Genomic DNA, 144,179 nt, shown 5'->3' on the forward strand with positions numbered 1-144,179 from the left:
GACCGACTACTGTATAAATAAGGTACCTTATTCGAAAAACACAAACAAAGAGATAAGACTGTGCTTATAAATTGCATTATAAAAGACTGTTAACTGTCTGAAAAAACCTGAACTGTACACTGTTTACCAAACTTTGTAATATAGAGACTAGTGGGTCTCGTGTCTACCGTCAGATTCACTAAAGAAAAACCCAAAGTGATTTTTATATAACTATTTGTTTGCTCCACTCTAATGGATGGTTAGAGTTTTTAGGAATAACATAAAATAGGAATTATTTGTTTTACTTTTTCCTGTATGAGTTTTTATAGGATTTTGAATCGTATAACTGCACTTTATTTATTATATATATTTTTACAGTTTTGACCATTTTTATTAGTTTGTAATGGTTGGTACCAACTTTTATACATATACACACTACTAGACAACCTTTTAAATTGTTTTATGTGTTGCATGTGAACTAAATAGATATATTTTTTAACCAGTATTGTTGGTAAAGCATTATTATAGTGAAAATAACTTAAGAATTATTTTTTCAAACGTTTAATGGTATTCTCTTTTAAGCATCAATTTAACTATATTCTTTTATATATATATATATATATATATTTTTTTTTTTTCATTAATTTATCATTTATTTTTTACAAATAATATTCAAGACCATTGTTGTTTGGTAGATATTTATCTAGTGTTTTTACATAGGCGCACACATATTAGAATAGAGATTCTTTATTTTACCACCTGGCGCTGTACCAGTGGGAGTGTGGTCAGGGGCATGGTCAATGGGCGTGACCAAGGGGGGCGTGGTGATTGCCAACCTAAACTAGTTTTAAAAAAAACTCACAAATGCATAATTTAATTTCTTTAAAAATAGGCTCTGACTGGAATAGAAGGTATCAATAAGTGACACTAGATCATTCAGTTATATGAAAGTAGTAAGGGTTGGAAAAGTCAGAAGTTAAAGCAGAAATTACTCAGAGATGGTGAGGATATGGCTATGCAAATTAGTATTTCTACATATATAGAGAAATGATATTATATTGATATACATGTTGGCATCTGTGTTCGCGGTGTTAATTATCATTAGTATCACCACTGCAACAGCATGGTGCACACAAGAAGACACATACAGGCCCTGCAATTGTACAGGGATGGAGGTAGATACTGTGGTATGGAAACATTAAACTACTGGTCTGTGTTCATGACCAGATTTTAGTAATAAAACTGAATAAACAGTCAGTAGTTGAAGAGCAGGGGCAGAAAGCTCATTGATGGGAGGCTACTGCTTGACCAGTCTGGGGCATAACTAAAGAAACACTAGGCCCCATAGCAAAATGTAAAAAACTGAGCTCCTCCTTCACACCCTTCCCTTTTATTTTTTACCCATATAAAAGAGTAGTCATTTGATCTGTTGCACTTGAATGCTTCATTTGGGGGGACAGCAAAGGCTAATTTTTAAATATCTATTAAACCTCTCTGCGTCTGGTGTGTAATAGAGAGAGAAGAGACAGAAAAAGATGTCTAATGCTGCACCCTAGAGCTTTGGGGAGGATAACAACTACATTCCTATAAGTCTATAGTAACTAGAAGTCATTAGTGGTTATGGTTGTGGTTGAGAGGTCAGCGCTGGTCTAGTGATGGGAGGTTAGAGTAGAAGCAGTAGGTAGTGAATTATAACTATTCACATAGTATTCATGGTAAGCACTGACCCAAACAGTGAAAAGATTAGGATTTAACCTTTTATTGATGGGTGTTGGAGACTGTACCAGTAAAATAAGAGTCTAGTTTTAGGAAATTAAGTGACGTAATTGTTGCTCCTATACATAAATACCAGTACTGGATAATACTACACCAAGATCCCAGTTGGTTGCATTTATTATTTACCTCCTAGTTTCAACGGATCAGTCCTTATGAGACTATGACCCAAATGAGTGATACTCACTGCTTGTGGCACAGTGATGACTGCTGTTTTTGACTCACCAATTTCCTGAACCGATTATGCTCACTCTGAGGGGAGGCATGGTAGTGTGTACGGCAGGTAGCTTTGATATTCCTGGTCTTATTCGCTCCTGTTCTGCCCTGTGTGCCTTGGTGCCACGGTTATGACTAACTCTTTCCTGGTCCTGCTTTGCTTCCATTACTGACTCTCTTCGTGTCCTGGTTCAGTCTTTTCTTCCCTTTTCTTCCACGATTATTACCAGTTCCTTATAGCCCTAGTTCTACCCTGCACTGTCACAGCTGCTGTCAGTGTTTTGTCAGATGACACTTTAAATTCCTCTCACCGCAGCAAGTTTTTGGATTGGATGAATAAAGCTATTTGGGTGTTTCACTGAGTGTGGCTTCCAATCAGAGGGTTGTGTGGTACTTGCAATTCATTTTGAGTTTATGGGGGCTTTCGGGGACCTACACAGTATAGCATTTCGTGATAATACCATCCATGTCAGCTATGTTAGTCAATTGCAATCAGAATGTAAACAGCTTTTGCATTGCCGGTATTTGTAATGCCGGCACCAGCTGGAACAGAATGAACAATTAGGTGGGGCACTTGGACAGCGCCTCCAAACTGGGACAATCCCAGTCAAACTGGGACGTCTGGTAAGCCTATGTATATACACATAGCATACCTCCCAACATTTCAAAATTCAAAAGAGGGACACCCCCCCCCCCGCAAAAAATTGAAATGTGGTGGGCGGGGCTTAAAAAATCATAAGACCAAAGTAATATAAATAAAATTCTAAATAAAGTCATAGATTTTAATACACTTAGGCAGCAAATCAAACACAAACTCACACCACTGGTATGGCTATATGAGCTATGTATTTAATTATCCTTTGCAAAGACATTGCTAAATATTTTTATCTTACTTGGACATTTAATAATAAATTCTTTAAAACTGCTCTCTGCATTCCCCATTAATATTCTAAATTCTGGCCTTTAAAGTCAGCAAAAATGCACAGTAGCACACTACATAGCATACACTTACACATGCAGATACACACACACTACATAGCATACACTTATAGATGCAGATACACACACACACTACATAGTATACACTTATACATGCAGATACACACACACTACATAGTATACACTTATACATGCAGATACACACACACACTACATAGCATACACTTACACATGCAGATACACACACACTACATAGCATACACTTATACATGCAGATACACACACACTACATAGCATACACTTATACATGAAGATACACACACTACATAGCATACACTTACACATGAAGATACACACACTACATAGCATACACTTACACATGAAGATACACACACTACATAGCATACACTTATACATGCAGATGCACACACACATTACATAGCATACACTTATACAGGCAGCATACACTTATACATGCAGATACACAGACACTACATAGTATACACTTATACATGCAGACACACACACACTACATAGCATAAACGTATACATACAGATACACACAAAGTTATGGATACAGATAGACACACACACTACATTCATTGTATGGGGTCCTGGGGTTGGCAAGCACATTAGCTGGCAGTCTGCGGCTGCCACTGTTTGTTACCCTGGTATTAGCACTGCTCATTGTATAAAACTGAAGGCATGCTAGTATTATCCCCAGGGGTTAGACATCATCACTACCAGAGGTAGGTTAGAGAGGTCACCATTACCTGTGGTCAGAGTGTATACAGCCTTCTTACTCCTGCTTAACCCACACACCATTCCTTTTCCACAAGGAAACAGGTATCTAACCCTGTGAAAGCAAAGCCAGCTGCTTCTTAGTATGGGCCCAACAGAATTAAAAAAAAAAAAAAAAAAAAAAATGTTTTTTTTTTTTTAATGCCTGGGGCAAATCGGGACAGATGGCTAGCAACTCGGGACAGAGGGACAGACCCCTAAAATCGGGACTGTCCCGCGAAAATCGGGACAGTTGGGGGGTATGCACATAAATATATATGTTTATCAGCATATACATATGTATTTACAAATTTTGCAATTGCTGCGCTACTTACCCCCTTCACTGCGCTTTGGTTCTTCTGATGCCGTCTCTGAAGGCATCAAAATGAGGCTCCCATTGGAGCCTATGGAAGCACTCTCATGAACGCAATGCTTCCCAGCAATGCAAACGTTAGCTCAACTTCGCATTGCTGTTAACTTGTAATACCAGCGCACAATAGCTGGTATTACACAGTGGAGCGCTAATATGGGGGGGGGGGGGGTACCTCCCGGAAATGAGTTTTTGCAGGTTGGGATGTCTGCAAAGGCAACCATTCAGCCCTTCATCGGTTTTAATTTGCTTTCATTAACCAGAGTGCATAGATTATATACATATAAATATAGTGTGTGTGTATTTACGTGTATATAAAACAATATAAATTGTGAGGGGGTGGAAGTCTTGGTGAGTTTTCACACTTTTTCTGTAGAAATTGACCCCCTGACTGTATATAATAGAAAAAAATGGGCCCTGATTTTTTTTTTTTATATATATATTGCTATTTATAGAAGGACATGTTCAGTAATACATTCCCAGTTTATTAGGGCAACATAATGTTTATTTGACATTTTTGGAACAAAGTACTCCAGGATGAGTGAGGAGAGTTAAAAACAATATACTAGAGGTTTCTGTTATGGAGTTATTAGCCTCTACCTTTCACAGCAGTTAGAATTCGGGATTTTTTTTTCGTGATCTAACTTTAGAACAACCTCGTTAAATATTGACAATTATTTACATAATACAGGTGCCTATGACTACATTAACGGTAGTCACCATTTTTTTGTTAACAAACTTTATTCATTTTATTGTACACATGACGTCAAATGAAAGTATTTATGGGTTTTTTTTTTTTTTTTTTAAATCTACCATCTATTGAATTAATTATCTAAAAAACACATTTTACAAATATGTGTACCCTATAGTTGTGTGTCTAGAGTGAGTTAAATTAAGAATTAGAATAATTGTAATAATTATCTATTGAGCATGATTTGGTTGGCAATGCGTGACGCTGCAGTGCCAACCAACATGGCCGGCGCAGTTTTAGCGTAAGCTGATTGGGTAGCATTATCTTTCAGCAGGACTTTTCTGAGTGGGGGCAGTTCGTTACCATGGAAATGATGGGATAGGAGGCCGGGTTATGCAGTCCTGCCCCCAGCGCCATCTTGCGGTAGAAGGGGCGGCTCTGGAAGAGAAGAGGGGTGAGGAGTGATGATCTGCAGCGCAGAAAAAAAAAAAGAGTGATACTCCGCTAAGAAAAAAAAAATGGGAAAGTTGTGTATTTTAGATAAACAGTTTGAATAGAGTGATGCTCGCTTGTAATTAGAATTTTTCAGCTTTTTGAAGAGGAAATTATAAAGTAGTGGAATTAAATTGGAAAATATGAAATGACGGTGATGTTCTGTTTAAGTCAAATAATTTTATGCAATTAACCATTGTTAATTTATGAATTTAACATATAAAGTGTGTGTTCATTGATAGAATAAATAAACTGTAGTCTAGAAAGTTATAGTATTGAGAACGGATGTTATATGGCTAGATATTATTATGCAGTCAAAGCAGCTGTATTTTTAAATCCTAACGATAGTGCAAGCTAGTTATTTAATTACTAATAATGTGGATATTATGTATGCAAAAAAAAAATACGTTCCATAAATTTTTATGTTTATTTTTGTATCTAGGTTAGTCTTATAAAATAAATAATTGAATTAAATAAGTGACAGGAGCCTCATTTCAATGAAAGTGAAAGTAGGGGGCTCAAATTTAGGAAGTAGGGACCCCATGCACTGTCATTTTGTGATGTCTGCTATTGAATGTCACATGATATTTAGCAAAGCTTGGTGAGGTTTTTGTCCCTTTTGCGGTATGAAGCTGAGAAATGATACATTCTGCAGATGAGGTAGAATGATAGGTTTGTAGAATAAGAAATATAAATTATTCCTGCTTATTTGTATATCATTAAAATGTGAGCCATGATACTCTGAACAAGATAACTGCTATTTAGAGTGTGTAAAGAAAAGGAATATGAATAAACTAACTAACTAACTTTTATTCCTGAATATACATATATGTGATGGGCTCTGCAGTGTCAGAGAGATTGTTTGCCCTGGTCAACATTATGTTGTGTTTGCAATAATTGTTGGTCATTTAGCCCGAAATGGGTGTTTGTCATGGGAATCTTTCCGGTTGGATACACATTTAGAGGTTATAACATTATATGAATGGGGGTTTGTAACTTTTTATACTGTAACAATCTATATAGCATTCTGGAATTTATAGTTCACAATTTCACTCTCAGTATTGTGATTCTGTATTTCTGTACTCTTATTCCTAGCATGCATTGTACAGTGGTGGGGAGAAAGTTTTGCATGAGGTCATGCCCCCCTCTTTATGCTGTGTATGTATGTATGTATGTGTCTCCCAGACCCTCTGCACAAGTAGAAGTGTGTGTGTGGGGGGGTGCGCTGTGCCAATGAACATAAACTCTGCACTATGACTTCCATGTTATACATATATATTTCCACTCCCACCACCTTTTTAACAGCCAATATAGTCTGGGCACAGATGGTATTTCTGCCATCCAAATGTACACCGCAGTGTAATAGTCTCATATTGGCTGTTAACTGGCTGCAAGCATTCCCACAGACAATTCAGATCTGATATAGAAGTAATCATTTAGGATGGCTTTGGAGAGTGTTGAAAGGCCCTAGCGCCTTTTGAGCTCTCAAAAGGAATGTTGTTAAAACCTTCAAATGCTATACAAATTAATGGATAGACACTTCTATAGAAAAACAGTTGGATTGATTTTTAAATGATGTAGAATCTACCTCTTTTTGTGCTAGTTTATTAAACAAGTTCTCTTTTTAGTGGGTATAATAGTGTGATTTTGTTTCATAGTGGTGTAACATAATGTGTTTACCCCCAGGTGGGGCAGGGAGATGTCTCAAGGAGTTGCCTCTGACTTTGACCTGATGAATGCATTGGATTGGAGTGACGGCATTGCTACCCTTCCTGGGAGTCACATCCAGGTCAGACGATGCTAACATAAAATGTACTGATCCATATACTAATCATCTTTACCAGCCTAGAATCACTGAATATTTAGAAAGCCCTCCATGACAGCACATATAATCAAATTTTGTTATTTTGATCAGATTCACAAATGTAGGTCTCATAGTAGAAATCTCAGACTTATTAGTGGATGTAAGCAACTACCCTAGATTCAGTAATCCAAAGATGCTGATTTACTAAAGAGTACATTGCACTGAGAAATATTAGTGATAATATATGAACTGGAGAACTTTGTTTCACTGTACAGGTCTGTTAATGCTTTTAAGCTACATTGTTGCACTAGTTTATAACTTTGGGATCAGCTGGGAGTTCTATTTCACTCTGTTTGCAATTCTTTTGCCTCTGAGCACTATTCACAGCTGTCCTGTAAATTCTTCATTTACATATTGTCTCCTACTCATTCTTTCTTTCAGTTCCGTCTTAGTGAGTTTGGGACCCTGGATATAATCACAGGCTCTGACCTTGCTCCTCCCACCTCCAGTGCTTCTGCAGCAGGGCAAACCACTTCTAATTCCAACCTTCCTGCTGCGACCCAAGGTAAGTATGTTAAGTATGTCAGTTTATTAGGTCAAAGTTTGTCAGAGCAGTGTTAAAACACCATGTCTTCTTTTTGCAAGACATTTATGATTTCTGAATGATCAGATAAGACATTTGGGATTAGAGAGACTATTTAAAACATAACATACATAGAAAAAAAGTGAAAACAGATTAGACCCAGAGCACTTATAACATTTTCCCATATTTCTTTTATTTTTAAATGGACATGTGGTAAAGTATTTTATTATTGCACTATTGCTAGTGTATACCTATATGCTCAAAGGGACATGAATCCCCAAAATTATTCTTTTATGATTCAGAAAGAGACTACAATTTTAATCAACTTTTCAATTTACTTCTATTATTTAATTTGCTTCCTTCTCTTGTTATCTTTTGCTGAAAGGGTTATCTTGGTAAGCTCAGGAGCTGCAAATAACCTAGGTTCTAGCTGTTGATTGGTTGCTGCATTATATATATATATATCAATTGTCATTGGCTCACCCATGTGTTCAGTTAGCAACCAGTAGTGCATTGCTGCTCCTTAAAAAAATGATACCAAGAGAATGAAGCAAATTAGATAATATAAGTAAATTAGAAAATTGTTTAAAATGAAAGATAAATATTGGGTTTCATGTCCCTTTTTAAGCACATATTTAAACTCTCCTCTTGATTGAAAATGATCCTGAGTTTAAAGTGATGGTAAATTTAGCATTTTTACTTTATCCAGAACTAATCTTTGTGTCAAGAAAATATAAACCAGGTTTTTAAACATACATAATCAATATAGATTTTTTTTAAAATATTTTACCTTAAAGGGATAGTAAACCCCAACATTTTCTTTTATGATTCAGATAGAACATACAATTTTAAACAACTTTCCAATTTTAATTCTATTATCAAATTTTCTTCATTCTCTTGTTATCCATTGCTGAAGGGACAGCATTGCACTACTGACAGGAAGCTAAAAATATCTATTTAGCCAATCACAAGAGACAAATGTGTGCAGGAACCAATTATCAGCAGCTCCCACTAGTGTATGATATGTGCGTATTCATTTTAACAAGGGATACTAAGAGAATGAAGCACATTTGAAAATAGAAGTGAATTTAAAAGTGTCTTAAAATCACATGCTCTATCCGAATCATGCAAGTTTCATTTTGACTTTCCTATACCTTTAAAGTCCGTTCTTTCATCAATAACCCGCCAGCCCCCCCTCCTCCTCCTTTTTTTTTTTTTTTTTTTTTTTTTTGCCTGTGGCTGCTAATCAGCTTGCAAGTCATATGCCTCACTTTTTCCAATGTGTGCTAATAAAGTATATACAGCTGCACAATACATATATTGTCTTTGCACTTTATTAATGCACCAAGTACGCAATGTTTATAAGGATGACAGCTAGGGCAGGGCTTGACAAACCCAGGAGCCAGGGAGCAACTGGCTTCTAGAATTTTACTCTCGGCTCCTAACTTTTTGGGTTATTCTCCATATATCTGTATACAAATAGCACTTTTAAACAGATTTGTTAACCCCTGAGTGTGGTGAGGGCAGTTGGGGGTCTGACACATGGCAGCCCTGTGGCTGTACTCATCCAGGTGGAGATGACCCTAGCTAAAGGGCAGCCTTGGGTTAACAGGTACAGTGTAAGGTTATGTTAGTTGGCTGCTTATAGAGGTTGTAGCAAGGGGTTTAGCAGTGTATGGAAGGCGAGGGGCAGTGAGCTGTGTGATGATAAATTTGTGTCAGACCTGTATGCACGAAGGGGACAACGTGTTTAGTGTGTTTGGAGGTGGGAGGGGCAAGGTTTTTGTCCAACATCTGACAGCAGTTGTTCACCTGCATGGTATATCCTGCACTCAGGAGTGTGCATCTGGGCTTTTCACCGCCTACTTACCTAGTCTCACTTTAGTTACATGTAGAGCATGCAGGACCAATCCAACGCATCACTGAACTGAAGAAAACAAAAGCTATGGGGGTGGAGAGAAGCGGCACAAGTGACACAGTGGAATAAACTTTTAAATAGTATTATATTAAAACAGGATATTTTAAAATTATATTTACATTGCTGATAACGTTTAGATAACTTTCTTAAAGGGACAGTCTAGTCAAAATTAAACTTTCATGATTCAGATAGGGCATGCAATTTTAAACAACTTTCCAATTTACTTTTATCATTGTCTTTGCTTTGTTTTCTTGGTATTCTTAGTTAAAAGCTAAAGCTAGGTAGGCTCATATGCTAATTTCTAAGACCTTGAAGGCCGCCTGCTATCTGAATGCATTTGACAGTTTTTCACAGCTAGAGGACGTTAGTTCACGTGTGCCATATAGCTTGCATTGTGCTCTTGCCCGTGAAGTTACTTATGAGAGGGCACTGATTGGCTAAAATTCAAGTCTGTCAAAAGAACTTAAATAAGGGGTCAGTCTGCAGAGTCTTAGATACAAGATAATCACAGAGGTAAAAAGTATATAAATAAAGCAGTGTTGGTTATGCAAAAATGGGGAATGATTAATAAAGGGATTATCTTTCTTTTTAAACAATAACAATTCTTGATATAGAGCTAGGTATGGTTATACTTTACCATCATTTTAACATGGCTGGTAACTGGCAGCTATTCACATGTGCCGTCTTAGCCCTAGTTTCCATTGAGGTAGTAAATTGTGGAAACTGGTGATAAAAACATTTATCTCGATTAAAGTCTATGGAGACTTTTATGTTACCACCAGTTTCCAAACTTTACCATCTCAATGGAAACTAGGTCTTAGTTGGCTCAGCAGCTGTGTTCACTTTTGTTCCACTGCATTGTCAGTGTTTAACTTCTTTGTGGGGTTTAAACACATCCGTTTTCATGGTTCTGATTCCATCCAATGTTTCTTTTGTAGAAGAGTAACCTTCTTATAAGATATCAACCTTCTGCCAGTAGATATCAGTTCCCAAAGAGTTACAGAAAAAAGTTCCCTGAATTAATGTGCAAACATTGAATGAGCTCATTTGTTAGAGCATACAATTTTTGCACTATAGAGGCTGCAATTCTAACTATGGCCTAGATTACAAGTTGAGCGCAAAATATTGTCCTCTGGTTAATTTTCGGAGTGCTAATTGCTACAGCGAGCTTGAGGTAGCAATACCAGCCACTTGTAATAGCTGGTTATTTATCGTGCGCCCGTAATCAGGCAAATTTGCCCTTTTGTGGGCGTGCAATACATTAGCGCTCCACTTGTAATCTACCCCTATAGGTTTAACCACTTGGGAGGGGTTAACCACACAAAGTCCTGCTCTAGAGCCACAGAGAACTGCTAGTTCTAAGCAGGAAACAACTGGTGAGCCAATGAGCCGCGGCAGACGCATGGCCTTGCCAATTACCAGCTTTTGTTTAGCACTTGCTGCTTCAAATGAGACTTTAACTCATGCAAATGGATTAAACACATAGTTGTAATGTAATGTCCCTTTAAACATAACCCAGAGCTAAATTTAAAGGGACAGTAAAGTACTTTTTTTTTTTTTTTTTTTTTTTTTTTTCCTTCTTCTTGATTCAGATAGAGCATGCAACTTTTTTTTACAACTTTACAATTTACTTATGTTATCTAATTTGCTTTGTTATCTTAGTATCACTTGTTGGAAATCATACCTAGATAGGCTTAGGAGCAGCCATGCACTATTGGGAGCTAGCTGATGATTGGTGGCTGCAGATACATGCCTCTTATTAACTCACCTGATGTGTTCAGCTAGCTCCCAGTAGTGCATTACTGTTCCTTCAACAAAAGATACCAATAGAATGAAACACATTTTATTAATAAAGTAAATTGGAAAGTTGTTTAAAATTGTATTTTCTATCTGAATCATGAAATAATATTTTTGGGTCTGATGTCAATTTAAGCATTCTGCACAAGAATCTTGTAATTTTGTTGTTATTATATCTACAGACATACACACTAGACATGTATGTGAATCCTTCGTTAGAATCCGAATTCAGAAGCATGTGCAATTCAGATCTTTTTGGAGCCTGATTTGATTATTGTGCTAGATCACTATGTCTGGATTTGCACAAGAATCAATCCGGCTCCAAAAAGAGACAAATTGCATATACTTCTGCATTCGGATCCTATCGAAGGATCTAAATGCACATGTCTAATACACACCATTCTATAGACACTTTGTTGCAGAGGTATGGAAAAAGATTGCTGTCAAAAAGGCAAGTGTGTGTGATTCTTCATCATTGTGACATACAAATACAAATCTTTCTTATGGTGGTGAGTCCACATTTTATTACTGTTAAGAAATAGTCACCTGGCCACCAGTAGGGTTCAAAGACACCCTACACCAAGAGCTTTAATATCCCTCCTACTTTTCTGACCATATCAGTATTTTCTTTGTCTAGTCTAGGAGCAGGCAAAGATAGATTTGTTAAGTGCTTTGGAGAGTAACGGCTGTGCAATGTAAATCTCCTTGCAGGTCTAGTGGTCACAAGCCTGTCACAGGTGTTGCTGGACCAGTTCCTTTAGCCTCATCCTGTGTGGACATGAAGAATATTTACTCCCTCAGTATATTACAGTACTGGATGTGCGATCTCCTGGAGCTTCAAGCTTGGGACTTGGGTAAGATCAGAGGAATGGGCAGCTACTGGGTAAGTACCTGTATCCTCATACAGCCTTTAGACTGGCAGCAAGCACACTAAGTAGTGTACTTATAGCCCACCTCACACCAGCCTGTGTCAGTCTTAGTTATGCAGCCACAGCAGTCAGGTTGCTATTTCATAGGTTTATTCATGGGGATGCTACTCCATTAATGTGCGGTGCACTGATTTTTATTTTATTATTCAGAGGGGAACTGTCTATTGCTCTTTTTTAGAGCATTGCCCCCTTAAGCACATTGCCCCTTGAGTTACATTTTTGCCAGGTGCATTTTACTTAAGTACAGAGACTGCACAGCTCATCGGCAGGCCTCTAAGATTACAGGGGAGCCGTAAACCGGTACCAGGACATTGTTATTTACCCACAACTGAGGTAAACTTGGACACAGCGCAGGAGTGAATAATCTCTGGAACAGAGGGCATTAAAGCAGTTCACGCTTCTTTTTTCTTTTTTTTTACTGTTGGCACGCAATCTCCCTCAGCGTAGTCCTGCACTCTGACGAAGGCGTTTCAGCCAGGTCAGTCACATACATGCTTTGCAGTGTGATCTCATAGGAGGGGGTTAGATCCCTATACCGAGACCAGGGGTGTGTGTAGGGGGAAAGTTAAACACACTATTCTTACCTTCACAGGACATCATTTTTGGGGCTTCCTTTACAACGGTAGCACTTTGCTTGATAATATTGTACTGGGCTTTTTAAAGATTCTAAATATCTGTTTAGATAGCCTATCAGTCATACTATCTGTTTGTCTCACATAATTTTGTATAGCCTTTCTGTGTCTATTGAACCGGTTTAGCTATCTGATACTGGCAATTTGTCTTCCCTTTCTGAGGGTGAACTGTCTTCTGAGGAATAATTGAGAAACTGAGGATTCTTCCTTTAATTTTAAAATGGAGCATTTATGTTCCTTACTCAAGGAAGTTCTGAAAAACGTAGGGATTCAAACCCTAAACCTGCTGAGAATAAGGCTTTTTAAAAAATTGGATGTTCGCTTTAAACCCAAATTTAAATCAGTTGAGGTTTTTCCAGTTCCCGTTCTGGTCGCGGAAATAATTTCCAAGGAATGGGAAAAACCTGGGGTTCCATTTATTACTTCTCCTACATTTAAGAGACTATTAAAGAGTCTTAACTTGGAACTTTGGGAAACCATTCGTAAGGTGTTCGAAACTATCTCTAGTTTAGCTAGATGAACCACAATCCTTCTGGAAGATATCACTTCTTTTAGGGAACCTATGGATAGGAAGACCTTCCTGTAGGGAACTGTTGTTTCAACCAGTGGTGGGTATCACTTGTCTTGAATGCGCAGCATCTCTGTGGTAGGATTCTTTATCTCAATTGGTTTAAGAAAAATCACTGTTAGAGGATATTCAGGAACACATTCATTTTTTGTGGTTGGCACACTCCTTTATTTGTGATGCGATCATTGAAGAAATTTGTCTCAATGCAAAGAATATGGCTTTGGTAATTCTCACCACTTTGGTTGAAGTCGTGATCTGCTGACATGGTGTCAAAGTAGAGACATCTGATGTTAGCTTTTAAGAGAGAGAACTTGTTTGGTCCCGGGCTGGATGCTATTATTCCCACAGTTACGGGTATAGCAAGGGAGCCTTGTTAACCCAGAATAAAAAAATCTTGATCTAAGGGTAAACCTGGAAACTGGTTTCGCTCCTTTCTCCAATCCAGGAAACAGAAGTAATCCTCCTCTCAAAAACCAGATTACTCCAAATCTACCTGGAAACCTAATCCATACTTCAATAAATCCAAGCAAGCAAATCTACCACCAATGTGAAATCTGCATGAGGGTGCGGCCCCTGATCCAGACTCGTTTCTAGTAGGGGGCAGGCTAAGCCTTTTACAGAAACCATGGTATCAGTCTGTTCAGGACCCCTGAGTACTGGAGATAATTTCTCCGGGTTTCAGGATAGGTTTTTGGTCGAGTCCTCCTCGAGGGTGGTATATTCTGTTTTATGTGTCGAAGAAACCAGGAAAATGAGCAGCGTTCCTTCAGTGTGTGCAAAATCTGGAGGATTTGGGAGTAGTTGTTTCAGTTTCTATAGACAATCTATTTTGGTGGATATCCCCCATTCTGGTGTCTTGGGGCATGGGGTTACTACGTCCGTCATGGGAAATAATCACTGTGGACGTTAGCTTTTCACGTTGAGGGGTGGTCTGGGGTTGTAGAGGGTACAGTTGCCTCAGGAGGTGTGGCTACCGATAAATGTATTGGAACTCCATGCGATTTTTCAGAGCGCTTCAGGCTTGGCCTCTTCTCAGATTGGTTCCTTTCATTCGCTTCCAGTCAGACAACATCACTGCAGTAGCCTATATAAATCATTAGGGTGGTACTTGCAGTGCTCTGGTGATGAGAGGTTTCTTGTACTCTGAGTTGGGGAGAGGTTCATCAGTGCTCCATTCCAGCAAATCACATTTCAGGGGTCAAAAACTGGGATGCGGATTATCTGAGTCGTCAGACTCTACACTCGGGGGAATTGTTTCCTCCAGTCAGATGATTTTTGATCAGTTGGTTGCTCGAATCAAGCAGGAGGAAATTTCTGCAATACTTACAGCTCCCACTTGGCCCTGCAGAATGTGGTATGTGGATCTGGTCCAGATGTCCAGCTCTCTTCCTTGGCGTCTTCCTCAACATCCACTACTGTCTCAAGGTCCGTTCTTTTATCAACATTTTCAGTCTCTGTTTGATTGCATGGAGATTAAATGCTTAGTTCCTTCTCAATTGGGTTTTTCTGATTCAGGCTTGTATGCCTGGTACCAGAAAAATTTACCACAAGGTTTGGAAGGTGTATTTTTCTTGTTGTTCAGATTAAAGATATTCATGACATTCGTTTAGGATTCCTTGAATCTTGCAATTTCTTCAGGATGGCCTGGATAAGGGTCTATAAGCCAGCATTCTAAAGAGTCATATTTCAGCGATTTCTGTTTCATTGCACAGAAAGCAGGCTTGTCTTCCAGATTGCCAGGCATTTATTCAGGCTTTGGTGAGTATCAGACTTATCAAACCTATCTCTCCTCCATGGAGTTTGAATTTGGTTCTAAGAGTCTTGCAATCTCCTCCTTTTTGAACCTAGGCATACATTGGATAGTCAGCTTCTATCTTGGAAGGTCTTATTTTTGTTAGCAATTTCATCAGCTAGGAGAGTATCTGAATTGCCAGCTCTCCCTTGCCATTGTCCATACCTGGTGTTTCATCAGGACTAAGCAGTTTTACAAACTTTGGGTTTCTTCAGAGAATATTAACCAGGAAATTGTGGTTCCCATGTTATGTCCTAATCCAAAATCTTCTAATAAAAGACTATTGCACATTCTACATTTTGTAAGGGCCTTGAAATTTTATTTACAGCCGACTAAGGACTTTTGTCAGTCTTCAAACTCCCCCCCCCCCCCCCCCCCCCATAAACGTACGGGTCAAAAGACCACTTCTGTTGTTTTAGCTACATGGTTAAAGGGATACTAAACCCAAATTTTGTCTTTCATGATTTAGGTAAAGCATGCAATTTTACTTAAGCTGTAAGCTTAAGAGCCGTCCCATTTTTGGTTTAGCACCTGGGTAGCGCTTGCTGATTGGTGGCTAAATGTAGCAAACCAATCAACAAGCGCTAACCAGGTGCTGAAGCAAAAATGGTCCGGCTCCTAACCTTACATTACTGCTATTACAAATAAAATTTGTTAATAGGAGCAAATGAGAAAGTTGCTTAAAATTGCATGCTCTATCTGAATCATGAAATAAAAAATTTGGGTTTAGTATCCCTTTAAAAAGTTTGATTCAAAAGGCTTACTTGGAGGTGGGGCTGTCGCTGCCTTCGCGTAATTACAGCTCATTCAACTTGTTCTGTTGCTACTTCATGGGCCTTCAAAAATGAGGCTTCAAAATTGCAAGGCTGCAACCTGGTCATCATTGCATACTTTCACCAAATTTTATAATTTTGACGTGTTTGCCTCGGCAGAGCAGCTTTTTGAAGAAAGTTTCTTCAGGCTGTAGTTTCCTTTCTTCACTTTTTGTCCCACCAATTTTTTTGTGGACTCCACAGCTTGGGTATTAGTTTCCAACAGTAAGGAATCGAGGACTCTTACCACCATAAAAAAGAATACATAATTTACCTGATTTTCCTAGTGGTGGCAGGTCTTGTTGGCACCTCTTTACCCTACTTCCTACTATATTTCCTACTTCTTTTTCCTATTCTTGGCTATATGTAATACTGGGAGAGTCAGGGAAGTAGGAGGGATAATATAGCTCATGGTGTAGGGTGTCTTTGCCTCCCCCTGGTGGATAGTTGATGAATTCCCAACAGTAATGAATGGTTGACTCCCACCACCAAAAAAGAAAGGAATTTATAAGGTAAGAATCAATCATGTTTTGTTTTTTTAGAATATGATTCTTTAATTACAAATACAATTTTTTTATTATTATTTGTTTTTTTGGAAGTACAATTTTCTTTATTGGAAGAATACTTTTCTTTTTTGGATATACAATACCATTTTTCTTTTAGAAGTACAATTTTGTTTTGTGGAATTACACTTCCAGCATTTATTTTTGACAGTTTTTTGACACATGCTGGAAGTGTAATTCCAAAAGGAAAAAAATGTATATCCAAAAAAAAAGAAGAAAATTGTACTTCCAAAAAAAAAAGGATTGTATTGTAATTAAAGATTTGTATGTCACAATTTATGGACAATGGTAAAGAATCGCAAATTCTTGCCTTTTTGGCAGCAATCTTATTCTATACAGAACTTGAGTAAGTAGCTAAGGCTAATGATAAAGTGACAGAATAAAAAGGTTTTAATCTAGATATAGAAGGGGGGGACTTCCGGGCAGCGTCCATGTTCAGACGCATAACTGCATGCTGCTCCAGATTTCCAACAATATCTCTCAGCTAGTGTACTTTGAAGGCGCTAAACATAGCATAAATTAATAGATCTGAGATCTCCTATAGAAAACACATCTTTTAAGCCCAATACTGAAGGAATTTGCTGCTGGCATCAGCGCTCAGAGCCACTTTAAGATCTTGCCCCCCCCCCCGGCAGGGTACTTTAGGGCCCTGTCGTTATGAAGCACATTGTGTGCCTTTAATCCCTAAGAGATTACCTACCCAAAACACTGCCATCTAATCAGCACCATCTAATATCGCTATTGCTTGCTGTCTTTGACTTGTGGCGAGTCGCTCCCTTGATGAGATTGTACAGATGGCAGCCACATGGGGAAAAAGAGCTGCTCCTGATCATGGAAAATCATTTTGCAAAACTAGAGGGATCGCTGGTAGCGGCTTTCCAGTGCACCGCAAGCAATAACCCACCTCATAAAAGATGGGGGGCACTTACTCGGGATACGCACCCATGTGGATAAACTTGTCGATAACTTTAAAGACGCCGACTTGCTACACATGTTGAATGACACTGACAAAACAGCCTCACAAAGAGATTTCAGGTCTATCACCATAGTTGACCGATCGACAAAACAAACACTACAATGTGGGCTGCATACAGTAAAACCACTCTCCACTACTATACAGGTTGAGAGCTAGTTCCTGTAGATACCCACAAGGACACATCGTGTGGTTTACCTCTCAGCATATTGCAGCTTCATGCCCAATTATGTGGTATCGGAACGGGCTGCATTAAACCGCCTGTGCAACTTTTGCTGAGCATACATTATAAAGGGACACATACGACAGATCTCCTTCCACATATGCTCGATCTTGGACTCATCCTTGGTAACCCTATATATCCTGGCTCATGCACATTTCAAAGATCCGGAGTTGGATAAAGCTAAATAATCATCCGTATCTGCTTACCGGAGGAAGCTGTACATTAAGTTTCAGGACTCGCCTGTACTGCGGATTTCTCCAGCAAATACCACTGATACCAACTTACCGTATTTTTTTTTAAAGTATGGGGGTTAATATGAACTCATCTATGTTGACTATTCACAGGCCTATTAGGGTATCTAACTTTAGTTGAGCACATTCCTTGAATCCTAGTATACTGCTACATGCTAGATTTATCTTTGTTACATAGAAACATATGTCAGGTCTACAATATCACCTAACTATAGCTATGTGTCTTTATCATGTTAATACCCCACTGCACAAGTCCCATGTCTTATACTTTGAGAGTTAGGATGGTATGATTATATGCGCTCACCTACTATACCTATATGTGTTTCCATATGTTTAAGGTTACTTATGACTTTGTTCACCTAAACAGTTATGTTATTCTGTGTTACTTTTAAATAGTTACTTAATGCTTATTTGTTTGAGTTACTGATATAGCTTATTACAACATTGCATCTTATAGTTGTACCAGCAAGAGATACCATCATATATTAAGAAGAACCCAGATTTTATATATATAAACCATAAGGGGCTGGTTATATTGTTCTTGCACAATGTGGATTTCACCCTACTGAGTAAGCTGAAGTGTATATATGGCAGCTCTGATAGTCTAGCATGTAAATCTTTATATCCTCTTAGCTCATAAACTATCATGATTTTTACGAGGAACTCATACCCCTATTTACTGCTTTTACGCTAGAAATAGGTGGCAATTCACTTGTATATTCCATATGGTTCCGTTTATAGAGAATATAATGGTCTTTTCATATGAGTAAGATCCTGGAGCATATCCCAAGCGCATCTTTTAACACAGCACTTAGTATTTAACATGCTCTCTATAATTTGTTATATATCACCTATAATGTCGTCAGCGGCCGGGACAACATGATATTCCAGTGCAGAGCAGTATTGTAGAGAAGTAATTTCTGTGCACAGTATATCTCCTATATAATCTCACTAATAAATAAAATCCCTACTATTTTGTGTCCAGAAGTAATACGGGGCCCTTACTTACTGTATAAGACAATATACAAATGACCTGTTCCATATTCCATCTCTTGATAGTTTTATTTATATTTTGACAAGATACTACGTGGACCATTAGGTTTATTTTCTAGCTTGTATGGCCTATGCAATGTTTTATGCTGACCCCTATCTTTTAATTGTTCATATTTATCATAAGTTATGTTATTGATGGGGAGATTTCCAAATATGCCCTTTTTGTGCCTTTGTGATCTCCACTAGTTTGGGTAGGTAATGTTTTCATATAAGAATTTAACACCTAAACCTTTATGAAAAGTAAAATAAGGTCCACTATTTGAGTTCCAAGAGTGGTCTCCTCCTTTTCAAAATTACCCTCTGTAGTTTACATTCCCCATAATACTAGGAGGTCCAAAAGTGGCCTCAGATATCATGTAGAGGGTTTATAGTTCAACTGGCAAGAAATATGTATATTAATATCCTTGTAACATGTCACATTAATCTGGAATGTATATATATATATATATATATATATATATTTATTTATTTCAAACTGGATGTATATTTTCCTTGTATTGACATGTTTTGTTGTATGCCTTGACTGGGACCTAAATTAAAAAAAAATAAAAAATATAAAATAAATTTAGATATAGAAATAAGTACTCCTGCAACTATTTCCAACTTTTTTTTTTAATATGAAGAAATGTTGTTTGTTAATACAACTAATCCTTTTTTTTTCTTCTTGTTTTTATTTTTTGGAAATTTGGTTATTTAATATGAAACTGACTTTCTTTTTAAAATCTTTCTGTTTTTTAGGAGATAAAATAACTGGCAAAAGTAAAGAACAAGAGATGGAGAAACGGGAAACAACAACAGAGATGTAAGTGCAAGACCGGGTAGAGAACTGTCTACAAGTGCATAGAGAAAAAATCTCTACAAGGAGGCAGATGTATTTGCTGGATAATTTATGGGAATTAGGAAGAATTGATTAGGTGTTGCTTTGTTGTAATTACGAACGCTTTTCCCATAGTGATGTTACTTCAGTGATACCTCCTGTAGAAGAACAAACAGCCCCTCAGACACGGCCTCCACCATCCGCAGTTTCTGCACCTTCTGTGGACAACGAGCGTCCACAGCGGCTGCGTAGGAAAAGGAAATTACTCCTGGAATCTGAGGAGGACGAGGATGGAATGGAAAAGGAGGAAGTAAGTTTCCTGAAAGGAGTAAGACTTTGCTTGATTAATTTATAGGAACACAGATAAAAAAAAGACTATAGAATTCATGTCTCTCAAAATCTAGTTTGTGATATATATGTATGTGTGTGTGTGTATGTATGTGTGTGTATATATATATATATATATATATATATATATATATATATATATATATATATATATTTTATAGTGTTTATATGAATAGTTGTCTGACAAATATTTCTTATGAGAATTCAAGGTTTCCTAGCAGAGACGCTAAGGGCTTTTCATTTTCTGGTACTGTTTGTCCACATTTATGTAGCTAGGCAGAGCTATGGTCTTCTCCCTAAGACCTTTTTAATGGGTGCACCACCCGTAAATTTTACTGACCAACTTAATAAAATTTAAGCCAATATTAAAGTGAATGTAAAGTTTAATAAATAAGTGCCCATTTTAAAAAAATACTCATAAAAACAGGGGCACTTTCATTCATTAAACTTTACAATGAAGCTTCTGTTTTTAAAATACTTACCTTTGTTTTATGGAAAGCAGACCGGCGACCCTCCGCCCGCAGCTTCTGCTTTCGTTGGCAGATGGATGACGAATCCGACTTCCTCCAATCGTTGCGTTCCCCCCTTTGGCGTCCAGATCTTGAGGCACGCAACGATTGGAGGAAATCTGATTTTTTGTTTTCATTTCCCCCTATTCCCTTTTTTTATAACTACTTTTGTTGTTTGTTTTTTGTTGTTGTAGGATAAAAATAGGGGGAGTCTGAAGAGTCGAAAACCAAAACAAACAAAAGCAGGTAGAAGCTTCAGAAGACACGCTTGTTTTTTAGGTGTATTTTCCTAATCTTGTAGTCCCTCTCTTTCTTAACTTATTCATTATCCATTTACTTCAGCACCACAATCAAAGAAAAAAACATGGAACTGGGTCTCCTACCTTGAAGAGGAGAAGACACCAGCTGCTCCACTGAAGTGCTTCAAAGAGGTATCTGACTTTTAAAACATATTATTTCCCCCCCCCCCTGATATGAGTGCAGTGATTTATAGCTGGAGGAAAGACATACTAAAATGAGTCTACTAATAAAATTACATTTCATGGATGACAACAAGATAAAATGTTCATAATGTATACATCATGACAGGAAGCGCTTTTTAAATTTTTTAGGATGTATATAGAAATATATACACTGTATATTTTTATATATGAATTTTTTGAGGATTTATATCATATAAATTTTGAATCATAAATCAGTATGTGACTTATTTTAGACGTGTGTGTTTAAAAAAAAAATAATAATTTACAAGAGTTAAAGGACTATCATAGTAATCAAAATCCTTCAGCAATAAAGAGAAAATGATTATTTCAAAACTTTAAGATCCCACTTTGATTCTCTCTCTCTATTAACCATGAGAACAGTGCTTAAATGGTTGGGTTTTGTGCTGATTGGATTAACTTTTATTTTCTGTATTCAAACAGAACAAAGTACTTGTACTTGTTGTCCGTACAAAAAAATGTTTTCCCATAGAACAAATATTCAAAGCAACTTGTAGTACAGAATAAAAGTATTGTCCTAAAATTAGTTTTCTAAGTAATTTTTGTATTACTTTTTCAGAGAAGAAGAAAAAACGAAAATCAAAAATTCAAATTAAATAAAGGGGAATACCTTTTTGGTATTGTAATAGTACTGTTATGTGGTTAACACTTTAGAGATGTGGGTCAGTACCAAACATTAGCTTAAGACCTGGGGCCCGATGATCTAAAGCAGGCAGGGGTCAGCAAACTTTGGCACCTAGATGTTTTGGAACTACATTTCCCATGATGCTGAGACACTTTTTAGGCTGTCTGAGCTTCATGGGAAATGTAGTTCCAAAACATCTGGGGGCTCAAGGTTGCTGACCCCTGATCTAAAGCTCTCCGCTCATATGAGATAATTTAAAAAGGATCTTCTAGCAGAAGATTCTAGAAAGCAAATTTTGCTATCGGTAGTCCCCTGCATTTCTGGATGTGGAGAGACAAGCTCATTGCAATATAGCTTTGCATGAGATGAGTTTGTTTTTATTTACACTTTGTCTGTACTTTGTATTGTAAAATCATTTTTAATTCAGATTGTGTTCTTTAAGTTTTATTACATTTAATCCCTTTGCTATGGGGACTTTTAGAGAAGAACTTGCCCGAATTTCCAGGGAATTTTTAGCAATTTTGCCATCGCTTTTTTGTTATTTTTATTTATATGTTAAAACTATATATATTTTTTTAAGTAGACAACCCAATGTATTGATCTATGCACATTTTGTTATATTTTGTGCCACCATTTCACCACCAAATGCGATCATATAAAAAAAAAAAAAGTTAAATTTTTCTCAAACTTTGGGTTTCTCACTGAAATTATTTACATACTGCTTGTGCAATCATGGCACAAATGATTGTAAAAGCTTCTCTGGTATCCCCTTTGTTAAGAGATTGAAGTCATACATGGCTTAGCCATTTCTTTTTGGTAATTAAAATGCTGCTAATTGCAGCTGCGCACCACTCTATTATTCCCGGCAGTTAAGGGGTTAATCAGGTAGCTTGTATAGTTAATTTTAGCTTTAGTGTAGAGATTACCCTCCCACCCCCTGGTCCTTCCCAAACAGCTCTGTTCACTTCCTCACCCCACACACACACACACTGGTCACCCCCATCTTAGGTGCTCAATATTAACAATATATTTAACTGACAGAAAAGTAATGTATACTAAACTTAGGCAAATGCAAGTTAATTGCAGAGGAAAAAAAAAATCAGTTTTGTGTATTTGCTGTAATCTGAGATATCAGTATGAGGTGCTAACTTCACTCTCCCCTGTTAGATTATCTATCTTCATTACTTTCTATGGGATACAGCTCTCATCTCTCTGGGATTTCCAGGTTCCACCCTTTTCTTAGATAATTCAGTGAGTTCAGTCCATGTGAAGTTGTTACTATAATTTCTCTCCAAACTGGAGAATTTTTGATCATCAAGCCCTTGGAAACAAAGGAAAGATATTTTAAATGTGATTTCCTAATATGATTATTATTTCTTGGTATTTATATATTTTGAAAGGAACAAAAATGAATGTTTCTGTATGTTTGAAACAAAAATCCCTCTTTTAAATGGTATCAGTTAAATGACCATTCCATGCAGTAGAATTGCATAATTAACAAGTACATAATAAAAAGACAAGGCAATAACAGCTACTTTGAATTTCAAATAAGAATTAGATTTTCTTCTGACAAATTTATTCCCCCCCCCCATTTTCCATCCCCCTGTATCACGTGACGGATATCAGCCAATTACTGACTAGTATACGTATACAGTACCCTTGTGCACATGCTCAATAGGCACTTGTTCCCCAGAAAATGTGAATATAAAAAGATCGCAAAATTTGATAATGGAAGTAAATTGGAAAGTGTCTTAAAACTGCTGCTCTATCTGAATGATAAAAGTTTATTTTGACTTGAGTGTCCTTTTAAGTTTCAGCATGCTCACAACACCCCAAAGAAAAAAGCACTAGATTATGCACGTGTTTTTGTCCGCTTACCTGTTCGTCTCACTTTTTCATCTTTTTTTTTTTCTTCTTACACCAGCACCAGAACTTTCCTCAATCTTCAAACAATTTTAAGGTGGGAATGAAGATGGAGGGTATAGATCCTGAACATCCATCTTTGTACTGTGTACTTACTGTGGTGGAGGTGAGTGTGAAAACTCGAGTGATGTAAAAAAGACTAAATGACATCTCAAGTAGGGAACATTTTGTCAGACTTCTCTCATTTCGTCAGTTTGTTCTAAAATGGAATGTACCTTTTTAATGTTGTAAAATAGTTACTACTATTAGGTCACTTCCCTCTTTTCTGCCAGGTTCAAGGTTATCGGATTCGTCTCCATTTTGATGGGTATCCTGACTGCTATGATTTTTGGGTTAATGCTGATTCACTTGATATCCACCCCGTGGGGTGGTGTGAAAAAACAGGACACAAACTAATGCCTCCCAAAGGTAAACATTGATGCCAGGGATGTGTGTATGTATGTGTATATGTGTGTATGTATGTATGTGTGTGTATATGTATGTATGTGTGTATATATGTATATGTGTATATATATATTCATACATATATATATATATATATACATTTGAGAAAAGGGTGTATTATTTTTATTTATTTATTTTTGGTTGCAGGTTACAGAAATGGTGAATTTAATTGGTCTTTATACCTCAAACACTGTAAGGCTCAGACAGCTCCAAAAACACTGTTTAAAAGCTATAACACGGTGAGAGAATGGGGGAGGGGGTTCAATGCTTTCTTTACTTGTATACCTCAGTCCTGTTTAACCAGTTTAAAGTCTCTCTTAATGTGATTGCTAAGCACCATCATTTTTTACATTCTCATCTTGTTTACATCATATCTGTAACCACTTTGCACTGTGCCTTCCTTTCACCACAGCCAGGGACACCCACTGGTTTCCGGGTTGGTATGAAGTTAGAAGCTGTAGATCGTAAAAATCCAACCTTGCTGTGTGTAGCCACCATCTCTGATACTGTGGAGAACAGACTTCTCATTCATTTTGATAGTTGGGATCACAGCTATGATTACTGGTAAGGAGTGTATGTATATTACATATAATTATCTCATGTCTGCCTGTCTTAAAATATATGACTTTAACACTTAAATTATTGTAGAAATGGGTCATTCCATGTCAATGCAACAAGGTCCTTAACCTCATATTCTTTATTTATTTTTTAACTTTGGCATACTGAAAGGGCCACCTGAGGTATGAGTCTATGCAAAATAGCAGGTCCATATCTTCTTTTTTTTTTTTTACAAAGTTTTAGGGGTGCAAAATTGTGATTTTGACCATTCTCCCCCCCCCCCCCCCCTTCATGCTAACTTTAACATTTAATAGTTCCGTAACCAGGAAACCTATAGAAGTGAATTAGGTGTCTTTGGAAAGGTCTTTCAGATGAGATATTTGTCTATATTAGGAGCAAATTATTTGTAAGCCGTTGTAATCAATACTTCGGCAGCCATTTTCTCAAAAAGGCGTTTTAATTTAAAAAATAAATAAAAATGTTCTGACTTGGATGTCACATCACACATTTTAGCATTTCTTTCATGTAATTTAGCAAGAGTCCATGAGCTAGTGACGTATGGGATATACATTCCTACCAGGAGGGGCAAAGTTTCCCAAACCTCAAAATGCCTATAAATACACCCCCCACCACACCCACATTTTAATTTTACAAATTTTGCCTCCTATGGAGGTGCTGAAGTAAGTTTGTGCTAGATTTCTACGTTGATATGCGCTTCTCAGCATGCTGAAGCCCGGTTCCTCTGAGTGCAGTGAATGACAGAGGGATGTGAAAGAAGTATTACCTATTGAATACAATGGTCATCCTAATGGGTATCTATTTCATAGGTTCTCTGTTATCGGTCGTAGAGATTCATCTCCTACCTCCCTTTTCAGATCAACTATATACTCTTATATACCATTACCTTTACTGTTTCTCGTTTCAGTACTAGTTTGGCCATCTACTTTATGTAGATGAGTGTCTTTTGGTAAGTATGTTTTCTTTTATTTAAGACACTCTCAGCTATGGTTGGGCACTTTATATGTAAAGTTCTAAATATATGTTTTGTACTTATATTTGCCATGATTCAGGTTAATCAGTATATTTCCTTTTTGCAGACTGTCCGTTTCATTTTGGGAAATGCATATTAAAAAAAAAAAAAAAAAAAAAAAATTTTTACCTGAAATTTTTTAAATTGACTCTCTTTTTTTAAATTGCGGGCTGTTAGGCTTGCGGGAGCGCAAAATGCTATAATTTATTGCGTCATTCTGGGCGCGAGAATTACGTTTGTTGATGTAATTTCGTCATTTCCGGCGTCTTATTTAGCGCCAAGATTTTTCACGTAGTTGCGTCATCTATGACGCTCGTGTTTGTTGCAGATGTTCTTGGCGCCAAAAAATATTTTGTCAGTTGTGGGCGTCATACTTGGCGCCAGATTTCTGACATTATTTAAGTCTTTATTTCATTTTGCTTCTGGTTTCCAGAGGCTTATTTTGTTTGCATTTTTCCCATTCCTGAAACTGTCATATAAGAAAATTGATATTTTGCTTTATATGTTGTTTTTTCTCTTACATTTGCAAAATATCTCAAAACTGTACCTGTTTCAGAAAACACTGTTGGATTCCTGCTGACTGATATCAGTCCTACCAAAGCTAAGTTAATTTATTTTAATGTTATGAATTTTTATCTTTAGCTATGGTTTGTAATAGGTTATCATGATAAACTTTTACATGCAGAAAAAATGTCCATCAGTATTAATGCATTGTCTATTGCTATTCTTTTAACATTTAATGTACAAGATATACCTGGGAATTTATAAGAATATTTTTCTGATTCTATTCTGAAGGCTTTGTCTGCCATCCCGCCTGTTAATAAAATGTAAAGGTCTTTTTTAAACTTCTCATTTAGTTGATGAATTTTCAAATGACCGACAACATACTGAATTATCCTTCTCTGATGATGATTTATCTCATTCAGAATATCCTTCATCAGATATTGACACTAACAAATCTACTTTTTTACTTTTAAATAGAGTACATTCGTTCTTTGTTGAAAAGGTGTTGATTATTTTGGATATTGAGGAGACTAGTCCTCTTGATTTTAAGGCTAGCTAACATTTAAATTCTGCTTTTTAACCTCCTGTGGTTACTTCAGAGGTTTTTTTCCAGTTCCTAATTCTGGGGAATGGAATAGGCCTGGTACTTCTTTTATTCCTTCTTTAAGGTTTTAAAATTGTATCCTTTGCCAGCAGTTACTTTGGAGTTTTGGGAAAAGATCCCCAAAGTTAATGGGGCTATCTCTACTCTTGCTAAACGTACTACTATTCCTATGGAAAATAGTATTTATTTTAAGATCCTTTAGATGGGAAACTTGTATATTTTCTAAGGAAAATTAATTTATTTTCAGGTCCTTTTCTTAGGCCTGCAATTTCTTTGGCTGATGTTGCAGCTGTTTCATCTTTTTTGGTTGGAAACTTTAGCGCAACAAGTATTGGTTTATGATTTGTTTAGCATTGTTAACTTGATTCAACATGCTAATAATTTCATTTGTGATGCAATTTTTTGATATTATCAAAATTGAGGTTAAATCTATGTTTTTAGCTAGAAGAACTTTGTGACTTAAATCTTGGAATGCTGATTTGATTTCTAAAATCCAGATTTCTATTTTTTTTTCCTTCCAAGGTAATACATTATTTGGTTCATAGTTGGATTTAATACATTCAACTGTTACTCTGGGGAAGGGAGTTTTTTTGCTTCAAGATTAAGTTCTAAGCTTATATTAGTTTTTGTTCTTAATGAGGAACAGAAACCTAATTCTTCCCCAAGTAACATGTTTCTAATTGGAAGCTTTCTTCAAAATGGAATGTATTCAAGCCATTTAAGAGATCAAAGCCAGCCCCCAAATTCGCATGAAGGTGCGGCCCTTATTCCAGCTTAGCTGGTAGGGGGCAGGTTAAGATTTTTTCTAAAGTTGTTTTGTTCAATTCGGTCCAAACTTCTTAGATTGGGGTACAGAATAGGATTCAGAGTAAGACCGCCTGTGAAGTCTTTTTCTCTCTCACATATTCTAGCTATTCCAGTTAAGGCTCAGACTTTCCTGAAGTGTGTTTCAGACCTGGAGTTATCTGGGGTATTCATACCAGTTCCGTTTCAGGAACGGGGTCTGGGGTTTTGTTCAGAACTATTCATTGTCCCAAAGAAAGAAAAACTTTTGAATTGTCATGTTAGAGTACCATCTTTCAGAATGGTGATTATAAGGTCTATTCTGCCTTTTGTTCAGCAAGGGCATTATTTGCCTACAATAGACTTACAGGATTCATATCTTCATATTCTGTTTTCATTCAGATTATTTTCATTTTCTGAGATTCTCTTTTTTTAGACAAGCATTACCAATTTGTTGCTTTTCCTTCTGGCCTAGCGACAGCTCTAAGAATCTTTTCAAAGGTTCTCAGTGTTTCCTTATTTGGACAATATCGTGGTACTTGCTCAGTCTTTTCGTTCTGCAGAATCTCATACGATTCAACTTCTGTTGTTTCTTCAAAGACATGGTTGGAGGATCATTTTATCAAAAGCTCCTTGATTCCTCAGACAAGGGTCACCTTTTTTAGGTTTCAAGATAGATTGTGTCAATATCTTTGTCTCTGACAAGAGACAATTTATATTGGGTTTAGCTTGTCAGAACCTTCAGTCTCTCATTTCCTTCAGTAGCTATATGCATGGAAGTTTTAGGTCTCATGACTGCAGCATTGGATTTGATTCCCTTTGCTCATTTTCATATGAAACCTTTCCAGTTTTTAATCCTTAATTAATGGTGCAGGGATTATTCTAGGATATCACATTTAATATCCTTGAATCCCAATATTCAACCATCTCTGACTTGATGGTTAGATCACCATCGTATAGTTCTACGGGTCTCTTCGGTTCATCCAACCTGGACCATGATCACAACAAATGCGAATCTTTTAGGTTGGGAAGCTGTCTGGGGATCTCTGACAGCACAGGGGGTTTGGAAATCTCAAGAGGTGAGATTACCATTTAATATTTTGGAACTCCGTGCGATTCTCAGAGTTCTTCAGTTTTGGCTTCTATTTGAAGAGAGAGACGTTTATTGGTTTTTAGACAGACAATGTCATAACTGTGGCGTATGTCAATCATCAGGGTGGGACTCTCAGTCCTCAGGCTATGAAAGAAGTATCTCGGATATTTGCTTGGGCAAAATCCAGCTCCTGTCTAATTTCTATGGTCCATATCCCAGGTATAGACAATTGGGAAGCGGATTATCTCTATCATCAAGCTCTACATCCGGGAGAATGGTCTCTTCACCCAGATGTGTTTTTTCAAATTGTTCAGATGTGGGGGCTTCCAGAAATAGATCTGATGGCATCTCATCTAAACAAGAAACTTCCCAGGTACCTATCCAGGTCCAGGGATCCTCAGGCGGAAGCAGTGCTTCCTTGGAGTTATCAACCTGCCTATATTTTTCCGCCTCTAGTTCTTCTTCCAAGAGTGATTTTCAAAATCATCATGGAGCAATCGTTTGTGCTGCTGGTGGCTCCAGCATGGCCGCTCAGGTTTTGGTATGTGGATCTTGTTCGGATGTCCAGTTGCCAACCTTGGCCACTTCCATTAAGGCCAGACCTTATATCTCAAGGTTCGTTTTTCCATCAGAATCATTAAATTTGATAGTATGGAAATTGAATGCTAAGTCATAGAGGTTCCTCTGACTCAGTGATTATTACTATGTTGCAGGCTCGTAAATCTGTGTCTAGAAAGATTTTTTATCGAGTTTGGAAGACTTACATTTCATGGTGCTCTTCTCATAAATTCCCTTGGCATTCTTTTAGAATTCCTAGAGCCTATGCATTCTCTGGACATTACATTACTTTCTTGGAAAGTGTTGTTCCTTTTGGTCATCTCTTCTGCTAGAAGAGTTTCTGATTTATCTGCTCTTTCTTGTGAGTCTCCTTTTCTGATTTTTCATCAGGATAAGGCGGTTTTTGCGGACTTCGTTTAAATTTTTACCTAAAGTTGTGAACTCCAACAACATTAGTAGAGAAATTGTTGTCCCTTCTTTGTGTCCTAATGTTTAGAATTTTCTGGAGAGATCCTTAAATTCTTTGGATGTGGTAAGAGCTTCGAAGTATTATGTTGAAGCTACTAAAGATTTCAGAAAGACTTCTAGTCTATTTATTATCTTTTATGGTTCTAGGAAAGGTCAGAAGGCTTCTGCCATTTCTTTGGCGTCTTGGTTAAGCTTTTGATTCATCATGCTTATTTAGAGTCGGGTAAATCCCCGCCTCAGAGGATTAAGGCTCATTCTACTAGGTCAGTTTCCACTTCCTGGGTTTTTAAGAATAAAGCTTCTGTTGATCAGATTTGCAAAGCAGCAACTTGGTCTTCTTTGCTTATTTTTACTATATTCTACCATTTTGATGTTTTCTCTTCTTCAGAAGCAGTTTTTGGTAGAAAAATACTTCAGGCAGCTGTTTCAGTTTGATTGTTCTGCTTATAATTTCCGTTTTTTTCATTATAAGATTAAAACTTTTGATTTGGGTTGTGGATTAATTTTTCAGCGGAATTGGCTGTCTTTATTTTTATCCCTCCCTCTCTAGTGACTCTTGTGTGGAGTTCCACATCTTGGGTATTTGCTATCCCATACGTCACTAGCTCATTGACTCTTGCCAATTACATGAAAGAAAACATAATTTATGTAAGAATTTACCTGATAAATTAATTTCTCTTGTAAGATGTATGGAGTCCACGGATTCATCCATACTTGTGGGATATTCTCCTTCCTAACAGGAAGTGGCAAAGAGAGCACCCACAGCAAAGCTGTCTATATAGCTCCTCCCTTAGCTCCACCCCCAGTCATTCTCTTTGCCTGCTAACTGCTAGGAAGGGTAAAGTGAGTGTGGTGACAAAAATGTTAGTTTTTATTTTCTCAAGCAAAAGTTTGTTATTTTAAATGGTACTGGTGTGTACTATTCACTCTCTGGCAGAAAAGGGATGAAGATTTCTGCAAGGAGGATAATGATCTTGGCACTTTGTAACTAAGATCCACTGCTGTTCCCACAGAAGCTGAGGAGTACAGGAAAACTTCAGTTGGGGGAACGGTTTGCATGCTAAGCTGCATTGAGGTATGTTCAGTCAATTTTTTTTCTAGACAGACTGTGATAATTCTAGAAAAGGTTGACAATATCCCCATGAGGGAAGGGTAAACTGTATTCAGACACTTAATAGAGAATCCCAGCTTGCATAAAGGGCTCATTTGTTACTGGTGGCACTTATGGGAAAAAACATTTTTTTTAATTGAAAAATTTAACTTTTTTTGAGGGACTTTAAGGGGTCATTGTGGTTGATTTAAGGGTTATTAACCCACATGGCTAGTCTAGAAACACTTTGGTGTGTTTCTTTTAGGCCCCACTAACATCGAGTGAGGTGGGAGGGGCCTATTTTCGCGCCTTAGTTGCGCAGTTTCTTTTACTCTGAAGACATCCAGCTGCTTCTCCAGAGGGTCCTGCTGTGTTTGAGGGCCTAAAAGAAGGTTTTTCCCCACAAATCTATCCTAAAGGGCAGGTAGGCGCCACAGCAGAGCTGTTGCAAGGTGCTGAACGTTTTTATAACGTTTTTTGACGTTTTGTCAATTTGGTTTTTACATTAAGGGGTTAATCGTTTATTTGGCTGGCTGTGCAAACTTACTAAGGCTTTATGATTCTACTGTAAAAATTTCGTAAAGTTTACTGCTTTTTTACACTGTTTTGCAGAGTTTGTGCATGTTGCTTGCTTGTTTCATTACTAGCCTGTTTAACATGTCTGACACCAAGGAAAATCCTTGTTCAATGTGTTTAGAAGCCATTGTGGGACCCCCTCTTAGAATGTGTCCCACTTGCACTGATATGTCTATAAATTATAAAGAGCATATTTTAGCACTTAAAAATATAGCAATAGATGATTCTCAGACAGAAGGAATTGAGGGTTTGCCATCTAGCTCTCCCCAAGTGTCACAACCAGTAACGTCCGCACAAGTGACGCCAAGTACCTCGAGTGCGTCAACTTCATTTACTTTACAAGACATGGCCACAGTTATGAATACAACCCTCACAGCGGTTTTATCTAAACTGCCTGGTTTACAAGGAAAGCATGACAGCTCTGGGTTAAGAACAAATGCTGAGCCTTCTGACGCTTTAGTAGCCGTATCCGATATACCCTCACAATGTTCTGAAGTAGGGGTAAGGGATTTGGTATCTGAGGCAGAGATTTCTGATTCGGGAAAGACGCTCCCTCAGACAGATTCTGATATGACGGCCTTTAAATTTAAGCTTGAACACTTCCGCTTGTTGCTCAGGGAGGTATTAGCGACTCTGGATGATTGTGACCCTATTGTGGTCCCAGAGAAATTGTGTAAAATGGATAAAAACTTAGAGGTTCCTGTTTACACTGATGTTTTTCCAGTCCCTAAGAGGATTGTGAATATTGTTACTAAGGAGTGGGATAGACCAGGTATACAGTTTGCTCCCCCTCCTGTTTTTAAGAAAATGTTTCCCATATCTGACACCATGCGGGACTCGTGGCAGACGCTTCCTAAGGTGGAGGGAGCTGTTTCTACTCTCGCTAAGCGTACAACTATACCTATCGAAGACAGTTGTACTTTCAAAGATCCTATGGATAAAAAATTAGAGGGTCTCCTAAAGAAAATGTTTGTTCATCAAGGTTTTCTTCTCCAACCTATTGCATGCATTGTTCCTGTAACTACTGCAGCTGCTTTCTGGTTTGAAGCTCTAGAAGAGGAGACTCCATTAGAGGATATTATGGATAGAATTAAGGCCCTTAAATTGGCTAATTCTTTCATTACAGATGTCGCTTTCCAAATGGCTAAATTAGCGGCAAAGAATTCAGGTTTTGCCATTTTAGCACGCAGGGCGTTATGGCTTAAGTCCTGTTCTGCTGATCTGTCATCAAAATCTAAACTTTTGAACATCCCTTTCAAAGGAAAGACCCTATTCGGGCCTGAACTGAAAGAGATTATTTCAGACATCACTGGAGGGAAAGGCCACACCCTCCCTCAGGATAAAACAAATAAAATGAGGACCAAACAAAATAATTTTCGTTCCTTTCGGAACTTCAAGAGTGGTCCTGCTTCAGCTTCCCCTGCTGCAAAGCAAGAGGGGAATTTTGCCCAATCCAAGTCAGTCTGGAGACCTAACCAGGCTTGGAACAAGGGTAAACAGGCCAAGAAGCCTGCTGCTGCCTCCAAGACAGCATGAAGGGGTAGCCCCCGATCCTGGACCGGATCTAGTAGGGGGCAGACTCTCTTCGCTCAGACTTGGGCAAGAGATGTTCACGATTCCTGGGCTTTAGAAATTGTGTCCCAGGGATATCTTCTGGACTTTAAACACTCCCCCACAAGGGGGAGATTTCACATTTGTCAATTGTCTTCAAACCAGACAAAGAGAGAGGCGTTCTTACGCTGTGTAGAAGACCTACATACCATGGGAGTGAATCGTCCCAGTTCCAAAAGCAGAACAAGGGCTAGGTTTTTACTCAAACCTGTTTGTGGTTCTCAAAAAAGAGGGAACTTTCAGACCAATCTTGGATCTCAAAATTCTAAACAAATTCCTCAGAGTACCATCATTCAAGATGGAGACTATTCGGACTATTCTACCTCTGATCCAGGAGGGTCAATATATGACTACCGTGGACTTAAAGGATGCGTATCTACACATCCCTATTCACAGAGATCATCATCAATTCCTCAGATTCGCCTTTCTGGACAGGCATTACCAGTTTGTGGCCCTTCCCTTCGGGTTGGCCATGGCTCCCAGGATTTTTACAAAGGTGCTAGGGTCCCTTTTGGCGGTTTTAAGACCGCGGGGTATAGCAGTGGCGCCTTATCTAGACGACATCTTAATTCAGGCGTCGACTTTCCAGTTAACCAAGTCTCACACGGACATCGTGTTGGCGTTTCTGAGATCTCACGGGTGGAAGGTGAACATAAAAAAGAGTTCTCTCTTCCCTCTCACAAGAGTTTCCTTCCTAGGGACTCTGATAGACTCGGTAGAAATGAAAATATTTCTGACGGAGGTCAGAAAATCAAAACTCTTAACCACTTGCCGAGCTCTTCATTCCATTCCTCGGCCATCAGTGGCTCAGTGTATGGAGGTAATCGGACTCATGGTAGCGGCAATGGACATAGTTCCTTTTGCCAGCATACACCTCAGACCACTGCATCTGTGCATGCTCAAACAGTGGAATGGGGATTATGCAGATTTATCTCCGCAAATACATCTGGATCAGGAGACCAGAGATTCTCTTCTCTGGTGGTTGTCTCAGTACCACCTGGCTCAGGGAATGTGTTTACGCAGGCCAGAGTGGATTATTGTAACAGATGCCAGCCTGCTAGGCTGGGGTGCAGTCTGGAACTCCCTGAAAGCACAGGGCTTATGGTCTCGGGAGGAAACTATCCTTCCGATAAACATTCTAGAACTGAGAGCAATATTCAATGCGCTTCAGGTGTGGCCTCAGCTAGCTGCGGCCAAATACATCAGATTTCAGTCGGACAACATCACGACTGTAGCTTACATCAATCACCAAGGAGGAACATGGAGTCCTCTAGTGATGATGGAGGTAACCAAAATAATCCGATGGGCGGAGACTCACTCTTGCCATCTTTCAGCAATCCATATCCCAGGGGTAGAGAACTGGGAGGCGGATTTCCTAAGTTGTCACTTTTCATCCGGGGGAGTGGGAGCTCCATCCGGAAGTATTTGCCCAGCTGACTCAGCTATGGAACGCCAAGCTTCCTTGTTACGGGTCCAGGTCCCGGGATCCCCAGGCGGTACTGATAGATGCTCTAGCAGTGCCTTGGTCCTTCAATCTGGCCTATGTATTTCCACCGTTTCTTCTCCTCCCACGTCTGGTTGCCAGAATCAAGCAGGAGAGAGCTTTGGTGATTCTGATAGCACCTGCGTGGCCACGCAGGACTTGGTATGCAGACCTAGTGGACATGTCATCTGTTCCACCGTGGCTTCTGCCAATGAGGCAGGACCTTCTAGTCCAAGGTTCATTCAAGCATCCAAATCTAATTTCTCTGCGTCTGACTGCTTGGAGATTGAACGCCTGATTTTATCAAAGCGTGGTTTTTCTGAGACGGTCATTGATACCCTGATTCAAGCTAGAAAGCCTGTCACCAGGAAAATCTATCATAAGATTTGGCGCAAATATCTTTATTGGTGTGAATCCAAGGGTTACTCCTGGAGTAAGATTAGGATTCTTAGAATATTGTCTTTTCTCCAAGAAGGATTGGAGAAGGGATTATCAGCTAGCTCCTTTAAAAGGACAGATTTCTGCTTTGTCTATTCTTTTTCACAAGCGTCTGGCAGATGTCCCAGATGTTCAAGCGTTTAGTCAAAATCAAGCCTGTATTCAAACCTGTCGCTCCGCCATGGAGCCTACATTTAGTTCTTAAAGTTCTTCAAGGGGTTCCGTTTGAATCTATGCATTCCATAGATATTAAGCTTCTATCTTGGAAAGTTCTGTTTTTAGTAGCTATCTCTTAGGCTCAAAGAGTTTCTGAGTTATCTGCTTTACAGTGTGACTCACCTTATCTTGTTTTCCATGCAGATAAGGTGGTTTTGCGTACCAAACCTGGATTCCTTCCTAGGGTTGTTTCTAATAGGAATATCAATCAGGAAATTGTTGTTCCTTTGCTGTGTCCTAATCCTTCTTCAAAGAAGGAACGTCTGTTGCACAATCTTGATGTGGTTCGTGCTTTAAAGTTCTACTTACTAGCAACCAAAGATTTCCGTCAAACATCTTCATTGTTTGTTGTTTATTCTGGTAAGTGGAGAGGCCAAAAAGCTACGGCTACCTCTTTCTTTTTGGCTGAAAGCATCATCCGTTTGGCTTATGAGACTGCTGGCCAGCAGCCTCCTGAAAGGATTACTGCTCATTCTACTAGAGCAGTGGCTTCCACATGGACTTTTAAAAATGAGGCTTCTGTTGAACAGATTTGGTCTTCGCTTCATACTTTTTCCAAATTTTCCAAATTTGTTACTTTTGCTTCTTCGGAGGCTATTTTTGGGAGAAAGGTTCTACAAGCAGTGGTGCCTTCCTTTTAAGGTACCTGTCTTGTCCCTCCCTTCATCTGTGTCCTAAAGCTTTGTTATTGGTATCCCACAAGTATGGATGAATCCGTGGACTTGATACATCTTACAAGAGAAAACAGAATTTATGCTTACCTGATAAATTTCTTTCTCTTGTGATGTATCGAGTCCACGGCCCGCCCTGTCTGTTTAAGACAGGTAGTATATTTTTATTTTAAAAACATCAGTCACCTCTGCACCCTATAGTTTCTCCTTTTTCTTCCTAGCCTTCGGTCGAATGACTGGGGGGTGGAGCTAAGGGAGGAGCTATATAGACAGCTCTGCTGTGGGTGCTCTCTTTGCCACTTCCTGTAAGGAAGGAGAATATCCCACAAGTATGGATGAATCCGTGGACTCGATACATAACAAGAGAGAGAAATTTATCAGGTAAGCATAAATTCTGTTTTCTTTCATATTGGCAAGAGTCCATGAGACCCACCCTTTTTATGGTGGTTATGATTTTTTTGTATAAAGCACAATTATTCCAATTCCTTGTTGATGCTTTCACTCCTTTCTTATGACCCCACTTCTTGGCTATTCGTTAAACTGAATTGTGGGTGTGGTGGGGGGTGTATTTTTATAGGCATTTTGAGGTTTGGGAAACTTTGCCCCTCCTGGGAGGAATGTATATCCCATATGTCACTAGCTCATGGACTCTTGCCAATATGAAAGAAATTAATTTATCAGGTAAATTCTTACATAAATTATGTTTTTTCTCTGGAAAAAGTTCTCTCATCCATGATCCATTACCAAGTCCTTTACTACTTAACCGATTACAACACATACTTGAAAATGTACTAATTTCTGCGCCACTTGCAGATGTAGCAACGGCAATGAAGTTCATATATCTCTTCAATTCACTTCAAAGTGCAGTGGAGCAATCTTCACCCTGCAAAGATCACAACAGAACTTAAATTTATGATGTGACATTCAAGTCAGAACATGTTTAAACTTGTCTGGAGTAAGGAAATTGCTGTAAATGGGACTTCCTGTTTTACTGAATCCAACATAACTCCTGATCCCATTGGCATCCCATCTTCAACTTTGGTAATTCAGTTAATGAGTAATAGTATATATACAACATATATTTCTTTTACAAGATACAATGAGTCCACGGATTTCATCCTTGTGGGATATCGCCTCCTGGTCAGCAGGAGGAGGCAAAGAGCACCACAGCAGAGCTGTATATATAGCTCATCCCACCCCAGTCATTCTCTTTGCCTGTGTTAGTGATCAGGGTACATGATTAGCAGAGTGTGGACTCTAGCGGAGTCTGTTTCTTCGATTTCTTACCACTGAGAGCGAGCTTCAAGTCTCTTCTGTTTTAGCCTCAGTTGGCTTCGGCCCAGTTTCTTTCTTGCTGTCCGTGATCCATATCCTAGAGGTGGACACTTGGGAAGCGGATTTTCTGAGTTCCAGGAGAGTGGAATCTCCATCCGGGAGTATCTCCTACCTGATTTTCAAATGGGTTCGGCAGGAGTTGGATATCATGGCATCTTGTCTGAGTGCCTAGTTTTCGGGATACGGGTCCAGGTTCGGGGGCCCCAGTCAGAGCTGATAACTGCCTTGGCAGTTCTTTGGTCTTCAGACTAGGATCTCTTATTTTCCCCGTGGCGTTTTTTTTCAGAGGGTTTGTTTTGATCATATAGGAGAAGGCATTGGTGCTTCTCCCCTCTTCTGCGTGGTCTCGCAGTTTTTGGTATGCTAATCTGCTGACCGTGTCATCTCTTTGATCTTGCACTCATTCGTTGAGTTGGAATTTCTTCTTCAGGGTCTCTTCTTCACCCTCATCTAGTTTCTTTGAAGCGGTTTGCTTGGGGGTTGGACGTTTGATCTATGCAAGCAAGGTTTCTTTGATTCGCTCATAGATGCTTTTTTTCAGACATGTAATCCTGTTACTTGGAAGATTGGCCATAAGTTATGGTGTGATTTCTTTCTTGGTGTGAATCCAAGGGTTACTCATGGAGTAGGGTAAGGATTCCCAGAATTTTGTCCTTTCTCCAAGAAGAATTGGAGAAGGAGTTTTCCGCTAGTTCCCTACAGGGACAGTTTTCTGCTTTGTCTTTTGTGTTGCACAAACGTCTGGCAGTGGTTCCAGCTGTACATTCCTTTTGTCAGGCTCTAACTAGTACAGGGTCTGTATTTAATTCTCTAACTCCTCCTTGGAGTTTGTCTTTTGTTTCTTGGAGTTTTTCAAGGGTTCCGTTTGAACCTATGCCTTCCATAGATATTAAGTTATTATCTTGCAAAGTTTTGTTTTTGGTTGCTATTTCTTCTGCTAGCAGAGTATTTGAGTTTTCGACATTGCAATGTGATTCTCCTTATCATCTTTTCCATCCGGATAAGGTGGTGTTGCGAACTAAACCTGGTTTGCTTCCTCAGGTTGTTTCAAATGAGAATATTTGTCAGGATCTTGTTGTTCCTTCCTTGTGTCCTAATCCTTCTAAGAAGGAGCATCTGTTACGTGATCTGGACGTGGTCCATGCCTTGAAGTTCTACTTGGGGGCGACTAAGGATTTTCGACATTCATCTTCCTTGTTTGTCATTTTTTTCAGGGAAGCGTAGGAGTCAGACAACTACGACTGCCTCTCTTTCTTTTGGCTGTGGGGTCTCATCCGTTTGGCATATGGGACTGCTGGACAGCGGTCTCCTGAACAAATTATGGCTCTCTTACACTAGGGCTGTGGCTTCCTCATGGGCATTCAAAAATGATGCTTCTGTTGCACAGATTTGCATAGCTGCAACTTGGTCGTCTCTTCACACTTTTTCAAAATTTTACAAATTCGATACTTTTGCCTCGTCTGAGGCTGTTTTTGGGAGGAAAGTTCTTCAAGCAGTGGTGCCTTCCGTTTAGGTTACCTGTCTTGTTCCTCCCGTTTAATCCGTGTACTATAGCTTTGGTATTGTATCCCACAAGTAAGGATGAAATCCGTGGACTCATCGTGTCTTGTAAAAGAAAAGGGAAATTTATTCTTACCTGATAAATTTGTTTCTTTTACGATACGATGAGTCCACGGCCCACCCTGTATTTTCTAGGACAGGTTGTTAATTTTTTTTTTTTTTTTTAAATCTTTTATTTTTATTCAGTTTCCAATACACTATCAGTTTGGGTCCTACTACATGTAGGTTCTTATTACGCCTCGCAGGGCTATGTATCAAAGAAAAAATAAACTTAGGAGTACTTATAAACAGCATAGACAAGATACAAAAAAGAAACAATGCAGATAACTAGGCAGAACCAATCACAATTTGTTCTTATATATCAACTAATTCCATCTGACTTGGTCTAACCCGTTATTTTATCTAGACTTTCTACATGTGTAGGTCTATTGGACTTCGAATGTCATCATTATTATTTTTAACTGTATTGAAAGAATACTTTATTAGGCTAACGAGATACTCGGATCAGCCGTAGATATTAGTTTAATATAATTTAGAATAATGTATATGGGGAGGGGGAAAGAGCGCGGCGGGGGGGGGGGGCTTTGGGGACGATGGGAGAGAAAAAACTGAAAAGAGAGAAAGGGAAAAAAAAAAGGGGGGGCTGATTTCTATTCCTACCAGATTCCTAGTAAGACTAAATCTGAGTTCCTGAAGGGATAAATTAGATGGTCTATTTCTTTTTTTGTAAAGATTTTTATAAATGATGACCATTTTTGAAAGAACCTGTTAACATCTTGGGTTTCAAATAATTTTGTGTCATACTGTTCAAGTATACATTGGTTTTTTATACAATTTCTTATCTCTGGAATACTAGGAGTTGGTGTTTCTTTCCATTTTTTAAAGATTAAGTATCTTGTTGCTAATACAGTAACATTTACTATCTGTTCCTTATCTGGGGGGGAGTCTTTCATCTGTGTTTTTTTTTTTTTTTTTTTTAAAAGTCATTTTTATTGAGGTTCTCAAATGAGCAAACAGACAATTGCTAACAATACAGTATAGGACGTAACACAATGGTAATATGTATCATGCATCTAAATAAACACATTCTCTAATGAACTCTACTCCAATGGAGTCACTGGGATCTAAAACAGAAATACATCAAACGTCCTAATAAATGATTACAGTCTCATCTGACGCTATACACATAAAATTCTAACTTAGATAGATGAAGGACCTCATATTTTCAAATTTCTTTCTTGAGATATTGCCCTTAATGAACATTCAAATCGTCTTGTACTTAAATATCTGTATAGGGATTGGTTAGAAAGATATGTCAAGGTAGACATCAAATGTAAACCAAATAGACTTATAAGCAAGCTTAGGAAGATATACAACAAGGTGAGTATCAAATGCAAACTAAATAATTGTGTAGGCATTACTTAGGGAGGCATAACAACAAGGTGATTATCAAATAGATTAGATAAATTCAAAGAAGCTTCTCAGGGAAATGTAACAATGAGGTAAACCTCAATTGTAAGCTCAGTATTGATGAAAGAATTGCTTAGGGAAATAAAATAGTAAGGTTAATATCAGATATAAACTAAATATATAATATGCGAGGAAGAGAAAGAAAAAAAGTAGTACTAAACAATCTTGTACAGCTTGGGAGAGAAAGTAGTGCCAATGTAATTTTGTTGTGCAAGATATAATTGTAAAAGGGGGGGGGAATTACGGTGTGGTATTGACAAGAGAAACCACATAATTCACTCTCCTAGGCTAGGAGATATATTAAGGGGGGGGGGAGGTGATGAGTTACATAGGGTGGACCAATTGTATGGGTTAAGCGCCACATCAGGACTGGGGGAAGCACAAGCCCCACGCTACGTGCTTGGACATATTGGGTTCTTTTCAACCAGTGAGCTGTCCTCCACTATCATGGATGGTTAATTATCAACCTAGTAGAGTGTAAATACTGTAATGAAGGAATGTTTTCCTATATATGAGTAATGTGAAGAACTATATTGATATGTTGCGGTGACTAGCAAGAAAACTGAAATTTTAACATGGGAAAGGAGAAGATGATAGGTTATCGTGCAATGCCTAAGAGGGGAAACAAAGCCAATAGCGAGGTATACTGCAAGATTTGCTAATAGCAAGTATGAGCAGGGTGTGGCATTGGCTAGATGAGCTACATATATAGTCCTCCACACCTAGGAGGTGTATTAATCGTGTGGGGGGGGAGAAGGAGGTAATGTAGATGAAATAGTGCCCATAAGTTTCTATACAATTAGGCAATATGTCTGTGTGGGTGGTTTTACAGGCATATGGGAACTAATGTGTACATGAAATTGGGTCAGTTGTGTGACAGGACTCCATTATACCTGGGTTAGAAAGATTGAAAACTCTAAGATAAAATACATTATGGACTACGGGGCCCAGCTGCGGTATTGTGAGGAGAAAGGTTAAATGCGGTGGCAATAGTGCAGGTCCAGCCCGCCCTAGAGTACCACACCAAACAGTGACAGGAAGTGCAGCTCATCATAAGATAGGGATGGTCAGAATTACAGGTAGTGAGCTCAACCCATAGTAAGTATAATAACAGAGAAACCTACATATGTGCACAGATATGTGAACATGCTGTTTGGCCTGCCACTACATTTAAATAGTTTCCAAGGTGTCATATTTGGCATTAATAGGCATCAGATAATTGGGTCTATCCACCAAGGTGTGGTCACATAGAGAAAAGTAAATTTTTTAATCCTAGTTTGCCATGAGGTCCTCCGGCAGTATACAAGTTAAAAATGTGGAAGACTCAGACATCTCGGCCGCAGATATCCAAGCTCCTAGTTGCATTTAAACTAGTAGGGAGCACCATAGCAGAGATCCCCTTAGGAGGGTATGCATAGCAGGCTATCACATGTAGAGGGAGGGAAACAGGACATTGGTTGATAATTTAGTTGAGCCATAAATAATACTGTAGTACACATCCCATTCAGTACAGAAAAAAAACAACCTTCAGGGGGAGCATCTATAGCTATTTAACATAATAAACTTGTCTAGTTGGAAACACGGTATAATAGACACCTAAAAGTATGGTGTTAGGGAGAGCTATATGAATATATTTTAAGCATCAAACTCTAGTCATATAATATGCAGGGAATAGGCATAGTTAAAAAGCAGCCGAGCCACACAGTGCAGTAACAAATATACAATAACCCAAGTCAAATAACCTCCTTTTAGGAAACATTAGGTTCAATAAGCTACCGCTCAGATAATGGTATGTTGATTGGTAAATTTTAGCAACTAACATTTAACTACATTCCATACACATCTACATATAAAGTGTCTAATAAAGCAATGAACAGCACACCATGTTAACTAACATGAAACCACAAACTAACTGAGCAAGGCTGTATAAAGAAGGGAGATACGTAGCATACAGGCTTGTAATAACATTTCACAAATCTGGCTAATAGCATACATATTATTAAGAGAGATGGGGGACGAGATACAGTCAGCAGTGCAGATTGTACCTAGCCTGCTCGGCAAGCTTCGGCAGTCTTTTCCGCTGTGTAGAGAGTTAACCTACTCCTCTTCTGCTAGTACCCAAGGCAGGAGGAGTACGAAAAGGAAGCGGATCGTGTGGAGTAACAGAGGGAGACTCACTATGGGCCTGAAGGCGTTTGAAGGAGAGTTCCAAGTTCCTTGCCCCTGCATATAAAGTGAGTAGGTAGCGGAGTTTCATAGAGCTGCTGAAGTATTCGAGCTCACCTGATAAATCCCAAACAAAGGACGGCTCGGGAGAAGGATATGAGTGTAAGACCTGACGAGTTACCGCTCTCCCCCTTTGCTCAAGGCTTTGCCGGGTTGGTTTTGTGTCTTGTAGTGTCACCGATGCTTCAATGGCAGACGTGACCCCGGGTATGCCTAGTGAATACCTGCCTTCTTGGTGTGTGCCGCCTTGTTGCCTAGCATGGTCGGCAGGCATACTATTGCGAGTTTTCTCTCTTGCTGTGCTCGCATCTCGCCCCTCATTAAGTATGCTGCAGGGAGGGAGTAGGCGCAGTGAATCAGTAGCGGTGCTGTTATTTCGTATAGTCATTTCTTGTGGTGTGTTCGTAAAGGGCCTGAGAACCGGATCCAAGCTCCCTGGTCCTAGCATCGCCATTTTATCCGTAGCCATGTGTCTCAGTCTCACGTCACTTTCTCGTGAGCCTACTCTGCCTTGAGCTGCTGAGCGGATTTCTAGTTGTTGCTTAGGTCTCTGTCCTGCGGAGCTGCCAAACACTCGCTCGGTGGAAGCAGAGGTGCACAACACGTGTCGGGGCTCAGAAGCAGCTCCACTGACTCCATTCTCGGTCACTGTATGCGAGCAGCCCTCCGGTGGGGTCCCGGCACTAAGCACGGAAACCGGCAGTGAATTGAAAGAGGCGTCAGGCATAAGTCTATACGTTTCTAGAAGTTTACCAAGCTCAAACAAGATCCAGTGAATGCTCTCCATAGTGAATAAGTCACTAGCTCTTGTGGCCACAAGTATGGTTGCTGACTGCGTAGGCTGAATTTAAACCACCGGCCTCACTTTTAATTCATAAATAAAATTGGCTCTTCATCCAGTCTGTGGCCAGGCAGTCAAACCATAGATTTGCTCTTTGTTTTTAGGTGAAATGGGTAGTTAAATGCTGTATTTTGTAGCAGTTAGAACCAGAGCTCCAAAAGCTTGCCACCGTTCCTGTAGGCTGCTGGCTCCCGTCTTTCATCTGTTTTAAGAAAGAGGTTAAACAGGTTGTTAATTTTGTTAAACTTCAGTCACCTCTGCACCTTGGCTTTTCCTTTCTCTTCCTAACTTCGGTCGAATGACTGGAGTGGGAGGGAAGGGAGGAGCTATATATACAGCTCTGCTGTGGTGCTCTTTGCCTCCTCCTGCTGACCAGGAGGCGATCTCCCACAAGTAAGGATGAAATCCGTGGACTCATCATATCGTAAAGAAACAATTTATCAGGTAAGAATAAATTTCCCTTTTCTCTTGTTAAGTGTGTTCAGTCCACGGGTCATCCATTACTTATGGGATATATTCTCCTTCCCAACAGGAAGTTGCAAGAGGATCACCCAAGCAGAGCTGCTATATAGCTCCTCCCCTCACATGTCATACCCAGTCATTCTCTTGCAACCCTCAACAAAGAAGGAGGTCGCGAGAGGAGTTGGAGTTTTTTACTTATTATTCAATCAAAAGTTTGTTATTTTAAATGGCACCGGAGTGTGCTGTTTTTCTATCTCAGGCAGTATTTGGAAGAAGAATCTGCCTGCGTTTTCTATGATCTTAGCAGACGTAACTAAGATCCACTGGCTGTTCTCGACATTCTGAGGAGTGGGGTAACTTCAGAAAATGGGAATAGCATGCGGGGTCCCCCGCAAATGAGGTATGTGCAGTACAATATTTTCTGGGAATGGAATTGACTAAGAAAACACTGCTGTTACCCATATGATGTAAGTACAGCCTTAAATGCAGTAGTAGCGACTGGTATCAGGCTGATAAATGTATGCGCAGTTGAGTTATTTTCTAGGGACTAGAATTTGACTGAGAAAATACTGTTAATACTGAAATAATGCTTAAGCCTTATCTGCAGTAGAAGCGACTGGTAGCAGGCTTAGTGATAACTTTGCATGACATTGAAAAAGTTTGTTTTTAAAACGTTTACTGGCATGTTATTCGTTTTGTGAGGTACTTTGGTGATAAATCCTTTTTGGGCATGATTTTTTTCCACATGGCTAATGTATTTTTCTGCATAGAAACCGTTATATCAGGTCTCCCACTGTTGTAATATGAGTGGGAGGGGCCTTTTTTTAGCGCCTTGTTGCGCAGTTAAAATTCTAGCACGGTCTTCCTGCTTCTTCCTCCTTGATCCAGGACGTCTCTAGAGAGCTCAGGGGTCTTCAAAATTCGTTTTTGAGGGAGGTAATCAGTCACAGCAGACCTGTGACAGTGTGTTTGACTGTGATAAAAGCGTTAAATCTTAATTTGATATCCGTTTTTGGGTATTGAGGGGTTAATCATCCTCTTGCTAATGGGTGCAATCCTCTGCTAATTAATACATTTACCGTTAAGAATTGTTGACTATAACTGAATTAGTTCATTGTTATTCAACTGTGTTTTTGATAAGCGCTGCAGCGTTTTTTATATTGCTTGTAAACTTATTGAAAGTAATTTCCAAGCTTGCTAGCTTCATTGCTAGTCTGTTTAAACATGTCTGATACAGAGGAATCTGCTTGTTCATTATGTTTAAAAGCCGATGTGGAGCCCAATAGAAATATGTGTACCAACTGTATTGATATTACTTTAAATAAAAGTCAATCTTTACCGATAAAGAAATTATCACCAGACAACGAGGGGGAAGTTATGCCGTCTAACTCTCCTCACGTGTCAGTACCTTCGCCTCCCGCTCGGGAGGTGCGTGAGATTGTGGCGCCAAGTACATCAAGGCCCTTACAAATCACTTTACATGATATGGCTAATGTTATGAAGGAAGTATTATCCAATCTGCCCGAGTTAAGAGGCAAGCGCGATAACTCTGGGTTAAGGACAGAGCGCGCCGATGATACGAGAGCCATGTCTGATACTGCGTCACAAGTTGCAGAACATGAGGACGGAGAGCTTCATTCTGTGGGTGACGGTTCTGATTCGGGGAGACCGGATTCAGAAATTTCAAATTTTAAATTTAAGCTTGAGAACCTCCGCGTGTTGCTAGGGGAGGTGTTAGCGGCTCTGAATGATTGTGACACGGTGGCAATCCCAGAGAAACTATGTAGGCTGGATAAATACTATGCGGTACCGGTGTGTACTGACGTTTTTCTTATACCAAAAAGGCTTACAGAAATTATTAGCAAGGAGTGGGATAGACCTGGTGTGCCCTTTTCCCCTCCTCCGATATTTAGAAAAATGTTCCCTATAAACGCCGCCACACGAGACTTATGGTAGACGGTCCCTAAGGTGGAGGGAGCAGTTTCTACTTTAGCCAAGCGTACCACTATCCCGGGGGAGGATAGTTGTGCTTTCTCAGATCCAATGGATAAAAAATTAGAGGGTTACCTTAAGAAAATGTTTGTTCAACAAGGTTTTATATTACAGCCTCTTTCATGCATTGCGCCTGCCACTGCTGCAGCGGCATTCTGGTTTGAGTCTCTGGAAGAGGCGATTCGCACAGCACCATTGGATGAGACTTTGAGCAAGCTTAGAACGCTTAAGCTAGCTAATGTGTTTGTTTCCGATGCCGTAGTGCATTTAACCAAACTTACGGCTAAGAATTCCGGATTCGCCATACAGGCGCGCAGAGCGCTATGGCTTAAATCCTGGTCAGCAGATTTAGCTTCTAAATCTAAACTACTGAATATTCCTTTCAAAGGGCAGACCTTATTCGGGCCCGGCTTGAAGGAAATTATTGCTGACATTACTGGAGGTAAGGGCCACACCCTTCCTCAGGACAGGGCCAAATCAAAGGCCAAACAGTCTAATTTTCGTGCCTTTCGTAATTTCAAGGCAGGAGCAGCATCAACTTCCTCCGCTCCAAAACAGGAAGGAACTACTGCTCGTTACAGACAAGGTTGGAAAGGCAACCAGTCATTGAACAAGGGCAAGCAGGCCAGAAAGCCTACTTCCGCCCCTAAGACAGCATGAAGACAGGGCCCCCTTTCCGGAGACGGATCTAGTGGGGGGCAGACTTTCTCTCTTCGCCCAGGCTTGGGCAAGAGATGTACAGGATCCCTGGACGTTGGAAATTATAGCTCAGGGATACCTTCTGGATTTCAAAACTTCTCCACAAGGGAGGTTTCATCTGACAAGGTTATCAACAAACCTAGTAAAGAAAGAGGCATTTCTACAATGTGTACAAGACCTCTTAGTGATGGGAGTGATCCACCCAGTTCCGCGATCGGAACAAGGGCAAGGGTTTTACTCAAATCTGTTTGTGGTTCCCAAAAAAGAGGGATAGTTAGTTGTAGTAGGTGGCGCAAAACAAGTTGCTATTCCCAATGTGTCTTACTGTAAATATGTGTGATAATATGTGGGCTCAATATATGTTAATGTTTTGATGAGTCCTAATTTTATATTCTCTTTTGGAAAAAAATGGATGTCGAAACTATTTAAGAAATAAATATGATCCTTTATTTGATTATGGTAAATTTACCCAATAGTAGTGATGCTAAAAGTACAGTTAAACAAAAATTATTACAATTCCTTCAAAGTTTAAAAAATGACACCGGTGTCTCTATGTATAAAAATGTACATAATATATAAAAAATAAATTAAATTAAAATAATAACGTTGAAATCTTATAATTTATACAGTTTTGGGTTTATCACAAGTTGTAATTTCTAACAGAATGTTTGTAGATACAATTTTATAGTGGATAAAACAATAGTTGCTGTATAGTTCATATAGGATACTTTGTTTCAAGTTCAGCTATGCAATTGAGATCTTATCTTAGGCAACTATATATCAAATGTAGAGGTATGTTGGTGCGATTTTTATCACACTATAATATAAGTATACAAATTAGTACCTTGAAGTGTATCTGTTTGATATCACTTTTGTGAGATAATTGCGGTTAAATAAACGCCGCTATGCCAGTGTTTTGATTAAGTTTCAAGATCAAGCTGGTGGCAGTTCTATATGAGCTGCTGGCGGTTAAATAAATGCCGCTTTGGTTTCCTCTTATTAGGTGGGCTTATCTGTTTGCTGCGAGAAAATTCACTTTTATATAAGTGTTTGGGTAGTTGTCGTGGCCGCTCAGTTACCTTATCCTTTGTCGGTCAGTGACCGATCGCACTCTTAAGGGTTTCTTGGTGGGATCTTTGCTGCGGTTAAGTGCTAACCGTTTGCTGATGTTTTTTTAAGTATCTCCGGTTTTTCTATTCTGTGGCTTGTCTGTCGGTGAGTGACCGATCACGATGGTATGGTTGTTGGATAACCTCCTGATGTGGAATTTTTGCGTGCCTTTCCGGTCTGTTGTTCCCAGGTTTCTTAGATGTCGGTCAGTGACCGATCTGAGTGCTGAAATGTGGTTGTTGGGATAAGTAGAAAGTTTGTAGGATAAGTAGAAAAAGGATTTCTAGTTATCAATGTGATCTTTGCGGTTAAATATATGCCGCTCAGTGGGAACTTGAATATTTCAACTGGGTATAGCTGGTATTCACTTTGTCTTCTCAAATCCTGTGCAGGTGTGCTCTGGTATCAACATGTTTCGGCTGGACAGCCTTTTTCAAGCACCCAGATCGGTCACTGTACATTTTTATACATAGAAACACCGGTGTCATTTTTTAAACTTTGAAGGAATTGTAATAATTTTTGTTTAACTGTACTTTTAGCATCACTACTATTGGGTAAATTTACCATAATCAAATAAAGGATCATATTTATTTCTTAAATAGTTTCGACATCCATTTTTTTCCAAAAGAGAATATAAAATTAGGACTCATCAAAACATTAACATATATTGAGCCCACATATTATCACACATATTTACAGTAAGACACATTGGGAATAGCAACTTGTTTTGCGCCACCTACTACAACTAACTATAACTCTTTAAACTTTGGGATAAAGTTTACTTCAGGTGTGCTAGATTCCCCACCAGCTAGACAGTCTAAACCTACCAAACACCCAAAAAAGAGGGAACCTTCAGACCAATCTTAGACTTAAAAATCTTAAACAAATTCCTAAGGGTTCCATCGTTCAAGATGGAAACCATTCGGACCATCCTACCCATGATCCAAGAGGGTCAGTATATGACCACAGTGGACTTAAAGGATGCCTACCTTCACATACCGATTCACAAAGATCATTATCGGTACCTAAGGTTTGCCTTTCTAGACAGGCATTACCAGTTTGCAGCTCTTCCCTTCGGATTAGCTACGGCTCCGAGAATTTTTACAAAGGTTCTGGGTTCGCTTCTGGCGGTACTAAGACCGCGAGGCATAGCGGTGGCTCCGTACCTAGACGACATTCTGATACAAGCGTCAAGTTTTCAAAATGCAAAGTCTCATACAGAGATAGTTCTAGCATTTCTGAGGTCGCATGGGTGGAAAGTGAACATGGAAAAGAGTTCTCCGTTTCCACTCACAAGGGTCCCTTTCCTAGGGACTCTTATAGATTCTGTAGAGATGAAGATTTACCTGACGGAGTCCAGGTTATCAAAAATTCTAATTGCTTGCCGTGTCCTTCATTCCATTCCAAGCCCATCAGTAGCTCAGTGCATGGAAGTAATCGGCTTAATGGTCGCGGCAATGGACATAGTGCCATTTGTGTGCCTGCATCTCAGACCGCTGCAATTATGCATGCTAAGTCAGTGGAATGGGGATTACTCAGATCTGTCCCCTTTACTGTATCTGGACCAGGAGACCAGGGATTCTCTTCTCTGGTGGTTGTCTCGGCTTCATCTGTCCAAAGGAATGACCTTTCGCAGACCAGATTGGACGATTGTAACAACAGATGCCAGCCTACTAGGCTGGGGCGCAGTCTGGAACTCCCTAAAGGCTCAGGGATCGTGGACTCAGGAGGAGAAACTCCTTCCAATAAACATTCTGGAATTAAGAGCAATATTCAATGCTCTCCTAGCTTGGCCTCAGTTAGCAACACTGAGGTTCATCAGGTTTCAGTCGGACAACATCACGACTGTAGCTTACATCAATCATCAAGGAGGAACCAGGAGTTCCCTAGCTATGTTAGAAGTCTCAAAGATAATTCGCTGGGCAGAGTCTCACTCTTGCCACCTGTCAGCGATCTACATCCCAGGCGTGGAGAACTGGGAGGCAGACTTTCTAAGTCGCCAGACTTTTCATCCGGGGGAGTGGGAACTTCATCCGGAGATATTTGCTCAACTGATTCTTCGTTGGGGCAAACCGGAACTGGATCTCATGGCATCTCGCCAGAACGCCAAGCTTCCGTGCTACGGATCCAGGTCCAGGGACCCGGGAGCGGTGCTGATAGATGCACTAGCAGCCCCTTGGGTTTTCAACATGGCTTATGTGTTTCCACCTTTTCCGTTACTGCCTCGACTGATTGCCAAGATCAAGCAGGAGAGAGCATCAGTGATTCTGATAGCGCCTGCGTGGCCACGCAGGACCTGGTATGCAGACCTAGTGGACATGTCGTCCTGTCCACCATGGTCTCTGCCTCTGAGGCAGGACCTTCTAATTCAGGGTCCTTTCAACCATCCAAACCTAATTTCTCTGAGGCTGACTGCATGGAGATTGAACGCTTGATTCTATCGAAGCGTGGTTTCTCAGAGTCGGTTATTAATACATTAATACAGGCTCGGAAACCTGTGACCAGAAAAATTTACCATAAGATATGGCGTAAATATTTATATTGGTGTGAATCCAAGAGTTACTCATGGAGTAAGGTTAGGATTCCTAGGATATTGTCTTTTCTACAAGAGGGTTTAGAAAAGGGTTTATCCGCTAGTTCACTAAAGGGACAGATTTCTGCTCTGTCTATTCTTTTACACAAGCGTCTGGCAGAGAATCCAGACGTCCAGGCTTTTTGTCAGGCTTTGGCTAGGATTAAGCCTGTGTTTAAAGCTGTTGCTCCTCCGTGGAGCTTAAACTTGGTTCTTAAAGTTCTTCAGGGTGTTCCGTTTGAACCCCTTCATTCCATTGATATTAAGCTTTTATCTTGGAAAGTTCTGTTTTTGATGGCTATTTCCTCGGCTCGAAGAGTCTCTGAGTTATCTGCCTTACATTGTGATTCTCCTTATCTGATCTTTCATTCAGACAAGGTAGTCCTGCGTACTAAACCTGGGTTTTTACCTAAGGTTGTTTCTAACAGGAATATCAATCAAGAGATTGTTGTTCCATCATTATGTCCTAATCCTTCTTCAAAGAAGGAACGTCTTTTGCATAATCTAGACGTGGTCCGTGCCCTGAAGTTGTTCTTACAGGCAACTAAAGATTTTCGGCAAACTTCTTCTCTGTTTGTCGTTTACTCTGGACAGAGGAGAGGTCAAAAGGCTTCGGCTACCTCTCTCTCTTTTTGGCTTCGTAGCATAATACGTTTAGCCTATGAGACTGCTGGACAGCAGCCTCCTGAAAGAATTACAGCTCATTCCACTAGAGCTGTGGCTTCCACCTGGGCCTTTAAGAATGAGGCCTCTGTTGAACAGATTTGCAAGGCTGCAACTTGGTCTTCACTTCATACGTTTTCCAAATTTTACAAATTTGACACTTTTTTGCTTCTTCGGAGGCTGTTTTTGGGAGAAAGGTTCTACAGGCAGTGGTTCCTTCTGTTTAATGTTCCTGCCTTGTCCCTCCCATCATCCGTGTACTTTAGCTTTGGTATTGGTATCCCATAAGGAATGGATGACCCGTGGACTGAACACACTTAAGAGAAAACATAATTTATGCTTACCTGATAAATTTATTTCTCTTGTAGTGTGTTCAGTCCACGGCCCGCCCTGTCTTTTTTGAGGCAGGTTCTAAATTTTAAATTATAACTCCAGTCACCACTGCACCCTATAGTTTCTCCTTTCTCGTCTTGTTTCGGTCGAATGACTGGATATGACATGTGAGGGGAGGAGCTATATAGCAGCTCTGCTTGGGTGATCCTCTTGCAACTTCCTGTTGGGAAGGAGAATATATCCCATAAGTAATGGATGACCCGTGGACTGAACACACTACAAGAGAAATAAATTTATCAGGTAAGCATAAATTATGTTTTTTTGAAAAAATTAAGAATAGTTTTTGAGAAAATGGCCACCAAAGTATTGATTACAACGGTTTACAAATATCATTTTTCTAAATTACGAAATATTGAATGTTAAAGACAACAATATTGGTGGAAAAAATTGTAAAAATCACAAAGTTTGTGCCTCTATAACTTCGTAAATCCAGAAGATATGGACCTGCAATTTTGCATAGGCCAATATCTCAGGTGGCCCTTTTAGTTTGCCAAATTTAAACAAAATCAAAGAAAGTGAGATTGAAAAGTACCTCTTGTTAATTTCATATGGAAAAGCTGAAATGTTTCATTCATATAGCTCAGGATAACTTTCAAGTGTATCTATTACATATTTGATTTTCCTTGCATACAAAACTATCTACCAAATGTTATGTCACTGCAAACCATCCACATGGTCCCATCGTTCTTAGGAAGTCCCACTATATAAACTGATGGGATTTGGGCTCTTTGTGAAAATGGAAAATCTACTTGCAGCTTTTGTTTGTTCTCCTTTTGGGGGTAAATGTAAAATGTTTCTGTGTTTACGGCATCAATTTTATTATGGATTTGTGCTGCCATCATCATGGCATACTTGCAGGCAACTAGTTCACTGACCTTCAGGGTTGTGGCTTATTTTATCCAGTCTGTTGCTGCCTCATGCATCATTGTTTTGTAACACTTTTGAAAAACTAGATGGCAGCAGTGTTTGCACAATGTGTAAAAACATTGTTGCTAAACAGCTGCCATATACTGCTCAAGAAATACACTTTTGAACCTTTGAAGTGTGGTGTTCAACAAAGGATACTAAGAGAACAAGTTAGATTTGGTAATAGATTTAAACTGGAAAGTTTTTTTTTTTTATTATTAATTATACACGCTATCTGAATCATAAAAGAAAAAGTTACATGTTCCTTTGAAAGAGTTGCATTTAGATTATACAGGGGTTCTGTAAAATGATGCATTAAAATGCATTTCTAGTTCTTACGTATATTGCATTTAAAGGGGCATAAAAGTGCCAAAAGACAATGGCATGATTTGTTACATTATTTACTATTGCATATATCTAGCTCCAGAGCAGCCATGCATTACTTGGTCCTAGCTGAAGACATCTTGTGAGCCAATGACTAGTGATATGTATATGTGGCCACTATTTTATGTATGCTTTTCAACAAATACCAAAATAATTAAATTCATCTCCTAACAGAAGTAAACTGAAACGTCTCTTAAAATTGCCCTCTTTATCTGAACCATGAAAGTTCAATATTGTTTTTCATGTCCTTTTTTTGAGTCTCTCGACAAAGCTAAAATATTGGAGGAAATAAAACGCTAGCTTCTAGCATAATGCTTAGTTAGTTTACAGTTTTTCTTTGGAGATAGGATTTTATTCTTTTACTTTCTCATGTCTGGAATATATCTTTTTTTAACAATACAATTCTCCTGGGGGAAAGCTCTAACTACATAAAAAAGTTCTGTAGATGTGGTATGGGTTGTAGAATATTTCATTAGGTTGCCTTCTGGAGTGACAGCAAAGAGAGAGTATATTCAGTCTATGTAGTCTTGAATTTTAATTTCATCATTTTTTTTGTCATTGTCAGTATACAATATGTTAACACCACCATTGTTTGTAACAGGTGTGATGCTAGTAGTCCATATATCCGACCGGTTGGCTACTGTCAGGAATCTGGAATCGCTTTGACCCCTCCTCCGGGTAAGAGAGATGTGTACATGTATTTATCTATAATATTGACTAAAACCACAAGTATTTAAGATTCAAGGTGTGAGATCTATTTCAGGGCAAGAGGGATTTGATTTGTTGGTTTTGCACGTAGAACATAAAAACTCCTATTTGAAGCCTTGACCTTACTTTGTTTTGGAGTTCATGCAGGTGGAATATAAATGAGAAACTATGGTACTTATTATTTAAAGTGAAGGTCCATTTTGATGAATTAGTGCCCGGTTTTTAATAAACCTATTAAAAACAAGGGCACTTTAATTCATCAAAATTGACATTTCACTGTTTTCTTCAAAAACTTACCTTTTAATCCTGGCAGCCGCTCCAGCACTTCCTCCACCCGTCGCAAGCCGTCTTCGCGGGTCCAAAATGATGAATCCGGCTTCCTCCAATCACAGTGTTGCATCAGGCCAAGAGCTGTGATTGGAGGAAGCCTGCTTCGTCATTTCTGACGTCTGCAGAGGCTTCCGACGGCCGGGGGAATCGCTGGAGCGGCATTCAGAATTAAAAGGTAAGTTTTTGAAGAAAACAGTGAAATGTCAATTTTGATTACTTAAAGTGCCCTTGTTTTTAATAGGTTTATTAAAAACCGGGCACTAATTCATCAAAATGGACCTTCACTTTAATAAAACCTGAGATGTGTTCCCATAATACCACCAGGCTTTTTAATGGGAATATTCCTGAACTGTTCTTTATTTATAAATCCTTGAAAATTGTGCTTATAAAATGATTGCCGATACATGCTATGCAGAGATAAAACGTAATATAAAGGGACAGTAAACTCTTGGAATTACAAGATTTTTCTTCAATTTCACAATAAATTAACATACTAGGTGAGAATCGAAGGTTTTTTGAAAGGGTTAACACCTAACTTGCTGCATTTTCAATACTAAACAAAAAATAGAAATATCTACAGACACTCAGCGGTGTGGTTAGGCAACTAAACAGTAGGATTGTCCTCTACAGCCAATCACAAAAGTCTAAGTAAAAATAAGGAAAAGAGTGCTAAAACAGCAACCACACCAAACGGTATGTATATAAAGGTTTACTAAATTCAGGTTCATAAAATAAAACGAATAAAGCCTAAATCGTATGTATATAATAAAAAAGATAGAGTATAAAACATATAAGTATAAAAAAGCTGAAAAAGTAATAAAACAAAGTCCACAGTCACAGTCATCTGTATTCAGACTGTTTTGCGTTAGCTGAATAAAGTTGCAAGTCCAAACGTGAATGATGGAGATTTAGCTGTTCAACCACAGTTACTAAACAAGCCAAAAGGGAGATATCCAAGAGGATTGAAGCAGATACATATAAATCGGCGCTCACCCGGTACAACGGACATCAGAGAAACATGGCAACTTACTGCACCGAGGTGTTCCACTCTATATCCAGCCGTCGTCCTTAGGTGACTTTGGATGCTGCTGCTTCTGTATTCGGCGTTCTCACTCCGTATACGCTAGGACACTTCTGTGTCTGTGATCACATGACCAGCTTGTGGCCAATCAGAAACCTCTTTCTCCAACATTGGTGTGTCCGGTCCACGGCGTCATCCTTACTTGTCGGATATTCTCTTCCCCAACAGGAAATGGCAAAGAGTCCCAGCAAAGCTGGTCACATGATCCCTCCTAGGCTCCGCCCACCCCAGTCATTCTCTTTGCCGTTGCACAGGCAACATCTCCACGGAGAGGGTTAAGAGTTTTTTGGTGTTTAAATGTAGTTTTTATTCTTCTATCAAGTGTTTGTTATTTTAAAATAGTGCTGGTATGTACTATTTACTCTGAAACAGAAAACGATGAAGATTTCTGTTTGTAAGAGGAAGATGATTTTAGCAGACAGTAACTAAAATCGATTGCTGTTTCCACACAGGACTGTTGAGATGAAGTAACTTCAGTTGGGGGAAACAGTTAGCAGACCTTTCTGCTTAAGGTATGACTAGCCATATTTCTAACAAGACCATGTAATGCTGGAAGGCTGTCATTTCCCCTCATGGGGACCGGTAAGCCTTTTTCTTAGTCAAATATAAAAGAATAAAGGGCTTAAAAAAGGGCTTAAAAACTGGTAGACATTTTTATGGGCTAAAACGATTGCTTTATTGGGGCATATTATGCAGATTGTAGCTTATAATTGGCATTATAATCTTGGGGAACGTTTAAAAAACGGCAGGCACTGTGTTGGACACCTTTTTTAGTCTGGGGGCCTTTCTAGTTATAGACTCAGCCTCATTTTCGCGCCATTACTGCGCAGTTGTTTTTGGAGAGCAAGGCATGCAGATGCATGTGTGAGGATCTAAGAATCACTAAAAAAGCTTCTAGAAGGCGTCATTTGGTATCGTATTCCCCTCTGGGCTTGGTTGGGTCTCAGCAAAGCATATAGCTGGGACTGTATAGGGGTTAAATTTGAAAACGGCTCCAGTTCCGTTAATTTAAGGGTTAAAGCTCTGAAATTTTGTGTGCAATACTTTTAATGCTTTAAGACACTGTGGTGAAATTTTGGTGAATTTTGAACAATTCCTTCATACTTTTTCACATATTCAGTAATAAAGTGTTTTCAGTTTGAAATTTAAAGTGACAGTAACGGTTTTATTTTAAAACGTTTTTTGTGCTTTGTTGACAAGTTTAAGCCTGTTTAACATGTCTGTACCATCAGATAAGCTATGTTCTATATGTATGAAAGCCAATGTGTCTCCCCATTTAAATTTATGTGATAATTGTGCCATAGTGTCCAAACAAAGTAAGGACAGTAATGCCACAGATAATGATATTGCCCAAGATGATTCCTCAAATGAGGGGAGTAAACATGATATTACATCATCCCCTACTGTGTCTACACCAGTTATGCCCACACAGGAGGCCCCTAGTACATCTAGTGCGCCAATACTTATTACCATGCAACAATTAACGGCTGTAATGGATAACTCCATAGCAAATCTTTTATCCAAAATGCCTACTTATCAGAGAAAGCGCGATTGCTCTGTTTTAAACACTGAAGAGCAAGAGGACGCTGATGATAACTGTTCTGACATACCCTCACACCAATCTCAAGGGGCCATGAGGGAGGTTTTGTCTGATGGAGAAATCTCAGATTCAGGAAAAATTTCTCATCAAGCTGAACCTGATGTTGTGACATTTAAATTTAAATTAGAACATCTCCGCGCACTGCTTAAGGAGGTGTTATCTACTCTGGATGATTGTGACAATTTGGTCATTCCAGAGAAATTATGTAAGATGGACAAGTTCCTAGAGGTTCCGGTGCCCCCCGACGCTTTTCCTATACCCAAGCGGGTGGCGGACATAGTAAATAAAGAGTGGGAAAGGCCCGGCATACCTTTTTGTTCCCCCCCCCTATATTTAAGAAATTATTTCCTATAGTCAACCCCAGAAAGGACTTATGGCAGACAGTCCCCAAGGTCGAGGGGGCGGTTTCTACTCTAAACAAATGCACTACTATTCCTATCGAAGATAGTTGTGCTTTCAAAGATCCTATGGATAAGAAATTAGAGGGTTTGCTTAAAAAGATTTTTGTACAGCAAGGTTACCTTCTACAACCAATTTCATGCATTGTTCCTGTCACTACGGCAGCGTGTTTCTGGTTCGAAGAACTAGAAAAGTCGCTCAGTAAAGAATCTTCGTATGAGGAGGTTATGGACAGAGTTCAAGCACTTAAATTGGCTAACTCTTTTGTTTTAGATGCCGCTTTGCAATTAGCTAGATTAGCGGCGAAAAATTCAGGGTTTGCTATCGTGGCGCGCAGAGCGCTTTGGCTAAAGTCTTGGTCAGCGGATGTGTCTTCCAAGACAAAATTGCTTAACATTCCTTTCAAAGGTAAAACATTATTTGGACCTGATTTGAAAGAGATTATTTCAGACATCACTGGGGGAAAGGGCCACGCCCTCCCACAGGATAGGTCTTTTAAGGCTAAAAATAAGCCTAATTTTCGTCCCTTTCGCAGAAACGGACCAGCCTCTAATTCTGTATCCTCTAAGCAAGAGGGTAATACTTCACAACCCAAACCAGCCTGGAAACCAATGCAAGGCTGGAACAAGGGTAAGCAGGCCAAGAAGCCTACCACTGCTACCAAAACAGCATGAAGGGATAGCCCCCGATCCGGGACCGGATCTGGTGGGGGGCAGACTTTCTCTCTTTGCTCAGGCTTGGGCAAGAGATGTTCAGGATCCTTGGGCGCTAGAAATAGTTTCTCAAGGTTATCTCCTGGAATTCAAGGAACTACCCCCAAGAGGAAGGTTCCACAGGTCTCAATTATCTTCAAACCAAATAAAGAGACAGGCATTCTTACATTGTGTAGAAGACCTGTTAAAGATGGGAGTGATACATCCAGTTCCAATAAGAGAACAAGGAATGGGATTTTATTCCAATCTGTTCATAGTTCCCAAAAAAGAGGGAACATTCAGACCAATTTTGGATCTAAAGATCCTAAACAAATTTCTCAGGGTACCATCGTTCAAAATGGAAACTATTCGAACGATCCTACCTACTATCCAGGAAAATCAATTTATGACTACCGTGGATTTAAAGGATGCGTACCTACATATTCCTATCCACTTAGTTCCTAAGGTTCGCTTTTCTGGACTAGCATTACCAGTTTGTGGCACTTCCATTCGGATTAGCCACTGCTCCAAGGATTTTCACAAAGGTACTAGGGTCCCTTCTAGCGGTTCTAAGACCAAGGGGCATTGCAGTAGTACCTTACTTGGACGACATCCTGATTCAAGCGTCGTCCCTGTCAAAAGCAAAGGCTCATATGGACATCGTCCTAGCCTTTCTCAGATCTCACGGATGGAAGGTGAACAAAGAAAAAAGTTCTCTGTCCCCGTCAACAAGAGTTCCCTTCTTGGGAACAATAATAGATTCCTTAGAAATGAGGATTTTTCTGACAGAGGTCAGAAAATCAAAACTTCTAAGCTCTTGTCAAGTACTTCATTCTGTTCCTCGTCCTTCCATAGCGCAGTGCATGGAAGTAATAGGATTGATGGTTGCAACAATGGACATAGTTCCTTTTGCACAAATTCATCTAAGACCATTACAACTGTGCATGCTCAGACAGTGGAATGGGGATTATACAGACTTGTCTCCGACGATTCAAGTAGATCAAAAGACCAGAGATTCACTCCGTTGGTGGCTGACCCTGGACAATCTGTCACAGGGAATGAGCTTCCGCAGACCAGAGTGGGTCATTGTCACGACCGACGCCAGCCTAGTGGGCTGGGGCGCGGTCTGGGAATCCCTGAAAGCTCAGGGTCTATGGTCTCGGGAAGAGTCTCTTCTCCCGATAAACATTCTGGAACTGAGAGCGATATTCAATGCTCTCAGAGCTTGGCCTCAACTGGCAAAGGCCAAATTCATAAGGTTTCAGTCAGACAACATGACGACCGTTGCATATAACAATCATCAGGGGGGAACAAGGAGTTCCCTGGCGATGAAAGAAGTGACCAAGATAATTCAATGGGCGGAGGATCACTCCTGCCACTTGTCTGCGATCCACATCCCAGGAGTGAAAAATTGGGAAGCGGATTTTCTGAGTCGTCAGACATTCCATCCGGGGGAGTGGGAACTCCATCCGGAAATCTTTGCCCAAATAACTCAATTATGGGGCATTCCAGACATGGATCTGATGGCGTCTCGTCAGAACTTCAAGGTTCCTTGCTACAGGTCCAGATCCAGGGATCCCAAGGCGACTCTAGTAGATGCACTAGTAGCACCTTGGACCTTCAACCTAGCTTATGTATTCCCACCGTTTTCTCTCATCCCCAGGCTGGTAGCCAGGATCAATCAGGAGAGGGCCTCTGTGATCTTGATAGCTCCTGCGTGGCCACGCAGGACTTGGTATGCAGACCTGGTGAATATGTCATCGGCTCCACCATGGAAGCTACCTTTGAGACAGGACCTTCTTGTTCAGGGTCCATTCGAACATCCGAATCTGGTTTCCCTCCAACTGACGGCTTGGAGATTGAACGTTTGATTTTATCAAAGCGTGGGTTTTCAGATTCTGTAATAGATACTCTGATTCAGGCTAGAAAGCCTGTAACTAGAAAAATTTACCATAAAATATGGAAAAAATATATCTGTTGGTGTGAATCTAAAGGATTCCCATGGAATAAGATAAGAATTCCTAAGATTCTATTATTTCTACAAGAAGGTTTGGAGAAAGGATTATCTGCAAGTTCTCTAAAGGGACAGATCTCTGCTTTATCTGTTTTACTTCACAAAAGACTGGCAACCGTGCCAGATGTTCAAGCATTTGTTCAGGCTCTGGTTAGGATCAAGCCTGTTTACAGACCTTTGACTCCTCCCTGGAGTCTAAATCTAGTTCTTTCAGTTCTTCAAGGGGTTCCGTTTGAACCCTTACATTCTGTAGATATTAAGTTACTATCTTGGAAAGTTTTGTTTTTGGTTGCAATTTCTTCTGCTAGAAGAGTTTGAGTTATCTGCTCTGCAGTGTTCTCCGCCCTATCTGGTGTTCCATGCAGATAAGGTGGTTTTGCGTACTAAGCCTGGTTTTCTTCCGAAAGTTGTTTCCAACAATAATATTAACCAGGAGATAGTTGTACCTTCTTTGTGTCCGAATCCAGTTTCAAAGAAGGAACGTTTGTTACACAATTTGGACGTAGTCCGTGCTCTAAAATTCTATTTAGAGTCTACTTAAGATTTCAGACAAACATCTTCCATGTTTGTTGTTTATTCTGGTAAAAGGAGAGGTCAAAAAGCGACTTCTACCTCTCTTTCCTTTTGGCTTAAAAGCATTATCCGATTGGCTTATGAGACTGCCGGACGGCAGCCTCCTGAAAGAATCACAGCTCACTCCACTAGGGCTGTGGCTTCCACATGGGCCTTCAAGAACGAGGCTTCTGTTGACCAGATATGTAAGGCAGCGACTTGGTCTTCACTGCACACTTTTGCCAAATTTTACAAATTTGATACTTTTGCTTCTTCTGAGGCTATTTTTGGGAGAAAGGTTTTGCAAGCCGTGGTGCCTTCCATTTAGGTGACCTGATTTGCTCCCTCCCTTCATCCGTGTCCTAAAGCTTTGGTATTGGTTCCCACAAGTAAGGATGACGCCGTGGACCGGACACACCAATGTTGGAGAAAACAGAATTTATGCTTACCTGATAAATTACTTTCTCCAACGGTGTGTCCAGTCCACGGCCCGCCCTGGTTTTTTAATCAGGTCTGATGAATTCTTTTCTCTAACTACAGTCACCACGGTATCATATGGTTTCTCCTATATATATTTCCTCCTGTCCGTCGGTCGAATGACTGGGGTGGGCGGAGCCTAGGAGGGATCATGTGACCAGCTTTGCTGGGACTCTTTGCCATTTCCTGTTGGGGAAGAGAATATCCCACAAGTAAGGATGACGCCGTGGACCGGACACACCGTTGGAGAAAGTAATTTATCAGGTAAGCATAAATTCTGTTTTCTCTCTAGTGGTGTGTAGTTAGTGCTGGCTTCCTACAAATAACAGCGCTTTGTATTTTCGTATTAGAGATTGTTGTAGACAGAAATACCAGTTCATCTACACGTTTCAGCCTAGTAGCAGGCTTTATCAAGATAAAATTAGCATCACAAACTCCCAATATATAGCGCCTTGTAAGTGAGTGGGTTTGGTCATAGAATTCAGCCCAGCTTGTTAAAATAACAGATGCATTTTCAATACCCAAACTCCACCCACCTCTTGCCTTATTTGGAGGATCAAATCAAGAACTTGTAGTAGATAAACTAGCCACTGTCATTTTGTCAGCATAATCTCAGTTTTACTGTATGCTAACATAGCTGAAGCTAATTAGGGACAGATACGGCTTGTAAAGTTTTTAGTGCGCACTTGCAATGATCAGAACTGGAAAACCCCAAATTTTCAGACTTAAAGGGCAATAATAGTCAAAACCCTATATGCTCTAATTTTATTTAGAGAATGTAATTTTTAAGACTACGGACCCTATGCTACTGGGTATTTAACCCCCCCCCAAACAGGACCCGCAGAGTATTGCTGGTTCCATGCAAAACCTTCCGCTGATCCAATCGGCATCGGTAGTCACTCAACTCAGATATGCAACTAGCACTGCTGGTTAGATCAACAATGGTTTCTGTTCGGGACGGCAGTGCTCCGAGCAGTACTTCTTCTGTACACCTTGATATTTGTATATAAAATAGTTATGCATAACGAAACAACTTTGCATTATACTTTCATTATTTAGTTTGCCATTTGAAAAACTGAGCAATTTTTAAATCCTAGTACTTAAACCACAACCTGTTGTTTTCTCAAGGTTAATTCTGCTATATATCTTTCCCTAATTGACTTTATCAGATAACAACTGCAAAACAATGTACTCTATACTAACACTATAGCAGGGGCTAGCCCAGGCGGGCTCTTCCAAAAAAGGCAAATGGTGGGTGGAGTGGGGCTATTGATAAATAATTGCTGTAAAAAGGATGTTAAAGTGAAGGTAAACTTTGAATGAAAGCCCGTTTTTTTTAAACTACTATTAAAAACAGGGGCACTTTCATTGATCAAAGTTTAGAAGGCAACCGTTTTGATTACAAACTTACCTTTGTTTTTTTCACAGCCAGAGCAGTTTCCCCACCCGAAGATCCTCTCTTCACACGTCATCAATGACTAATCCAGCTTCCTCCAATCACGGCATGGCCTCAGGCAATGACTACCCTGGGGGGAAAGCCAGGATTGGAGGAAGCCGGATTAGTCATTGATGACGTGTGAAGAGAGGATCTCCGTGTGGGGGAAGCTGTTCTGGCTGTGCAAGGAAGAGAGGTAAGTTTTTAATCAAAACAACTGCTTTGTAAACTTTGATGAATGAAAGTGCCCCTGTTTTTAATAGGATTTTTTTAAAAACGGGCTTTCATTCATCAAAGTTTACCTTCACTTTAATGTGTTTTTAAAAAGGTATGTTATTCAGTAGCAACACTGAAATATGTCGTAATTACAAGGTGTTTATTGTCCCTTTAACCGTTTTGTGATGCAGGGTCGGTAGTCTTTAAATTACATGCTCTAACAAATTAGCGCATGTCATTTTTTGACTATTGTGGCCCTTTAAAGATAAGGAAACCTGCAATTTAAATAAAGTATATTGGAATTTTTTTAAAATTTTTGCTACGCATAATGAATCCTTTTATATTGCAATCTATTTATTTACTGTTCCTTTAATACCCTTAATGAATTATAAAATAGTTTAATACAAAATACTTGAAAGTTGAATTTGTCTGTTTCATAAAAATTTCTCGCATTACATGTATGCAATATATATATAAAAAAAACAAAAAACTATATGTACATTTTATAATACATAAGTAACTGAATGTTATGGATTTTGACAAAGACTGAAATGTGAAATTCAGAAATGTGTTTTTTTAGCATTGATGTTAACGTAAAATAAGAGTATATAACCCCTAAGCGAATTAAGGTACATTTATATGGTGACATAACCGAAACATAAATATTTTTTTTTTTTTGTGTGTTTTTTTTTTTCTGTGTTATGCAGAATATAAAGAGCCAAAAGCTTTCTCCTGGGAAAGTTATCTAGAGAAGACTGGAGCCCAGGCAGCCCCGGCAAGGGCCTTCAAACTGGTAAGCACATATTGCGCACGCACACATGCATTTCACCTAACACATATCTAACACTTCCTCCTTATGCAGTCTCTTTTCCTTCCAAACTTTCTTTTGCCACTTACCGTTTCCCAGGTAACTCTTTCCTGCTTGCCATTCTCTATACCACTCTATTATTTACACGTTTCTTTTTTCTTCACTTTCTCTCAGCGTCCTCCACATGGATTCCAACCAAACATGAAACTGGAAGCTGTGGACCGGAGGAATCCCATGCTAATAAGGGTTTGTAGCATTGTCGAGCAAGAGGAGAACCGCATTAAGGTGAGTTGTAAGACATTACCACACTGAGAAATCAGGACCGTGAGGAATGAGATACTCTGTCACACATAAAGTGAAATAGTGATCTAAACACACATTCATACCTCGGAATCTCTCACAGCTTCATTTTGATGGCTGGAGCTCTCTATATGATTTCTGGGTGGATGCAGATAGCCCGGATATTCACCCTGTAGGATGGTGTGGAAAAACTGGACACCCCCTCCAGCTGCCCGCAGGTATGTCATTAAATATAAAGCAAAAAAAGACCACTGATGGGAAAAAATTGGAATGAATCAGTCATAGTAATGTGCTAATATTAACATCTCCCTTTCCTAAGGTGCAACAGATACAATGCCAGTGGCAGGACAAGGCTGTCCCATTGCTGGCTGCAATGGAATTGGGCATGTAAGGGGACCAAGATATGGAACACATTATACGTACGTTTAAAATACAGAAGTAACAATGTTAGTGTTTGAATGAAATCTGCAATGTTGAGATATTTACAACATACTCTCCACAAGCTGCAATCAGGCCTGTATTTGAGTCCAACTGAAATAACAGCGATAAATGAGCCTGATTTCTTACACCTGTCATCAAAGATGTCCTTCCATAAGGCAGGGAGAGTCCACAACTTCATTCCTTACTGTTGGGAAATACAACAACTGGCCACCAGGAGGAGGCAAAGACACCCCAGCCAAAGGCTTAAATATTTCTCCAACTTTCCCTATCCCCCAGTCATTGTTTGCATTTCGTCACTGTAGGAGGTGGCAGAGAAGTGTCAGAAAATTTGGATAGTCCTGTAATGGGTATGTTCCCTTCGAGAAAGGACTGGAGTTTTAAGTAATCATGTCAACCTCTCAGTGAGCGTATTGATGAAAGTTAGAGTCTGGAGATGCAGGGAAAGTTTTTCTACGAACCCATCCAGACTGTCGCTAAACAGCTCCTGAGCAATCAGTGTTGACGAGTTTCACTGCTTGCTGCTACACATTCAAGTCCATGTCAGAAGCGCTGCTGCAAGACTGTCACACTTAAGAGGCTGTGCCTGTTCCACAGCATGGATCCTGGAGGGTAAGACCGTTTTTTATATATACAATTTAAAACGCTATAAAGGGTCACAGTGTGCCTCTTGTCCTACTCTCCACAGATGCGGAGAAAGCTTTCGAAAGGGTGGACTGGCAGTTTATGTGGAAAGCCCTGTCGAAATTTGGCCTTTTGGACTCATTCATCAATAGAATTAAGGCTCTATATCATAGTCCTATTGCAAAAATTAAAATAAATAATACTATATCGAAATCATTTCCCATCTCCAATGGCACGCGTCAGGGCTGCCCCCTATCACCCTTATTATTCGCCCTCACAGTAGAAATCTTAGCGCTACAGATCAGACATAATGTAGACATAAGGGGTATGGAGTTTGGCAGTATCACTCAGAAATGCCTTATGTTTGCGGACGACGTGATCCTCACTTTGCAGTCCCCAAGGACGACACTACCAGCATTGCTTAAGACATTAGAGGAGTATAAACAAGTCTCGAACTTTTCCATTAATATGGAAAAATCCGGCCTAATACCACTTAATCTATCACATCAGGAGATAATAGCCATAACACAATGTACTAAATTAACTATCACAGATAAATTTAAATATCTGGGACTGATAATCCCGAAAGATACACGCAAACTATTTTCAGATAACTACATATCCCTCCAAACGAAGGTTAAAAACTTGCTGGATTCCTGGCATAGACAGGGACATCTGTCCTGGATGGGCAGGATCAACACGATCAAAATGATAATCCCCAAATTTCTTTACCTTTTTCAGACTCTCCCGATGGCCTTGCCCAATGCCTATCTCAGGACCCAACAGAAAATGATAAACTCATTTATATGGTCCTATAAGACACCTAGAATAGCGCAACACACTTTATACCTTAGCAAGGAAGATGGCGGTTTAAATATTCCTAACCTCACTAATTATTACAGAGCAGTCCACTTAAGGAGGATACTCTCATGGAATCACGCCCCTTCAGACAAGCTGTGGATTCAGATAGAAAGTCACCTTTCCCAAGTTAAAAATATGAGAGATATAGCTTGGCTTCCAAAACATACTAGATCTCAGACATTACTACAGAATAACTATATCAAAGCCACCCTTAAGACATGGGACTATGTTATCACTCATAATAGAGGAGTCTCCACTTTGATATCCCCTCTAACTCCGCTACTAGGCAATCACCTGTTCTTACAACATAATCTCTTTACCCACACAAATGCAAACAAACTGCTACAGAACCTTCCAATATACCTACTCTCAGACTCAACTGGAGTAAAGGAGAGAGCTTTACTTAATGAAGAATTAGGATCTCCTTTCCAAAATTGGTTTGCATAGCTTCAAATTAGACACGCTATTCACAGCAGCCCTTACAAGCAAGATATACAGAGGACATTGACACAATTTGAACAATTATGTATCAACCCCAAGATTAAGAGAGCGCATCTCTCTAGGTCATGTAATATTTTAAGGGGCTCCTTTCCGGAGCAACGCCCTGCATACTTGGCGAGGTGGAATGAGGAAATACCGAATGACTTGGATGATGAAGATTGGGAACGCTGTTTCCGTACCACTCATTCTTCTTCCACCTCTTTAATTATGGCCAAAGTGAATTATAAAATTATGGCTTATTGGTACTTAACTCCCCAGCGCTTGCATGTCATCTACCCTAGCGCTTCTTCCAATTGCTGGAGGAGATGCGGAGAGGTGGGCTCTATGACCCATATATGGTGGTCCTGTCCTGCTCTGGCTGATTTCTGGCCGCAAATAGAACAGAACATAAATGGTGTCTTGGGTACTAATATCTCCCTGAATGCTTGCTCCATTCTCCTATACCATGTCCCGCAGATTTCCTGCGCCTACCGTAAAAAACTACTCCTTATAATGCTAACGTGCGCTAAGAGGCTGATTCCTAGGCTATGGAAGACGCGAGAGGTACCTACTATCTCCAGATGGATTTTGGAGATAGACCATGTCCTAGCCCTGGAAAAAATGTACTACTCCTACTTAGGCAAGCAAGACTTCATAACCAACATACTATTCTTATGGGAACAAATACATCACACTAACAGTTAACATTTTGGCAATCCCTTTATGTATTTACGTACTGTACCAAACTGACCAGAAATATATGTAATGTCCTGAGAAATGTGTTGATGGGTTTTGTTATGTCTACTGGAATTAGCTAGTTATTATGCTTGAGGATATAGCATAGACTTGAAATGAAGTATAAGTGATAGGATTCCCTTTTTCTTTATCCATTTCCCTTTCCCTAATCACCCTCCCCTCATCACTTCCCTAGATTCTAGAAAATGATGGGTCACTGTTATAATATACTGTATATTTTCATACAATTGTTTCATTGATGTTAAGCGATATTTCTTCTGTTAAGTGTGATCAGTCCACGGGTCATCATTACTTCTGGGATATTAACTGCTCCCCTACAGGAAGTGCAAGAGGATTCACCCAGCAGAGCTGCATATAGCTCCTCCCCTCTACGTCACTCCCAGTCATTCTCTTGCACCCAGCAACTAGATAGGTCGTGTGAGAGGACTATGGTGATTATACTTAGTTTTATATCTTCAATCAAAAGTTTGTTATTTTAAAATAGCACCGGAGTGTGTTATTACCTCTCTGGCAGAGTTTGAGGAAGAATCTACCAGAGTTTTGCTATGATTTTAGCCGGAGTAGTTAAGATCATATTGCTGTTCTCGGCCATCTGAGGAGTGAGGTAAACTTCAGATCAGGGGACAGCGGGCAGATGAATCTGCATAGAGGTATGTAGCAGTTTTTATTTTCTGACAATGGAATTGATGAGAAAATCCTGCCATACCGATATAATGTCATGTATGTATACTTTACACTTCAGTATTCTGGGAGAATGGTACTTCACTAGAATTACACTGTAAGAAAGACATAAAGCTGTTTAATAACTAGAGATTATGTTTAACGTTTTTGCTGGAATGTAAAATCGTTTTCATTTGCTGAGGTACTGAGTGAATAAATGTTTGGGCACCATTTTTCCACTTGGCAGTTGCTTAAATCTGTTTTTTCTGTCAGTTTCTGTTCTCCCTCACTGCTGTGTGTGTGGGGGAGGGGCGCTTTTACTATGCATCAAATATTTCAGTCAGCAACTCATTGTATTCCCTGCATGATCTGGTTCATCTCTACAGAGCTCAGGGGTCTTCAAAACTTATTTTGAGGGAGGTAATTTCTCTCAGCAGAGCTGTGAGAATTATAGTTTGACTGAAATAAAAACTTTTATTCTGTAATTTGTTTCCTGCTTTCAGAAATTGTTATCTTTGCTAATGGGATTAAACCTTTGCTAAAGTTGTGTTGTTTACAAGGATTGAGGCTATAACTGTTTCAATTTATTAATTTTTAACTGTCATAGATCTTCTGTGCTTCTTAAAGGCACAGTACGTTTTAATATTATTCTATTTGAATTGTATTTCCAAGTTGCAAGTTTATTTGCTAGTGTGTTAAACATGTCTGATTCAGAAGATGATACCTGTGTCATTTGTTGCAATGCCAAAGTGGAGCCCAATAGAAATTTATGTACTAACTGTATTGATGCTACTTTAAATAAAAATCAATCTGTACAAATTGAACAAATTTCACCAAACAACGAGGGGAGAGTTATGCCGACTAACTCGCCTCACGTGTCAGTACCTACATCTCCCGCTCAGAGGGAGGTGCGTGATATTGTAGCGCCGAGTACAGCTGGGCGGCCATTACAAATCACATTACAGGATATGGCTACTGTTATGACTGAAGTTTTGGCTAAATTACCAGAACTAAAAGGTAAGCGTGATCACTCTGGGGTGAGAACAGAGTGCGCTGATAATATTAGGGCCATGTCAGACACTGCGTCACAGGTGGCAGAACATGAGGACGGAGAACTTCATTCTGTGGGTGACGGTTCTGATCCAAACAGACTGGATTCAGATATTTCAAATTTTAAATTTAAACTGGAAAACCTCCGTGTATTACTAGGGGAGGTGTTAGCGGCTCTGAATGATTGTAACACAGTTGCAATACCAGAGAAAATGTGTAGGTTGGATAAATATTTTGCGGGTACCGACGAGTACTGAGGTTTTTCCTATACCTAAGAGACTTACTGAAATTGTTACTAAGGAGTGGGATAGACCCGGTGTGCCGTTCTCACCCCCTCCGATATTTAGAAAAATGTTTCCAATAGACGCCACCACAAGGGACTTATGGCAAACGGCCCCTAAGGTGGAGGGAGCAGTTTCTACTTTAGCTAAGCGTACCACTATCCCGGTGGAGGATAGCTGTGCTTTTTCAGATCCAATGGATAAAAAGTTAGAGGGTTACCTTAAGAAAATGTTTGTTCAACAAGGTTTTATATTGCAACCCCTTGCATGCATTGCGCCGATCACGGCTGCAGCGGCATTCTGGATTGAGTCTCTGGAAGAGAACATTGGTTCAGCTACTCTGGACGACATTACGGACAGGCTTAGAGTCCTTAAACTAGCTAATTCATTCATTTCGGAGGCCGTAGTACATCTTACTAAACTTACGGCGAAGAATTCAGGATTCGCCATTCAGGCACGCAGGGCGCTGTGGCTAAAATCCTGGTCAGCTGATGTTACTTCTAAGTCTAAATTGCTTAATATACCTTTCAAAGGGCAGACCTTATTCGGGCCCGGGTTGAAAGAGATTATCGCTGACATTACAGGAGGTAAAGGCCATGCCCTGCCTCAGGACAAAGCCAAAGCCAAGACTAGACAGTCTAGTTTTCGTTCCTTTCGTAATTTCAAAGCAGGAGCAGCATCAACTTCCTCTGCACCAAAACAGGAAGGAGCTGTTGCTCGCTACAGACAAGGCTGGAAACCTAACCAGTCCTGGAACAAGGGCAAGCAGACTAGGAAACCTGCTGCTGCCCCCAAAACAGCATGAATTGAGGCCCCCCGATCCGGGATCGGATCTAGTGGGGGGCAGACTTTCTCTCTTCGCCCAGGCTTGGGCAAGAGATGTTCAGGATCCCTGGGCGCTAGAGATAATATCTCAGGGATACCTTCTGGACTTCAAATACTCTCCTCCAAGAGAGAGATTTCATCTGTCAAGATTGTCAACAATCCAGACAAAGAAAGAGGCTTTTCTACGCTGCGTACAAGAGCTCTTGTTAATGGGAGTAATCCATCCAGTTCCACGATCGGAACAGGGACAGGGGTTTTACTCAAATCTGTTTGTGGTTCCCAAAAAAGAGGGAACTTTCAGACCAATCCTGGACTTAAAGATCCTAAACAAATTCCTAAGAGTTCCATCGTTCAAGATGGAGACTATTCGGACAATTTTACCTATGATCCAAGAGGGTCAGTACATGACCACTGTAGATTTAAAAGATGCTTACCTGCACATACCGATTCACAAAGATCATTACCGGTACCTAAGGTTTGCCTTCCTAGACAGGCATTACCAGTTTGTGGCTCTTCCATTCGGATTGGCTACAGCGCCAAGAATCTTCACAAAGGTTCTGGGTGCTCTTCTGGCGGTACTAAGACCGCGGGGAATCTCGGTAGCTCCATACCTAGACGACATTCTGATACAAGCTTCAAGCTTTCAAACTGCCAAATCTCATACAGAGTTAGTGCTGGCATTTCTAAGGTCACATGGATGGAAGGTGAACGAAAAGAAAAGTTCACTCGTTCCACTCACAAGAGTTCCCTTCCTGGGGACTCTTATAGATTCTGTAGAAATGAAGATTTACCTGACAGAGGACAGGCTATCAAGACTTCAAAGTGCTTGCCGCACTCTTCATTCCATTCAACACCCGTCAGTGGCTCAATGTATGGAGGTAATCGGCTTAATGGTAGCGGCAATGGACATAGTACCCTTTGCACGCTTACACCTCAGACCACTGCAACTGTGCATGCTAGGTCAGTGGAATGGGGATTACTCAGACTTATCCCCTTCTCTGAATCTGGATCAAGAGACCAGAAATTCTCTTCTATGGTGGCTTTCTCGGCCACACCTGTCCAGGGGGATGCCATTCAGCAGACCAGACTGGACAATTGTAACAACAGACGCCAGCCTTCTAGGTTGGGGTGCCGTCTGGAATTCCCTGAAGGCTCAGGGACTATGGAGTCAGGAGGAGAGTCTCCTGCCAATAAACATTCTGGAATTGAGAGCAGTTCTCAATGCCCTCCTGGCTTGGCCCCAGTTGACAACTCGGGGGTTCATCAGGTTTCAGTGGGACAACATCACGACTGTAGCTTACATCAACCATCAGGGAGGGACAAGAAGCTCCCTAGCTATGATGGAAGTATCAAAGATAATTCGCTGGGCAGAGTCTCACTCTTGCCACCTGTCAGCAATCCACATCCCGGGAGTGGAGAACTGGGAGGCGGATTTCTTAAGTCGTCAGACTTTTCATCCGGGGGAGTGGGAACTTCATCCGGAGGTCTTTGCCCAAATACTTCGACGTTGGGGCAAACCAGAGATAGATCTCATGGCGTCTCGACAGAACGCCAAGCTTCCTCGTTACGGGTCCAGATCCAGGGATCCAGGAGCAGTCCTGATAGATGCTCTGACAGCACCTTGGGACTTCAGGATGGCTTACGTGTTTCCACCCTTCCCGTTGCTTCCTCGATTGATAGCCAGAATCAAACAAGAGAGAGCATCAGTGATTCTAATAGCACCTGCGTGGCCACGCAGGACTTGGTATGCAGACCTGGTGGACATGTCATCCTGTCCGCCTTGGTCTCTACCTCTGAAACAGGACCTTCTGATACAGGGTCCCTTCAAACATCAAAATCTAACTTCTCTGAAGCTGACTGCTTGGAAATTGAACGCTTAATTTTATCAAGACGTGGGTTTTCTGAGTCAGTTATTAGTACCTTAATACAGACTAGGAAACCTGTTACCAGAAAGATTTACCATAAGATATGGCGTAAATTCCTACATTGGTGTGAATCCAAAGGTTACTCTTGGAGTAAGGTTAGGATTCCTAGGATATTGTCTTTTCTACAAGAAGGTTTAGAAAAGGGTTTATCTGCTAGTTCATTAAAGGGACAGATCTCAGCTCTGTCCATTCTGTTACACAAACGTCTGTCAGAAGTTCCTGACGTCCAGGCTTTTTGTCAGGCTTTGGCCAGGATTAAGCCTGTGTTTAAAACTGTTGCTCCACCATGGAGTTTAAACCTTGTTCTTAATGTTTTACAGGGCGTTCCGTTTGAACCCCTTCATTCCATTGATATAAAGTTGTTATCTTGGAAAGTTCTATTTTTAATGGCTATTTCCTCGGCTCGAAGAGTCTCTGAATTATCAGCCTTACATTGTGATTCTCCTTATTTGATTTTTCATTTGGATAAGGTAGTCCTGCGTACTAAACCTGGGTTCTTACCTAAGGTAGTTACTAACAGGAATATCAATCAAGAGATTGTTGTTCCTTCTTTATGCCCAAATCCTTCTTCAAAGAAGGAACGTCTACTGCACAACCTGGATGTAGTCCGGGCTCTAAAATTTTACTTGCAGGCAACTAAGGAATTCCGACAAACGTCTTCTCTGTTTGTCATTTACTCTGGGCAGAGGAGAGGTCAAAAAGCTTCCGCTACCTCTCTTTCTTTTTGGCTTCGTAGCATAATTCGTTTAGCTTATGAGACTGCTGGACAGCAGCCCCCTGAAAGAATTACAGCTCATTCTACTAGAGCTGTGGCTTCCACTTGGGCCTTCAAGAATGAGGCCTCTGTTGAACAGATTTGCAAGGCTGCAACTTGGTCTTCGCTTCATACTTTTTCCAAATTTTACAAATTTGACACCTTTGCTTCATCGGAGGCTATTTTTGGGAGAAAGGTTCTTCAGGCAGTGGTTCCTTCTGTATAAAGAGTCTGCCTATCCCTCCCGTCATCCGTGTACTTTTGCTTTGGTATTGGTATCCCAGAAGTAATGATGACCCGTGGACTGATCACACTTAACAGAAGAAAACATAATTTATGCTTACCTGATAAATTCCTTTCTTCTGTAGTGTGATCAGTCCACGGCCCGCCCTGTTTTTAAGGCAGGTAAATATTTTTTAATTTATACTCCAGTCACCACTTCACCCTTGGCTTTTCCTTTCTCGTTGGTCCTTGGTCGAATGACTGGGAGTGACGTAGAGGGGAGGAGCTATATGCAGCTCTGCTGGGTGAATCCTCTTGCACTTCCTGTAGGGGAGCAGTTAATATCCCAGAAGTAATGATGACCCGTGGACTGATCACACTACAGAAGAAAGGAATTTATCAGGTAAGCATAAATTATGTTTTTACGCATCTGTTAAATTGATACACCCAATAAAAACTATTTAAACAAAAAAAAGGGTCACAGTGTGGCTCCTTTTATACCTTGTTAGGATCAATGGTTAATATCTCCTTAAGGGAGATTATTTGAAGAGTTTGGGGATTTATATCTGCTTAATGTGAGTTGTTTTTTTAGGCTCATAGACTGTGTGTTTTGTGGCTTGGAACAAACAGGTTTCACTTTCGTTTTTGAAGTGTTGCGCAGCTTATAATAGCTTGACGCCCTTTTTCATAGCTTGGGAAGTTCTGTTCTACGTACCATGTGGCCGGGTATGGTCCCTTTCATTTCCTAAAATCCTGTTGCAGACATCACTACTAAAGAGAGCGTTTTCACTGTTAGCTGTCTGGTTCTAGGAGGTGATGAGTGCCCCAGCCATTGACATGCCGTTTTTTTAAATTAAAGGGTTTCTTTTTGATTGTCCTTCTGTGGGTATATACAAAGCTATGGAGGACTCTGATACTAAATTAGTAAGTTCCGTTCCTTCTGTACTGATTAATAATTCCTGTTTAAAATGTGAGGAGGCTGTGGTTTGCCTGCCTGCTCAATTTTGTTCCATTTGCCTAAACACTGTTGTATAGTCTAAGAATGGAGACAAGCCTGCTAATACTCATAGAGTTATTAGCCCTTCTGAGCCGTCTACTCCTCATGAATCTGGGTCCCAAGAAATGACTACCCTTTCTACATTACCCGCTCCATATGCAGTTCACCGCGGCTCAACTACTCCTCCATCTGGAGGGTGCCTTTTTCCAGCGGACTTTACCTCGCAGTTACAATCGGCGGTGTCTGCGGCCCTGAGTGCCTTACCTCGCTCTTACAAACGCAAGAGAAAGGTTAAACATAGTTCTCCTGACCTAGAGTCATCAGTTACTAAACCTCCTTCAGCAGAGGAACCCTCCTATAGATTTAAAATTGAGCATCTGCGTTTTTTATTAAAGGTTCTGTCTACTCTAGAGGTTCCAGAGGCTACACTCCCTGAGGAGCCTAAGATCCCTAAATTAGACAGGGTTTACAAAGATAAGAAGGTCCCTCTGACTTTTCCTGTGCCACATTATTAGTAATGAATGGGAAAGAGTAGTAACTTTTTCCCCCTCGTCTACTTTAAAAAAATTATTTCCGCTCCCTGACACTCAATTAGATTTATGTGGCACCATCCTAAAGGTGGATGGTGCTATCTCCACGCTGGCTACGCATACTACTATCCCTCTGGAGGATAGTTCTTCTTTAGAGAGCCTATGGATAAAAAAAAGGAAACTTTTCTGAGGAAGATGTTTCAACATACAGGGTTTTTATTTCAACCGGCAGCAGCTGTAGCTGCGGTTGCTGGAGCAGCTACCTACTGGTACGACACTCTGTTGGAGCTCATTGAGGTGGAGACTCCCCTCAAGGATATTCAGGAGAGAATTAAGGCACTGAGAATTTCTAACTTCTTCATCTGTGACGCAAATTTGCAGATTATTCGCATAAATGCAAAGGCTGCTGGCTTTGCGGTTCTAGCCCGCCGGGCTCTCTGGTTGAAGTCTTGGTCTGCAGATATGACTTCTAAATCCAGACTCCTTTCTCTTCCCTTCAAGGGGAAGATTTTATTCGGTCCAGGGCTGGACTCCATTATCTCTACAGTTACCGGAGGGAAAGGTGCCTTCCTACCGCAGGATAAGAAGAATAGGCCTAAGGGACGGCAAATGTCTAATTTTCGTTCTTTCATGCTAACAAGTTGCAACGACAGCAGTCCTCTTCCAAATTCGAGCAGCCCAAGAGTACTTGGAAGCCAGCTCACTCCTGGAATAAGTCCAAACAGACTAAGAAGCCCGCCGAGATCAAATCTGCATGAAGGGGCGGCCCCCGATCCTGGATCGGGTAGGGGCAGACTCTCTCTCTTTTTTCACATGCTTGGTTCAAGAATCTACAGGATCCTTGGGTCCTGGAGGTTGTATCTCAAGGATACAGGATAGGATTCAAGTCTCATCCGCCCAGGGGCAGATTCCTACTCTCCAGTCTTTCGACAAGACCAGAAAGAGGGCTGCCTTCTTAGGTTGCGTACGGGATCTCTCCTCTCTAGGAGTAATTGACCTGGAACCTTCAGCAGAAAGAGGTTTATGGTTTTTTTCAAACCTTTTTGTGGTTCTAAAAGGGGGAGGAAACCTTCAGCAGAAAGAGGTTTATGGTTTTATTCAAACCTTTTTGTGGTTCTAAAGGAGGAGGGAACCTTTCGTCCAATTCTGGACCTAAAGTGCCTAAACAAGTTTGAGTGTTCCCTCAATACGGTCAATCCTGCCTCTGGTTCAGGAAGGACAGTTTATGACCACAATATACCTGAAGGATGCATACTTTCACGTCCCGATTCACAGGGAACATTTTCAGTTCCTGAAGTTTGCTTTTCTGGATCAGCACTTCCAGTTCATAGCTCTTCCGTTTGGCCTAGCTACTGCTCCAAGAATATTTACAAAGGTTCTTCTAGCCATTGCCATAACATGAGGTATTGCATTAGCGCCTTACCTGGACAATAACTTGGTACAGGCACCATCTTTTCGTCTAGCGAAAGAACATTCTGAGTCCCTTCTCAGTCTTCTTCGATCACATGGATGGAAGATAAACTTGGAAAAGAGTTCTCTTACTCCAAGTACAAGGGTGAATTTCCTGGGAACTATAATAGACTCCATATCCATGAGACTATTCCTCACAGATCAGAGACACTGCAAGCTAACTTCTGCATGTCTTGCCCTCCAGGCCTCCTCAAGACCCTCCGTGGCTCAGTGTATGGAGATAATCGGACTCATGGTGTCCTGCATGGACATAATTCCTTTTGCCAGATTCCATCTCAGACCCTTACAACTATGTATGCTGAGACAATGGAATGGCGACCATTCAGATCTGTTGAGACAGATTGTGCTGGACAGCCTGTCAAGAGACTCGCTCTCCTGGTGGCTCTGTCCAGATCATCTGTCCCAAGGCACATGCTTTTTGAGACCGTCCTGGGAGATTGTGACTACGGAAGCAAGCCTTTCCGGCTGAGCAGTCGTTTGGGGTGTCAAGAAGGCACAAGTTCTGTGGATTCAGGAGGAGTCCTCCCTTCCGATCAATATTTTGGAACCCCTGGCAATCTTCAATGCCTTGAAGGCTTGGCCCCTTCTAGGTTCGTCCCAGTTTGTCAGATTACTATCAGACAATATAACCTCGGTTGCCTATATCAACCATCAAGGGGGAATGAGAAGTTCCTTGGCGATGAGAGAAGTATCTCAGATACTAGAGTGGGCAGTGACTCACAAATGTACACTATTAGCGATCCACATTCCAGGTCTTGACAACTGGGAAGTGGACTTCCTCAGCAGGCAATCCTTTCACCCAGGGGAATGGTCTCTTTACCCTGAGGTGTTTGCAGAGATATTCAGCGAGTGGGGGACGCCAGAGATAGATCTCATGTCATCCCCCCTCAAAACCAAGCTACCCAGGTACGGGTCGAGGGATCCTCAGACGGAATTGATAGATGCCCTATCAGTACCATGGAGGTTCAGTCTCATATCTTTTTCCAACATTAACGCTTCCCCCATCGTTTGGGAGCAAGCATCTGTGATTCTGATTGCTCAGTTGTGGCCACAAAGGATGTGGTTTGCGGATCTGGTGGGGATGTCCTCATCTCCTCAGTGGAGGTAACCTTGTCGCAGAGATCTGCTGATACAGGGTCCCTTCGTTCATCAGAATCTAGATTCTCTGAGGCTGACTGCGTGGAGATTGAACGCTTAGTCTTAGCCAAAAGAGCGTTCTCTGAGAGTGTTATCGACATTCTGGTTTAAGCTTGTAAACCAGTTACTCTACGTATTTACCATAAAGTGTGGAGGACTTGTTTTTACTGGTGTGAAGAGCGTGGCTTTTCCTGGCATAAGGTTAAGGTTGCCAGAATTTTAGCTTTTCTCCAGGATGGACTGGAGAAGGGCCTATCTGCTAGTTCCCTGAAGGGACAGATATCGGACCTGTCGGTGTTACTGCACAAAAGATTGGCTGAGCTTCTGGATGTGCAGTGCTTTGTTAAAGGGACAGTAAACACCAGAATTTTTGTTGTTTAAAAATGTAGATAATCCCTTTATTACCCATTCCCCAATTTTGCATAACCAACACAGTTATAATATACTTTATACCTCTGTAATTACCTTGTATTTAAGCCTCTGCAAACTGCCGCCTTATTCCAGTTCTTTTGACAGACTTGAATTTTTAGCCAATCAGTGCTGACTCCTAGGAGCTTCACGTGCCTGAGCTTAATGTTATCTATATGAAACACATGAACTAATGCCCTCTAGTGGTGAAAAACTGTCAAAATGCTTTCAGATTAGAGGCAGTCTTCAAGGTCTAAGAAATTAGCACATGAACCTCCTAGATTTAGCTTTCAACTAAGAATATCAAGAGAACAAAGCAAAATTGGTAATAAAAGTAAATTGGTAAGTTGTTTAAAATTACATGGCCTATTTAAATCATGAAAGATTTTTTTTTTTACTTTACTGTCCCTTTAAGGCTCTGGCTACGAGCTAGTGTTTTGCAGCAGGCTCCATTTGAGCCTATGCATAGGGTTGGCATTAAATTGTTATCTTGGAAGTTTTTTGGTTTTTTTTGTTGGCTATTGCCTCTGCACGCAGAGTTTCTGAGATTTCTGCTTTGCAATGTGATCCCCCCCCCCCTTACCTGGTTTTTCATGCTGATAAGGCAGTTTTACGCACTAAACTAGGGTTCCTCCCTAAGGTGGTGTTGAATCGTAACATTAATCAAGAAATTAATCAAGTTTAAATTGTTGCACTCTCAATGATACTAACCTTAGAATCTAAGCACTCACGAGTTGTGGTTAACTATGACAAGCCGATCAAGTTAGTAATATATCATTAGTGCATTGAATGGCAACCTCATGGTACTGTGAAGATATTTAAACTGTTGCACTTTGAATATAATCAGATAGAGGCATCGAAATTCAGTGCTTAAAACTTATTATATTATTGAGAGATACATGTAATCTATCTTGCAATACTTGTTGGTTTTGTAACCAATTATCTGCCAGTCAGTGTTAATTGCAGTATACTAATAGGACCCCCAATCTCTCTTGCTTTAAATAACAAAGACTAGTTTGATACAATATTACAGTTACCTACTACTGATCTGGTTTTATGGCCTTCTAACCGTAGTATACATACAAGTGTCTATTTTCAGCAAAGCAAATTGCAACTATGAACAACAGTTTCCTAAGTTGAATTATTTATTAACATTTAAGTCTACATGGATGGTATATAAGGAACCTAAACAATAAGGTTCTTTTGATTATTTGAATTATACCTGACTTGGTCAGGGATTACTAGCAGCATTTAATATTTGAATCCACTACGTTTACCGGAGTTGGGACACAAACTATGTAAAGAATATATGTTACACTATCTAATAGTTGCAAGCAATATTATTATATCCAGATTGAGCAAAGATTACAACTTGACGCTGTGTGTTAACATAATATACCATTATGTCATATTCCAATATGACTCTTACTTTATATTGATACTGACAGTTGTATTAATATACTAAAATTGATCTCTATATTATTATAAACTGATATAAATTCTTAAACTATTGATTAATACATCCTGGGTTTTAAGATTTAACCGCGTATAACACAACTTTAATACTTATATCCATTACGTTGAAATACATAACCAGACAACTACCCTTTTTTAATGTTTATGTTTGTATGTGGACATATATAATTTTTAAATTTCCTAATAAAGGTTATATTTTAACCATTTTCAACACACCCCTCCCCTATGGCTCTTTCTGCCCAATTCTAATTTCAAGCCACCCCCCCTCCCTTTTAGGAAATTGAGTGCTATACAGGCGTACAAATCATCAATCCTAGGATTGATATCTCTTCTCTACCCATTAATCAAGAAATTGTTGTTCCTTCCTTGTGTCCTAATCCTTCTTAAGCGAAGGAACGTTTGCTTCACAACCTAGATGTGGTTGGTGCCTTGAAGTTCTATCTTCAGGCTACTAAGGAATTCAGACAATCTTCCTCTTTGTTTGTCATCTATACGGTGGAAGCATAAGGGGCAGAAGGCTACTACGACTTCCCTATCCTTCTGGTTGAGGAGTGTCATCTGCTTAGCTTATAAAAAGTAGCGGGACGACAGCCTCCTGAGAGGATAACGGCTCATTCCACTAGAGCAGTGGCTTCCTCTTGGGCTTTAAAGAATGAAGTCTCAATGGATCAGATTTGTAAGGCGGCTACCTGGTCCTCCTTACACACTTTTTCTAAATTTTACAAGTTTGATGTGTTTGATTCGACTGAAGCAGCTTTCGGGAGAAAAGTTTTGCTGGCTGTGGTGCCCTCAGAATAGGGTCCGCCTCTTTTTTTCTGTTCTCTCCCGTTATTCATTCAGTGTCCTCTGGAGCTTGGGTATAGTTTTCCCAACAGTAAGGAATGAAGTCGTGGACTCTCCCTGCCTTATGGAAGGAAAACATAATTTATGCTTACCAGATAAATTCCTTTCCTTCCTGCCAGGGAGAGTACATGACCCCGCCCGTAATTTATTGTTTTGAGGGGCGGCTACCTTTTTATATTATTTCTTCTGGCACCTTTTTATACCCTGATGTTTCTCCTACTTTTCCTTGTTCCCTCAGCAGAATGACTGGGGGATAGGGGAAGTGGGAGGGATGTTTAAGTGTCTTTGCCTCCTCCTGGTGGCCAGGTGTTGTATTTCCCAACAGTAAGGAATGAAGTCATGGACTCTCCCTGCCAGGAAGGAAAGGAATTTATCTAGTAAGCATAAATTATGTTTCTCCAACATTGGTGTGTCCGGTCCACAGCGTCATCCTTACTTGTGGGATATTCTCTTCCCCAACAGGAAATGGCAAAGAGTCCCAGCAAAGCTGGTCACATGATCCCTCCTAGGCTCCGCCCACCCCAGTCATTCTCTTTGCCGTTGCACAGGCAACATCTCCACGGAGATGGTTAAGAGTTTTTTGGTGTTTAAATGTAGTTTTATTCTTCTATCAAGTTTTTGTTATTTTAAAATAGTGCTGGTATGTACTATTTACTCTGAAACAGAAAAGGATGAAGATTTCTGTTTGTAAGAGGAAGATGATTTTAGCAGAAAGTAACTAAAATCGATTGCTGTTTCCACACAGGACTGTTGAGATGAAGTAACTTCAGTTGGGGGAAACAGTTAGCAGACTTTTCTGCTTAAGGTATGACTAGCCATATTTCTAACAAGACCATGTAATGCTGGAAGGCTGTCATTTCCCCTCATGGGGACCGGTAAGCCATTTTCTTAGTTAAACATAAAAAGAATAAAGGGCTTCAAAAAGGGCTTAAAAACTGGTAGGCATTTTTCTGGGCTAAAACGATTGCTTTACTAGGCATATTATGCAGATTCTAACTAATAATTGGTATTATAATCTTGGGGAACGTTTAGAAAAACGGCAGGCACTGTGTTGGACGCCTTTTTCAGATGGGGGCCTTTCTAGTTATAGACAGAGCCTCATTTTCGCGCCATTAATGCGCAGTTGTTTTTGGAGAGCAAGGCATGCAGATGCATGTGTCAGGAGCTAAGAATCACTGAAAAAGCTTATAGAAGGCGTCATTTGGTATCGTATTCCCCTCTGGGCTTGGTTGGGTCTCAGCAAAGCATATAGCTGGGACTGTATAGGGGTTAAATGTAAAAACGGCTCCGGTTCCGTTAATTTAAGGGTTAAAGCTCTGAAATTTGATGTGCAATACTTTTAATGCCTTAAGACACTGTGGTGAAATTTTGGGGAATTTTGAACAATTCCTTCATACTTTTTCACATATTCAGTAATAAAGTGTTTTCAGTTTGAAATTTAAAGTGACAGTAACGGTTTTATTTTAAAACGTTTTTTGTGCTTTGTTGACAAGTTTAAGCCTGTTTAACATGTCTGTACCATCAGATAAGCTATGTTCTATATGTATGAAAGCCAATGTGTCTCCCCATTTAAATTTATGTGATAATTGTGCCATAGTGTCCAAACAAAGTAAGGACAGTAATGCCACAGATAATGATATTGCCCAAGATGATTCCTTAAATGAGGGGAGTAAACATGATTCTACATCATCCCCTACTGTGTCTACACCAGTTATGCCCACACAGGAGGCCCCTAGTACATCTAGTGCGCCAATACTTATTACCATGCAACAATTAACGGCTGTAATGGATAACTCCATAGCAAATCTTTTATCCAAAATGCCTACTTATCAGAGAAAGCGCGATTGCTCTGTTTTAAACACTGAAGAGCAAGAGGACGCTGATGATAACTGTTCTGACATACCCTCACACCAATCTCAAGGGGCCATGAGGGAGGTTTTGTCTGATGGAGAAATCTCAGATTCAGAAAAATTTCTCATCAAGCTGAACCTGATGTTGTGACATTTAAATTTAAATTAGAACATCTCCGCGCACTGCTTAAGGAGGTGTTATCTACTCTGGATGATTGTGACAATTTGGTCATTCCAGAGAAATTATGTAAGATGGACAAGTTCCTAGAGGTTCCGGTGCCCCCCGACGCTTTTCCTATACCCAAGCGGGTGGCGGACATAGTAAATAAAGAGTGGGAAAGGCCCGGCATACCTTTTGTTCCCCCCCTATATTTAAGAAATTGTTTCCTATAGTCGACCCCAGAAAGGACTTATGGCAGACAGTCCCCAAGGTCGAGGGGGCGGTTTCTACTCTAAACAAACGCACTACTATTCCTATTGAAGATAGTTGTGCTTTCAAAGATCCTATGGATAAGAAATTAGAGGGTTTGCTTAAAAAGATTTTTGTACAGCAAGGTTACCTTCTACAACCAATTTCATGTATTGTTCCTGTCACTACGGCAGCGTGTTTCTGGTTCGAGGAACTAGAAAAATCGCTCAGTAAAGAATCTTCGTATGAGGAGGTTATGGACAGAGTTCAAGCACTTAAATTGGCTAACTCTTTTGTTTTAGATGCCGCTTTGCAATTAGCTAGATTAGCGGCGAAAAATTCAGGGTTTGCTATCGTGGTGCGCAGAGCGCTTTGGCTAAAGTCTTGGTCAGCGGATGTGTCTTCCAAGACAAAATTGCTTAACATTCCTTTCAAAGGTAAAACATTATTTGGACCTGATTTGAAATAGATTATTTCAGACATCACTGGGGGAAAGGGCCACGCCCTCCCACAGGATAGGTCTTTTAAGGCTAATTTTGCAGAAACGGACCAGTCTCTAATTCTGTATCCTCTAAGCAAGAGGGTAATACTTCACAACCCAAACCATCCTGGAAACCAATGCAAGGCTGGAACAAGGGTAAGCAGGCCAAGAAGCCTACCACTGCTACCAAAACAGCATGAAGGGATAGCCCCCGATCCGGGACCGGATCTAGTGTGGGGCAGACTTTCTCTCTTTGCTCAGGCTTGGGCAAGAGATGTTCAGGATTCTTGGGCGCTAGAAATAGTTTCTCAAGGTTATCTCCTGGAATTCAAGGAACTACCCCCAAGGGGAAGGTTCCACAGGTCTCAATTATCTTCAAACGAAATAAAGAGACAGGCATTCTTACATTGTGTAGAAGACCTGTTAAAGATGGGAGTGATACATCCAGTTCCAATAAGAGAACAAGGAATGGGATTTTATTCCAATCTGTTCATAGTTCCCAAAAAAGAGGGAACATTCAGACCAATTTTGGATCTAAAGATCCTAAACAAATTTCTCAGGGTACCATCGTTCAAAATGGAAACTATTCGAACGATCCTACCTACTATCCAGGAAAATCAATTTATGACTACCGTGGATTTAAAGGATGCGTACCTACATATTCCTATCCACAAGGAACATCATCAGTTCCTAAGGTTCGCTTTTCTGGACAAGCATTACCAGTTTGTGGCACTTCCATTCGGATTAGCCACTGCTCCAAGGATTTTCACAAAGGTACTAGGGTCCCTTCTAGCGGTTTTAAGACCAAGGGGCATTGCAGTAGTACCTTACTTGGACGACATCCTGATTCAAGCGTCGTCCATGTCAAAAGCAAAGGCTCATACGGACATCGTCCTAGCCTTTCTCAGATCTCACGGATGGAAGGTGAACAAAGAAAAAAGTTCTCTGTCCCCGTCAACAAGAGTTCCCTTCTTGGGAACAATAATAGATTCCTTAGAAATGAAGATTTTTCTGACAGAGGTCAGAAAATCAAAACTTCTAAGCTCTTGTCAAGTACTTCACTCTGTTCCTCGTCCTTCCATAGCGCAGTGCATGGAAGTAATAGGATTGATGGTTGCAACAATGGACATAGTTCCTTTTGCACGAATTCATCTAAGACCATTACAACTGTGCATGCTCAGACAGTGGAATGGAGATTATACAGACTTGTCTCCGACGATTCAAGTAGATCAAAAGACCAGAGATTCACTCCGTTGGTGGCTGACCCTGGACAATCTGTCACAGGGAATGAGCTTCCGCAGACCAGAGTGGGTCATTGTCATGACCGACGCCAGCCTAGTGGTCTGGGGCGCGGTCTGGGAATCCCTGAAAGCTCAGGGTCTATGGTCTCGGGAAGAGTCTCTTCTCCCGATAAACATTCTGGAACTGAGAGCGATATTCAATGCTCTTAGAGCTTGGCCTCAACTAGCAAAGGCCAAATTCATAAGGTTTCAGTCAGAAAACATGACGACCGTTGCATATATCAATCATCAGGGGGGAACAAGGAGTTCCCTGGCGATAAAAGAAGTGACCAAGATAATTCAATGGGCGGAGGATCACTCCTGCCACTTGTCTGCGATCCACATCCCAGGAGTGGAAAATTGGGAAGCGGATTTTCTGAGTCGTCAGACATTCCATCCGGGGGAGTGGGAACTCCATCCGGAAATCTTTGCCCAAATAACTCAATTATGGGGCATTCCAGACATGGATCTGATGGCGTCTCGTCAGAACTTCAAGGTTCCTTGCTACGGGTCCAGATCCAGGGATCCCAAGGCGACACTAGTAGATGCACTAGTAGCACCTTGGACCTTCAACCTAGCTTATGTATTCCCACCGTTTCCTCTCATCCCCAGGCTGGTAGCCAGGATCAATCAGGAGAGGGCCTCGGTGATCTTGATAGCTCCTGCGTGGCCACGCAGGACTTGGTATGCAGACCTGGTGAATATGTCATCGGCTCCACCATGGAAGCTACCTTTGAGACAGGACCTTCTTGTTCAGGGTCCATTCGAACATCCGAATCTGGTTTCCCTCCAACTGACGGCTTGGAGATTGAACGTTTGATTTTATCAAAGCGTGGGTTTTCAGATTCTGTAATAGATACTCTGATTCAGGCTAGAAAGCCTGTAACTAGAAAAATTTTCCCTAAAATATGGAAAAAATATATCTGTTGGTGTGAATCTAAAGGATTCCCATCGAACAAGACAAAAATTCCTAAGATTCTATCCTTTCTACAAGAAGGTTTGGAGAAAGGATTATCTGCAAGTTCTCTGAAGGGACAGATCTCTGCTTTATCTGTTTTACTTCACAAAAGACTGGCAGCTGTGCCAGATGTTCAAGCATTTGTTCAGGCTCTGGTTAGGATCAAGCCTGTTTACAGACCTTTGACTCCTCCCTGGAGTCTAAATCTAGTTCTTTCAGTTCTTCAAGGGGTTCCGTTTGAACCCTTACATTCCATAGATATTAAGTTATTATCTTGGAAAGTTTTGTTTTTGGTTGCAATTTCTTCTGCAAGAAGAGTTTCAGAGTTATCTGCTCTGCAGTGTTCTCCGCCCTATCTGGTGTTCCATGCAGATAAGGTGGTTTTGCGTACTAAGCCTGGTTTTCTTCCGAAAGTTGTTTCCAACAAAAATATTAACCAGGAGATAGTTGTACCTTCTTTGTGTCCGAATCCAGTTTCAAAGAAGGAACGTTTGTTACACAATTTGGACGTAGTCCGTGCTCTAAAATTCTATTTAGAGGCTACTAAAGATTTCAGACAAACATCTTCCTTGTTTGTTGTTTATTCTGGTAAAAGGAGAGGTCAAAAAGCGACTTCTACCTCTTTCCTTTTGGCTTAAAAGCATTATCCGATTGGCTTATGAGACTGCCGGACGGCAGCCTCCTGAAAGAATCACAGCTCACTCCACTAGGGCTGTGGCTTCCACATGGGCCTTCAAGAACGAGGCTTCTGTTGACCAGATATGTAAGGCAGCGACTTGGTCTTCACTGCACACTTTTGCCAAATTTTACAAATTTGATACTTTTGCTTCTTCGGAGGCTATTTTTGGGAGAAAGGTTTTGCAAGCCGTGGTGCCTTCCATTTAGGTGACCTGATTTGCTCCCTCCCTTCATCCGTGTCCTAAAGCTTTGGTATTGGTTCCCACAAGTAAGGATGACGCCGTGGACCGGACACACCAATGTTGGAGAAAACAGAATTTCTTTCATGTAATTAGCAAGAGTCCATGAGCTAGTGACGTATGGGATATACATTCCTACCAGGAGGGGCAAAGTTTCCCAAACCTCAAAATGCCTATAAATACACCCCTCACCACACCCACAATTCAGTTTTACAAACTTTGCCTCCGATGGAGGTGGTGAAGTAAGTTTGTGCTAGATTCTACGTTGATATGCGCTCCGCAGCAAGTTGGAGCCCGGTTTTCCTCTCAGCGTGCAGTGAATGTCAGAGGGATGTGAGGAGAGTATTGCCTATTTGAATGCAGTGATCTCCTTCTAAGGGGTCTATTTCATAGGTTCTCTGTTATCGGTCGTAGAGATTCATCTCTTACCTCCCTTTTCAGATCGACGATATACTCTTATATATACCATTACCTCTGCTGATTCTCGTTTCAGTACTGGTTTGGCTATCTACTATATGTAGATGAGTGTCCTGGGGTAAGTAAGTCTTATTTTCTGTGACACTCCTAGCTATGGTTGGGCACTTTGTTTATAAAGTTCTAAATATATGTATTCAAACATTTATTTGCCTTGACTCAGAATGTTCAACTTTCCTTATTTTCAGACAGTCAGTTTCATATTTGGGATAATGCATTTTAATTTAACATTTTTCTTACCTTAAAATTTGACTTTTTCCCTGTGGGCTGTTAGGCTCGCGGGGGCTGAAAATGCTTAATTTTATTGCGTCATTCTTGGCGCGGACTTTTTTGGCGCAAAAATTCTATTTCCGGCGTCATACGTGTCGCTGGAAGTTGCGTCATTTTTTGACGTTATTTTGCGCCAAAAATGTCGGCGTTCCGGATGTGGCGTCATTTTTGGCGCCAAAAAGCATTTAGGCGCCAAATAATGTGGGCGTCTTATTTGGCGCGAAAAAATATGGGCGTCACTTTTTGTCTCCACATTATTTAAGTCTCATTTTTTATTGCTTCTGGTTGCTAGAAGCTTGTTCTTTGGCATTTTTTCCCATTCCTGAAACTGTCATTTAAGGAATTTGATCAATTTTGCTTTATATATATGTTGTTTTTTCTCTTACATATTGCAAGATGTCTCACGTTGCATCTGAGTCAGAAGATACTACAGGAAAATCGCTGTCAAGTGCTGAATCTACCAAAGCTAAGTGTATCTGCTGTAAACTTTTGGTAGCTATTCCTCCAGCTGTTGTTTGTATTGATTGTCATGACAAACTTGTTAAAGCAGATAATATTTCCTTTAGTAAAGTACCATTGCCTGTTGCAGTTCCTTCAACATCTAAGGTGCAGAATGTTCCTGATAATATAAGAGATTTTGTTTCTGAATCCATAAAGAAGGCTATGTCTGTTATTTCTCCTTCTAGTAAACGTAAAAAATCTTTTAAAACTTCTCTCCCTACAGATGAATTTTTAACTGAACATCATCATTCTGATTCTGATGATTCCTCTGGTTCAGAGGATTCTGTCTCAGAGGTTGATGCTGATAAATCTTCATATTTATTTAAAATGGAATTTATTCGTTCTTTACTTAAAGAAGTCCTAATTGCTTTAGAAATAGAGGATTCTGGTCCTCTTGATACTAAATCTAAACGTTTAAATAAGGTTTTTAAATCTCCTGTAGTTATTCCAGAAGTTTTTTTTTTTTTTTTTTTTTTAAATTTCCTTTATTGTTGTAAATAAAACATAGGTACATAACAGAAAGTGACAAAGCATTACAATTAAGAACACAATATATCTCAATATGGTGGGTACATGAATATGACATTGATCTTAACAGATAGAAAAACTGCAAGTGATACCGTGAATCAGTTACTCACATTGATGCTAGATAATCTTCCCATATAAACTTTAAGTTATTGTAAAACTCCAATTGTTGTGTTTGTGTATAATGGTATTTTTCCAGGGTTAAGATCTGCGTAATGTGGCTCTGCCACTCATTAATCGTGGGGATTCTCAGACTTTTCCATAGTCGTGGTATTAGTTGTTTAGCTCCATTCGTCATTATGTGTAACAGTTTTAATCTAAGTTTGCATTTTAATTTAGGAGGGTAGTTGAAGAGTAATATTAGGGGATCTAATTGGGTCTTGTGGGACAAGCATTTCTCTATTTCTTCCTTAATTTTCATCCAATATTGTCTAATGTATGGGCAGTTCCACCATATGTGGACTAGTGAACCCTCCTCACCGCATCCTCTCCAACATGTACTATTTGTGGTTGTATAGATTTTTGAAAGTCTAAGCGGAGTGAGGTACCATCTATATAGGAGTTTCAGGTTAGTTTCTGTAATACTCATCGAAGATGAGGCCTTGCCCATATTATTAAAAATTATTTCCCAATCTTTGTGAGAGATTTCTTTTTGTAGATCGGTTTCCCAGATCTTACAGTAAGCTGGTAGAGATCTGGAGTGGTGCTCTATCAGCATTTTGTATAACATTGACAGACCTCCTTTGGTGGGGGTTTGTGAGTAGCATACATTTTCAAATAGAGTGAGGGGTCTAATTAGTTTGGATTTCTGTATGTTACTTGTAATAAAATGTGGTAGTTGTTGACGTGTGTACCATTCATTTATAAAGAGTGGAGTCATCTCCCCCATTTCCTCTTGTGGTTTTAGTTTTCCATTGCTTATGAGTGTATGGACTGGAATTAAAGTGTTTATATTGGACCATGTTTTGTTGGCAGGGTGCTGTCGTATCGGGATCTCTGGGTTATGTAAGATCGGTGTTAATGGGGAGGGATTAGAGGAAACACCTGTGGTCTTATTAGAGATGTAGTCCCATACTTTAAATGTTTCCTTTATGATACTGGGAAGCGTTTTGTTCATGTTCCTATGTAGCCTATCCAACCAACACATTCCACCCACATTAGGACAGTTAGCTATTTGTTGCTCTAGTCTCACCCATTCTTTACATTCCCCATGTTTACACCAGTCTATAACCCGATTGAGGATGGCTGCTTGCCTGTAGTAAACTAAATTAGGGACTCCTAAACCTCCATTTTTCCTGTTTCTATATATTATTTTTTTTGCTATGTGTGGTCTTTTATTTTGCCAGATATATGTATTAACAATATTTTGGAGGGTGGGCAGATATGATGGTGGAACTGGGATAGGGATCGTTTGGAGTTTATATAAAATTTTTGGAAGGCAGGTCATCTTAAATGCTTCCATTCTTCCTATCCAGGACAAATTTTTGTGTTCCCAGTTTCGTAGTTCTTGTTGCAGCTCATCCATCAGGGTCTGATAGTTTAATTTAAATAGAAGGTCTTGGTTATATGTTATTTGGATCCCCAGATATTTGATAGAGGAGGTTTGTATGTTATAGTGATATTTATTTGCGATTTCCTGTAACTCCTGTTCGGGTATATAGATCCCCAACAGTTCTGATTTTGTGGGATTGATTTTAAATCCTGAAAATGTGCTATATTTATCTATTTCCTTTTTTAATGTCTCTAAAGATAGTCGTGGGCTGGTAAGTGTTAGAATAATATCATCGGCATATAATGCCTGTTTGTATTGAGTATCTTGGATCTGGATGCCTTTTATGTTAGGGTTATGTCTAATTGCTGCGGCCAGGATTTCGATTGTCAATATAAATAAAATGGGGGATAAGGGGCAGCCCTGTCTGGTACCATTATTGATCTCAACTTTACTGGATAAGGAATCGTTAAGTTTGATTTTGGCTGTGGGTGAATTATATAATGTAAATATTTTGTTTATGAAACTTTCTCCCATTCCAAATCTCTCAAGTGTATGTCTCAGAAAAGCCCAGTCTAATCTATCAAAGGCCTTTTCAGCGTCCATGGCCAGGAAGATAGATGGAATGTTGTGTATTTGTGTGTATTCGAGCAAGGTCAGGATTTTCATGGTATTATCCCTCGCCTCTCTGTAGGGTGTGAAGCCGACTTGGTTCGTATTTATTAATGTGGGGAGGAATTTATTGATTCGTGAAGCTAAGATTTTGGCAAATAATTTCACATCTACATTTAACAATGAAATGGGTCTAAAATTTTGGGGTGTATCTGGGGATTTACCTGGTTTAGGAAGTACAGTGATATGGGCTTCTAACATAGTCTGGGGGAAGGGATTATTAATATTTACTTTATTGAAGATTGTCAATAGATGAGGAATTAATATCGGGGCAAGGGTTTTATAATAATATGTGGTGAAGCCATCTGGGCCAGGACTCTTGTATTGCTTTTTTTATCTCTTCAGGGGTGATAGGGGCTTCCAAGTCAGCTGCTTGTTCTTTTTCCAGTGTGGGAAGGGGGAGTGCTTGTAAGTAGTTTTGTATATTTATGTCTATATGTGGGTTATTATTGTTTTGTTTAATATTGTATAGGTGTGTATAGTATTTCTCAAATTGTGTGAGGATATCTTTAGTGGAGTAAACTTCTGTATTTTTAGGGGTTTTTATAGCATGGATAAAAGTTTTTAATTTCTTAATTTTAAGGGCTCTAGCCAGCAATTTGCCTGCCCTGTTACCTTCGTAATAAAATTTCTGTCGAAATTTAGATAGGGTATCTGTATATTCTCTTAATAACAGCTCGTGAAGAGCTTTTCTTATATTTTGAATTGATTGGTATATTGCTTGGTCGTCAGGGTTCATCCTATAGTTATGTTCTAATTCCGATAGTTTTGTAGTGAGGTTCATGTATTTTTGCCTTTCTAATCTTTTGAATTGGGCTTTTCTTTTCATGAATTCCCCTCTCATAAAGCATTTATGAGCCTCCCATACTGTAATCGGGTCGGCATTATCTTTAGTATTAAAAGTAAAATATTCTTGTAGTGCTTTTTGGGTTTTAGTGAGTTGTATCTCCCCTTTCAAAAGGGAGTCGTCTAATTTCCATATATATGGTGTAACTGGGGTATTGGGCCAAGCTATATAAAAAAAAACTGCTGAGTGGTCAGACCATACTGTATGAACGATTTTTGCATTTTTAATATGTTCAAGGCCTATCTGATTGGTAAGTAGATAGTCCAGCCGACTGTAAGTCTTGTTTGGAGAAGAGAAGAAAGTATATTCTCTTTTTTCAGGGTTGACAAACCTCCAAATATCATAGAAATTATATTCCCTCAGTATTTTCCATAGATGTTTAAGTGTGCGTTTAGATGTACTGGGGTTAGGGTTGGAGCTATCAAGTTCTGGGTGTATGGGGATATTAAGGTCTCCTCCTATGAAAATCAGCCCTTTAGCTACATCTAGTATGCGTCTAAATGTTTTCCTATAGAATGGAAGTTGTAGGGTATTGGGCGCATATAGATTGATCAGTGTAACTGGTCTACCATATATTAATCCAAAGACCGCCAGAAAGCGGCCTTCTGTGTCAGTGTGAGTTTGAATATGTTGGAACGATATGGTTTTATGTATAAGGATACTAACTCCGCATCTTTTTGAAATATGGGAACTATGGAAATGTTGATTGTAGTTGGAGCTCATAAATTTCGGCTCATGAGAACGCTTAAAATGCGTCTCCTGCAGGAATAATATATCTCCTTTCCTTTTATGCAAATCAGACATTGCCATGGATCTTTTAGCAGGAGAATTAAAACCCCTCACATTTTGTGTAATAAATTTAAGTACTCTATTTGGAGTCTCCATTGGTCAGTAATACCGTAAGTTTCAAAAGATCACACCATGTACATTTTCCCACATTATGCAATGCCCCGTTTTTACCTTGGTATTCATTCTGCAAACAGTGGTTATTCCAGAAGTTTTTCCTGTCCCTGATGCTATTTCTGCAGTAATTTCCAAAGAATGGGATAATTTGGGTAATTCATTTACTCCTTCTAAACGTTTTAAGCAATTATATCCTGTGCCGTCTGACAGATTAGAATTTTGGGACAAGATCCCTAAAGTTGATGGGGCTATTTCTACCCTTGCTAAACGTACTACTATTCCTACGTCAGATGGTACTTCGTTTAAGGATCCTCTAGATAGGAAAATTGAGTCCTTTCTAAGAAAAGTTTATCTATGTTCAGGTAATCTTCTTAGACCTGCTATATCTTTGGCTGATGTTGCTGCAGCTTCAACTTTTTGGTTGGAAACTTTAGCGCAACAAGTAACACATCGTGATTCTCATGATATTATTATTCTTCTTCAACATGCTAATAATTTTATCTGTGATGCCATTTTTGATATTATCAGAGTTGATGTCAGGTTTATGTCTCTAGCTATTTTAGCTAGAAGAGCTTTATGGCTTAAAACTTGGAATGCTGATATGGCTTCTAAATCAACTTTACTTTCCATTTCTTTCCAGGGTAACAAATTATTTGGTTCTCAGTTGGATTCCATTATTTCAACTGTTACTGGTGGGAAAGGAACTTTTTTACCACAGGATAAAAAATCTAAAGGTAAAAACAGGGCTAATAATCGTTTTCGTTCCTTTCGTTTCAACAAAGAACAAAAGCCTGATCCTTCATCCTCAGGAGCAGTTTCAGTTTGGAGACCATCTCCAGTCTGGAATAAATCCAAGCCAGCTAGAAAGGCAAAGCCTGCTTCTAAGTCCACATGAAGGTGCGGCCCTCATTCCAGCTCAGCTGGTAGGGGGCAGGTTACGTTTTTTCAAGGAAATTTGGATCAATTCTGTTCACAATCTTTGGATTCAGAGCATTGTTTCAGAAGGGTACAGAATTGGTTTCAAGTTGAGACCTCCTGCAAAGAGATTTTTTCTTTCCCGTGTCCCAGTAAATCCAGTAAAAGCTCAAGCATTTCTGAAATGTGTTTCAGATCTAGAGTTGACTGGAGTAATTATGCCAGTTCCAGTTCCGGAACAGGGGATGGGGTTTTATTCAAATCTCTTCATTGTACCAAAAGAAGGAGAATTCTTTCAGACCAGTTCTGGATCTAAAAATTTTGAATCGTTATGTAAGGATACCAACGTTCAAGATGGTAACTGTAAGGACTATCTTACCTTTTGTTCAGCAAGGGAATTATATGTCCACAATAGATTTACAGGATGAATATCTGCATATTCCGATTCATCCAGATCATTATCAGTTCCTGAGATTCTCGTTTCTGGACAAGCATTACCAGTTTGTGGCTCTGCCGTTTGGCCTAGCTACAGCTCCAAGAATTTTTACAAAGGTTCTCGGTGCCCTGCTGTCTGTAATCAGAGAACAGGGTATTGTGGTATTTCCTTATTTGGACGATATCTTGGTACTTGCTCAGTCTTTACATTTAGCAGAATCTCACACGAATCGACTTGTGTTGTTTCTTCAAGATCATGGTTGGAGGATCAATTTACCAAAAAGTTCTTTGATTCCTCAGACAAGGGTAACCTTTCTGGGTTTCCAGATGGATTCAGTGTCCATGACTCTGTCTTTAACAGACAAGAGACGTCTAAAGTTGATTACAGCTTGTCGAAACCTTCAGTCACAATCATTCCCTTCGGTAGCCTTATGCATGGAAATTCTAGGTCTTATGACTGCTGCATCGGACGCGATCCCCTTTGCTCGTTTTCACATGCGACCTCTTCAGCTCTGTATGCTGAAGCAATGGTGCAAGGATTACACGAAGATATCTCAATTAATATCTTTAAAACCGATTGTTCGACACTCTCTAACATGGTGGACAGATCACCATCGTTTAATTCAGGGGGCTTCTTTTGTGCTTCCGACCTGGACTGTAATTTCAACAGATGCAAGTCTCACAGGTTGGGGAGCTGTGTGGGGATCTCTGACGGCACAAGGAGTTTGGGAATCTCAGGAGGTGAGATTACCGATCAATATTTTGGAACTCCGTGCAATTTTCAGAGCTCTTCAGTTTTGGCCTCTTCTGAAGAGAGAATCGTTCATTTGTTTTCAGACAGACAATGTCACAACTGTGGCATACATCAATCATCAAGGAGGGACTCACAGTCCTCTGGCTATGAAAGAAGTATCTCGAATTTTGGTTTGGGCGGAATCCAGCTCCTGTCTAATCTCTGCGGTTCATATCCCAGGTGTAGACAATTGGGAAGCGGATTATCTCAGTCGCCAAACGTTGCATCCGGGCGAATGGTCTCTTCACCCAGAGGTATTTCTTCAGATTGTTCAAATGTGGGAACTTCCAGAAATAGATCTGATGGCGTCCCATCTCAACAAGAAACTTCCCAGGTATCTGTCCAGATCCCGGGATCCTCAGGCGGAGGCAGTGGATGCATTATCACTTCCTTGGAAGTATCATCCTGCCTATATCTTTCCGCCTCTAGTTCTTCTTCCAAGAGTAATCTCCAAGATTCTGAAGGAATGCTCGTTTGTTCTGCTGGTAGCTCCGGCATGGCCTCACAGGTTTTGGTATGCGGATCTTGTCCGGATGGCCTCTTGCCAACCGTGGACTCTTCCGTTAAGACCAGACCTTCTGTCACAAGGTCCTTTTTTCCATCAGGATCTGAAATCCTTAAATTTAAAGGTATGGAGATTGAACGCTTGATTCTTGGTCAAAGAGGTTTCTCTGACTCTGTGATTAATACTATGTTACAGGCTCGTAAATCTGTATCTCGAGAGATATATTATAGAGTCTGGAAGACTTATATTTCTTGGTGTCTTTCTCATCATTTTTCCTGGCATTCTTTTAGAATACCGAGAATTTTACAGTTCCTTCAGGATGGTTTAGATAAGGGTTTGTCCGCAAGTTCTTTGAAAGGACAAATCTCTGCTCTTTCTGTTCTTTTTCACAGAAAGATTGCTATTCTTCCTGATATTCATTGTTTTGTACAAGCTTTGGTTCGTATAAAACCTGTCATTAAGTCAATTTCTCCTCCTTGGAGTTTGAATTTGGTTCTGGGAGCTCTTCAAGCTCCTCCGTTTGAACCTATGCATTCATTGGACATTAAATTACTTTCTTGGAAAGTTTTGTTCCTTTTGGCCATCTCTTCTGCCAGAAGAGTTTCTGAATTATCTGCTCTTTCTTGTGAGTCTCCTTTTCTGATTTTTCATCAGGATAAGGCGGTGTTGCGAACTTCTTTTGAATTTTTACCTAAAGTTGTGAATTCCAACAACATTAGTAGAGAAATTGTGGTTCCTTCATTATGTCCTAATCCTAAGAATTCTAAGGAGAAATTGTTGCATTCTTTGGATGTTGTTAGAGCTTTGAAATATTATGTTGAAGCTACGAAATCTTTTCGTAAGACTTCTAGTCTATTTGTTATCTTTTCCGGTTCTAGAAAAGGCCAGAAAGCTTCTGCCATTTCTTTGGCATCTTGGTTGAAATCTTTAATTCATCTTGCCTATGTTGAGTCGGGTAAAACTCCGCCTCAGAGAATTACAGCTCATTCTACTAGGTCAGTTTCTACTTCCTGGGCGTTTAGGAATGAAGCTTCGGTTGACCAGATCTGCAAAGCAGCAACTTGGTCCTCTTTGCATACTTTTACTAAATTCTACCATTTTGATGTATTTTCTTCCTCTGAAGCAGTTTTTGGTAGAAAAGTACTTCAGGCAGCGGTTTCAGTTTGAATCTTCTGCTTATGTTTTTCGTTAAACTTTATTTTGGGTGTGGATTATTTTCAGCAGGAATTGGCTGTCTTTATTTTTTCCCTCCCTCTCTAGTGACTCTTGTGTGGAAAGACCCACATCTTGGGTAATCATTATCCCATACGTCACTAGCTCATGGACTCTTGCTAATTACATGAAAGAAAACATAATTTATGTAAGAACTTACCTGATAAATTCATTTCTTTCATATTAGCAAGAGTCCATGAGGCCCGCCCTTTTTTTGTGGTGGTTATGATTCTGTATAAAGCACAATTATTCCAATTCCTTATTTTATATGCTTTCGCACTTTTTTATCACCCCACTTCTTGGCTATTCGTTAAACTGAATTGTGGGTGTGGTGAGGGGTGTATTTATAGGCATTTTGAGGTTTGGGAAACTTTGCCCCTCCTGGTAGGAATGTATATCCCATACGTCACTAGCTCATGGACTCTTGCTAATATGAAAGAAATGAATTTATCAGGTAAGTTCTTACATAAATTATGTTTTATGCTTACCTGATAAATTACTTTCTCCAACGGTGTGTCCGGTCCACGGCCCGCCCTGGTTTTTTAATCAGGTCTGATGAATTATTTTCTCTAACTACAGTCACCACGGTATCATATGGTTTCTCCTATATATATTTCCTCCTGTCCGTCGGTCGAATGACTGGGGTGGGCGGAGCCTAGGAGGGATCATGTGACCAGCTTTGCTGGGACTCTTTGCCATTTCCTGTTGGGGAAGAGAATATCCCACAAGTAAGGATGACGCCGTGGACCGGGCACACCGTTGGAGAAAGTAATTTATCAGGTAAGCATAAATTCTGTTTTTTGTTAATCTTGATCTGCATTCAGCCACTGAGGAGTAGTGATGAACGTTACTGCTGTAATGGTATGTTGAGTCAAGCTCACTGCATCTTCACTGAATGCTGTTCTTCACTCTGTTACAGTGCTGTTGGATGTCCATACTCAGAGGTAAATCTTAACAGAGAAAATTTACTGCAAGATCGTCTTAATGGAGAGCGACTGCCACAAATCCACATTACTTCTCGGTCCCGCAGACCAGGAACTCCAAATACAATTTTGGACCCTCCTCCTGACTCTCCCCTATCTAGGTAATACACCTGTGTAATGTTTTCTTATCCAATCAGAAGATTGTGTCTCTGAGTCCTAGTTTCTTTCTCTAAGCAGGAAGTCTCCACCACCTATAGATGAATGTTGGAGAAGTAATCCATGGGTAAAGTCAGAGTGGATAGAGGAAGAAATGGACAATAAACTGCCACCTAAGAGGTATATCTTTGAACGTAAAATTGGTTTACCCTTTATAGGTTTCCAATGACTTGTTATACCAGCTGCAGAGTATACAATTAATGAGAAAATGCTCCTTTAGGTTTAATTTTATAGATGTTTTGCTAATTGACACCACAACCTATTTTAATAAGCTGAGCTTATTTGGGAGAGCAAGACAACCTTATCTTTATCGCTATGCACACTGGCCTGCTTATTTTATCCCTGTCTGCCTACTCAAAAGCCAGTACTTAAAGGGACAGTCTAGTCAAAATTAAACTTTCATGATTCAGATAGGGCGTGTAATTTTAAACAACTTTACAATTTACTCTTATCAAATTTTATTTCTTCTGCTTGTATTTTTTGTTGAAAGCTAAACCTAGGTAAGCTTATATGCTAATTTCTAAGCCTTTGAAGGCCGCTTCTTATCTAAGTGGATTTTGACAGTTTTTTTACAGCTAGACAGCGCTAGTTCATGTGTGCCATATATATAACATTCTCATCACTTCTGTAGAGTTACCTAGGAGTTAGCACTGAGTGGTCTCAAATGAACTGAGATAAGGGGGCAGTCTTCAGAGTCTTAGATTCAAGGTAATCAGAGGTAAAAAGTATATTAATACAACAGTGTTGGTTATGCATAACTTGGGAATGGTAAATAAATTAGTTTTTTTAATAGTGATCAGTGCTGGGCGCACCTTGTCACATTCACTCTTCTCTGCAAGATTCTGCATTCCAGAGAGCTTAATTAGGTTCTATGGGAGGCAGCTTGCTACTTACTTGGACTTCCAAGTATAGTCCCTTGATTAGGAAAGTTGAGTGAGGTCTGCCTATGCTTTCAAATTTTTGGTAATCGGGCCCTAAACGAGTTAACAAGCTTTCTGTATTATAATTCAATTTATTGATTTCCTTGATGGATTTTGTTGTTAGGTTCTCAGGCCCAGCTATTTTTAATGAATCAACAGAAATCATCATTGTGAATGCCAGTTTTTGTCTTTTTTTGCAGGAGTGCTCATACATACATTCGCCTGCAACTAGTGAAACAGGAGATGGACGGAACAGGTAAAAAATGTTACACTGTTTACTAAAAGTCTTGTATGTTATAAGCCTCTCCAGGTCCTATGTTATTCTAGGCATATCTTCACTAACGGTCCATCTTCTATCCAGTCTTTATTGGGGTAACAAGAGTAGAGAGAAATTAGAAAGATTGGAGAGGCTGTTAGTGAATCTAGACATATGTCATGTAGTTTGAGATTATGCGCTAAACTTAATTATGTGTTCCACATAACCTTGACCTCTTAAAACTCATTTTTCCTCTCTCAAACAAAATATCTTGGTTTTTCTTTGTTAACATTTTTAATCATGCCTCATTCACATATTAATCACGTACATCCCTCTAATCATGGGTGCTGTCATTATGGAACTCTGTTACACTACAGGTATCTGATGGAGATTTGCTGCACATGTGCAAACTGGTAAGCACTGAAAAGTAGTGAGATAGGTTTCAACATGGTGGCACCCATGACTAGACAGAGGCGAAGAAATAGCCCCAATTCTATGCTTATAAAATGTATTGCCACCAGGAGGAGGCAAAATCCCCTACACCAGAGATTTTAATCTCTCCCACTTCCCTCTACCTCCCAGTTTCTTATTTGCCTCTCCAGGAGAAGGTGAAGAATTGAGGTGCTCAAAATTATTTCTAGGTAAGGAGCTCTTTGAACTTGTTTCCCTCATAAGGTAAAAATGCAATAGGGGTATAGGATCACACGTCTGTCACAGGTGTCACTGGGACTGGTCTTTTAGCCTCCTGTTTGGCCATGTTGTTGTAGTCCCAAGGTAACTCCTCTGCTGTTTGTTTTACTGGGTATGCTCTCTATTGTACACAGAATTTGCAGCTGGCTAAGCAAAGTGGAGTGGGTGGTCCTTTCATGTGAGTACCTTCACTCACACAGCCCAAAAGCTATATCATAGCCAGAGGACCTTAATCAGACTCAGAATGGTGTGGGACCATACCATGATTTGATATGAGTGTGTATGTAACTGCAGACACATTTTTAAAGGGACAAGTTAGGCTGCTGTGATTTTTATTTTATGCTAATATTATATGGGGCTATTATTTACTGCAGCAGCGTAATGATTATTTACATGTACTGCCTTTTTCTTATGTGCGGCTGTGGTACAGTGCTTCAACGCTATCATTCGTGTAATTTTTGGTGGTTACATCACTCTGCGGCTTCACTCTGGCAGCATGGGAGTTAATGTTTCCCGCTGCACTGCAGACTTGTGTGCTCGCTTCTTCCTTCTCCCTCACACAGCAGCTGCTTTGGACGTTTCTTTTTTTTGCTCCAGTCACCAGTGTGTTTTAGAAGGGGTTAAGAGCACTTTAACCAGGAGAGAGTGTGGGTTATTTGCATATCTTTTGAAAATCTTAGTTTTTTTTTTTTTTACTGTAACCCATAGCTTATTATAGCAGTATGACTTGCTACTGCTGTATCTTATATCCACACTAGATTCAGTGACATTTTAATCTTTTACTCTATATCTGTGTAAATTCACATTTAATTCACCTGATTATTAAACCATATTGAAGACTGGGACTGTCCCTTCTAGAGGTTTGTCAGGCACACTAGAAGGGAGGTCTGCTGATTATTTGATTCCTCTAAACAAAGGTATGCTTTGCAAACTGGATACTGTTTGTCCTCCAGCTCAGCTTTGCAATTTTGCTTAAATTCTGTTTTACACTCTCATATGAGTACTCCAGCTGTTCCTTCTAAGGTAGCTTGTCCTCCTTCAGTGGGATCCTCTAAGGGGAGCCCCATGGACTTTACTCCAGGTTTTAAAGGCTTTGTAAATATCACTGTTAATGAGGTTTTGGCAGCAATGTCACCTTCAAGTAAGCAGAAGTATTTCTTTCTAATGACACAATGAGTCCACGGATCATCTAATTACTATTGGGAATATCACTCCTGCGCAGCAGGAGGCAGCAAAGAGCACCACAGCAAAGCTGTTAAATATCACTTACCTTCCCTCCAACCCCAGCCATTCTCTTTGCCTACGCTTGAGTAAGGAAGTGGTAAAGTTAGGTATCTGAGAAGATTCTTCAATCAAGATTTTTTTATTTTAATTGCAGTACAAGTATGTGCTCTTTTTCCTCTAGGGTGTAGCCGTAGTCCATTTCAGTCTCTTTAGTAGAGCATTGGTGGCTTTTAAGCAAAGGGAACTTGTGGGACATAATTCTCACTGCGCCTCACTAAAATTTAAATAAAGTGCTGCCCTTTTTATTTATCCACAGGTCTATGTGAGGGAGAGGACCTCTCAAACCTAGTGAGCTGCCTTGCTGCCAGGCAGAATTTGAGGTAAGTGCTAAATTTATTTTTCTTAAGGAGTATTAAGGAAAAAATATGGCGCTTTATTATTTCCCTGAAATGGGATGTTTGATACATTAATCCTAATGTTTTAAGGGGATTATGTAAGGCAGTATTTGCAGGCACTGGGGACTTGAGGAGAATAGGCTCAATGTTGGTGTTTTTTATTACGGAGATTCACATAAAATGTCAACTGACACGTTATTTTTGACACGCCCACAATGGGCGGGGCTTGTGTGACGGTGAAATTATCTGTTGCGCACATATTTTCTCTCAATTACTGTATATGAAGGAGAGAAATCTTGCAACTTGCCGTTTTTAGTTCAAACGGATTAACGATCATTTAACATTATTTGCAACAGCTCTGTTTTGGTTCCTGTTTCCATACACATTATCTCCGGTAATCCAGCAAGGTAGGCACCTCAGCAGAGCTAAAGCTGAGGTGTAGAAGCTGTTTGAAGTGTTTTGAATCATTATTTTTCATTATTGCATTACATTAAAAAATAAAGCAATTATGTTTTTACAGTTCATCAAAAATAAAGCAGTTACGTTTTAAAATGTAAAGAAACAGTAACTTTTTTTCTGTATAAAATTTTAGTAAAATTTTAAATATTTTTATTTTTGTTAAGATGGATCAAGACTCTGTTATAGATTACAGATGTCCTTTATGTTTGCATGCTAATATTAGTCCACCAATCCTTTTCTGTTCCTCATGTGTTGAGAGAACACTACATTTTAGGGATAGACTTTTTGAGCCAATATTGTCTAGGACTGATGCTGTCCAGGAGTCTTTTGACAATATTCAAAATATGCCGCAGTTTTTCTCCTCAGGTGTCCCAAATTTTTATTAATTAATACAGTGCCATACGTTTCCTCCCAAGCTCCGTCTGGAGTTTCTTTGCAAGACATTGCTCCCTCATGTCTTCTGCAGTTTCTGATGCGTTGTCTGCTTTTCCCTTGCTACAGGGAAAGCGCAAGAGGAAATGTAAAGAATCAGTGTGTATGGTTTCTGTCATGACTGTATCTATTCTGAACGTTCCGTCTCATAGGTCTGAAGAGGAGGATATTTTGGTAGCACCTGAGGGTAAGATCTCAGATTCAGACAGTGTAATTCCTTCCTCTGATGTTGAAGTTATATCCTTCAGATTTAAGCTAGGCACCTCCGTTTACTACTTAAGGAGTTTTTAGCTACCATGGACAACTCTGACACTACTGTCGTAGTCAATCCTAAGAAGTCTTGTAAACTAAATAAGTATTTTGGTATACCTTCCATGGTGGAGGTTTTTTCCTGTACCAGATAGAGCTACAGAGATTATTGCTAGGGAATGGGAGAGACCGGGTATCCCTTTTCTTCTGTTATGTGTGATCAGTCCACGGGTCATCATTACTTCTGGGATATAACTCCTCCCCAACAGGAAATGCAAGAGGATTCACCCAGCAGAGCTGCATATAGCTCCTCCCCTCTACGTCAGTCCCAGTCATTCTCTTGCACCCAACGACTAGATAGGATGTGTGAGAGGACTATGGTGATTATACTTAGTTTTTATGACTTCAATCAAAAGTTTGTTATTTTACAATAGCACCGGAGCGTGTTATTACTTCTCTGGCAGAGTTTGAGGAAGAATCTGCCAGAGTTTTTTACTATGATTTTAACCGGAGTAGTTAAGATCATATTGCTGTTCTCGGCCATCTGAGGGAGGTAAAGGCTTCAGATCAGGGGACAGCGGGCAGATGAATCTGCATTGAGGTATGTAGCAGTTTTTATTTTCTGAATGGAATTGATGAGAAAATCCTGCCATACCGTTAAAATGACATGTATGTATACACTTCAGTATTCTGGGGATGGTATTTCACCGGAACTACTCTGCTAAAAGTCACTAATACTTTTAATAACTATTTATCATGTTAAACGTTTTTGCTGGAATGTAGAATCGTTTACATTGCTGAGGTACTGTGTGAATAGATATTTGGGCATTATTTTCCACTTGGCAGTTTTTTGCTTGTAATTGTGACAGTTTCGTTTCTCTTCACTGCTGTGTGGGAGAAGGAGGGGCCGTTTTTGGCGCTCTTTACTACGCATCAAAAATTTCCAGTCAGTCATTTTTATATTTCCTGCATGATCCGGTTCATCTCTGACAGATCTCAGGGGTCTTCAAACTTCTTTGAAGGGAGGTAAATTCTCTCAGCAGAGCTGTGAGAATTCTTATAGTGACTGTGCATAAAAACGTTGCTTTGTACTTCTTATGTCAAATTTAATTATTGTTATTTTACTAATGGGAACAAACCTTTGCTAAAAGTTGTGTTGTTTTAAAGTTTGATGCTATAACTGCTTTTCAGTTCATTATTTCAACTGTTATTTAATCGTTTAGTACCTCTTTGAGGCACAGTATTTTTTTGCTAAAAAAGATTATAACCAAGTTGTAAGTTTTTTGCTAGTGTGTTAAACATGTCTGACTCAGAGGAAGATATCTGTGTCATTTGTTCCAATGCCAAGGTGGAGCCCAATAGAAATTTATGTACTAACTGTATTGATGCTACTTTAAATAAAAGTCAATCTGTACAATGTGAACAAATTTCACCAAACAGCGAGGGGAGAGTTATGCCGACTAACTCGCCTCACGCGGCAGTACCTGCATCTCCCGCCCGGGAGGTGCGTGATATTATGGCGCCTAGTACATCTGGGCGGCCATTACAGATAACATTACAAGATATGGCTACTGTTATGACTGAAGTTTTGTCTAAATTACCAGAACTAAGAGGCAAGCGTGATCACTCTGGGGTGAGAACAGAGTGCGCTGACAATGCTAGGGCCATGTCTGATACTGCGTCACAGCTCGCAGAGCATGAGGACGGAGAGCTTCATTCTGTGGGTGACGGTTCTGATCCAAACAGATTGGACTCAGATATTTCTAATTTTAAATTTAAATTGGAGAACCTCCGTGTATTACTAGGGGAGGTCTTAGCAGCTCTTAACGATTGTAACACCGTTGCAATACCAGAGAAACTGTGTAGGTTGGATAAATACTTTGCGGTACCGGCGAGTACTGACGTTTTTCCTATACCTAAGAGACTAACTGAAATTGTTACTAAGGAGTGGGATAGACCCGGTGTGCCGTTCTCACCCCCTCCAATATTTAGAAAGATGTTCCCAATAGACGCCACCACTAGGGACTTATGGCAAACGGTCCCCAAGGTGGAGGGAGCAGTTTCTACTTTAGCTAAGCGTACCACTATCCCGGTGGAGGATAGCTGTGCTTTCTCAGATCCAATGGATAAAAAATTAGAGGGTTACCTTAAGAAAATGTTTGTTCAACAAGGTTTTATATTGCAACCCCTTGCATGTATCGCGCCGATTACGGCTGCGGCAGCATTTTGGATTGAGTCGCTGGAAGAGAACCTTAGTTCATCTACGCTAGACGACATTACGGACAGGCTTAGAGTCCTTAAACTAGCTAATTCTTTCATTTCGGAGGCCGTAGTACATTTAACTAAACTTACGGCTAAGAACTCAGGATTCGCCATACAGGCACGTAGGGCGCTGTGGCTAAAATCCTGGTCAGCTGATGTGACTTCTAAGTCCAAATTACTTAATATACCTTTCAAGGGGCAGTCTTTATTTGGGCCCGGTTTGAAAGATATTATCGCCGACATTACAGGTGGTAAGGGCCACGCCCTACCTCAAGACAAAGCCAAAGCTAAGGCTAGACAGTCTAATTTTCGTCCCTTTCGGAATTTCAAAACAGGAGCAGCATCAACCTCCACTGCACCAAAACAGGAAGGAGCTGTTGCTCGTTACAGGCAAGGCTGGAAGCCTAACCAGTCCTGGAACAAGAGCAAGCAGGCCAGGAAACCTGCTGCTGCCCCAAAGACAGCATGAACCGAGAGCCCCCGATCCGGGACCGGATCTAGTGGGGGGCAGACTCTCTCTCTTCGCCCAGGCCTGGGCAAGAGATGTTCAGGATCCCTGGGCTCTAGAGATCATATCGCAGGGATACCTTCTAGACTTCAAATTATCTCCCCCAAGAGGGAGATTTCAGCTGTCAAGGTTGTCAACAAACCAGATAAAGAAAGAAGCGTTTCTACGCTGCGTACAAGATCTGTTATTAATGGGAGTGATCCATCCGGTTCCGCGGTCGGAACAAGGACAAGGGTTCTACTCAAACCTGTTTGTGGTTCCCAAAAAAGAGGGAACTTTCAGGCCAATCTTAGATTTAAAGACTCTAAACAAATTCCTAAGAGTTCCATCGTTCAAAATGGAAACTATTCGGACAATCTTACCCATGATCCAAGAGGGTCAGTACATGACCACAGTGGATTTAAAGGATGCTTACCTTCACATACCGATCCACAAAGATCATCACCGGTATCTAAGGTTTGCCTTCTTAGACAGGCACTACCAGTTTGTAGCTCTTCCATTCGGATTGGCTACGGCTCCAAGAATCTTCACAAAGGTTCTGGGTGCCCTTCTAGCGGTACTAAGACCGCGAGGGATTTCGGTAGCTCCGTACCTAGACGACATTCTAATACAAGCTTCAAGCTTTCAAACTGCCAAGTCTCATACAGAGTTAGTTCTGGCATTTCTAAGGTCGCATGGATGGAAAGTGAACGAAAAGAAGAGTTCTCTCTTTCCTCTCACAAGAGTTCCATTCTTGGGGACTCTTATAGATTCTGTAGAAATGAAGATTTACCTGACAGAAGACAGGTTAACAAAGCTTCAAAATGCATGCCGCGTCCTTCATTCCATTCAACACCCGTCAGTAGCTCAATGCATGGAGGTGATCGGCTTAATGGTAGCGGCAATGGACATAGTACCTTTTGCACGTCTACACCTCAGACCGCTGCAATTATGCATGCTAAGTCAGTGGAATGGGGATTACTCAGATTTGTCCCCTACTCTGAATCTGAATCAAGAGACCAGAAATTCTCTTCTATGGTGGCTTTATCGGCCACACCTGTCCAGGGGGATGCCATTCAGCAGGCCAGACTGGACAATTGTAACAACAGACGCCAGCCTACTAGGTTGGGGCGCTGTCTGGAATTCTCTGAAGGCTCAGGGACTATGGAATCAGGAGGAGAGTCTCCTTCCAATAAACATTCTGGAATTGAGAGCAGTTCTCAATGCCCTTCTGGCTTGGCCCCAGTTAACAACTCGGGGGTTCATCAGGTTTCAGTCGGACAACATCACGACTGTAGCTTACATCAACCATCAGGGAGGGACAAGAAGCTCCCTAGCAATGATGGAAGTATCAAAGATAATTCGCTGGGCAGAGTCTCACTCTTGCCACCTGTCAGCAATCCACATCCCGGGAGTGGAGAACTGGGAGGCGGATTTCTTGAGTCGCCAGACTTTTCATCCGGGGGAGTGGGAACTTCATCCGGAGGTCTTTGCCCAAATACTTCGACGTTGGGGCAAACCAGAGATAGATCTCATGGCGTCTCGCCAGAACGCCAAACTTCCTCGCTACGGGTCCAGATCCAGGGATCCGGGAGCAGTTCTGATAGATGCTTTGACAGCACCTTGGAACTTCAGGATGGCTTATGTGTTTCCACCCTTCCCGCTGCTTCCTCGATTGATTGCCAAAATCAAACAGGAGAGAGCATCAGTAATTCTAATAGCACCTGCATGGCCACGCAGGACTTGGTATGCAGATCTAGTGGACATGTCATCCTGTCCGCCTTGGTCTCTACCTCTAAGACAGGACCTTCTGATACAGGGTCCATTCAAACATCAAAATCTAACTTCTCTGAAGCTGACTGCTTGGAAATTGAACGCTTGATTTTATCAAAACGTGGTTTTTCTGAGTCGGTTATTGATACCCTGATTCAGGCTAGGAAGCCTGTTACCAGAAGGATTTACCATAAAATATGGCGGAAATACCTATACTGGTGCGAATCCAAAGGTTACTCCTGGAGTAAGGTTAGGATCGCTAGGATATTGTCTTTTCTACAAGAAGGTTTAGAAAAGGGTTTATCAGCTAGTTCATTAAAGGGACAGATTTCAGCTCTGTCCATCTTGTTACACAGACGTCTGTCAGAAAATCCAGACGTCCAGTCCTTTTGTCAGGCTTTAGCTAGGATCAAGCCTGTGTTTAAAGCTGTTGCTCCACCATGGAGTTTAAACTTAGTTCTTAACGTTTTACAGGGTGTTCCGTTTGAACCCCTTCATTCCATTGATATAAAAATGTTATCTTGGAAAGTTCTGTTTTTAATGGCTATTTCCTCGGCTCGAAGAGTCTCTGAGTTATCAGCCTTACATTGTGATTCCCCTTATCTGATTTTTCACTCAGACAAGGTAGTTCTGCGTACTAAACCTGGGTTCTTACCTAAGGTAGTCACTAACAGGAACATCAATCAAGAGATTGTTGTCCCATCCTTGTGTCCAAATCCTTCTTCAAAGAAGGAACGTCTTTTACACAATCTGGATGTAGTTCGTGCCCTCAAGTTCTACTTGCAGGCAACTAAAGATTTTCGCCAAACTTCTTCCTTGTTTGTCGTTTACTCTGGACAGAGGAGAGGTCAAAAAGCTTCTGCTACCTCTCTCTCTTTTTGGCTTCGTAGCATAATACGTTTAGCCTATGAGACTGCTGGACAGCAGCCTCCTGAAAGAATTACAGCTCACTCCACTAGAGCTGTGGCTTCCACTTGGGCCTTTAAGAATGAGGCCTCTGTTGAACAGATTTGCAAGGCTGCAACTTGGTCTTCACTTCATACTTTTTCCAAATTTTACAAATTTGACACTTTTGCTTCTTCGGAGGCTATTTTTGGGAGAAAGGTTCTTCAGGCAGTGGTTCCTTCTGTATAATGAGCCTGCCTATCCCTCCCGTCATCCGTGTACTTTTGCTTTGGTATTGGTATCCCAGAAGTAATGATGACCCGTGGACTGATCACACATAACAGAAGAAAACATAATTTATGCTTACCTGATAAATTCCTTTCTTCTGTTGTGTGATCAGTCCACGGCCCGCCCTGTTTTAAGGCAGGTAAATATCTTTTAAATTATACTCCAGTCACCACTTCACCCTTGGTTACTCCTTTCTCGTTGATTCTTGGTCGAATGACTGGGACTGACGTAGAGGGGAGGAGCTATATGCAGCTCTGCTGGGTGAATCCTCTTGCATTTCCTGTTGGGGAGGAGTTATATCCCAGAAGTAATGATGACCCGTGGACTGATCACACAACAGAAGAAAGGAATTTATCAGGTAAGCATAAATTATGTTTTTCTCCATCCCCTATATTTAAGATGTTTCCTATAGCAGGGTTACTCAAGAAAATGTATGTACACAGGGGTTTACACTGGTAACCTGCGGTGTGTATTGCCACCATCACTAGTGCGGCAGCATACTGGTTTGATGCATTGTCTGATTCTATTCGGACAGACACTCCCCTCGAAGAGATCCAGCATAGGATCAAGGCCCTTAAGTTGGCCAATTCCTTTATTACGGATGCTTCCCTATAGGTTATTAAACTGGGAGCAAAGATTTCCGGTTTTGCCGTACTGGCCCGCAGAGCTTTATGGTTAAAATCTTGGTCTGCGGATGTGTCATCTAAGTCTAAGCTTTTGGCGATCCCTTACAAGAGAAGGACCTTGTTTGGGCCGGGTTTGACAAAATAGTTTCTGACATTATGGGAGGAAAGGGTCATTTCCTCCCTCAGGATAAGAGGAATAAGCAGAAGGGACGTCAGAGTAATTTTCGTTCCTTTCAAAACTTCAAGGGTAAGCCTTCCTCTCCTTCTTTCACGCATGAACAGTCCAAGCCTTCTTGGAGGCCCAACCAGTCTTGGAACAAGGGAAAACAATCCAAGAAGCCCGTTATTGACTCAAAAGTATCATGGAGGGTCTGCCCCCAATCCGGGACCGGATGTGTAGGGAGCAGACTTTCCTCCTTCGCTCAGGCTTGGGTTCGGGATGTTCAGGACATCGTGTCCCAGGGATACAAACTAGAGTTCAAGACCTTACCTCCCAGGGGCAGGTTTCTGTTTTCAAGATTATTTGTAGACCAGATATAAAGAGAGGTGTTCTTAAACTGTGTTCGGGATCTTTCCGACCTGGGAGTGATAGTTCCCATCCCAATGCAGGAACAGGGTCCGGGGTTCTACTCCAATCTGTTTGTGGTTCCCAAAAAAGAGGGAACCTTCAGACCAATTTTAGATCTCAAAAGTCTAAACAAATTCCTCAGAGTACCATCCTTCAAGATGGAAACTATTCGTTCCATTCTTCCCTTGGTTCAAGAGGGTCAATTTATGACAACGGTAGTTTTAAAGGATGCGTACCTGCATGTTCCCATCCACAGGGACCATCACAAGTTTCTGAGGTTTGCATTTCTAGACCAACACTTCTTCCATTAGGCCTTGCCACTGCTCCGATTGCGGGGCATTGCAGTGGCGCCTTATCTGGACGACATTCTGGTTCAGGCGCCATCCTTTCAACAAGCAAGATCCCACACGGAAATATTGTTATCTTTCCTGCAATCTCATGGATGGAAGGTGAATTTGGAAAAGAGATCCTTAGTTCCAACTACAAGGGTAATTTTCTTGGGAACCATAATAGATTCCTTATCAATGAAGATTTGTCTGACAGAAGTCAGGAAATCAAAGATTTTCAATTCCTGTCTAGCGCTTCAGTCCTCTCCTTGGCCATCAGTGGCAAAATGCATGGAGGTAATCGGTCTGATCATCCCGTTTCCCCGTTTCCACCTCAGACCTCTGCAGTTATGCATGCTCAGACAGTGGAACGAAGATTATGCAGATCTGTCTCCACGAATACTTCTGGAGCAGGAGATCAGGGATTCTTTTCTTTGATGGTTGTCTCAGGAACCTCTCCCAGGGAACCTGCTTTCGCAGACCCACCTGGGTGATTGTGACAACGGACGCCAGCCTACTGGGATGGGGAGCAGTCTGGGGCTCTCTAAAGGCACAGGGGACATGGACTCAGTCGGAGTCTGTTTTACCCATAAACATTCTGAAGCTGAGAGCAATCTTAAATGCTCTTCTGGCCTGGCCTCAGTTAGCATCGGCCAGGTTTATCAGGTTCCATTCGGACAACATAACTTCAGTGGCTTACATCAACCATCAAGGGGGAACTCAGAGTTCCTTGGCCAATGCAGAGGTAGCCAAGATAATTCAGTGGGTGGAGTCCCACAACTGCTGCCTGTAGGCGATCTGCATCCCAGGAGTGCACAACTGGGAGGCAGATTTTCTGAGCAGACAGACCTTTCACCTGGGGGAGTGGGAACTCCATCCGGAAGTGTTCTCCAGCTTGATTCTCAAATGGGGACAGATGGAGTTGGATCTCATGGCATCTCGGCAGAATGCCAAGCTTCCGAGGTACAGGTCAAAGTCAAGGGATCCTCAGGCGGTACTGATAGACGCTCTGGCGGTACCTTGGAATTTCAGCCTTGCATACCTATTTCTCCTGTTCGCTCTCCTCCCACGAGTCATTGCTCAAATCAAACAGGAAAGGGTGTCGGTGATCCTCATAGCACTGGCGTAGCCTCGCAGGATCTGGTATGCAGACCTGTTGGAGATGTCATCTCTTCCACCTTGGAGGCTTCTACTTCAAGGGCCCTTCCTTCATCCAAATTTAGTTTCTCTGAAGCTGACTGCTTGGAGATTGAAAGCTTAATTTTATCCAAGTGTGGATATTCAGAGTCAGTCATTGAGACCTTGATCCAGGCTCGTAAGCCTGTGACTAGAAAGATTTACCATAAGATAAATATCTGCATTGGTGTGAATCCTAAGGCTACTCTTGGAGTAGAGTTCGGATTCCTAGAATTTTGTCTCTTCTCCAAGAGGGTTTGGAGAAGGGTTTATCGGCAAGTTCCCTAAAGGGTCAAATTTCTGCCTTATCTATTTTGTTACAGCTGTCAGGCCTTGGTCAGAATCAGGCCTGTGTTTAAATCGGTTACTCCTCCTTGGAGTCTTAATCTAGTTCATAAAGTTCTTCAACATGCTCCGTTTGAGCCTATGCATTCCTTAGATATTAAGTTGTAATCTTGGAAGGTTTTGTTTTTTGCTGCTATTTCATCTGCTTGTAGAGTTTCAGAGCTCTCGGCATTACAGTATGAGTCACCTTACCTTATTTATCATTCGGATAAGGTAGTTTTGTGTACTAACGGCTAGATTACGAGTTTTGCGTTTATGAGTAAAAAAGCAGCGTTAAGGCTAATAACGCTGCTTTTTCACTACCGCTGCTATTACGAGCCTTGTAGGTACAGCTGTCCCGCACACTTTTTTGGCCGTACTGCAAATTAACTTACGCAACTTTCGTAAAGTCTTTTTTCAATGGGACTTTTTTTTTAGGCCAAAAAGTGAGCGGTACAGCCTATCTCGCAAGATTCGTAACGCATTCGTAAAGCTGTAGCATAAAACTCATAACTAAAATGCTAAAAAGTACACTAACACCCATAAACTACCTATTAACCCCTAAACCAAGGCCCTCCTGCATCGCAAACACTAAAATAAAATTATTAACCCCTAATCTGCCGCTCCCGACATCGCCGCCACTATAATAAACATATTAACCCCTAAAACGCTGCACTCCCGCCTCGCAAACACTAGTTAAATATTATTAACCCCTAATATGCCGCCCCTAATATCGCCGCCACTTACCTACATTTATTAACCCCTAATCTGCCGCCCCCACTATATTAAATTTATTAACCCCTAAACGTAAGTCTAACCCTAACACCCCCTAACTTAAATATAATTAAAATAAATCTAACTAAAAATTCCTATCATTAACTAAATAATTCCTATTTAAAACTAAATACTTACCTGTAAAATAAACCCTAAGCTAGCTACAATATAACTAATAGTTACATTGTATCTAGCTTAGGGTTTATTTTTATTTTACATGCAAGTTTGTATTTATTTTAACTAGGTAGAATAGTTACTAAATAGTTATTAAATATTTACTAACTACCTAGCTAAAATAAATACAACTTTACCTGTAAAATAAAACCTAACCTGTCTTACACTAACACCTAACCTTACAGTACAATTAAATAAATTACCTAAATTAAATACAATTAACAAAATTTAAATACAAATACCTAAATTACAAAAAAAAACAACTAAATTACACAAAATAAAAAACGAATTTACAAGATATTTAAACTAATTACACCTAATCTAATAGCCCTATCAAAATAAAAAAAGCCCCCCCAAATAAAAAAAAACCCTAAACTAAACTACCAAGAACCCTTAAAAGGACCTTTTGCGGGGCATTGCCCCAAAGAAATCAGCTCTTTTACCTGTAAAAAAAAATACAAACAACCCCCAACAGTAAAACCCACCACCCACACAACCAACCCCCCAAATAATACCCTAACTAAAAAAAACCTAAGCTCCCCATTGCCATGAAAAGGGCATTTGGATGGGCATTGCCCTTAAAAGGGCATTTAGCTCTATTGCTGCCCAAACTCTAATCTAAAACTAAAACCCACCCAATAAACCCTTAAAAAAACCTAACACTAACCCCCGAAGATCCACTTACAGTTTTGAAGACCGGACATCCATCGTCAAGGAAGCCGGGAGAAGTGGTCCTCCAGACGGGCAGAAGTCTTCATCCAGACAGCACGGAGCGGGTTCGTCTTTAAGACATCCGGCGCGGAGCATACTCTTCTTCCGACGACTCCCGACGAATGAAGGTTCCTTTAAGTGACGTCATCCAAGATGGCGTCCCTTAGATTCCGATTAGCTGATAGAATTCTATCAGCCAATCGGAATTAAGGCAATGCCCCGCAAAAGGCCCTTTTAAGGGCTATTGGTAGTTTAGTTTAGGCTAGGGGTTTTTTTATTTTGGGGGGCTTTTTTTATTTTGATAGGGCTATTAGATTAGGTGTAATTAGTTTAAATATCTTGTAATTTGTTTTTTTTATTTTGTGTAATTTAGTGTTTGTTTGTTTTTGTAATTTAGGTATTTGTATTTAATTTTGTTAATTGTATTTAATTTAGGTAATTTATTTAATTGTACTGTAAGGATAGGTGTTAGTGTAAGACAGGTTAGGTTTTATTTTACAGGTAAATTTTGTATTAATTTTAGCTAGGTAGTTAGTAAATAGTTAATAATTTTTTAGTAACTATTCTACCTAGTTAAAATAAATACAAACTTGCCTGTAAAATAAAAATAAACCCTAAGCTAAATACAATGTAACTATTAGTTATATTGTAGCTATCTTAGGGTTTATTTTACAGGTAAGTATTTAGTTTTAAATAGGAATTATTTAGTTATTAATAGTAGGTTTTCTTTAGATTTATTGTAATTATATTTGTTAGTGGGTGTTAGGGTTAGGGTTAGACTTAGGTTTAGGGGTTAATAACTTTAGTATAGTGGCAGCGACGTTGTGGGTGACAGATTAGGGGTTAATAGTATTTAAATAGTGTTTGAGATGCGGGAGTGCGGTAGTTTAGGGGTTAATATGTTATAGTGGCAGCGATGTCCGGAGCGGCAGATTAGGGGTTAATAAGTATAATGTAGGTGTTGGCGATGTCGGGGGCGGCAGATTAGGGGTTAATAAGTGTAATATTAGGGGTGTTTAGACTCTGGGTTCATGTTAGGGTGTTAGGTGTGAACATAAATTTTCTTTCCCCATAGGAATCAATGGGGCTGCGTTACAGAGCTTTACGCTGCTTTTTTGCAGGTGTTAGACTTTTTTTCAGCTGGCTCTCCCCATTGATGTCTATGGGGAAATCGTGCACGAGCACGTAAAACCAGCTCACCGCTGACTTAAGCAGCGCTGGTATTGGAGTGCGGTATGGAGCACAAGTTTGCTCAACGCTCACTTCTTGTCTTTTAACGCCGGGTTTATGAAAACCTGTAATACCAGCGCTGTAGGTAAGTGAACGGTGACAATAACGTGCAAGTTAGTACCGAACCCCTTATAACGCAATCTAGCCGTATGTTAGGGTTTCTCCCTAATGTGGTTTCAGATTGTTGTTCCGTCCTTGTGTCCTAACCCTTCTTCTCAGAAGGAACGTCTGCTGCACAATCTAGACGTGGTGCGTGCATTGAAATTTTATTGGCAGTGCGACTAAGGATTTTCTTCAGTCTTCTGCTCTGTTTGTGATTTTCTCTGGAAAATTTAAAGGACAGAAATCTACGGCTACTTCTCTTTCTTTGTGGCTGAAGAGTATCATTTCCTTGGCCTATGAAACTGCTGGATAACAGCCTCCTGAGAGAGTTACAGCTACGAGGGCTGTTTCCTCTTTCTGGGCATTCAAAAATGAAGCTTCTGTGGAACATATTTGTAAGGCTGCAACTTGGTCCTCTCTCCACACTTTTTCTAAATTCTATAAATGTTATAATTTATGTTCTTCAAGCAGTGGTGCCTTCCATTTAGGTTCCCTGTCTTGTCCCTCCCTATCATCTGTGTCCTCTAGCTTGGGTATTGATTCTCAATAGTAATTAGATGATCTGTGGACTCATCGTGTCATTAGAAAGAAAACAAAATCTATGCTTACCTGATAAATGTATTTATTTCTTGACACGATGAGTCCACGGCCCGCCCTATTGTTTCTTAAGGACAGGGTTTTTTGTTATAAACTTCAGACACCGCCTCCTGCTGGGCAGGAGTGATATTCCCAATAGTAATTAGATGATCCGTGGACTCATTGTGTCAAGAAAGAGAAATACATTTATCAGGTAAGCATACATTTTTGTTTTTTCCTCTCATTTGCCTTCTAGAGGTGATTTTATCTAACTTAACTATTTCTGCCAAATCAGTTGAGGATTAAGACTCTGACGTCTATCCGTCTTCAGAGGGGGGAATTAACCTCTTAAAACCACAATTTTAATCTTGATCAGGACTCTGAGGCTACTTCCTTTATTTTAAGGTTGAGCATTTGCACTCTTTACTTCAGGAAATATTGCAAACTTTAGGGGTCCAGGACTCTAAGCCAAGGTATATCTAATAATAGATTTTGTTTCATTTGTCAGTCTCTAAACCAAAGTTCATTGTCTTCTCAAAAATCAAACTCCTCAAAGTCATAATGGAATCCTAATCCAGTATGGATCAAATCCAAAACATAACAAGAAATATCTTTCCAATTCTAAATCAGCATGAAGGTGCGGTCCCCGGCTCAGACTTGTTGCTGATAGAGGCAGGTTGAGGCTTTTTTCAGAAGACCTGGTCTCAGTCTGTTCAGGACCGTTGTGTACTAGATATAGTATCACAAGGTTACAGAATAGGTTTTCCGTCACAGCCTCCTCCAGGGAGGTTCCTCCTGTCACACATCCCAAAGATTTTCAATTAGAAAAGTGCCCTTTTCAATCTGTTCAAGAGCTAGAAAGCATGGGGCGTTTTTTTCCAGTTCTGCCTTCGGAACGAGGTCAAGGTTCCTGTTCCTATCTTTTCATTGTTCCGAAGAAAGTGGGAACTTTCAGACCCATTATATATTTGAAAGCCTTGAACAAGTTTTTCATGAGTTCCTTCATTCAAGATAGAAACTAATAGAACCATTCTTCCTTCAGTTCATGTCCACTATAGAGTTAAAGGATGTGTACCTTCACATAGCTATTCACAGGGATCACTGTCAGTTTCTTCTGTTTACCTTATTCCGGACAAACACTACCAGTTTGTAGCCCTTCCTTTTGGATTAGCCACAGCGCCCAGGATCTTAAACAAGGTCCTTGGGGCTTTATTGTTGGTCGTTAGGGATAAGGGTATAGCTGTAGTGCCTTGCCTGGACAATATTTTGGTTCAGGCACCATCCTTACTTTTATTAATAGATCAATCAACTACTGTTGTTTCTTCGCAGGAGACTATTGCCATGCGTCTGTATTTGACAGAGCAACGCAAGCTCAAACTTCAACTCGTCTAAATCTTCAATCCTTGACTCATCCTACAGTGGCCCAGTGTATTGAGGTAGTAAGTTTGATAGTGACAGCATCATACGTCATCCCTTTTGCACGTATGCACCTCTTTAGCTCTGCATGTTGAATCAGTGGAATGGGGATTGCACTCATCTTAGGTAATTCAATTGGATCCCTCATTAAAGCGTTCCCTATCATGGTGGACGTCTCATCACGTTATCTCACAGGGAATCTCATTTCTTTGTCCCTCATGGGAAATTACCACAGACACGACCTAGGAATCTCGCCGATCACAGGTAGTTTGTTCTCCTCAGGAGGCAAGGTTACCAATCAATATTCTAGAACTTTGTGCAATTTTCAGGGCTCTGCAGGCTTGTCCTTCTCTTAGAGCGTTAGCATGCATTTGTTTTCAATCAGATAACATAACTGTGGTAGCCTACATCAATCACCAGAAAGATACACGCAGTGTTCTAGCAATGGATAAAGTATCTTGCATTTTGTCATGGGCAGAGTGCCAACAGTGTACAATTTCTACAATCCACATTCAGTTGATGCAGCGTTTGGGTCTGCTAGAGATAGACTTAATGGCTTCACAGATGAATCACAAAAGCTCCCCAGGTATGGGGCAAGGTACATAGACCCCAAGAAGAATTGAAAGATGCTCTAGCATTGTTTTTGTCATTTCACTTATTTTATCTATTTCGAACCATCAATGGAGCAATTGCTTGTCTCAAGCAGGAACACACATTGACCATTCTGATAACTCCTTCATGGCCACACAGAACTTGGTAAGTGAATTTTGTTCAAATGTCCAGTGTTACACCATGATGTCTTCCTCTATGTCTAGATCTGTTATCACAGGGACCCTTCTTTCATCAAAATCTTGAATCTCTCAATTTGACTGCTTGGAGTTTGAACGGGTGATTCTTTCTCAAATGGACTTTTCACATTCAGTGGTTGATACTCTTATTCTGACTCGAAAACCAGTTACCAGGAAGATGTAGCAAAGTATGGAAGTTTTATTTTTCATGGTGTGTTGAAATAGGTTTTTTGTTGACATTTGTTTAGAATTCTGAAATTTCTTCAGGGCTTTTCAGCTAGTACTTTGAAAGGTCACATTTCTACTTTTGTGTTATTATATAGAAATATTGATAGGCTTCCAGTTATTCAAGCTTTTTGCAGAGTCCGGTTATAAAACCAATTGCCTGTCCATGGAATCTCAACTTGGTTTTGAGAGTTTTACCAGCTCATCCATTTGAACCTATGCATGAGTTGGACATTCAGGTATTCTTTCTTTTGGCTATTTCTTCAGCAAAGAGAGTATCTTAGTAATCTACTCTTTCTTGTGAAGAGCTGTATCTTTTTTTTTATCAGGATAAGACGTTACTGCGTACACATTATAGTTTTTTGCCCAAGGTAATATCTTCATAGAATATTAACCAGGAGATTGTAGTTCATTCATTATAAAAACTGATCAAAGACCAGCGCAAAATGTACAAACCCACAAGCAAACAAGAAAAGAGGATCTCCTACACCTCCAAAATTGATGGGCGGAGTTTGTGTGGCGCCAATTTGGCCCGCGCCCTTCCTACTCAAGAGTCACTGTTTAATAAAGCTGAGACAGTGACGTAGGGGTAGAACCAGATAGCGCTTCAGCTAGACACCGGTTAATTACAATTAAGACAGTAACGTCCAGTGCTAGACTCGCAGTCTTTAACGTCTACGCAATGGTCGTACAGCGTTCAGCTGACTTCCGGACATGTTTCCAAAACACTGGTTATTTTCAAATAAGACAGTATCGTCAAGTGCTGGACTCTCAGCCTTTAATGTCTACACAGAGGTCACACAGCTTTTCAGCTGAGTTCCGGACCTTTTTTTGGGCTAAATTTGTTACTTTTTTTATTTTTTTATTAAATGCATTTGGTAGCAGGGCTCCTCAGCAAGGTTCTTCAAGCACAGGCTGAGGGGTAAATGTAATCTGCAGTAGTTGTTTCTTTCAGCACTCAAAAATAAAAAGTTACACTTTACAATTTAAAGAGACAGTAACGTTTTTTATGTATAAAAAATGTAACCTGTTTTCTTTGTCTAAATCATCTTTTGTGACTCTGAATGGACCTAGAGGCCCTGCTAATGGTCTCTTGGTTTTCTGCTTTGATGAAAATGAGTCATAAAGGTAGATTTTTATGAAACTACTCCCTCTAAGCTAGATTATTTAGGAGTTTATTGACAATGGTAATGGTTGTCACAAATGTTTCCTATTATGTCCTATTAGCTTCCTCTCATGCTCTACCTGGAGTTTTTATAGCTTGAATTTCCATAATTTACACTTATCTTAAAGTTCCACAGTATTTTACACAAAATTAAAAGAAAAATGACAAAAACATACACTAAAATGTCACTTTAATATTTGCTTGCAATTGCTCTAACAGACCACAAGGGTGTGTCCACAACACTTATTTTAAAGGACAAAATATAAATGAAGGAATGATAGAACTGTTCTGTATAGTGCAGTAGATGTATATCTATGACATAATCTGATGCACAGATTTGTGCAACCTATGCAATATGTCTGGGCGTATATTATAACCGTGATTATTAAAGTAAGCTAAACGTTGGCACTGTTAGATTTATATAAAAATATACATTCTGCAACTGACATTTTGTGTGCTTTTGACAATGAAAAAATGGATCAATTCAAATTACACATGAAATTTGGTGCATTTTTAATAATACTGTAATATGGGGAGCTTTTGCACCAAATGTCCTGTTCAATGAATGCCACTGTATGCTATTTTTTACAGACTCAGAACTGAGTTTAGAACAAGCTCTTCACCAGTCTGTATTCATGACGTCCTTGTCCTCAGACCCTGGTCACCGAATACACCTGTGCTGGGAGCAGCAGTGCCGTCTACTTCCTGAAGTGTCCTCATACACTGCTCAGACTGTTAGCAAATGGAATTCAGAGGAGGTGAGATATGTGAGGGTGGAAGATTGGTAAGGTGGGAAATGAATAGCTAATAAGGGATAGTGAATAATGTCTTGACGGAACAAAAAAACTATTTGCTAGAACAAAAAGGTGTAACCTAGAGTTAGAGAAAATTAATCAGAAAAGGGACTAGGATATTGTGGAAAAATAGGAATAAAAAAGGGGAACTGAAGAGTTCTCCATAGACGAGAGATGTTCTATAGGAAGAGAGTAACTAAATGAAGATAATTTGATGGAGAAACTAAATGAAAATAATTGGAACGAGAAGCTGAACAGCAAAAGATATGTTTATATTGCTTTACTGGATACCCATTACATACACATTACTTTTACACTCTTATAAATGCCTTCTTTATTTTCTTCCATTTTTGCCTCTTCCCCTCTCACCTCCCTTTTCTTATTACCTCTTCATTTTCTTTTAAGGTGGCTAAATTTGTGCACCAGCTTCCTGGTTGTAATGAACAAGCCTCAATCTTCAGAGAAGAGGTAAGACATTTTACTGCATTTCTGTCAAGTATAGAACAGTGGTTAATTTTGTCTGTGAGATAAAAAGCAGTGTTTAAATCCTTTAATAACTCCCACGCCCACACTGATTGTGTTCTCCCAATTCATGGGATCTCAGTCCCTCTATGCTCTTTAGTAGTAGCAAAGAGCATGTTGCAAGATTTTGTCTTCAAAATTTGCCTCTCCTTTTATTATTGTACCCTCTACAGTGAACTAGTTGTCCTGTACCCAAATAAAACTCTGGCCTTTCCCCAGTACCCTCTACCACATCACTCCTCATCATAACCTCTTCTCTTTCCAGCAGATAGACGGGGAGGCTTTTCTATTGTTGACTCAGGGTGACCTTGTGAAGATACTTGGCATAAAACTCGGACCAGCCTTAAAAATCTACAACTCAATTCTCATGTTCCATAATTTGGTCCAGGACTGAGTGGTAGAGCAACCTTGGAACAAAAGAATGGATGAAGATGTGGACAAGAGAAAGTGTTGAGTGTTGCTGCTATGTATGCATGATGGAGATGAGTGTAAGAGGCATCTGGGAAGTGTGAGTGAAGTGGTGTTTTTTTTTTTTGTTTTTTTTTTTGTTTTTTTATATATCATAAGCAGACTGTGAAAATCAGAATCATGTACAAACAGAAATGTGCAAATAAACGTGGACCCTGAAGGGATTAACTGTATAAATGTATGATAACACTACTCCAGTGATTCCTTGTTTTCTTTATTACCAAGGGTGCTGTTCTTGGAGCAGTATATCTGGAAGAAAAACATGCATTTCTGGTTTTGTTACTGGAAAAATAAATTATTTTCTGCTCATTTTGTCTACCTGTTTTACAGAAATGTTTTTTTATTTTAAATATTTTATTGAAACTTTAATGATACAACAAACAATTAAAGAGAGTTTAGATATAAAATATAGTTATACAGACCATCATCAAGTGAGGTAAATAAGACACCATTATAACAATAATCATAAAAGACAACACAATAAAGAGAGGAAGAGCGAGGCTAAACAATGCTTGTAAAAGCGGTAGCACAAAAGTGATAAATCACGGTTAAAGGGACAGTCTGCTTGAAAAATGTTATTGTTTAAAAATATAGATAATCCCTTTATTACCCATTCCCCAGTTTTACATTACCATTGTATCTAAGCCTCTGCAGACTGCCCACTTACCTCAGTGCTTTTTACAAACTTGCATTTTACCCATTTAGTGCTGGTTCCTGCATAACTCGATGGGAGTGAGCTCAATGTCATCTATATGAACTAGCACTGTCTGGCTGTGAAAAGCTACTAAAGTGCACTGAGATAAGAGGAGGCTTAGAAACATGCAGAGAATTAGAGGATTAAAGGTGTATATGTGTGTATATATATATATATATATATATATATATATATATATATATATATATATATATGAAACTGGATTGTTACTTGTTAAAAAATAAAAATTTAAAAAGTAATGTTATAGCACACTAACTATATTTCTTGTTCTTTTTTAACATGATTTTTCTCAACCCAATATCTTCTCCTGAAAATATATATATATGTGTGTGTGTGTGTGTGTGTGTATATATATATATATATATATATATATATATATGTGTGTGTGTATATATATATATATATATATATATATATACAGGGAGTGCAGAATTATTAGGCAAGTTGTATTTTTGAGGATTAATTTTATTATTGAACAACAACCATGTTCTCAATGAACCCAAAAAACTCATTAATATCAAAGCTGAATAGTTTTGGAAGTAGTTTTTAGTTATAGCTATTTTAGGGGGATATCTGTGTGTGCAGGTGACTATTACTGTGCATAATTATTAGGCAACTTAACAAAAAACAAATATATACCCATTTCAATTATTTATTTTTACCAGTGAAACCAATATAACATCTCAACATTCACAAATATACATTTCTGACATTCAAAAACAAAACAAAAACAAATCAGTGACCAATATAGCCACCTTTCTTTGCAAGGACACTCGAAAGCCTGCCATCCATGGATTCTGTCAGTGTTTTGATGTGTTCACCATCAACATTGCGTGCAGCAGCAACCACAGCCTCCCAGACACTGTTCAGAGAGGTGTACTGTTTTCCCTCCTTGTAAATCTCACATTTGATGATGGACCACAGGTTCTCAATGGGGTTCAGATCAGGTGAACAAGGAGGCCATGTCATTAGATTTTCTTCTTTTATACCCTTTCTTGCCAGCCACGCTGTGGAGTACTTGGACGTGTGTGATGGAGCATTGTCCTGCATGAAAATCATGTTTTTCTTGAAGGATGCAGACTTCTTCCTGTACCACTGCTTGAAGAAGGTGTCTTCCAGAAACTGGCAGTAGGACTGGGAGTTGAGCTTGACTCCATCCTCAACCCAAAAAGGCCCCACAAGCTCATCTTTGATGATACCAGCCCAAACCAGTACTCCACCTCCACCTTGCTGGCGTCTGAGTCGGACTGGAGCTCTCTGCCCTTTACCAATCCAGCCATGGGCCCATCCATCTGGCCCATCAAGACTCACTCTCATTTCATCAGTCCATAAAACCTTAGAAAAATCAGTCTTGAGATATTTCTTGGCCCAGTCTTGACGTTTCAGTTTGTGTGTCTTGTTCAGTGGTGGTCGTCTTTCAGCCTTTCTTACCTTGGCCATGTCTCTGAGTATTGCACACCTTGTGCTTTTGGGCACTCCAGTGATGTTGCAGCTCTGAAATATGGCCAAACTGGTGGCAAGTGGCATCTTGGCAGCTGCACGCTTGACTTTTCTCAGTTCATGGGCAGTTATTTTGCGCCTTGGTTTTTCCACACGCTTCTTGCGACCCTATTGACTATTTTGAATGAAACGCTTGATTGTTCGATGATCACGCTTCAGAAGCTTTGCAATTTTAAGAGTGCTGCATCCCTCTGCAAGATATCTCACTATTTTTGACTTTTCTGAGCCTGTCAAGTCCTTCTTTTGACCCATTTTGCCAAAGGAAAGGAAGTTGCCTAATAATTATGCACACCTGATATAGGGTGTTGATGTCATTAGACCACACCCCTTCTCATTACAGAGATGCACATCACCTAATATGCTTTATTGGTAGTAGGCTTTCGAGCCTATACAGCTTGGAGTAAGACAACATGCATAAAGAGGATGATGTGGTCAAAATACTCATTTGCCTAATAATTCTGCACTCCCTATATATATATATATATATATATATATATATATATATATATATATATATATACACACACACATACACAGTTGTATGCAAAAGTTTAGGCACCCCTGACAATTTCCATGATTTTATTTCTCCAACATAGGTGTGTCCGGTCCACGGCGTCATCCTTACTTGTGGGAATATTCTCTTCCCCAACAGGAAATGGCAAAGAGCCCAGCAAAGCTGGTCATATGATCCCTCCTAGGCTCCGCCTACCCCAGTCATTCTCTTTGCCGTTGCACAGGCAACATCTCCACAGAGATGGCTAAGAGTTTTTTGGTGTTTAAATGTAGTTTTTATTCTTCAATCAAGTGTTTGTTATTTTAAAATAGTGCTGGTATGTACTATTTACTCTGAAACAGGAAAGAGAAGAAGATTTCTGTTTGTGAGAGGAAGATGATTTTAGCAAACGTTACTAAAATCGATTGCTGTTTCCACACAGGACTGTTGAGATGAAGTAACTTCAGTTGGGGGAAGCAGTTGGCAGACTTTTCTGCCTGAGGTATGATGGCCACATTTCTAACACGACTTGGTAATGCTGGAAGGCTGTCATTTTCCCCTATGGGGACCGGTAAGCCATTTTCTTAGATTAAGTATAAGAATAAAGGCTTTATAAGGGCTTAAAAAACTGGTAGACATTTTTCTGGGCTAAAACGATTACTTGCTAAGCATATTTGACAGATTATAGCGCTTTATAGTTATTATAATCTTGGGGATTGTTGTTAAAAAACGGCAGGCACTGTATGGACACCTTTTTCAGATGGGGGCCTTCTCTAGTCATAGGCAGAGCCTCATTTTCGCGCCACTAATGCGCAGTTGTTTTTGGAAGGCAAGGCATGCAGATGCATGTGTGAGGAGCTAAGATCCACTGAAAAAGCTTATAGAAGGCGTCATTTGGTATCGTATTCCCCTCTGGGCTTGGTTGGGTCTCAGCAAAGCAGATTCCTGGGACTGTATAGGGGTTAAATGTAAAAACGGCTCCGGTTCCGTTATTTTAAGGGTTAAAGCTTTCAAATTTGGTGTGCAATACTTTTAAGGCTTTAAGACACTGTGGTGAAATTTTGGTGAATTTTGAACAATTGCTTCATACTTTTTCGCATATTCAGTAATAAAGTGTGTTCTGTTTAAAATTTAAAGTGACAGTAACGGTTTTATTCTAAAACGTTTTTTGTGCTTTGTTGACAAGTTTAAGCCTGTTTAACATGTCTGAACCATCAGATAAACGATGTTCTATATGTATGAAAGCCAATGTGTCTCCCCATTTAAATATATGTGATAATTGTGACAGGGTGTCCAAACAAAGTAGGGACAATGATGCCACAGATAATAATAGTGCCCAAGATGATTCTTCAGATGAGGGGAGTAAGCATGGTACTGCATCACCCCCTTCTGTGTCTACACCAGTTTTGCCCACACAAGAGGCCCCTAGTACATCTAGTGCGCCAATACTTATTACTATGCAACAATTAACGGCTGTTATGGATAATTCTATTGCAAATATTTTATCTAAAATGCCTACTTATCAAAGAAAGCGCGATTGCTCTGTTTTAAACACTGAAGAGCAAGAGGACGCTGATGATAACGCTTCTGACATACCCTCACACCAATCTGAAGGGGCCAGGAGGGAGGTTTTGTCTGATGGAGAAATCTCAGATTCAGGAAAAATTTCTCATCAAGCTGAACCTGATGTTGTGACATTTAAATTTAAATTAGAACATCTCCGCGCACTGCTTAAGGAGGTATTATCTACTCTGGATGATTGTGACAATTTGGTCATTCCAGAGAAATTATGTAAGATGAACAAGTTCCTAGAGGTTCCGGTGCCCCCCGATGTTTTTCCTATACCCAAGCGGGTGGCGGACATAGTAAACAAGGAATGGGAAAGGCCCGGCATACCTTTTGTGCCTCCCCCTGTCAAAAGCAAAGGCTCATACGGACATCGTCCTAGCCTTTCTCAGATCTCACGGATGGAAAGTAAACATAGAAAAAAGTTCTCTTTCCCCGTCAACAAGAGTTCCCTTCTTGGGAACAATAATAGACTCCTTAGAAATGAGAATTTTTCTGACAGAGGTCAGAAAATCAAAACTTCTAAACTCTTGTCGAGTTCTTCATTCTGTTCTTCGTCCTTCCATAGCGCAGTGCATGGAAGTAATAGGATTGATGGTTGCAGCAATGGACATAGTTCCTTTTGCACGAATTCATCTAAGACCATTAAAGCTTTCAAATTTGGTGTGCAATACTTTTAAGGCTTTAAGACACTGTGGTGAAATTTTGGTGAATTTTGAACAATTGCTTCATACTTTTTCGCATATTCAGTAATAAAGTGTGTTCTGTTTAAAATTTAAAGTGACAGTAACGGTTTTATTCTAAAACGTTTTTTGTGCTTTGTTGACAAGTTTAAGCCTGTTTAACATGTCTGAACCATCAGATAAACGATGTTCTATATGTATGAAAGCCAATGTGTCTCCCCATTTAAATATATGTGATAATTGTGACAGGGTGTCCAAACAAAGTAGGGACAATGATGCCACAGATAATAATAGTGCCCAAGATGATTCTTCAGATGAGGGGAGTAAGCATGGTACTGCATCACCCCCTTCTGTGTCTACACCAGTTTTGCCCACACAAGAGGCCCCTAGTACATCTAGTGCGCCAATACTTATTACTATGCAACAATTAACGGCTGTTATGGATAATTCTATTGCAAATATTTTATCTAAAATGCCTACTTATCAAAGAAAGCGCGATTGCTCTGTTTTAAACACTGAAGAGCAAGAGGACGCTGATGATAACGCTTCTGACATACCCTCACACCAATCTGAAGGGGCCAGGAGGGAGGTTTTGTCTGATGGAGAAATCTCAGATTCAGGAAAAATTTCTCATCAAGCTGAACCTGATGTTGTGACATTTAAATTTAAATTAGAACATCTCCGCGCACTGCTTAAGGAGGTATTATCTACTCTGGATGATTGTGACAATTTGGTCATTCCAGAGAAATTATGTAAGATGAACAAGTTCCTAGAGGTTCCGGTGCCCCCCGATGTTTTTCCTATACCCAAGCGGGTGGCGGACATAGTAAACAAGGAATGGGAAAGGCCCGGCATACCTTTTGTGCCTCCCCCTATATTTAAGAAATTATTTCCTATAGTCGACCCCAGAATGGATTTATGGCAGACAGTCCCTAAGGTCGAGGGGGCGGTCTCTACTCTAAACAAACGCACTACTATTCCCATAGAAGATAGTTGTGCTTTTAAAGATCCTATGGATAAAAATTAGAGGGTTTGCTTTAAAAAATGTTTGTTCAGCAAGGTTACCTTCTTCAACCAATTTCATGCATTGTTCCTGTCACTACGGCAGCGTGTTTCTGGTTCGAAGAACTAGAAAAGTCGCTCGATAAAGAATCTTCGTATGAGGAGGTTATGGACAGAGTTCATGCACTTAAATTGGCTAACTCTTTTATTCTAGATGCCGCTTTGCAATTAGCGAGATTAGCGGCGAAAAATTCAGGGTTTGCTATCGTGGCGCGCAGAGCGCTCTGGCTAAAGTCTTGGTCAGCGGATGTGTCTTCCAAGACAAAATTGCTTAACATCCCTTTCAAGGGCAAAACACTGTTTGGTCCTGATTTGAAGGAGATTATTTCAGACATCACCGGAGGAAAGGGCCACGCCCTTCCTCAGGATAGGTCTTTTAAGGCTAGAAATAAGCCTAATTTTCGTCCCTTTCGCAGAAACGGACCAGCCTCTACTTCTACATCCTCTAAGCAAGAGGGGTAATACTTCTCAACCCAAACCAGCCTGGAGACCGATGCAAGGCTGGAACAAGGGTAAGCAGGCCAAGAAGCCTGCCACTGCTACCAAAACAGCATGAAGGGATGGCCCCCGATCTGGGACCGGATCTGGTGGGGGGCAGACTTTCTCTCTTTGCTCAGGCCTGGGCAAGAGATGTTCAGGATCCTTGGGCACTAGAAATAGTTTCTCAAGGTTATCTCCTGGAATTCAAGGAACTACCCCCAAGGGGAAGGTTCCACAGGTCTCAATTATCTTCAAACCAAATAAAAAGACAGGCATTCTTACATTGTGTAGAAGACCTGTTAAGGATGGGAGTAATTCATCCAGTTCCAATAAGAGAACAAGGGATGGGGTTTTACTCCAACCTGTTCATAGTTCCCAAAAAAGAGGTTACGTTCAGACCAATTCTAGATCTCAAGATCTTAAACAAATTTCTCAGGGTTCCATCGTTCAAAATGGAAACCATTCGAACGATCCTTCCTACCATCCAGGAAGGTCAATTTATGACCACGGTGGATTTAAAGGATGCGTACCTCCATATTCCTATCCACAAGGAACATCATCAGTTCCTAAGGTTCGCTTTTCTGGACAAGCATTACCAGTTTGTGGCACTTCCATTCGGATTAGCCACTGCTCCGAGAATTTTCACAAAGGTACTAGGGTCCCTTCTAGCGGTTCTAAGACCAAGGGGCATTGCAGTAGTACCGTACTTGGACGACATCCTGATTCAAGCGTCGTCTCTGTCAAAAGCAAAGGCTCATACGGACATCGTCCTAGCCTTTCTCAGATCTCACGGATGGAAAGTAAACATAGAAAAAAGTTCTCTTTCCCCGTCAACAAGAGTTCCCTTCTTGGGAACAATAATAGACTCCTTAGAAATGAGAATTTTTCTGACAGAGGTCAGAAAATCAAAACTTCTAAGCTCTTGTCGAGTTCTTCATTCTGTTCTTCGTCCTTCCATAGCGCAGTGCATGGAAGTAATAGGATTGATGGTTGCAGCAATGGACATAGTTCCTTTTGCACGAATTCATCTAAGACCATTACAACTGTGCATGCTCAGACAGTGGAATGGGGATTATACAGACTTGTCTCCGACGATTCAAGTAGATCAAAGGACCAGAGATTCACTCCGTTGGTGGCTAATCCTGGACAACCTGTCACAGGGAATGAGCTTCCGCAGACCAGAGTGGGTCATTGTCACGACCGACGCCAGTCTGGTGGGCTGGGGCGCGGTCTGGGAACCCCTGAAAGCTCAGGGTCTATGGTCTCGGGAAGAATCTCTTCTCCCGATAAACATTCTGGAACTGAGAGCGATATTCAATGCTCTCAAAGCTTGGCCTCATCTAGCAAAGGCCAAATTCATAAGGTTTCAATCAGACAACATGACGACAGTCGCATATATCAACCATCAGGGGGGAACAAGGAGTTCCCTGGCGATGGAGGAAGTGACCAAGATAATTCAATGGGCGGAGGATCACTCCTGCCACTTGTCTGCAATCCACATCCCAGGAGTGGAAAATTGGGAAGCGGATTTTCTGAGTCGTCAGACATTCCATCCGGGGGAGTGGGAACTCCACCCGGAAATCTTTGCCCAAATAACCCAATTATGGGGCATTCCAGACATGGATCTGATGGCGTCTCGTCAGAACTTCAAGGTTCCTTGTTACGGGTCCAGATCCAGGGATCCCAAGGCGACTCTAGTGGATGCACTAGTAGCACCTTGGACCTTCAACCTAGCTTATGTTTTCCCACCGTTTCCTCTCATTCCCAGGCTGGTAGCCAGGATCAACCAGGAGAGGGCTTCGGTGATCTTGATAGCTCCTGCGTGGCCAAGCAGGACTTGGTATGCAGACCTGGTGAATATGTCATCAGCTCCACAAAGGAAGCTACCATTGAGACAGGACCTTCTTGTTCAAGGTCCATTCGAACATCCGAATCTGGTTTCTCTCCAACTGACTGCTTGGAGATTGAACGCTTGATTTTATCAAAGCGTGGGTTTTCAGATTCTGTAATAGATACTCTGATTCAGGCTAGAAAGCCTGTAACTAGAAAAATTTACCATAAGATATGGAAAAAATATATCTATTGGTGTGAATCTAAAGGATTCCCATGGAACAAGATAAAAATTCCTAGGATTTTATCCTTTCTACAAGAGGGTTTGGAGAAAGGATTATCTGCAAGTTCTCTGAAGGGACAGATTTCTGCGTTATCTGTTTTACTTCACAAAAGGCTGGCAGCTGTGCCAGACGTTCAAGCGTTTGTTCAGGCTCTGGTTAGAATCAAGCCTGTTTACAGACCTTTGACTCCTCCCTGGAGTCTTAATCTAGTTCTTTCAGTTCTTCAAGGGGTTCCGTTTGAACCCTTACATTCCGTAGATATTAAGTTATTATCTTGGAAAGTTTTGTTTTTGGTTGCAATTTCTTCTGCTAGAAGAGTTTCTGAGTTATCTGCTCTGCAGTGTTCTCCGCCCTATCTGGTGTTCCATGCAGATAAGGTGGTTTTGCGTACTAAGCCTGGTTTTCTTCCGAAAATTGTTTCCAACAAGAATATTAACCAGGAGATAGTTGTACCTTCTTTGTGCCCGAATCCAGTTTCAAAGAAGGAACGTTTGTTACACAATTTGGACGTAGTCCGTGCTCTAAAATTCTATTTAGAGGCCACTAAAGATTTCAGACAAACTTCTTCTTTGTTTGTTGTTTATTCTGGTAAAAGGAGAGGTCAAAAAGCAACTTCTACCTCTCTTTCTTTTTGGCTTAAAAGCATTATCCGTTTGGCTTATGAGACTGCCGGACGGCAGCCTCCTGAAAGAATCACAGCTCACTCCACTAGGGCTGTGGCTTCCACATGGGCCTTCAAGAACGAGGCTTCTGTTGACCAGATATGTAAGGCAGCGACTTGGTCTTCACTGCACACTTTTGCCAAATTTTACAAATTTGATACTTTTGCTTCTTCAGAGGCTATTTTTGGGAGAAAGGTTTTGCAAGCCGTGGTGCCTTCCATTTAGGTGACCTGATTTGCTCCCTCCCTTCATCCGTGTCCTAAAGCTTTGGTATTGGTTCCCACAAGTAAGGATGACGCCGTGGACCGGACACACCTATGTTGGAGAAAACAGAATTTATGCTTACCTGATAAATTACTTTCTCCAACGGTTTGTCCGGTCCACGGCCCGCCCTGGTTTTTTTAATCAGGTCTGATGAATTATTTTCTCTAACTACAGTCACCACGGTATCATATGGTTTCTCCTATGCATATTTCCTCCTGTACGTCGGTCGAATGACTGGGGTAGGCGGAGCCTAGGAGGGATCATATGACCAGCTTTGCTGGGCTCTTTGCCATTTCCTGTTGGGGAAGAGAATATTCCCACAAGTAAGGATGACGCCGTGGACCGGACACACCGTTGGAGAAAGTAATTTATCAGGTAAGCATAAATTCTGTTTTTATAAATAATTGGGTGTTTGGATCAGAAATTTCATTTTGATCTGTCAAATAACTGAAGGACACAGCAATATTTCAGTAGTAAAATGAGGTTTATTGGATTAACAGAAAATTTGCAATATGCATCAAAACGAAATTACAGGTGCATAAATTTAGGCACCCAAACAGAAAAATTGCATCAATATTTAGTAGAGCTTCCTATAGCCTGTAATGAGTGTCTGGATTTTGGACCCTTCCTCCTTGTAAAACATCTCCAGTTCAGTTAGGTTTGATGGTTGCCAAACATGGACAGCCCGCTTCAAATCACCCCACAGATTTTCAATGATATTTAGGTCTGGGGACTGGGATAGCCATTCCAGAACATTGTACTTGTTCCTCTGCATAAATGCCAGAGTAGATTTTGAGCAGTGTTTTGGGTCGTCGTTGAAATATCCAGCCCCAGCGTAACTTCAACTTTGTGACTGATTCCTCAACATTATTCTCAAGTATCTGCTGATATTAAGTGGAATCCATGCGACCCTCAACTTTAACAAGATTCCCAGTACCGGCACTGGCCACACAGCCCCACAGCATGATGGAACATCCACCAAATTTTACTGTGGGTAGCAAGTGTTTGTCTTGGAATGCTGTGTTCTTTTGCCGCCATGCATAACGCCCCTTGTTATGACCAAATAACTCAATCTTTGTTTCATCAGTCCACAGCACCTTCTTTCAAAATGAAGCTGGCTTGTCCAAATGTGCGTTTGCATACCTCAAGCAACTCTGTTTGTGGTTTGTGCAGAAAAGGCTTCTTTCGCATCACTCTCCCATACAGCTTCTCCTTGTGCAAAGTGCGCGGAATTGTTGAATGATGCACAGTGACACCATCTGCAGTAAGATGATGTTGATCCAAATATCTGTGAATGGAGATCACAAAAAAGAGGGCGCCTCCTAGTATAATACTGCGAGTATAACCAACAATGGCAAATCTTGAGAGAGAAAATATACTTACAAAATAAGCAGCACCAATGTGCTAAGTGGTGCAAGCTGAGATCTCAGTTTCCCTGCGAACTGATCCTCAAGAGGATGTAGGGGCTCGGGAGTGCCCAGATAAAGGTCCAATAAAACTCAGGCTTCCATAAAGTTCAGCAAACTTTTATTAAAACCAATGGGTATGTACATTACCCAAAGTATTTAAAAGCTTACGGCTAGATTACGAGTTTTGCGGTAAGAGGGGTGCGTTGCTAACTTGCTAATCGGAATCTAAGGGACGCCATCTTGGATGACGTTACTTAAAGGAACCTTCATTCGTCGGGAGTCATCGGAAGAAGAGGATGCTCTGCGCCGGATGTCTTGAAGATGGACCCGCGCCGGATGGATGAAGATAGAAGATGCCGTCTGGATGAAGACTTCTGCCCGTCTGGAGGACCACTTCTGCCAGCTTCGAGGAGGACTTTGGCCCGCTTGGATGAAGACTTCTGCTGGCTTCGATGAGGACTTCTGCCGCTTCGTTGAGGATGGATGTCGGCTCTTCAGAAACTTTAAGTGGATCTTCGGGGGTTAGTGTTAGGCTTTTTTAAGGGTTTATTTGGGTGGGTTTTAGTTTTAGATTAGGGACTTTGGGCAGCAATAGAGCTAAATGCCCTTTTAAGGGCTATGCCCATCCAAATGCCATTTTCAGGGCAATGGGGAGCTTAGGTTTTTTTAGTTAGGGTTTTATTTGGGGGGTTGGTTGTGTGGGTGGTGGGTTTTACTGTTGGGGGTATTTGTATTTTTTTTACAGGTAAAAGAACTAATTTCTTTGGGGCAATGCCCAGCAAAAGGCCCTTTTAAGGGCTATTGGTAGTTTAGTTTAGGCTAGGGTTTTTTTTTATTTTGGGGGGGGCTTTTTTATTTTGATAGGGCTATTAGATTAGGTGTAATTAGTTTAAATATCTTGTCATTTGTTTTTTATTTTGTATAATTTAGTGTTGTTTTTTTTATAATTTAGTAATTGTATTTAATTTAGTTAATTTATTTAATTGTAGTGTAATGTTAGGTGTTAGTGTAAGACAGGTTAGGTTTTATTTTACAGGTAAATTTGTATTTATTTTATCTAGGTAGTTAGTAAATAGTTAATAACTATTTACTAACTATTCTACCTAGTTAAAATAAATACAAACTTGTCTGTAAAATAAAAATAAACCCTAAGTTAGCTACAAAGTAACTATTAGTTATATTGTAGCTAGCTTAGGGTTTATTTTACTGGTAAGTATTTAGTTTTAAATAGGAATTATTTAGTTATTAATAGTAGTTTTTTTTTAGATTTATTTTAATTATATTTAAGTTAGGGGGGGTTAGGGTTAGACTTAGGTTTAGGGATTAATAACTTTAGTATAGTGGCGGCGATGTTTGGGAAGGCAGATTAGGGGTTAATATATTCAGGTAAGTAGCGGCCATGTTAGGGACGGCAGATTAGGGGTTAATAATATTTAACTAGTGTTTGTGATGTGGGAGTACGGTGGTTTAGGGGTTAATATGTTTATTCTAGTGGCAGCGATGTCCGGAGCGGCAGATTAGGGGTTAATAATTTTATTATAGTGTTTGCGATGCGGGAGGGCCTCGGTTTAGGGGTTAATAGGTAGTTTATGGGTGTTAGTGTACTTTTTAGCACTTTAGTTATACAGCTTTGTAGCATAAAACTCATAACTACTGACTTTAGAATGCGTTCCGAATCTTGCGGGATAGGCTGTACCACTCACTTTTTGGCCTAAAAAAAAAGCTTGTAATACTGGCACTATGAAAATCCTATTGAAAAAAGACTTTATGCAAATTGCGTAAGTTAATTTGCGGTACGGCCCAAAAAGTGTGCGGGACAGCTGTACCTACAAGACTCGTAATAGCAGTGGTAGTGAAAAAGCAGCATTATGAGCCTTAATGCTGCTTTTTTACTCATAACGCAAAACTCGTAATCTAGCCGCATGTTACCAACAGATTGCAACCTGTTTCTCAGCTGTGCTAGCTGTTTCATCAGGCATCTCTGATGAAACATCAAGATGATGTTGTAGGTCTTTGGAGGTGGTCTGTGGGCTGTTTTTGACCGTTCTCACCATCCTTTACCTCTCCGATATTTATTTTTATTTTTTTATTTACATACCAATTCATGATACTTTACACAGAATCATATAAAAAAAGAAACATATGTATAGAGCCATACCACAATCAATTGCCCTACATACTGGGTAACCTTATAATAATTAAATTCTAACAAAATCCAACTAAGACCCTCAGCCTATGACAATGTCTCTATCCTTCAAAGAAATCATTAATTATCTAATGCAAAAAGTCCATTTACTCTTAGTACCTGAATTGGGACTTTTATAATATATACACACCACATGCCATAAAACAAGACAAAACCAAACAAGATAAAACAAGACAAGACACAACGCGACAGAGAAAAAAGGAAGAGAGAGAAACAAAAAGGGGGAAAAAATCCCCACAAGTTGAAAAATTGGGTCTCTCTTACTGTCAACTATTTCCTCCTAGTGCCAAATATGTTATCTAATACTGTCCCAAATTCTATAACTCCTCTGAGACCTGATTCTCGCAGGGGCTTCAAAATCTCTACTTGTACCTCCGATGGTTGTAATCTAATAATATTCACCCATTTTATATAAAAGTTTCTAAAATGTTTTTTCATTATTGGGCTCTATGGATGAAGATTTCTGCCTAGAGGATGATGATCTTAGCATTTGTAACTAAGATCCAATGCTGTTCCCACAGAGGCTGAGGAGTACAGGAAACTTCAGTGTGAGGAACGGTTCCATGCTATACAGCAATAAGGTATGTTCAGTCATTTTTTCTGGAAAGACTGATATTTCAGAAAGGCTGACAGTATCCCCATAAGGGTAAGGGTAAGCAGTAATCCTAGACCTATAGTGGCATTACTAAGCTTGCATAAAGGGCTAAACTTATGGTTGACACTCAGTTTGAACGGTTGTGTGTTCTGGGAGTGCTGATAATAAACTTTTGAGGGACAACTGTATTGAGGGTACACTTGGCTTTTTGGGGTTTTAGAACCCACATGGCTGGTAAAAACGCTTGGTGTGTTTTTTTGGAGGCCTTAGTAACATTGAGTGATATGGGCGGGGCCTAATTTTGCGCCTCAGTTGTTTTCTCATGACAAGCAGCAAGCTACAACACCGGAGGGTCCTGGTGAACTTTTTGGGCCAAGACGAAGCTTTATCCCCACATTACCAATCCATAAGGGCAGGTAGGCGCCACAGCAGAGCTGTGGCAAGGTGCTGACAGGGTTTTTCTCTTGTTAAGTGTGTTCAGTCCACGGGTCATCCATTACTTATGGGATATATTCTCCTTCCCAACAGGAAGTTGCAAGAGGATCACCCAAGCAGAGCTGCTATATAGCTCCTCCCCTCACATGTCATATCCAGTCATTCTCTTGCAACCCTCAACAAAGAAGGAGGTCGCGAGAGGAGTTGGAGTTTTTACTTAATTATTCTTCAATCAAAAGTTTGTTATTTTAAAATGCCTGCGTTTTTCTATGATCTTAGCAGACGTAACTAAGATCCGCTGGCTGTTCTCGACATTCTGAGGAGTAGGGTAACTTCAGAAAGAGGGGAATAGCATGCGGGGTCCCCCGCAAATGAGGTATGTGCAGTACATTATTTTCTGGGAATGGAATTGACTAAGAAAATACTGCTGTTACCCATATGATGTAAGTACAGCCTTAAATGCAGTAGTAGCGACTGGTATCAGGCTGATAAATGTATGCGCAGTTGAGTTATTTTCTAGGGACTAGAATTTGACTGAGAAAATACTGTTAATACTGAATGTTTAAGCCTTTATCTGCAGTGGAAGCGACTGGTAGCAGGCTTAGTGATAACTTTGCATGACATTCAAAATGTTGTTTTTAAAACGTTTACTGGCATGTTATTCGTTTTGTGAGGTACTTTGGTGATAAATCTTTTTGGGCATGATTTTTTTCCACATGGCTAACGTATTTTCTGCATAGAAACCGTTATATCAGGTCTCCCACTGTTGTAATATGAGTGGGAGGGACCTTGTTTTAGCGCCTTGTTGCGCGGTTAAAATTCTAGCACAGTCTTCCTGTTTCTTCCTCCTTGATCCAGGACGTCTCTAGAGAGCTCAGGGGTCTTCAAAATTCGTTTTTGAGGGAGGTAATCAGTCACAGCAGATCTGTGACAGTGTGTTTGACTGTGATAAAAGCGTTAAATCTTAATTTGATATCCGTTTTTGGGTATTGAGGGGTTAATCATCCTTTTGCTAATGGGTGCAATCCTCTGCTAATTAATACATTTCTCGTTAAGAATTGTTGACTATAACTGAATTAGTTTTCTTTGTTATTCAACTGTGTTTTTTTAAAAGCGCTGCAGCGTTTTTTATATTGCTTGTAAACTTATTGAAAGTGATTTCCAAGCTTGCTAGCTTCATTGCTAGTCTGTTTAAACATGTGTGATACAGAGGAATCTGCTTGTTCATTATGTTCAAAAGCCGATGTGGAGCCCAATAGAAATGTGTACCAATTGTATTGATATTACTTTGAATAAAAGTCAATCTGTACCGATAAAGAAATTATCACCAGACAACGAGGGGGAAGTTATGCCGTCTAACTCTCCTCACGTGTCAGTACCTGCGTCTCCCGCTCGGGAGGTGCGTAAGATTGAGGTGCCAAGTACATCAAGGCCCTTACAAATCACTTTTACATGATATGGCTAATGTTATGAAAGAAGTATTATACAATATGCCCGAATTAAGAGGCAAGCGCGATAACTCTGGGTTAAGGACAGAGCGCGCTGATGACACGAGAGCCATGTCCGATACTGCGTCACAATTTGCAGAACATGAGGACGGTGAGCTTCATTCTGTCGGTGACGGTTCTGATCCGGGGAGACCGGATTCAGAAATTTCAAATTTTAAATTTAAGCTTGAGAACCTCCGCGTGTTACTAGGGGAGGTGTTAGCGGCTCTGAATGATTGCGACACGGTGGCAATCCCAGAGAAATTATGTAGGTTGGATAGATACTATGCGGTACCGGTGTGTACTGACGTTTTTCCTATACCAAAAAGGCTTACAGAAATTATTTGTAAGGAGTGGGATAGACCCGGTGTGCCCTTTTCCCCTCCTCCGATATTTAGAAAAATGTTCCCTACAGACGCCACCACACGAGACGTATGGCAGACGGTCCCTAAGATGGAGGGAGTAGTTTCTACTTTAGCCAAGCGTACCACTATCCCGGTGGAGGATAGCTGTGCTTTCTCAGATCCAATGGATAAAAAATTAGAGGGTTACCTTAAGAAAATGTTTGTTCAACAAGGTTTTATATTGCAGCCTCTTGCATGCATTGCGCCTGTCACGGCTGCAGCGGCATTCTGGTTTGAATCTCTGGAAGAGGCGATTCGCACAGCACCATTGGATGAGACTTTGAGCAAAGTTAGAACGCTTAAACTGGCTAATGCGTTTGTTTCGGATGCTGTAGTGCATTTAACCAAACTTACGGCTAAAAATTCCGGATTCGCCATACAGGCGCGCAGGGCACTATGGCTTAAATCCTGGTCAGCAGATGTAACTTCTAAGTCTAAACTACTTAACATTCCTTTCAAAGGGCAGACCTTATTCAGGCCCGGCTTGAAGGAAATTATTGCTGACATTACGGGAGGTAAGGGCCACACCCTTCCTCAGGACAGGGCCAAATCAAAGGCCAAACAGTCTAATTTTCGTGCCTTTCGTAACTTCAAGGCAGGAGCAGCACCAACTTCCTCCGCTCCAAAACAGGAAGGAACTACTGCTCGTTACAGACAGGGTTGGAAAGGCAACCAGTCATGGAACAAGGGCAAGCAGGCCAGAAAGCCTACTTCCGCTTCTAAGACAGCATGAAGACAGGGCCCCCTCTCCGGAGACTGATCTAGTGGGGGGCAGACTTTCTCTCTTCGCCCAGGCCTGGGCAAGAGATGTACAGGATCCCTGGACGTTGGATATTATATCTCAGCGATACCTTCTGGATTTCAAAACTTCTCCTCCACAAGGGAGGTTTCATCTGTCAAGGTTATCAACAAACCTAGTAAAGAAAGAGGCATTTCTACAATGTGTACAAGACCTCTTAGTGATGGGAGTGATCCACCCAGTTCCGCGAACGGAACAAGGACAAGGGTTTTACTCAAATTCCTAAGGGTTCCATCGTTCAAGATGGAAACCATTCGGACCATCCTGCCCATGATCCAAGAGGGTCAATATATGACCACAGTGGACTTAAAGGATGCCTACCTTCACATACCGATTCACAAAGATCATTATCGGTACCTAAGATTTGCCTTTCTAGACAGGCATTACCAGTTTGTAGCTCTTCCCTTCGGGTTAGCTACGGCCCCGAGAATTTTTACAAAGGTTCTGGGCTCACTTCTGGCGGTACTAAGACCACGAGGCATAGCGGTGGCTCCGTACCTAGATGACATTCTGATTCAAGCGTCAAGTTTTCAAAATGCAAAGTCTCATACAGAGATAGTTCTAGCATTTCTGAGGTCGCATGGGTGGAAAGTGAACGTGGAAAAGAGTTCTCTGTTACCGCTTACAAGGGTTCCTTTTCTAGGGACTCTTATAGATTCTGTAGAGATGAAAATTTACCTGACGGAGTCCAGGTTATCAAAGATTCTCAATGCTTGCCGTGCCCTTCACTCCATTCCGAGCCCATCAGTAGCTCAGTGTATGGAAGTAATCGGCTTGATGGTCGCGGCAATGGACATAGTGCCATTTGCGCGCCTGCATCTCAGACCGCTGCAACTATGCATGCTAAGTCAGTGGAACGGGGATTACTCAGATCTGTCCCCTTTGCTAAATCTGGACCAGGAAACCAGAGATTCTCTTCTCTGGTGGTTGTCACGGGTCCATCTGTCCGAAGGAATGACCTTTTGCAGACCAGATTGGACGATTGTAACAACAGATGCCAGCCTTCTAGGCTGGGGAGCAGTCTGGAACTCCCTGAAGGCTCAGGGATCGTGGACTCAGGAGGAGAAACTCCTACCAATCAACATTCTAGAATTAAGAGCAATATTCAATGCTCTTCTAGCTTGGCCTCAGTTAGCGATACTGAGGTTCATCAGGTTTCAGTCGGACAACATCACGACTGTGGCTTACATCAATCATCAAGGGGGAACCAGGAGTTCCCTAGCGATGTTGGAAGTCTCGAAGATAATTCGCTGGGCAGAGTCACACTCTTGCCACCTGTCAGCGATCTACATCCCAGGTGTGGAGAACTGGGAAGCGGATTTTCTAAGTCGCCAGACTTTTTTCATCCGGGGGAGTGGGAACTACACCCGGAGGTATTTGCTCAACTGATTCGTCGTTGGGGCAAACCAGATCTGGATCTTATGGCATCTCGCCAGAACGCCAAGCTTCCTCGTTACGGATCCAGGTCCAGGGACCCAGGAGCGGTGCTGGTAGATGCTCTTGCAGCCCCTTGGGTTTTCAACATAGCTTATGTGTTTCCACCTTTTCCGTTGCTACCTCGACTGATTGCCAGGATCAAACAGGAGAGAGCATCAGTGATTCTGATAGCGCCTGCGTGGCCACGCAGGACCTGGTATGCAGACCTAGTGGACATGTTGTCCTGTCCACCATGGTCTCTACCTCTGAGGCAGGACCTTCTAATTCAGGGTCCTTTCAACCATCCAAACCTAATTTCTCTGAGGCTGACTGCTTGGAGATTGAACGCTTGATTCTATCAAAGCGTGGGTTTTCGGATTCGGTTATTGATACATTAATACAGGCTCGGAAACCTGTTACCAGAAAAATTTACCATAAGATATGGCGTAAATATTTATATTGGTGTGAATCCAAGAGTTACTTATGGAGTAAGGTTAGGATTCCTAGGATATTGGCTTTTCTACAAGAGGGTTTAGAAAAGGGCTTATCCGCTAGTTCACTAAAGGGACAGATTTCTGCTCTGTCTATTCTTTTACATAAGCGTCTGGCAGGGAATCCAGACGTCCAGGCTTTTTGTCAGGCTTTGGCTAGGATTAAGCCTGTGTTTAAGGCTGTTGCTCCTCCGTGGAGCTTAAACTTGGTTCTTAAAGTTCTTCAGGGTGTTCCGTTTGAACCCCTTCATTCCATTGATATCAAGCTTTTATCTTGGAAAGTTCTGTTTTTGATGGCTATTTCCTCGGCTCGAAGAGTCTCTGAGTTATCTGCCTTACATTGTGATTCTCCTTATCTGATCTTTCATTCAGACAAGGTAGTCCTGCGTACTAAACCTGGGTTTTTGCCTAAGGTTGTTTCTAACAGGAATATAAATCAAGAGATTGTTGTTCCATCATTGTGTCCTAATCCTTCTTCAAAGAAGGAACGTCTTTTGCATAATCTAGACGTGGTCCGTGCCCTGAAGTTCTACTTACAGGCAACTAAAGATTTTCGACAAACTTCTTCCCTGTTTGTCGTTTACTCTGGACAGAGGAGAGGTCAAAAGGCTTCGGCTACCTCTCTCTCTTTTTGGCTTCGTAGCATAATACGTTTAGCCTATGAGACTGCTGGACAGCAGCCTCCTGAAAGAATTACAGCTCATTCTACTAGAGCTGTGGCTTCCACTTGGGCCTTTTAAAAATGAGGCCTCTGTTGAACAGATTTGCAAGGCTGCAACTTGGTCTTCACTTCATACTTTTTGCAAATTTTACAAATTTGACACTTTTGCTTCTTCGGAGGCTGTTTTTGGGAGAAAGGTTCTACAGGCAGTGGTTCCTTCTGTTTAATGTTCCTGCCTTTTCCCTCCCTTCATCCGTGTACTTTAGCTTTGGTATTGGTATCCCATAAGTAATGGATGACCCGTGGACTGAACACACTTAACAAGAGAAAACATAATTTATGCTTACCTGATAAATTTATTTCTCTTGTAGTGTGTTCAGTCCACGGCCCGCCCTGTCTTTTTGAGGCAGGTTCTAAATTTTAAATTTTAACTCCAGTCACCACTGCACCCTATAGTTCTTTCTCGTCTTGTTTCGGTCGAATGACTGGATATGACATGTGAGGGGAGGAGCTATATAGCAGCTCTGCTTGGGTGATCCTCTTGCAACTTCCTGTTAGGAAGGAGAATATATCCCATAAGTAATGGATGACCCGTGGACTGAACACACTACAAGAGAAATAAATTTATCAGGTAAGCATAAATTATGTTTTTCCGGTTTTTGGCACTTTGTCAATCCGGTTTCCATATTTAGGGGTTAAATGTTTAATTTGCTTGTGGTGCAATCTTACTAAAGCTTATTGAATCTGCTGTAAAAATTTCGAAACATTTGAGGTATTTTTAAGCTGTTTTGCAGATTGTGTATGCCTTTTTTCTCTTAAAGGCACAGTACCGTTTTTTAAAATTGTTGTTTTTTCACTGAATAAAGTGTTTTCCAAGCTTGCTTGTCTCATTACTAGCCTGTTCAACATGTCTGACATTGAGGAAACTCTTTGCTCAATATGTTTAGAAGCCATTGTGGAACCCCCTCTTAGAATGTGTCCCACATGTACTGATATGTCTATAAATTGCAAACAGCATATTTTGACTTATAAGAGTTTGGCACTGGATGATTCTCAGACAGAAGGAAATCAGGTTATGCCATCTATTTCTCCCCAAGTGTCACAACCAGTAACGCCCGCACAAGTGACGCCAAGTACCTCTAGTGTGTCTAATTCTTTCACCTTGCAAGATATGGCCACAGTTATGAATTCTACCCTCACAGAGGTTTTATCTAAACTGCCTGGGTTGCAAGGGAAGTGCAGTAGCTCTGGGTTAAGAACAAATGCTGAGCCTTCTGACGCTTTAGTAGCCGTATCCGATGTACCCTCACAATGTTCAGAGGTAGGGATGAGGGATTTGCTGTCTGAGGGAGAGATTTCTGATTCAGGAAAGATGTTCCCTCAGACAGATTCAGATATGACGGCCTTTAAATTTAAGCTAGAACACCTCCGCTTATTGCTTTAGGGAGGTTTTAGCGACTCTGGATGATTGTGACCCTATTGTATTTCCAGAGAAATTGTGTAAAATGGATAAATATTTAGAGGTTCCTGTCTACACTGATGTTTTTCCGGTCCCTAAGAGGATTTCGGATATTGTTACTAAGGAGTGGGATAGACCAGGTATTCTGTTCGCTCCCCCTCCTATTTTTAAGAAGATGTTTCCCATATCCGAAACCATGCGGCACTTGTGGCAGACGGTCCCTAAGGTGGAGGGAGCTATTTCTACTCTGGCTAAGCGTACAACGATACCTATTGAGGACAGTTGTGCTTTCAAAGACCCTATGGATAAAAAATTAGAGGGTAACATACATAGTAACATAGTAACATAGTAGATAAGGTTGAAAAAAGACTGAAGTCCATCGAGTTCAACCTATACAAATCTAAAATACTTACAAAAAGCTCCAGTTAAGCTTAAATAACCCCATTAAAATGTGACCCATTTAATACTAGCAATCATATCCATGAATTTTGTTTATATACAGAAATTTATCCAGACTATTTTTAAATGTATCTATGGTATTGGCATTCACTACCTCCTTTGGTAATGAGTTCCACAATTTTATTGCTCTTACAGTGAAAAAACGTTTCCGTTGCAGGAGATTAAATCTCCTTTCCTCCAACCTTAAATTATGACCTCTTGTCAGAACCAATTTTCTTGGAATAAAAAGAGCTTCTGCCATCTCTGTATATGGGCCTTGAATATATTTATATAAAGTAATCATGTCACCTCTCAAGCGCCTTTTTTCTAAAGAGAACAGACCCAGTTTGGCTAGCCTCTCCTCATAGGTTAATTTCTCCAATCCCCTTATTAGCTTTGTGGCCCTTCTCTGAACTTTTTCTAGTTCTGTAATATCTTTTTTAGCAATCGGTCCCCAGAACTGCACTCCAAACTCAAGGTGAGGTCTTACCAGGGCTTTATATAATGACAGAATTATGCTTTCCTCCCTTGAATCAATGCCTCTTTTAATACATGCTAGTATCTTATTAGCCTTTGAAGCCGCTGCCCTGCATTGTGCACTCATCTTTAGCTTGTTATCTATTACTACTCCCAAATCCCTTTCCTCCTGTGTTTGGCTAAGTCTTTTCCCATTTAAAAAATACATAGCCTGCTTATTTTTACTTCCAAAATGTAGAACCTTACATTTTTCCGTATTAAATCTCATTTTCCATTCACTTGCCCATAGTTCTAATTTTAGCAAATCCCTTTGCAAAGAGAGTTCATCCTGCTCTGACCTAATGACCTTACTTAACTTAGTATCATCTGCAAAAATAGAGATGTCGCTATTTAATCCTTGCTCCAAGTCATTTATAAAAATATTAAAAAGAACAGGGCCCAGTACTGATCCCTGGGGGACGCCACTGATTACCTTTGTCCAATCTGAGTATGATCCATTTACTGCTACTCGTTGCTCCCTATATTTTATCCAGTTATTTATCCACGAGCTAACATTTTCAGCTATTCCCAGTCCCTTAATTTTGTGCATTAATCTCTCATGTGGCACTGTATCAAATGCCTTTGCAAAATCTAAGTATATCACATCAACTGATTCCCCTTTATCTATATTTTTACTTACTTCCTCGTAGAATCTAATTAGATTAGTTTGACATGATCTATTTCTCCTAAAGCCATGCTGATTAGAACTCATAATCTTGTTTACACGAATATGCTCATCAATATAATCCCTTATAATCCCTTCAAATATCTTCCCCACTATTGATGTCAGACTAACTGGTCTATAGCTTCCTGGATCATCCCTGCTTCCCTTTTTGAAGAGTGGCACCACATCAGCTTTACGCCAATCCTGGGGTACCATGCCTGAGGATAATGAGTCTTGAAAAATTAAGAGTAAAGGTTTGTCTATAACAGTGCTAAGTTCACTTAACACCCTTGGGTGTATTCCATCTGGGCCTGGAGTTTTATTTACCTTAATATTTTTTAGTTTTTTCCTGATATCCTCTAAACAAAACCCAGTTAGTGGTATGGACTGGCATGTTCTATTCTGTTCCAAAGTATCATTCAATGGTTCCTCTCTTGTGTATACTGAAGAAAAAAACTGGTTTAGTACCTCAGCCTTCTCCCTGTCATTATTTATCATGCTACCCTCCACACATTTTAATGTACCTATATTATCCTTCTTAGACTTTTTGCTATTTATGTACTTAAAGAACCTTTTAGGGTTAGACTTTAGGAGGGTCTCCTAAAGAAAATTTTTGTTCATCAGGGTTTTCTTCTCCAGCCTATAGCGTGTATTGTTCCTGTAACCACTGCAGCTGCCTTTTGGTTTGAGGCTCTGGAAGAGGCTCTTCAAGTGGAGACCCCATTAGATGATATTCTGGATAGAATTAGGGCTCTTAAGCTAGCTAATTCTTTCATTACAGACGCCGCTTTTCATCTGGCTAAATTAGCGGCAAAGAATTCAGGTTTTGCCATTTTAGCGCGTAGAGCGTTATGGCTTAAGTCCTGGTCGGCTGATGTGTCATCAAAATCTAAACTTTTGACCATCCCTTTCAAGGGTAAGACCCTATTCGGGCCTGAACTGAAAGCGATCATTTCAGATATCACTGGAGGGAAGGGTCATGCCGTCCCTCAGGATAAGTCAAATAAGATGAGGACCAAACAAAATAATTTTCGTTCCTTTCGAAACTTCAAAGGTGGCCCTGTTTCCTCTTACCCTGCTGCAAGGCAAGAGGGGAACTTTGCTCAATCCAAGCCAGTCTGGAGACCTAACCAGGCTTGGAGCAAAGGTAAACAGGCCAAGAAGCCTGTTGCTGCCACCAAGACAGCATGAAGGGGTAGCCCCCGATCCGGGAGCGGATCTAGTAGGGGGCAGACTTTCTCTCTTTGCTCAGGCTTGGGCAAGAGATGTTCAGGACTCCTGGGCTTTAGAAATCGTAACCCAGGGTTATCTTCTAGATTTCAAAGATTCTCCTCCAAGGGGGAGATTCCATCTTTCTCAATTGTCTGTAAACCAGACAAAAAGAGAGGCGTTCTTACGCTGTGTAGAAGATCTATTTACCATGGGAGTGATCTGCCCAGTTCCGAAAACAGAACAGGGGCAGGGGTTCTGCTCCAATCTGTTTGTGGTTCCCAAAAAAGAGGGAACCTTCAGACCAATCTTAGATCTCAAGATCCTAAACCAATTCCTCAGAGTCCCATCCTTCAAGATGGAGACCATTCGGACTATTTTACCAATGATCCAGGAGGGTCAATATATGACCACCGTGGACTTAAAGGATGCGTATCTACACATTCCTATCCACAAGGATCATCACCAGTTCCTCAGGTTTGCCTTTCTGGACAAGCATTACCAGTTTGTGGCTCTTCCCTTCAGGTTGGCCACGGCTCCCAGAATTTTCACAAAGGTGCTAGGGTCCCTTCTGGCGGTGCTAAGGCCGTGGGGCATAGCAGTGGCGCCTTATCTAGACGACATCCTAATTCAAGCATCGACTTTCCAACTAGCCAAGTCTCACACGGACATCGTGTTGGCCTTTCTAAGATCTCATGGGTGGAAGGTGAACGTAAAAAAGAGCTCTCTTTCCCCCTTCACAAGAGTTTCATTCCTAGGGACTCTGATAAACTCGGTGGACATTAAAATATTTCTGACGGAGGTCAGGAAATCAAAGATTTTAGCCACCTGCCGAGCTCTTCATTCCATTCCTCGGCCGTCAGTGGCTCAGTGTATGGAGGTAATCGGACTAATGGTAGCGGTAATAGACATAGTTCCGTTTGCTCACTTACATCTCAGACCACTGCAACTATGCATGCTCAGATAGTGGAATGGGGATTATGCAGATTTATCTCCTCAGATAAATCTGGATCAGGAGACCAGAGATTCTCTTCTTTGGTGGTTGTCACAGTATCACCGGTCCCTGGGAATGTGTTTCCGCAGGCCAGCGTGGGTTATAGTGACGATGGACGCCAGCCTACTGGGCTGGGGTGCAGTCTGGAATTCCCTGCAAGCACAGGGTTTGTGGACTCAGGAGGTGGCCCTCCTACCGATAAATATTCTAGAATTAAGAGCGATATTCAATGCTCTTCAGGTGTGGCCTCAGCTGGCTTCAGCCAGATTCATCAGATTTCAGTCGGACAACATCACAACTGTGGCTTATATCAATCATCAGGGGGGAACAAGGAGTTCTTTAGCGATGATAGAAGTTTCCAGAATAATCCGATTGGCAGAGACTCACTCTTGCCATCTATCAGCAATCTATATCCCAGGGGTAGAGAACTGGGAGGCAGATTTTCTAAGTTGTCAGACTTTTCATCCGGGGGAGTGGGAACTCCATCCGGAGGTGTTTGCTCAACTGGTTCAGCTATGGGGCACACCAGAATTGGATCTGATGGCGTCTCGTCAGAACGCTAAACTTCCTCGTTACGGGTCCAGGTCAAGGGATCCTCGGGCAATACTGATAGATGCTCTAGCAGTGCCCTGGTCGTTCAACCTGGCTTATGTGTTTCCACCATTCCCTCTCCTTCCGCGTCTGATTGCCAGTATCAAACAGGAGAGAGCTTCAGTGATTTTGATAGCACCTGCGTGGCCACGCAGGACTTGGTATGCAGACCTGGTGGACATGTCATCTCTGCCACCATGGACTCTGCCACTGAGGCAGGACCTTTTGATTCAAGGTCCGTTCAAGCATCCAAATCTAATTTCTCTGCAACTGACTGCTTGGAGATTGAACGCTTGATTTTATCAAAGAGGGGTTTCTCGCAGTTGGTCATAGATACCTTGATTCAGGCTCGAAAGCCTATCACCAGGAAAATCTATCATAAGATATGGCGTAAATATCTTTTTTGGTGCAAATCCAAAGGTTACTCATGGAGTAAGATCAGGATTCCTAGGATTTTGTCCTTTCTCCAAGAGGGATTGGAGAAAGGATTGTCAGCTAGTTCCTTAAAGGGACAGATATCTGCTTTGTCTATTCTATTGCACTAGCGTCTGGCAGATGTCCCAGACGTTCGGGCTTTCTGTCAGGCTTTAGTTAGAATCAAGCCTGTGTTTAAACCTGTTGCTCCGCCATGGAGTCTAAATTTAGTTCTTAAAGTTCTTCAGGGGGTTCCGTTTGAACCCATGCATTCCATAGATATTAAGCTTCTATCTTGGAAAGTTCTGTTTCTAGTTGCTATCTCTTCAAATCGAAGAGTTTCTGAACTATCTGCATTACAATGTGACTCGCCTTATCTTGTTTTCCATGCTGATAAGGTGGTTTTGCGTACCAAACCTGGGTTCCTCCCTAAGGTTGTTACTAACAGGAATATCAATCAGGAAATTGTTGTTCCTTCTCTGTGTCCTAATCCTTCTTCTAAGAAGGAACGTCTGTTGCACATCTTGGACGTGGTTCGTGCTTTGAAGTTTTATTTGCAGGCAACCAAAGATTTTCGTCAAACATCTTCTTTGTTGTCTATTCTGGAAAGCGTAGAGGTCAAAAAGCTACGGCTACCTCTCTT

General features: G+C 40.5%; 1 protein-coding gene across 2 annotated transcripts; it reads left to right on the forward strand.

The window, feature by feature from the left end:
- Nucleotides 1-5,163: 5,163 nt before the first annotated feature.
- On the forward strand, nucleotides 5,164-118,118 carry LOC128653667 (lethal(3)malignant brain tumor-like protein 3). 2 transcript variants are annotated; one of them, XM_053707082.1, is made up of 22 exons: nucleotides 5,164-5,202; nucleotides 6,927-7,029; nucleotides 7,486-7,609; nucleotides 19,877-19,940; nucleotides 20,091-20,265; nucleotides 21,007-21,058; nucleotides 21,155-21,243; nucleotides 23,862-23,966; nucleotides 24,133-24,268; nucleotides 24,452-24,543; nucleotides 24,717-24,868; nucleotides 53,202-53,278; nucleotides 62,812-62,897; nucleotides 63,087-63,197; nucleotides 63,316-63,430; nucleotides 63,532-63,631; nucleotides 95,305-95,469; nucleotides 95,543-95,644; nucleotides 96,645-96,700; nucleotides 116,617-116,783; nucleotides 117,225-117,287; nucleotides 117,607-118,118. In XM_053707082.1, the coding sequence occupies exons 2-22, from the start codon at nucleotides 6,940-6,942 to the stop codon at nucleotides 117,733-117,735; spliced, it is 2,250 nt and encodes a 749-aa protein (XP_053563057.1). In that variant the 5' UTR covers nucleotides 5,164-5,202; nucleotides 6,927-6,939; the 3' UTR covers nucleotides 117,736-118,118. The 2 variants fall into 2 exon arrangements, with proteins under 2 accessions (XP_053563057.1, XP_053563058.1); XM_053707083.1 differs by having other exon boundaries at nucleotides 95,546-95,644.
- The last annotated feature ends 26,061 nt before the right edge of the window (nucleotides 118,119-144,179 follow it).

The sequence above is a fragment of the Bombina bombina genome, chromosome 3, assembly GCF_027579735.1.
Source record: "Bombina bombina isolate aBomBom1 chromosome 3, aBomBom1.pri, whole genome shotgun sequence".
In the NCBI taxonomy this organism is placed as follows: Eukaryota; Metazoa; Chordata; class Amphibia; order Anura; family Bombinatoridae; genus Bombina; species Bombina bombina.

What these genes read in the sequence shown, in the direction of transcription:
- LOC128653667 (XM_053707082.1), top strand. Translation starts at nt 6,940, where the DNA reads ATGTCTCAAGGAGTTGCCTCTGACTTTGACCTGATGAATGCATTGGAT. An exon ending in CGGCAAGGGCCTTCAAACTG is followed by an intron (nt 62,898 to 63,086) that starts GTAAGCACATAT and finishes ACTTTCTCTCAG; the next exon opens with CGTCCTCCACATGGATTCCA. An exon ending in AAGAGGAGAACCGCATTAAG is followed by an intron (nt 63,198 to 63,315) that starts GTGAGTTGTAAG and finishes AATCTCTCACAG; the next exon opens with CTTCATTTTGATGGCTGGAG.